The sequence below is a fragment of the Pongo pygmaeus genome, chromosome 12 (assembly GCF_028885625.2).
Source record: "Pongo pygmaeus isolate AG05252 chromosome 12, NHGRI_mPonPyg2-v2.0_pri, whole genome shotgun sequence".
NCBI lineage: Eukaryota > Metazoa > Chordata > Mammalia > Primates > Hominidae > Pongo > Pongo pygmaeus.
Window position 1 is genome coordinate 42577439 of NC_072385.2, and position 144179 is coordinate 42721617.

The following is a 144179-nucleotide window of genomic DNA, read 5'->3' on the forward strand; positions in this document are numbered from 1 at the left end:
CACACACACACGCACACTCTCACACACACGCACAATGCAGTCAAACTGTTGAAAAATTAAGAGAAAGAGAAAAATCTTGAGCAGCCAGAGGCATGTTACATGCGTGGGGCCAAAGATATAAATCATATCAGTTTTTTTATCAGAAGCAATGAGGTCAGAGATGACAAAATTTTATGATAATGGAATAATAAATGCTGAAATTCTATGTCCAGTAAAATACATCATTCAAAAAATGAACATAATGTAGACATTTTCAGTTAAGTGAAGCTGAGAGAATTCATCACCAGGATATATGAAAGAAAGTTCTTCAGGTTGAAGAGAAATGACATCAGATGGAAACTAGGGTATTGAGAATGGAAGCAGATACCAAGATGTTAACAACCATGGATAGGTAAAATATGTGTGTAACCATAAAAGACTACTCTCTTTGTCTTTCTCTAATTTCTTTAAAAGATAATTGCCCATTGCTTACCCCTGTTGTCTATGTCATGTTATGCAAAGTGTATTCTCTAACTAAGTGGGTATTAGAAATCAACAACCACATAATATCTTAAAAATTTTCATGCAAAAATTAACTAACACAATTTTAGGCTTATCAATATAGACTTAAAAATAAAAGCCTAAAACTATAAAACTTGTGGAAGAAAGCATAAAAGATCTCTGCTATCTTGGGTTAGGCAAAGATTTCTTAGGATACAAAAAACACTAATCATACATTAATTATACATTTATTTTAGTAATAAATTTATTTCATGAAATTTTTCTCTTTGAAAGAAAGAAAATGAAAAAGAGATAAGCCAAAGACTGGGAGAAAATATTCACAATATATTTATTTGGCAAAGGACTTGTATCAAGTATACATGAAGAATTTCTATAAATCCATAATAAAAAATACATGGCCAAATATAAAAATAGGCCTAGAACAGCCTAGAGATAGGTCTAATAAAAGGCCTAAAACAGACACTTTGCAAATGGTCAATAAGCACTTGCAAAGGTAGTCAACATAAGGAGTAACTGGAGAAATGCAAATTAAAACCAGAACTAAATGCCGTTTCCCATGTACTAGAACAGCTCAAATTATAGAGACTAAAGACACAAAATGTTGGTGAGGACGTGAAGCAATTCTCGTACTTTGTTAGTGGGAACACACGCCACTTTGGAAAACTATTTAGCAGTTACTTATACATTAAACATCCACTTATGTATGGTTTAGCAATACTTCTACTTTCCAAAGAGAAGTAAAAACACTTGTCCACAAAATGACCTGTACTTGTTCTTACCAGCTTTATTCATGATACAGTAGTCCTCGCTTTTCCACAGTTTTGTTTTCCATGGTTTTTGCTACCTGTGGTTAATCATGGTCCAAAATTATTAAATGGAAAATTCCAGAAATAAACAATTCATAAGTTTTAAATTGTGCCTTCTTCTCAGTATCATGATGAAATCTCGTGCTGTCCTGTTTTATTCCACCAGGGACAGGAATCCTCCCTCTGTCCAGTGTCTCCACGCCATATACACTTCCCACCCATTTGTCACTTAGTAGCCCTCTCAGTTATCAAATCCACGGATAGTGTCAATACTATCCACAGTCAGTGTATAGAGGAGTCAGTACTATCCATAGTTTTAGGCATCTACTGGGGAGCCTTGGAAACTATCCTGTGGATAAGAGGGGGACTACTGTACTACAAAATTGGAAATAGCCCAAATGGCCATCAGCAGGTGAATGACTAAACAAACTGTGCTATAATCATACAATGAATTACTTCTCAGCCAATCTGGGGACACATACAAGTCACCACGGACCTTAATGCTGTGCCTGTGGTGAGAACAGGTCATGAGCAACCCCAGCCATAGACACCTAGGCAGGGACCCCATGAGGGTGGCACCTGAAGACCAGGAGGGAGAAGCTCTGCTTCCTTGGGAGGCCAGCCCCTTCTCCCCAGATGCCACAGGGCACACACACCCACTTCTCCTGGCACCTGGGCTGCATTTTGGGAAAGGAGGGGAGTGGGGAATCCTTGAGCGGCATCAGAAACTTAGAACCTTAATGAATGTAAGTTTTAATACAGTAGAGATTACAAATCTTTAGTTAGTAAAATGAAATATTTTGTTGCCACCAATAGAAAGGGGCTGATATGGTTTGGTTCTGTGTTCCCACCCAAATCTCACCTTGAATTATGATAATCCCCATGTGTCATAGGAGGGACCCAGTGGGAGGTAACTGAATCTTGGGGGCAGGTTTTCACCACGCCATTCTTGTAGTAGTGAGTAAGTCTCATGAGATCTGATGGTTTTGTGAAGGGGAGTTCCCCTGTACATGCCTCTTGCCTGCCGCCATGTAAGAAGTCCCTTTGCTCTTCCTTCGTCTTCTGCCATGATTGTGAGGCCTCCCCAGCCATGTGGAACTGTGAGTCCAATAAACCCCTATCCTTTATAAATTACCCATTCTCAGGTATGTCTTTATTAGCAGTGTGAAAACAGACTAAAACAGGGACCCTAAGTGTAAGATGAGTTTAGACATATACATAAAAAAATTAAAGTTAAATATTTTTGCACTTCTGACATGCAGCTGAGCTACGCTTGTGTTTCTAGAGGATCTAAATATCAGCGATGGGCTCTGAGAGGAGGTGAGAGGAGGTAAGAGGAGAGACCTGAGTGTCTGGAGACCGCAAGCACTCCATGTCTAGATTTTCAGGTTCCTTTTATTATTATTATAATATTATTATTATTACACTTTAAGTTCTAGGGTACATGTGCACAATTGCACCAGGTGTATCCTGGTAATAAAAATGCTACAGCAGGTCTGATTGAGCTGTCTTAGCTTAAGGTAAGCAATGCTCCCTTTGTAATTCAAGTTAATCAGTGCAATTTTGCCTCCAGAGAAAGGCTGTTTTCCACACTGACTCAGTATGGGCTCTGAGAAACAATATGTCTGCATTTAATCAAATATTAAAATCTATGGTTAAAATAAAATCTTGTTATTCTCATGAAATCCTGAAGGTCTTTAAGTATTTTCCTTCCATGTCAGAGTCCAAAATCCTGGAAAGGCCCTGGTCTCTTCTCCAAGAAGGAATGGCAGGGGGAACCTCCCCTTCCCCCTCCCCTCACCCTACCCACTCCGCCCCCTTACCATCAAGAATAACCGGTGGATGAGAGGGGCATGCCAGTGACCTTAGATTCGAGATAAAAGCACGTGACATTCTTTCAAAGCCAGATAATTCTATAGACAAGTTGGAACTTGGGTGAGAAACCATCCCAGTTTCCCCAGGGCTATTTGGGTTTTAACACTGAAAGTCCCACATCTCCGGAAATGTCTCAGACCCACGCAAGCAAACCAGGAATGGTCTTCCTGCCAGGAGGTCAGGACTTGTGGGTCAGAGGTCCTCCCTGCCCCAGGGCAGCTGCCTCCTCTCCTGACCGTTGGAAAGGGCTCTGATGCACTGACCTACACCCTGGTTCTCCAGGCTGTGTGTTATCTCTGACGGCAGCCCCTGTGCCGCCAGCCTACCCACCCCCACATCGTGTTAAATTTCAACCACAATCTGCTGCCTTGGCTCTTCTTGGTATCTCTAGCCCAACGACAGCAGGCTACTTCCCAAGAAGACCGAGAGTTTAGAAAGTTTTTTGTTTTTTTGTTATAACATATTTGAGTTATCTGTAAATTTACTAACCTATCAATTCTGATGATGGAGTCCCTTTTCTTTGTTGTTGCTGTTGTCTAAATTAGAGCTATATCATTCCAAAATGCTTGAATATGATATGGCACCAACATTCACTTCACTACCCCAAGCTTTTACCTTCAAGTAAAAGGTGAATTCAGGAACATGAGTTTTTTTGTTTAGTTTCTGGTCAGTGGGCATCCTGGTGGCGTAAAACATAGTAACAAGAAAAGGAAGAACATGTAGATGGTCATTGCTTTTCAGGTGCATTGCAGAGGCTTCTCTCTGAAGGGTGACTACAGTTCTATATGGCCATGTCAGTCCACCGGCATTCATTCATTCATTTATTCATTCATTCAGTCAACACATATACATTGCTTGGCAAAGTGCTTCTGAGATGCGACCAAAATAAAAACCCTGCCAGGATTCATTATGGCTATGGTCTCCCTCTACTAAACCTCACATCCATTTTTGTATTTGATGTGTCCTGCAAACTGCTGTGTAAATGGGAGTTTTATGAGCAAATAGAAGGACCTGGCAATAATGCTGCCGTCTTAAGGAACAGAAGAGCCTGTTGTTGCACAATAGAGAGCCAGGGGCAGAAATCGGTGAAATCAGCTCCAACACTGCCCCTCCCCCAATACACCCCAGGCACACTTCTGCTTGACAGATGCCAAGGCCTGGATGCCGGGACTGGGTTTCCAAGATACCACCCCATTTGTAAGGTGGCACTACAAGGATTCCTCAAGTCCTGAATTAATTCCACATAGCAGATAATCCTGCATCACAGATTTGGAGTGCAAGCAACAGAATCTGCATTTGTGAACTCCTAGGTGCTAACAGTTCCGGCAGTTCTCTGAGCCATGCAGAAGACTGGGTCATTGAGTTTGGGAATGAGATTGCCTAGGGGGCTGAGAATAGGAATGGCAAAATGTGGTCGGGGTTCATTGCTGAGGTGAACAAGTAAGCTCCCAAGTCTCAGAGAGCAGCATCCCAGCCACAGACCATGCAAGCATGTACCAAGAAAGGAGAGGAAGCACTGGTCCTCTTGCTCCTGTGTAGGCTGGCATGTGGATCCACCCCTTCTCAAGGTATCACACAAGTGCAGGGGCCAGAGGAAACCAGGGGCTGCAGCGGTAAGGGTCAATGTGGGGTGGCCCCAAAAACAGCTCTCCTGACAAAGTTTTGTCGCTTTTTTTGTTGCTAGGCTGCTTCAGGTATCACTCAGGGATGTAGAAGACTGTCTCATAGGTCTTGACTATAACTATCCGAGTCTGAATAATGGCTCCCAAAGACATCCACAAATCCCTGGAACCTGAGAATGTTACCTTACACGGCAAAAGGGACTTTGCAGATGTGATTAAGTTGAAGATCGTGGAATAGTGAGGTGGTCCTGGATTATCTGAGTGGGGCCTTAACGTAACCACTGGGGTCCTTATATGAAGGAGACAAGAAGGTTAAAGAAGGGATAGCCATGTGACGATGGGGCAGACACTGGAGTGATGGACTTTAAGTGGAGGAAGGGTCCACAAGCCAAGGAACGTTGGCCACGTCCAAAGGCTGGAACAGACAAGGAAGCTGATCTCCACAAAGCCGTGCCGAAACCTTGACTTTAGCCCATTGAAACAGATATCAGCCTTCTGGCCTCCGGAACTGTGAGAGAATACATTTGTGTTTTGTTTTAAGCTACCAAGGATGTTAGAGCAGCCATGGGAAAGGGGTGCTGTTTGCATGAGAAAAGCAGGAAGACAGAGAGAGGAACTGTGTCAGCCTCCTGGTCTGTGGGGAGCCACATCCCAGGAACCCCAACCTCTGCCTTCTGCTGGGAAACATTCTCCTGGTCTCCCAGTCTGGAACACCTCCCTCAAATCCCAAAAAGACAATGGTGGGAATCCTCCGAGGTCCAGCAGAGCCTTGGGACAAGATGCAATCTTTCGCTAGCCCCAAGTGGGTGGGTTCATCCACCCTCAGCTCCAGCAGGTAGGCCCTTCTGAATCTCAGGCTGGCTGGATAGGTTCCAGACGCAGGAGGGAGCCCCCCCACCCCCTCCAGCAGCTGGAGTGTGTGCTGGAGATCTGGGCATGGGCTTGCCCAGGCAAAGAGTGGAGAAGCTTTTATAGGAAAGCTGTAAAAGCAAGCAGGGTTGACCTGGGCACTCCCCCAGTTCCCATGAGTCTGAGGCCCATGACTGGCTCATTGATTGCTTGAACAAGCACACATCAGAGGCATCCAGATCAGAGTGGAAGCTGCTCAAGGCTCAGTTGATCCCTGAGCCACCAACATTATCCTGGAGGTTCTTATCACAGAGTATGAGAAATGCCATACTGGGCTGTGGGTCTGCAGAAATCCTCCAAAAGATGCAGAAACAAGTCCAGGTGAAAATGGAATGCTTCCTGGTGGCTCATTTTGTTCCAGCCTCAACCCAAAGGTATCTATCACAATATTTCTTGTACAATGGGTTGTGCAGTGGGGGGAAGGGAGATGCTTTACAGGCGTACTGTGGGGTGAGGTACATTTCGTAACAGCTTTTGTTTACTGAGATGGCTTTCTACTGACAAAGAAAAAAGTCCCGAAAAGAAGGGGGCCTGTTAATTGTTTGCTTCCTTTTGCTTTTTTGGTTACAACAGTAAAAACTGTCCTTCAAATTTAGTCCCAAAAGACATCAGAGTTTGACAATGACAAGTGGGGAATAGATGTTCCTGGGCTATCAGCTTCGCAGCTCCCTCCTCTACATGTGGGCTCGGGGACACAGAGCTGGTCCCTGCCCAGTCTCAGAGGCCAGAGAATCAAGTTCTGGGTGTGTGAGACTGATGGGACAGGCTTCCCCTGACCGAGTTGGGCAACTTGGGGCTTTTAACTGCCTTGGGAATGAGGGTGGGTGCCTTAAATGAGGAACTAAGACAGGCCCTCATTTCCCAGCAGGGATGCCGCTCAGCCTGCAGAGTTCCCTGTTCCCAAGGCTTGTGAAGCAGGGGACAAAAGAGGGGCCTTCCTCAGGACACTGTTGTGGGGTGGGGTGCTCACTCGCTCTCCTGTGTCCATGTATCCCTCTCCCCCTCTACTTCCCTCTCTTTGGGAACCCCCATGGGGCAAGTACAGGGAGATGGGAAGAAGTGGGTGGGATGGATCTGGGCTAATGACGAGGGCAGCCTCTTCCTCCCTCTGGTCTCCCTCCACCCTCTTCAGTCCCTAGTCCCTGCTGGGACCTGCTTCCTTAAAAGGTAACCCCTACGGCTCTCCTCGGCCAGTCTCTGCACACTGCGCCCATGGGTTCCTGATGCCACTGCCCTCGGAACATGCAGTCAGAGGCTCTGGGGAGCTAGAGGTTCAGGTGGGTGTAGAGAACGCCACACATATCCTCCCAGGGCAGCCAGGACATCCCATGGGGAGGCAGAGAGGGTCCTGTCCTGGGCTTCCTCCACACTCAGGCCACTTCCTCACCTGCCCACCAAGCAGCAGCGTGCATGGTTAATGGAAGTTGGCATCTCTTCCATCCATGTGAGGACCCACCAAGACCTACTAGCTAGGTCTACGATCCAGGTTCTAGATACCAGGGGTTAGGAGGGAAGGACCCCCAAGACCTACTAGCTAGGTCTACAATCCAGGTTGTAGATACTACGAGTTAGGAGGGAAGGCCAAGGAGTGCCATTCCCCAGGTTCAAATTCCAGCTCCAAGACTCATCCTCCGTGTGCCCTGGCATAAGTCAAGGTGCCCTCAGCTTCCCTATCCTTAAATGGCAAGGTTTCATACTTGCCTTTAGAGCTGCTTGTGAGAATTAAATGATACCTGGTTGCCAAGGGCTTTGCACCAGCCCTAGTATGCGGTAGTGCCAGTTACAGAGGAAGAAACAGAGGCTCAGGGAGGTTGAGCACCTGGACTAAAGAAAGGAGTGGAATTTGAGTCCAGGAGGTCAGGCTGTCTTTCCGAGAGGCGACACCCACCAGCCTCTGGTGGGCTCGAGGACACATGGGGCCTGCCGTCCACACTGCTGGCATGCATCAGGTGGTGTCAGGTGGGTCCTCGCACAGTGAATCCTGAGCAGAGGGCAGGGGGACGAGGGGGCGGCTGGAGCCCAGTTCGCTTTTGCGAAGCACTTCCTGAACTGCACATTCAGTTACCACAAAATGAGTCAAGGTCCCTTTTAAGTGGCTTGCTGAGCTTCCCTCTGATCTGGCACTGTCTCCCCAGGATGGCCGGCAGCAGGCTTCCCTGACGAGCTGTCAGGCCTGGCACCGGAGCCCCTTCCCTGGGCACCAGCTCTGCACGAGCACCACTTTACTCCTCCTCATGACAATTCCATGAGGCAGGAGCTGGTCTTGTTTCCACTTCAAGTGGGGAAACTGAGGCTGAGAGAGGTTGGGTGAATTGCCTTGGGGTCACACAGCTTAGTCAGGGTCAGAGCTGCAACCTGAACTCTGGCCTGTCTGGTTCTTAGCTGTTTCGCTTGCTCTTCTGCCTGGCTCACGGCAGTGAAGGGACCCACGCTCACCTTCACTGCCTGGGTCAAGTAGCTGCCTGGGACCTCTCTATGGGCCCATTTGCAAATCAAGGATGGGGAAGTGAGGCTGTGGGGATGAAGCATTAGAAGCAACTTCTTATGTCCCAGAAGGAAACAGGGGACTGTGCTTTCTAGGATGAAAATACAAGGACCCCCTGATGGACTAGTGTCCTCCCTATGGATTGAGTCCCTCTAAGAAATGGGTTGCTCTCCCCACAAACAGGCTCAGCTTAAAGACCTTGTGTTTCCTGGGCAAGGGAGGCACCCACAAAAGGCCTTCACTAAAACCCGGCTTCAGGCCCAGGGCCCTGGTCTGGATGCAGAGGAGGCCTCAGCTGGGAAGGGTCCTTCCTCCTGGGGCTTGGGGGGTGGGGGTCACGCTCTCCTGGAAATGGGCTGCCCCAAGACCCATATGAGTCTTACCCCAGTGTCTCCTTTAGGGTCCTGGAGCAAGAAGGAGGGATTCCCAGTGATATCTGGTGAGTAAGAGAGAAAAGGAAGCGGGTACATCCAGAAACACAAGCACAGTCTGTGAACACCGTCAGACAAGAGGGCCTGAATGGCGCCTGTGGTGATTGGGTCTTTTTGTTTGCTTTTGTTTTTATCATTGTTGTTTTGAGTCAGTTTAGGAGTTTTTTTAGTAATGACTACTGGGAAACTCAGAGGGAAACACACACACACACACACACACACACAAACACGTGAAAGAACAACAATGCGGGGTGATGACCACGGCTCAACCAAATGACATTTTCATCATCCTGACACATCTTGTTGAAACGGAAACAGATCTGGGCCTAAAGTCCTCACATCATTTTTCCTGATTCTCTTTGTCTGTTTTTAAAAGTAACTTTCAGTTAGAGAAATAATGCATAGCCCTCCTTATAAAATATTATGACATGACAAATAAGGCTCAAGAACTCCTTGGCTGCTGTCTGGACCACGGGTCCCTCCCCAAGCCAGCCACTGCGCTCTATTTGCTGTGGGTCTTTGCAGTCTGCGTTGAACTTTTTAAGCATTTCATTGCTACTACTTAGCTTTTGGGAGTGAATTCAGTGCTGGTGACTGAAGCGTATGCTTAGAGAACAGTGTCCCTGAAGTCAAATCTCAAACTTTGCCTCAATGCGTCTCTCCTCAGAAGGGCGCAGAAAGGTCTGAATTGCCCTGAGAGTTTTCCTCCAGACAACAGCTCAGCCGTCTGTGCCCAGCCATGTTTGCAAAACTTTCTCACACACGCCTCAGCTAGTCCTCCACAGTCTAAGCCTAAGCTGCTGGGATAGACATTTATATTTTGCAGATAATGAACAGAAGTATCCACAGAGTTAAGAGTCTTATACAAAACTATCTACCCTGGCTGGTTTTTCTACTATAGCAGGGACTCCTTTCCTCCAAGTCCCGCCTCCACACCGAGGTCTCAGGTGGCGAGGGCCTTCCAGGCATAAATGTCCCACACCCATGCGCCTGTCAGAGTCCTCACACTCCCTGACCAACCTGCCTAAGTTCCAGGAAGCTCTGGGCCTGTGCTCTCCCAGGGAGGGGGGCTTCCCATCTAGTCCCTCAAACCAGGAGCCCGGGGGTATTTGTGAGGTTCTGGGAGATTCTAGGAGACCATAAATACCAGACCTTTAAGCAAGCATCGTCAGCAGCTGGTGATAAAATTGAAGGAAAGAGACACAGCAGCCTGCATTCCAACCCTCCCCGCTCCACACCCTCCAAACTGAGTACCTGGGGTTGCAGGGAGGCAGGGCCACCAAAGTCCCCAGTGGGACTGCAGTGTGGCTCTGAGGATGGAGTTGGATATTGTAAGGTTGGCAGCAACTCAGGCCAGTACTCTCAAGTGGGAACAGTTGGGAAAAGAGGTAGAAAGAAAAGATAGCATGTGAATCTCTAGGACGGGAGCCAGAACAGTCTTCCCAAAGAATATTGTGCAGACATGCTCTGCACACAAACCTTCCCTTCCTACAGATCCAGAATATCTAGGAAGATTCATGTTCATCAGCATTTTGAAAGCCCTGAGAAGTCCTGCAATCATGGAATAATATAATAATAATGATAATAATAGCCCAAGATTTTCTAAACTTACTAGTCCAGAGAACTCTTTTCTAGCGAAATGCCTATTGCTGTCTCCCCATGGAGCACATGTTGTGACTGCTGGCCTGGCCTATCTGGGGTAAGGAGCAATATTGGTCACAGTGCTTCTTAAGCAGCTGTGAACTTCCACAGCCTCACTGCAATGGCCCTGGTGCCCAATCTTACTTCTAATAGGTTAGACAGATGCAATGTCTAAAACCCTAGATTACTGATAACACTTTTAGTGATGACTTAGATCTCAAACTATGGGGTCTCAAACTATGGCCCGTAGGCCAAATCTGGCCCTCTGCCTGTTTTTAAAAATAAAGTTGTATTAAAACACACCTTCTGCCGTTCCTCTATGTATTACCTGTGGCTGCTTCATGCTACAATGGCAGAGTTGAGCCGTTGTGATAGAGACCATGCAGCCCAGCAAAGCCTAAAATGTTTACTCTCTGGCCTTTAGAAAAAATGTTTGCTGAACCCTGGCTTAAACAGAAAATCAAAACTCACCTGAAGGATTGGTTCTGTAAAGTCTCAATGGCATGGGAAATTTAGATTTAAAATCTCTGCAATTTGGACCAATCCAGGTTCTGCCGCGGTTGTGTTGTTGATGTAACGGGCCCAGACTACGGCTCAAGTGTAGACAAGGGTGTGTGTGTGTGTGTGTGTGTGTGTGTTCATGGAGAGACTTGGAATAGGAACAGGTCGGGGAGGAAAGAGAAATGCTTTATGGCTTAGGAATATTGAATTTGGAACCAGAGCAGGGAAAGTTGTGCCACCCTATAAGCCTCAGCTTTGGTTGTGTGGGAAACCTGGAGCTAATGTAGCTGATGGCACAGGGTTGTTGTGGGCAGAAAATGAGCTCCTGTGAGCAGCGCACCTCCACTGTCTCTAGGAGACTCAGCAAGTCCTGGGGACTCCTCTGCATTTCTTGTTCAGTGCCCAGTGTGCATTAAGTGCTCAAAAAATGGGCTCCTATTCGGGAATCATTCAAGCGACACACAATCTTATTTGGGGAACAGACAATATCTGGGCAAGATAAAACTTCCTTCTTTCCTTTCAAGGTTGGACATTATGTGCTAATTTGGGTCATCTCCTGAGTGTGACCTTCAGCCAGCCATTGGTCACTTTACGTGCAAGTAGGGCATGAGTGGCGTTCCATGTATAAACCGCGTGACAGCTCGGAAAGCAGACGGTCCTGTAAGTGTAACCCACAGACTGAAAATGACCCACGGCAGAGGGCAATGCGTGCATGACTTTTATGCTGGAATTCATGATGGAACATTCTGGATTCCTCCCAGCAAACCTGAGCTGGCCTGCTCTGTTGGCCAGCGAGGTCTGCCCAGAGAAACGCTGGTGTTTATCTGCCACATCCTTTAGTTTTTATTGCACTCAGTCGCCTTGTATATTTAATGAGGAAATTTGCTGAAATGGTTACTAAGCCACAGGGGGAAGAAAAGGAAGAAGGTGGGGAGCCACTCTCCGACCCTGAAGTTGGCAAAGTTGCCTCATTAATCAGACCTGTGCTGGGATACGACGTTATTCATGTTTAGGGCATTAAAACTTGAAACTAAAATTGTAGCAGGCGGTAATTTGAGTACAGGCAGCCTGTCTCTCTGCGATAGATTTATGATGTTTACTCAACAATGGATGGGAACTTTCAGGGAAAGACTGACCGCCCCCAACCCCCGCTTTTTCAAAACACATTGTCAGGCAACAGTGATCAAGTTCCCAATTTTTGTGTGAGTATGCAGAGCCTTTTTAAAAGTCTTCAGGGTGATAAGAGCAGACTGTATTCGATCTTCCCCATTCTGAGCTCAGCGGAAGTAGGAAAATATGCAAGGCAGATGGAATGAGCTGTCTACCAGGCAAAGGGTGGTTGCCACGCTCTCTGACTACACTGCTCTTCCTGATATGACCGGTGCAGTGCCACCCCCACTGGCCACTGTGTCACCTCATCAGGACCTCAAAGAATTCCCGAAAAAAGGTTCCATGTTCCCGGCTGAGGGTCTTGCTTTCCTGTGCTTCAAGGTTACAATTCTTGGAACTGATTGCTGGGAATTTCAGGAAAGTGAGGGTTCCCATTTTCCAAGTTTTCCCACCTCCTTTCTGTCATGACACACAGACAGACGGAGGCCACATCCATCTGTGTCAGTCCAGGCTGACTTTGCCTTCAGGTCTCACATAGCAAAGGAAGAGGCATCAGCGCGGCCTTGGGTCTTGCCACTCAGATGGGAAGCCCCTTCTGTAAGAGGATTCCTTTAAGATGGGGCACAGAGAACATTTATACTGCACTTGGACAGGAAGGCCCCCAAGTGCATGAAAGCACTTCAGAGTGTTCATCTTCTCTCCCCGGCACAGGTGTAGCAGGGGTGAGACCCAGTTCTGGTCACTCTGGCTGTTAGCTTTGCTTTTAGCTTTGCCCTGGGCCTGGTGTGTTGGTGATGAATTGCAGATAATACCACCAACCACATAGGGCTGTTTTGCAAACTAAGTTGACATTTTAAGCAGTTTGGTTAAACAAACCGACTTTGAGTATGGGCTCTGCCACCTCCTAAGGGAGTCATTTTGGGTAAGTTACTGGCTCCCTCTGATCTTTATTTCACCATTGTGAGAAGGGATAAAGCTATTATCTGCCTCACTGGGCCATTGCTGAGTATGTGGAAGTGCTTTTTTTTTTTTTTAAGACAAAATATGCTCGTAGATTTTCAATAAATGTTAGGTTCTATTCTCAATATTATGGAAAGATGCACTTCTTGAATTTGGGGAAGAAACAAAGGAGATTGTATTTTATGCCAAAGTCATAAGCACTGACGCATATCAAACCACAAATATTTCTATCATCCAGGCTCTGGGGGGATCGACATGCCACCCCATCATGTGACACTTAGATAAAGGATATGAAAGCCCTGCCTAGAGTGGACACTATAATTTTGTAAGCTTTTCTTTAAGAGGGTCTCTGACTTTCCAGTCTTCTGTGTTTGTTTTGTCATTTAAGTTCGTGTGCTGCAACAGATTTAAAGTAGACACTACTTCCCTCTGCCCCGCCCGGTGGTTAAACATGAGAATTTTTCAGTTTGAACTAAATACAAGAAATATTAAGTTAGACTTAAAGAAATAGCCCCCAACTTGCAACAAGTGGGGCAGTAAATAAAGGGAGCCCTTTTCTACAGGGGCTGAATGGGAGAGGAGAGCTAAAGGAGTTTGGGAGGTGAAAGCAACTGTAATGATTTATCATCAGGGAAGACTTATTTACCCATGGAAGGAATACTTTAAAATCTACCTTTCTCATAATAAGGTATGTTCATATGCACAGCACAACTTACATACAAGTATTTATGTAGTTTTGCAAGGAGCTTGCAAGGTTAGAAACACACACACACATATGATCTACGTTCAGTAACACTACCTATGCAGTCTTTGAAAAACTTCTATAGATCATCTGGCTAGGGAACTGTGAGTCTCATCTGTACCCACATGATCCCAAAGAGGAGGGGCCCCATAGAAACAAGAACCAACCAACAAAAAGCAGTGACAACAGGCACCATGACAACAAAAGGAGCTTTAAAGTGCATCTTGAAATAGCACACAATTTTCCAATTTAAATAGTTTGGAATGAATCAAAGGGAAAAAAGCGTTAATTAGATACAACTGAATTTCTCAAAAGTATATTAACACAGCCTACAAATAAATCCTCAAGTGTACCACTCTCAACAAATCTTGCATTGACTGATATTCTCTGTCAACTAGAGAGGATGCAGGTAGGAAAATGAATGAAATTTTCATTCTTCAGTGTTTACCTGATGTCTCAGGTTGTTTGCTTTGGGGGAGTGGCTGTTTGCAGGGCTATGGGAATTTGTGAAACACTTTGCTAGTAAAGCCAGCTGAGGCCTTCAGGACCAAATCGCCAAATGAATGACAGAGGACCCTTGCAGTGGCTTTGTCTGTCTGCAGAGCGGACTCCTGTGAGTGTTCATAACATTTAAAGAAGTAACATGCCAGGAGAACGGAAAAGGGTGCTAATGATTTACAAGCGAAGATAAGATATTATTAGGAGTACGAGGTCAATCAGATAAAGATACCATACACACAACTTGGACTTGGGCCCATTCTTTAATTTATTCTGAAAGGAAGAGGAGGAGGAAAAGATGGGGCCTGAGAGTGTTAGCAATTGGCTTCCCGCAAGCTGCCTGTTTTAACACTCTTTGTGATTTATTTCAATCTCATCTTTTAAAAAGGTACGGCAATTTGTTCCATTTTCCTGCTTCCTTCTCCTCTTCCTCTTTCTTCTAAGATGGCAGGGAGAAACTTTCTTACAGGTCCCATCAACACTGCCGTATAGCTTAGAAGACTGGAGATATTTATTCTCAATGTCCTCAGTTTACTTTCCAACAGGAGCATTATTTGAAAGACGGTCTGCCCGCATTCAACTGAACAGACACAAATGCAGGTATGAATAGTGAGGGGAGAGAGTGGTTTGAAGGCTGGGGTTGCTGTCAGGTCTGATGAACCCTCCAGCACTCGCCACCATCGGCTACAATGTTGAGGAGACTCCATCACAACTTCAGATCAAGAGTGTTTCTTTGTTTCTCCAAACCTTCCAAAGCACTTTATGGACCTTGTGTTTGGACAACACCTCCACGAAGCTTGGAAGTCAAGAAGTCACATCTTCATTAAACAATTCAGGAAATTACAGGGCAGAGGTGAAATATGACCTTCGAGGGAAAAGCTGGCGGTGGAGCCCAGGCCTTCGTTTTGCTGGGATGGTTCCCTGCCGTTATTCTCCTTTCTCATGAAAGGATCCTGCACAGTCAATTTACGGCATTTGTAAATAAAAGCGGCTGTGTCAGCCTCCTGCTTGGAGAAAGGCAGGCAGCACCTTGAATGCTGAGAGTGTATCTCAAGCTTACTCTATACTTCCATTACAATATCTCAGAAGTTATAACAGATAAAAACGGGGCGAGGTGGTCAAGGTAAGACTGGGGTCAGCAGGACAATGGCGTGTGAGGAGTTTCTCATTAGAAAACACAAATGGGGATTTGGATTGGTTGTTTTTCTTGTCTCAGAAATCTTCTTCAGAATGACTTCCCCACCCCTGCTTTGCCTTTGAAAGTTTTGCCATGTTTGAATTGGCATACTTACACATTGTAACGATTTTTCTTTCATCAATTAAAAACAAAGCTATGTTTGGGCCAAGTGTCTCCTGAAGCAAAGTTAAGAAACAGAATAAGAAGGTTTTGAGTCATGCACAAGACTGAAAATTAGCTAATAAAAACCCTTTTCCCCCCTATTTCCTCAAAAGTCAGTTCTCAGAAAAACAATTCTGGATGCACCCTGTTTACCAGCAAGGTTAAAAGTTCAAGAAAAGAAAGACATTACAATATTTACACTCAGGCAAATCACTGTTCATCTACTGCGTCTGACCCTGCAGATTTGGGAGTGGGCCCCTGTCCTGCCTGTCAAAGGGAGAGGAGGCAGTGTCTGGCTGGCTGGCCCTGTATTTGCTCCTGTTGTCTCACTCTCTGCCACCAGTTTTGTTTTTTGTTGTTTGTTTGTTTTTGTTTTTTTGTTTTTTCTAAGACTGCCGGCATCCCTTCTTTCTAGATTGTCTTGTCTTTCTTTTGATATTTTATTTTCATGGATAAGATTGCTAGGACCCCATCAGAGTATTTTTCTGATGGCACGATGCTACTACTTTCTGATATATTTATTTCATTCTCAATATTTGAATCTATGAATTAAAATAATAGTGATAATAGCCACCATTTATTGGGTTTGTGCTTCGTGCCAGGCATCATGCTGAGTGGGTTCTCGCATTATTGCAAAGATCCCTCTGTGCTGCTGGGGTAGGTGTCATTCTCCCAGTTTATGGGTTTGGAAACCAACGCTCAAAGAGCTCCAACAACTAGCAGGAGGCTAAGCAGACTAGACCTGGGCACTTCTCCACTTCCTCAGCCTTCCAAGAGGGGCCCCAGCACTGATCTTCAGTCTTCAGACCTAGGTCGTTCTTGCCTCAGGGAGAGACAGATCAAGGAAAGTCAGGTGGTTGTTAGCTAACAAGAGCAACATTCTTCCAGAGGGGCAACAGGTGAGGGCCAGGGCTGAGGGCCATGCGGGCAGTGGGCAGGGAGCTCCTGCTTCTGGAGGCCAGATGGGCCACCCCTCCACCCATCAGCATCTTGCAGCCAGGCAGATCCCTGTGGAGGCCCGACAGTGACAGAAAGAAAAGCCCCCAGCAGCCCAGAATTGGCCTCATTGAGAGTGTCCCCAGGGAGAGACATATTGGGAATGCCAGCAGCCCAGAAGGCTGGAGAGGGAGCTCATTGCTTCTCCATCACAGTCACTGCACACAAAAATTGGAGCCAGAAGCATCCACAAGTGCCCCTATCCAAGCAGGGCAGGAGAAAGGAAATCCATTCAGTGATTCCTCCCTCCCAAGGCCTGACTATGCAGCAGGAGCTAGCTGGGCTAGAGAGACACAGCCCAGGGCCCATCCTCAACAGTCAGGGTGCTAGGTGGATCTGGTCTATGCTCACTGCCTGTGGGCCTGAGGCCTCGTCCCACACAGCAACACCATTGCACCCAGTGGCTTCCCAGTGCAGCCACAGTGGATGCCCAGGGACAGACAAGGGTGAGGCCCTCCTCCCCACCAGCTCCCAGGGCATAGACATACCACAAACATACATACTGCAAACACACAGAGGCTTATCCTGTGGTGGTGCCATGTGGAGCCATGCTTGAGTCTGCAGTGGGTCTGGGAACAACCACAAACAAGCTCAGGAAGCACACATGGCATCACATGTCACCTATAGCCACTCCACACACCAACACACATGCACACAGGTACCAGCATATACCCACCGCACACACCCACACACATCACAAACACCTCACTCCATATGCAACATAGACACCCACCCCCAGCCACACACAATGCACATGTATCACAAACATACATACTGCATACACACACACGCTACAGAACCCTACTCTCATACTGCACACGTCATACCCACATCCAGCCACATCACATACTACATCCATGCACACATCCACTAAGACACCCACACTTATATCCACCCATGCATTCCCACACAGCTACCACACCACACATGCAAAACACACAGGCATGTATGCACAAGCATACATACATACCATAGATGTGCACTCACAGATGCACGCAACCACCCCACGTGCATACAGGCACCCATGCACCAGATACCCCGTGTCCTCTTCTGCACCCACACCTGTGTCACACATGCAGGTACACAGAACCCATATGACCATGTCACACACCCATACCCACACACCCCGAACACACACATGCTTGAGTGCACACTTTCGTTCTCACCCCCCCATGGCTGACTCTGTTTCTAGTAAGGCAGCCTTTCCAGAACTGTCGAGGAACTGCCAAACACCCTTCCTTTTAGAGATGACCGTGCGTTGAGGAGTCAGTGTTTGTAAAGCAACTTCTTGGGGAAATATAATAGCAGATATAAGGTAATATAAGTGAGGGTATCCAAGCCAGATAGGAATCGTCAAGCGAGGGCACGCTTGAGAGTGAAAGGTGGAGCTGAAAGGAATTATGAACTCATTTCTAATAGGCATGGACAGGACCACCTTGAGTGAACTCGGGTGCATGGTCACCTTGCCTACAGGGACTAGGGACAATGCTTACAGAATCAGTGTGTCTGCTGCCTATCAACCCTCTCGGATATAAAATAATGGGATAGGAATTGGTGGCGAGCGCTGGAGGTAGAAGAGTCGTAGTTTTTGATGGTATATTTTCCTGATTTGTGCATTCCCTTCTGAGATTCCCTTCTGGCAGGTGGAACTCATTTCTCACTAATTTACTTGCTGCATGTTGGTAATTCTCAAATGTTCCATCCCCCGCTCCATCCCCATGGAGGCCTGCCTGGGGGCCCAGGAGTCCCTGTCTGATGTTTCCACCCTCTGACCAGCGCCTCTGAAGAATAAAGACCGAATTCACTCCTCTAACAGGTACTCAGCACCTAGCTGAGGCGAGCATAAAGAGCAGAGCTAGCAACTGTGACAGCCCCCTGGGATCTTGTGGAAATGCAGATTCTGGTGCTAGGGGGTCAGGGTGGGGCCTCTCTCTTTTTGACCCAGCAACATAAATTTATTTATTTATTTATTTATATTTTATTTATTTTTTTTTTGAGATGGAGTCTCACCCTGTCACCCAGGCTGGAGTGCAATGGCATAATCTCGGCTCACTGCAACCTCCACCTCCTGGATTCAAGTGATTCTCCTGCCTTAGCCTCCCAAGTAGCTGGGATTATAGGCATGCGCCACCACACCTGGCTAATTTTTTGTATCTTTAGTAGAGACCGGGTTTCACCATGTTGGCCAGGCTGGTCTTGAACTCCTGACCTCGTGATCCACCCGCCTCAGCCTCCCAAAGTGCTGGGATTATAGTTGTGAGCCATCATGCCCAGCCACAACATCACTTTTGAGTAGTGGGCAGTTTTCAGAGAACAACATCCACCCTCATCCCAGCCCATGTAGATCCTCACACAGCCCTGGTGCGAGGCAGGGCCAATGGAGGCCACCAGTGTCCCCTTCTGAGGAGACTCCAGTGGGGTCTGCAGCAGGAAGGGGAGCCAAGCGCTCAGCACCCATCAGTCAACTTCCAGTCGCCCTGTTTTCAGCCATTGTCTGGTGTCACCCTTCCCAACTGTTGCTTACCGTTCACAGTCCTTTTTAAGGAAGAATGACATTTGATTTTACACACCTACAAAATACAAAATGGCAGCATAATAGAGGGATAGGGAGAAGCTCACTGCTCTGGACTTAAATATGGGATGCAGCATCACATGACCAGTTTCGTGATATGGGAAAAATTGATTGTCCTCACTAAAACTCAGTTTTCTTAACTGAAACAAAGGGGTGATCACCTTGCCTCTGGGGCCTCCTATGCACACTGGAAAATAACATTGTAAACCACCAAAAATGTCTCCAGAGAAAGCTAGAACCTTAGATGGTAGCTGGGATTATTATAAAGGTGTACATTTATCAATCCATCTACGTAGACAATCATCACTGAACACACTAAGTACCCTAGACCCGAGTAGAGTGAGGCTGAGGTTCACGTGGGACTGAGGGAGAGGGAACTGAAATCTACCCCATTCCAGTATGGGCACTCAGGACAGCTTTCAAGATCCTGCTAAGTCACGTAAAGCATGAAACAGACCATGATTCCAGCAACATGAGGGGTAGGTGGATCTCTAAAAGGTAATCCAGGTCTTGCATTGGAGACAGCAGTCCTCCCTAAACACCTGTGAGGCAAAGCCCGCTATTCCTTCCCATGGACTATCTTCTACTTGCTTCTACTACATAAAAGCAAATATGACTCAAAAGTACTTTAGTTTTAATAAAACAGACATTTAAATCTGGAAATTTCAAGTAGAGCCATTTGTCAGAAAACCTCAGCAAAAATAAGCATGATGCAGCTTGTCTAGATCTGAAACCCTTGCTGCTTTGATAACTAAGTTAAAGAACTCAACACGGGGGTAGGCTTAGGTGAAGCCAGGTAGGGCTGTCTCAGCCACAGTGCACTTCTGAGCCAAGTGCTCACACACGGAGCAGGGGAGGAAAGCGGAGTGTTCCCACTAAGTTTCATCTCCACCAGGTTAGTTTTCTCCTCCTGCCATTTTTGATACAGTGAGAACATGTGGATCCAACAGCTTCTCAGGGGAAGGAGCTGCCTAAAGCCCATGTCAGAGAGCCCACATGTGGCCCTGTCAGCCTGGTCGTGGGCACAGAGCATGTGGCTCAATCCCATTCTTGCTGTAGTTCAAGTACGTGCAGATGTCACTTCAGACAAACTTGCAAACATCTTAGAGATACTGGAGAAAAAGGGAGACAGTCTGGAAGGCTGGGAATAAGCAAATGCCACCACCATTTTCCAGAGGAATGGATTCTAAAAACTACAGAAGAACAGACTTCCTCCAAGTTCCAAGAAAACCTAAAAGAGACACGAAATAAGGCTCGCAAGCTTTTGGGAAGAAAGTGGTGGTCTCAAGGAAGCAATATAAGTTCTCTAAGAGAAAGTCATTCCATGCTAACCTCATTTCCTGTTTTGACGAGCTTCACCAGAACAGTCGATTAGGGGAATGCCCCAGAAAGTGTGTCTTGATTTCAGTAAAGCCTTTGAAAACCTCTCACCCTATCCGATCTAAGATACAAAAGATGGGCCAGATGGTGGTGTGACCAGGAGGACTTGCAATTGGCAGGACACTCATCTCCAAAGAAGGCCACCTCCTAGCTCATGGAAGTCCTGCTTGCCTTTGCTCCCTTTGCAGCTGCTGCAGACAGCCAGGCTGCTCCTGTGTCCCCAGTTGGACAGACAATTCCGTGCTTTCTGCCCACAGGCAAGTGTGGTTTGAAATGACTCTCTGCAGCTCTACCCATGAGAAGGTTGGGGACCCAAAAGTGAGGGTGTCAGCCTAGCATGGTTGGCTCTGCACAGGGAACATCCTTTGGAGTGACACAGGACCTTCTTCATGGAGAGCCATGGGACTCTGTCCTGTGTTCTGTCCCATTCACCATTTAAAAAACACCTTGGAGGCTGGGTGCGGTGGCTCACACCTATAATCCTAGCACTTTGGGAGGCTGAGGCGGGTGGATCACGAGGTCAAGAGATCGAGACCATCCTGGCCAACATGGTGAAACCCACCTTGGAAGGAGACATGGTAAATGAAGGCATATTTACCAAATCTGCAGATCACACAAAGCTCTGCGGAAGAAATGGCCCCCCAAAATTTAGGCACAAGGGTTAGAAACCTGGGATGGAACCAAAGAGAACAAATGTGAAGCTCTAGTGTCTATTAAAAACACAGTCCACTGTAGGATTAAAAATCTATGTCAGTTTGCTTCAAGTTATGCCACTAAGTACTTGAGTGTGGCCAGGGATGAGAGAACAAAACCTATATTTTTCAATGCTTTCAGCAATATTAAGCTCTGTCTTAGGGTGTTAGACAGGCTCTAAAAAGCCCTCCCTTCCTTATCTTATGGCCTTGTTAGGAGGACAAAATAAGTCAGAGATGGTAAAGTGCTTTGAAAAAGGGAAAGCTCTGAAATTCAAAATAGTATTATTATTTGTTGTAAGGTGCTTTCCCTCCAACAAAAGAAGAAAATCTGGCAGACTATGAGTGATAAGCAGAAAGTGATTCAGCTTTGGTTCTAATTCTCCATCTCTAACCCCAACGAGTCGAGTTTGCTGGGCCACCTGACTAAATCCGTGATCTCCGAAAGGTGGCACTTCTAGTGCTCTGCTTTTCCAAAAGTCTCGTAAATTCTTGGATTACACTAATTAAACAATAATTTAGAAAGCTTCTTTCTAGGACTGGGTCTTCAAAGATGCATACTGAGTAAACCAGCAGAATGAACACCAAAAGACTGAGGTCTGGGCCTTAGATTTTTACAGATACAATCATGCATTGCTAATGAGAGGGATACAGTCTGAGAAATGCATTGTTAGGCAATTTCTTTGTGATGCGAATATCAGAGTATACTTACACAATCCTAGATGGCATAGCCTACTACATGCCTAGGCTATATAGTATGGCCTATTGCTCCTAGGCTACACACTTGTACAGCATTTCAGTGCACTAAATACTGTAGGCAATTGTAACACAATGATAAGAATATGTGCATCTAAACATGTCTTCACACAGAAAAGATAATGCATTGTGCTACAACATTATGACAGTTGCAACATCACTAGGTGATAGGAATTTTTCAGCTCCATTATAATCTTATGGGACCACTATTGTATATGCAGTCCATTGTTGACTGAGACATTAGTGAGTGCATAACTGTATTTTCAATGCTTTTCAATCCTATAGTGCAGTGCTTTGAAAGTTTGTCACCCTTGCTGCTGCACAAGCCCTGCCTTGAAACATAGATGAAAATATACAGCAAACCCAAGACAGGAGGGCTTGTTAGTGAAGTTAACAGACGGAATTACCTTAAAGTCCCTTCAGACTCAGCAGGATTTCACTTGGCAGTTATAGGACTCCAGTTTCCCCTGGACCACACTAGCCAGTAGAACTTCCTGTGACCGTAGACATGTTCTGTATCCGCACAGTCCAATATGGCAGCCACAAGTCACATGTGGATATTTAAATTTAAAATAAAAAGGAATTTAAAAATTCAGTCCCTTGGTTGTACAAGCCACATTTTCAATGTTCCGTAGATATCTGTGGCTAACAGCTACCATATTGGATGGTATGCTGAGAGACCAATGTTTCTCAGTCTTGGCTATGCATTGAAATTACCTGCAGAGTTGTAAAAAATACCGATGTCTACACCCCCTCAATCCCCAGATTCTGATGTGATTGGTCCAAGTGGATCCTGGGTGTCTGGATTTTTTATAACCCCTGGGTAATTCTAATGTCTGGCCAGGGTCAGAACTATTGCCTTAACCATCTAGAATTATGTGGTTACTTCTCTTTTGCTCTTTCTCCTAATATCCTTGTGAACTAACTATCCTGCAGGCATCATATGGGTTATGTCTGGTCCTCCCTGCACCTGTGACTTCCATCTTTTTGAGGTCATAAATAATGCTGGGGTAAGACTGGGAAATGGTTAGAGAATGTGGTTTCATCCTGCTCAAAAACACAGAGGAAGAGTGATCACTTGGGTGGAGATGTTCTTCCCAGTGGAGCCCCTTGCACCTGGGCAAGGGTGTGTCCAGAGGGGCCGGAGTTATGTGTGTGTGTGAGCAACCCCTGGGGCAGGTCTGCCAACCCACAGTTGGGCCTGGCTCCTCACATCCTCAGGAGGATTGTCCCTGATGCCCATGTTACCCTTGTACACTGCCCTTGCACATGTTACCCTTGTATACTTCCTTCTCTTCTGCTAGAACCTAGCCAGGTAGAACCAGGGCAGTTAGAAACTCAGGTAGAGCCAGTTAGAAACTCAGGGCAGGGTGGAATCTTTGTATTCATCTCATCTGATCTTCTCAGTGTTCTGCTGGGGAAAGTAGCATCCAGAGACGCCCAGCTGAGGCTATTTCCCTCCACAACACAGTGGTCTTTATCTTCCAGGATGGGGGCAAATTACGTAAACTTTAGGAAGTTTATCGGCAAGGCAAAGCTTGGTTTCTGATGAGAACCTGACTGTTCAGACAGTAGAGAGTTCACAATCACCCTTTTCTGCTGGGTGATGTCCCAGAGGAAAGCCTGGGTCCTCACCCTAGTGAGACCATTCACCAGACTCAGATCAGTTTCCTTATCCACCAAACATGGTCAGAGCACTGGGCTGCTCAGCATCTCAGTGTGCCTGAGAAGTAATAAGAGGATGAACCCAGTCAGCACATAGTTGTTGATGAGGCTCAGATCTCAAACGCCGGGGACAGACCGGGAAATAAGACAGACCACAGTCTGCCTTTTGGGAGTGGAGTGAGAGACAGACAGATAATAATTGAACATTCAGGATAAGTGCTGATAATGGTAAGTCTATGAATAAAATAAAATAAAATCACAAGATAGAAATGGTGGGGAGGAAGGAGGGTTCTCTCAGGACATGGTGCTCAGGGAATTCTCCCTGAGAAGGGGACATTTGGATTGAGACCTGGATACGCATTGCAATGAACACTGTGCATGTACATAGGGGGTTTTGTGATCATCATCATGGCCTATTGGTAAACTAATTCCAACAAGTACAAAAGAGTAAACATGGTCATTTAAAATTATTCTTAGATGTTTGCTAAGCTTAAAAGTGAAGATTGCCAGAAAGTTCTAGAAGGCTCCTACTAATGGCCTGTCTGGCCATGTCCTCAGGAGGGGGTCAAATTGTCCTGCTTGAGGTTGGGGAAGAGAGTGGGATTACACAGAAGGAATGCTTCGACATTTCACCATTTTATAGACTGTTCAGGTGCCGGTCCCAGAGTGTCGGAGTTCAAGAAAGCATTTAGGAAATTGGGGCATCTAAGTGAAATGGGATGGAGCCATCGACCATGATGAACTGTGCAGTGCACCCAACACTTCTTTAGCAGAGCCCACTCAGACTTGTCTAGAGGTGCTGGGTGGGGACTGGGGCTGAGCTGGTCCCATCCACTGTTTTGTCTCCAGAACCCAGCGCACAGCAGGCCCCTAAGAAATCCTTACGGGATGAATAAGTGAAGCAGTAAAGGATGTGTGAGGGGAGGGAGGCAGCAGAGATGGCAGATGTCTCTAGTGGAAAGCCCAAGGTTAATGGAGATCTTGGGGTCACAGTTTACAGGCCACGATCAGGGTGGGTGTGGAAAGAGGCTTCCAGATGAAGCCCGACGTTTCTCTCAAATGTCAGTCTGCCCACACTGACTCTACAGCAATCTGGAGAGGTATGAGAAGCAGCAAGGCAAGCGTGGCTGAGTTATGAGAGAGTCAAGCCCAACACACATTTAAAGATGTCAGATGAGCTGTGTGGATGTGCCAGGGTTCCCTCAAACACTATTCGATATCCTTTCAATCAGTGTTTAAAGATAGCTAATAAGCAAACAATTCTGTTTTCTTTAGTTTTGCTTTTAATGAAGGACAAGGGATTAAGACACATAGAGACTGGCCAGACAAATGGGAAACCGACCTGACCAGACCATGACCAAAATATCACAGGCAGACCACCCGCAAATGCAGAGGCCTCAGAGTCCACAGCGGGCGGTTGGAACCAGGCCCCAGGGAATCTTTCAGCTGCATTCTGGCTGTGATCGGCGGGCAACAGGTAGAGGTGCTGGAGGGGGCTGAGTCGTGATTTTCGGTGTCTGTCATATTCGATCAAGTGTGTCATAGAGCTTCCTGTTTCATCTCCCAGTTATTCTGAAACAAAAACATGCATGAAAAACACAGGTCACTGCCAGCCACACTGACAGTCGCTCTAGTACATGGAAACTGAAAAGGGAAAGACATATCATGAATGCCACAATAAGCCAGAGAATCAAATTTATCAGCATCTATTCAAATATTGACAAGCAACAAACATTACTGGCGGCAATGGTGGTGCGGGACATGGGGTGTCCACATAAACAGAATTCAGAAGAGACTGAAAAGGCAGATGTTCCCAAAAGCCTGCTGCTTTGTTTGGGGCCAGCCTGTGTGTTTATTGAAAAGTTGATTCAGTTCTGACTTCCTGGTCAGGGTCTGACTCCTGATGGGCCCTGAGGCTCTTCCCTTACATGCCCCTTTTGACTTGGATGAAGAGTCACACAAGGACTTACAGGATGGCACAGGTGTTTGCCCAGGTGGTGCCCTGCACTCCCCTCTCCAAAGGCCCAAAGAGACCCAATGAGAGATCCCCGTGGAATTCCAGCCCAATGAGGTCCTGGGCCTCCCCGGGAGACATGGCCTCCCGGGTACATCAAATAATCACAATACACCTGGGCCTAGCCACCTCGGTGAGGTAGAGGGAAGGGTAGATAAGAAGTGGGGGGCCCCTGACCAAGCAAAGGCCCTGAGGACAGCACAGGACTGACAGCAGCTCCAGAAAGACTGTGATTCTGTTAATAACTGCTCTGCTGCTTGAGACCAGCATGGTCTGGCTCACTGTTTGCAGAAAATCATTCTCAGTCTCCCAAACAAGTGAAAGGATACTTCCAAAGACAGACAGAGGGACGGTAGAATCAGAAATACAGATGGCACCATCTTCCCAAAGTCCATACTGTAGCCCCACAAAACCAACTTCATGCTTAAATCTGCTGCTCAGACACACTTTGGGGAGAAAGCAGTTTTTCCAGGAGCGAGCTGGAGACAGCACTTCCATGGGAGGGAGGTCAAATCCAAGACTACCCGCTATTTCCAGCCACATTCACTATGGATGAAGAAGGGATGGCTCTACCCATGACCACGCAAAGCTTCCTTGGGAACCCTGCTGTCCCTTCCACATGCAACCTGGCCAAGATGCAACCTTGAGTTCACCATGAAAACCCACTGGCCCTGCCGCTCCCCATTTCCTTTGGTTAATATTAGGCACAAATTTTTCTGTAAAATGAGATGAAGGGATGTGATTTTGGAAAAGCTTCATCCTTCTTCTTGAGATTCATTCACAAGATACAGTAGCACACAAAATACCCAGAGAAGTTAAGAAATAAGAAAGCTGTTTAAATTATTGTGCACTTCCCGAACATATATGGGGCATAACATTTTTTGCACACTGGCCTTTGCTGGGAGGGTTCTGCTGAGTGGTGTTAGGAAATGTGGCCGAAGGCAGGCTGCCCAGCCTGCAGGGCCTGGTGGAGCTCTCCTCCTCCTAGGGTCTCTGGCAGTGCTGCAGGCCAGGGAATAAAGCTTCTCCTGACCCCGTAGCCCTGGCTGCCAGGACATGTGGTGATTATGACAGTCTCTATTTATCTTTTGAAACTCTGTATTGTTTCCCCGCCCACCCCCCGTATCTTTCCCAATGTCTCGTACAAGTGAGTTAACGGATCCATACAAACTCCTACAGTCTTGTTTGTTTTTTCCTTAAAGGCCTCATTGGCTAGTGACAGTGAAAAACTGAGCTTCCTGAGCCTTGACGGACCTGGCCCCATGATTCCTACACATTCTGGGAAGAACGCTGCCCAGATGAATCTGTTGGGAAAGCCAGCTTCCCATTTTGAGTCCTATGAGCTAGCATTTTCTAATGTGACTTAAAGTCCAGCATCTGGGCCCAGGATTTCATACGCAGTGCCTTCCTGGGTGGGCAAAGAGAAACAGGAACTAAGTAATGCATCAGTGGCCGGTAGGGGTGGAAGGGGAAACCTGGTTTCTTTAGTTTCATCACTGAAATAGAGAGGTGGTTTACCAACCCGTGCCCCTCACCAGTTACCCCCACTTCTGAGTGCAATGAAAAACCAAAATGTAATAGCCCAGGAGGGCTACAGTATGGAACACCCAACCATGTGGACCTTGGGCCAAAGTCACAGAGTGAGAGGTGGCCGGCCCTTACGGATCATCCAACCAACCTTCACCTTGCAGGTGAAGAAAGCAAGGCTCACTGAAAAGGGAAGTTGGCAACCTTCCCAAGGTCACTCTGGATGGGACACAGCTGGGACCAGGACCTGGGTCTCTCCTACCTCTCCTACCTTTGGCTTCTGGCCAAAGCTGAGAAGACTCTGAATTCCAGTTCTCCACTGCAATGCCTTGTCTGGGAGGTTTTGCATGGATGAATCAACTCCATGTTGGCCTGGCTGTCTAGTTATCACTGAAGAAACCCACGACAGTTCATCTGAGAACTAAAAGTTTTGCCCCTAATTCAGAGCCGATCACACACATGGCTTCCTAGACGCCAGTGTACACTGGGAGTGGGTGGAGACCACCAGCGCCACTCCAGTGTTGAGGCAGCCCTGAAGAAGCATCTAGTCACAGACAGGGCCACTCTTACTCTTTGGCTTGGCTGACCTGCTGTTCCTGCAGGTATCTAATATTGATGAGCCGCCAGGTAGGTCTCCCCACTGTGGGCACACAACCTCACTTCCCCCCAGATCTGAGAGATGGCCTCAGGGTCACACGCATCACCCTGAATAGAAGCCCTCATCAGGGGCCCCAAATGCAGCTCAGGCAACCTTCAGGAAGCTCCCCAGCTAGCTCCCAAATCATGCTCTTTCTGTTCCTGATGACAGACAGAAGGCTGCTGGCATGGTAAACTGACAAGGGGAGAGAAGCAGTGGCACAGACGCATACCCCCAGTCCCACCCCCAAGGCAGGCTGTTTTGCCCCTGAAGTTGAACCATCCAAGCCTCTACTTTCTGCGCAGTAAGTCTCAAGGTAGGAGGAAGTGAAGACCGCAAGCTTCAATTTGCTGTGACATCCAAGGAACTGCCAATACCTCACTGCTTGAGAGCCCAAGCCAGAGCTTCCAGCCAGCTTCAAGCAAAAACACACTTGAGCTTCCTCTGCCCCACTGGCAGCACCGAGGTCTTCCTCAATGCACAGAAAAGGGACGAGTGAGGAACTCACACCCTGTCCATCTTGACTCACATCAGATTCTAACAGTATAGGAAGCCAACTTTTTGAGATTTCAAAAGAACTGCCAAGGAGGATGGAGCCTGCTCAGTAACAACCAAACTGTTCAGCTCTCAGGAGTCCACTGTTTTTATTTTTCAGAATATTAAAACCTAGACCGCACACTCAGGAAATGTATATTGCTTATCACAGACTAATTTTAGGGAGATATGAGATGGGTTCTTTGTATAAATCAGACTCGTGTGCTGCTAGAGCTGTCAGGGCAGGGGAGCCAGGCAGCAGCACTTGAGTCCCCCTGCCCTTGTCTCTGACAGAGGCTCCTGCGTCTAGAGCTCCAGCCACGTATCTCTGAGCAGACTTAGCACCTTTTCAAGGGGACCTCCCCTGAGAAGCAGTTTCTGCAAAGTGCTCCACGCATCATTACAGACCTACACTTGGTCAGGAAGATTCTGTGTCTTTGAGTGGGGACTTTCAATACCCCCGTCAGCAGAGTGTGACAGTCCCAGGACACACACCCGGGTCCTCCTGGCTACCATTTACGGAGCATGTACCACAGGTCAGCTACAGCTCCCCAGCCAAGCTTTCCTTCAAACATCTCCCCAGCCCTCTCAGGTTGGTGCTATTGGGATCATCTCTCTCACTTAGGAAGGACCGGAGCTCAAGGGAGTTCAACAAATAGCAGGGAAATACAGGCACACAGCCTTCCATGCAGCAAACTGATGGTGATGCTGCCTGCCGGGACACTCAGCAGCCCCTTCAAACATCTGACCCCCTGAGTCTTCCAGGCTTGCTCACTTTTGGTTACAGAGAGTGTCCTGAGCAGCACAAAGTCAGACATAGCCAGGTCCATGCACATTTGTGTCTTTCCACAGGGTCAGACTTTTACTGATGCTATTTCAATCACAAAAGCCACAAGTTACATGGAGTTCCCAAGGAAGTGATTCTCCTTAGTACGTCCTGTTCAACTGGTAATCAGAGCTGTGAGCACTCAGGCTCAAGCCACTCTGCAAGTCAGTCAATATTGCAAACCATACATAGCAGTGTCCTTAACTTAATCAATATATAAATGCTATATTAAACATTCCACATGAAACAGTAACATTTAACATCGAGAGAAAGGGGATAAAAGAGCATAAATGTGGCTTTGAAAAAAAAAAGAGTGAGAAGGGGATAGAAGAAAGGGTTAATGAGCCAATCCAATGAGAGCAATGTGGATGAGAGTGTCCTGGCCTGTTCCAGACAGACATCAAGAGTCTTCGATGTGGGCACAGTCTTTGGCAGCAGATGCCGGGTGCTGATCACGAGCAACAACAGAGCAAGGCTCTGTTAAGACGACCATCTCAAGCTGGCGAAATCCTGCTCTTCTTATAGCCCTGAGACATCTGGCAAGGACTGATAGTAGAAGAGGGCTAGTGATGTCCCTATCTGGTTGGGTGTGGTCTTTATTGATTAGGTGGCCATCTGTTCCCTGTTGGCATGATGCCTTTTGACATGTAAGATGGAGTCTTTTTCTAAGATGGTGTCACTTACGTCAAGAGTGCTCTATATAGGGAAGAACCTATGACAGCTCCCTTAGTTTATAATAAAGGTGGAAATTGTCAAGGGGCAGCAACCCAAGGGTTGGCCCTTGGTAGATCGTTTCCTAGTCTAGTCATACCACACACTACAGCTTGACTCTTTCACTATCTGTAAAATAAACCTCAAAAACATTTTAGCCACTTTATAGTCTGATGGACATGGTAAAAGGCCAAGATGACAGGGAACCTTGCTGTGCAGTTACTGAGAAATGCAAAAGGCCTTCTGAGAGGCTGGTGTGGATTCTAAGTTTGTGGTAGGGTACACAAAGGGACATTAGGAAAAAAGTGGAGTCAACTTGCAGACTCCAGTAGACATGGTTTTTAGGCATTTCAAGCACCCTGGCTCTAGGCTGCGGTTCTCAATGGGAGTTTCAGCACTGGCAGCATCTCATTACCTGAGAGTTGTTAGAAATGCAAATTCTCCGGCCTCACCTCACATATTCTAAGAAGGAAACCCTGGGGCTGGGGCCTAGGAATGTGTGTTTCACAGCGTCCAGGTGATTCAGATACACACAACCACCAGTGGCAAGTGATATCTGCTCCTAGTGACACTCTTGTATGCAGGGCCATGGGTGACTGCAGGTTGGCTATGCGGCTGGCTACTGATGTTCAGACTTAGTCAACTGTACCCAAGCTACTTGCCGGACGCTCTCCCCTGAGATCCCGACTGGGGGCGGAAAGAGCAAGCAGCTCAGAAGCCATCCAGAATTTTCAACTCATTTTTGGGGTGACCTGGGGAGAAATGTTGGCACGCTTCATCCCTTAATCTCCTTTTCCAGATGTTGCTGATCGGCACAGCGTAGGACTGAGCACTGTGGGATATTCAATCTGCACCACTGATCTCTCCCTAAACATCAAATGTCTCTTCTAGCCATGCTCCACCCCTGCCCCATCCCCCTTGCCTTCCAGCCTTCAGCTCATTTTGCCTGCACAGAACATGACAGCCACGAATTCTGCTGCATCTCTCTCAAATAGGAGAACAGAAGTGTTTTCACCAGCTCAACCCTCCTCACTGCAACCCTGTGCAAAACACCACATCCCCCACTCCCACTTTCAGGCTCTGCTCACACCGACCTCTGTGCCCAGGTAGACAGCACCAGCAAAAGGCTCACAACAACACAGGTAGGAGGCACTAGACAACCAGGCCTCCCAAAAGAGTTGAAAAAAAAAATAGTTTGTTTATCATTTTAAAAAAACTAACCTCATACAGGAAGTATGAGAAGCAGAAGAAGAAGAAGAAAAAAAAAAACCCAGGCTACAATACTGGAAATGTCCACATTTGTTACAGATAAAATATGTGTCTCTCAGTTTCCATATTCAACTTTGCAGGGATGGTGGGAACAGGTAGGGTAGGGCACTGCGGGGGGGTGGGGACTTAGGATCAATGGGGCTCAAACAAAAATGGTGACTGTGAGTACATGAGGCACAGGCTTGCCAGATGTGGGACAGGACCACGACTCCAATCAGGGCCCTCCCTGCAGGTGTGGCCGTCCCAGCCAGACTTGGAGAAGGGGACACCTAAAACAGAAACTGTTATCCGAGATCCTCCTATTCACCTGCCTCTCTGGCCCCAGGTCCTGCCCTTGTGTGTGTTTCAGGTGAAGAAGCCAGAGTTACAAAATCATGATCACCTCCCTCCAATAGCCCTTCCAGACCTGCAGCCCCAGCAGCAGTCAGCTATGGAGACACCGCCACCCAGGCCTTCCATGGAAGCCTGAGGCTGTGCAGACCTTCAGGACAGCAAGCCCAAAAGGGCGGACTTGCTTTGGTGTGATGGACACAGACACGAGGCCACTGGAGGCAGACAGGAGTCAGATCTGATGCCTGACATGGAGCCAGGTGCCCTCGGGGAAATGTGGCTCAACTGGATTTTTTTAAATGGGGCTGGAGGACACACAACCTCCACATGAGGATTAGAGTGGAGAAAAACAGTGAGAATAAAGAATATGTCCTCTTTCATAGAACCAATCAGCAGGAGAGAAGGAAATAGGAATTCTCCCTTCTCATAATAAAAAAATAAATGCAAACACTGTATAACGTGCACACATTAAAAAGATATCAACTGAAGGATTTTAAGTCATTGCGATTGGTGTCAAAGAAAGCAATTGGTATGAGAGAATGAACGAACGAAAGAAAGAGAGAAAAAAAGAAAAACTGTACACCAAAATCTCAAAATAGAACCAAAACCTGCAAATCATACTCAAGAGTCTATTGTGAACCCATATTTCAGCATGCTGTTGAAAAGGTTAATAATTTTCCTACCGAAACTGAATGTGGGTTGTGAAAGAACATTAAAATGAAGAAAATTTCCCCGTGGCTGCTATTATATTATCACCAAAGCCATCAAGTTTCAGTTTGAGTTATTTGTATTTATTTGTGAAAACAAAGATTAGATAAGTAGAAACATAAACCTCATCCTAATTATTGTCCTGGAGTATCTGATTTTTAAGACCAAAAAAATAAGACCATCACACACACAGAGGCAACACAAGGTATGAGAAGTTACAACAGCAGAGGCAAGGGAGAGGAGGCTGTTATCTCGTTCTATCATTTGAAAAAAAATGTATTGTCTCATGTAAAACATTAATAGTTGCTTACAGTCTGCGAAGATAATATGAGAGTCAATATGTACTTTTAGCTGTTGACATTTTTGTCAACTATATGCCCAGGTAGAGAACTTTTCTTTTAAACTGCAAACTAGAATTTTTGTTTTACACTTGCAAAAGTGTAGTAACAGCCATACAATTCAATGTTGAAGATTGGGGTGGTGGGGGAAATGGAATTTAAATGCTGCTTTAAACGATCAAAATATGAGCTTTGGGACATTTACAACCAAGTGGGGTCTAGAGAAAACACAAGGTTTAGGTGCAGAGCTGGCTCTTATTTCAAATTTGTCTCAGATGCCCAGGGGGCAGCTTGTTTTCTGAAGTTTTAAAAGAAATCCAAAGATGAAATAGTTAATCAGAAACAATGGGTAAGCAGAGACTTCATGTATTTCCATCACAACATAAGCATCAGAATGAAAAAAAAAAAAAACATGCAAAAAAGAGCTTCAGTGGTCTCACATCATCGAACAAACTGTTTTTCTACCTATTTTGTGTTGCTGGCTTTTGTTATCAGCCCAATCGGCAAATTGTGGCCAATTTTGTCATGGTTTGAGCAGACATTTTGTTCCCAAACTGCTTTCAACATTTTAGCTACCAAATACAGTTTATGAGAAAATGAACAAGCCACAATACAAACAGAAAAGGCACCTTTTCTTACCAAATTAACCCCCTTTAAGCTTAAAATGCAAAAATTTTTTTAAATGCAAAAAAAAAGGAATTCTAGTAAATTCAAATTCTGAAACAACCTCATCAGTTTTTTCCTGGAAAAGGAATAATTAATGATTAACCTACTGATGGATTTTGAAACCAACTACACGACATTCCCTGATTCCGACCACCATGACACCATGAAACTAGTTTTTAATGACACAGTATGTAAATGCTATTTTGCAAAAACACACACCAAATATTGTTTGAAGATGCAGATCACGAGGCTCAAGAAGAACAGTAGAACTACGTTAAAGTAAAGTAATCGGTTAAGCAGTTATTTACTACTGAAAATAAGTGACACCCACGTAGTTCATGTTATATATTAATATTGAAACCAAATGACAGTCTAATACCGCAAATCATTTCATAAAAAAAAGAATGAAACTAGTTAAAATTAAAACACAGGGTTTTATTTTATAAAGCATTAAATATTAAGATCAAAACGGTAGAAAGCTGACTTGCCTTTTAAAATATTTGTTTTGCTGAATTACAACAACAGATTGAAAATGAAAAAAAAAGAATGAAAGATCTCTCCGTAAAAATTTAAGAATCACTACTGAGAAGAAAAGCAGAATTTCAGACAGAGTCTTGAAGAAAACTTCTGTTTGTAATCTTCCCTCATATTTGAAGACACAGCAATATGTACAACATTTTTAGCCTTTTAAAATACCAGCATGCCCACACACTGTCTCAGATTAAAACAAGGAGAAAATGACACATTCTGAAACCATTTTCTAAAGCTTCTTTTCCTGATAACAGTGAGGCGCTTACAATCAAATTAATGAGTTTCTAAAAAGCCCAAACAACTCTCCATAAAGAAACAGAATTGTTCATAACAGCATGCAGATATTTCTAGATTTTTCAGACAACACTTTGAGCATTAGTCCTTGCTACTTACATTTAGAAGATGTTTTTAAACATCTATATTAGAAAGAAACACTACTCAGTGCTTTGCTTTGTTAAATTGAGGAACACTCTGAAAAACACCAGTAGAGTCAGCCCAGTATTTCCCTCCTTTCAATTTAAAAACTAGTTAACTCTTCCCCATGCTCCTTGCACACATATGTATTCTCACAATTTATTTATACTTGAAAATTCTTAAAGTAGTGAAGAAAGGAAACACCCACAGAAAATAAGTCATCATTTCTTCTGAAAGTGGATTTCTTCATAAAACATAAACCAGCAAATAAACAGTGAAAAGAACTAAAAGCAAATAACAAAACTCAGTAAAAACACTGAAAAATATATATTGACTGATAGAAAAGTTAGCACAGGACATTTTAAATCATTGAGAAGAATAGGGACATTTGTGGTCAGTTTAAAAGATTCTCAGTGAAAGATTGGCATTGCTTCTGGGCAAGCTGAACTGATGAGAGCACCAAGGTAATAACATCTTCCATTCAAGATAATGTGTTATGTTGTTTAACACCATATCTAAAACATGTGACTCAGAATTCTTACTTCACTTTTTTATATTTCAATTTTTTCAGTATTATAGGACTCTTCTGGTACTTTAAAGCAAGCAGCCTGACTTATATAAGACATCAGCATTTAAAAACAGACAAAACAGCCTTGAAAAAAAAACACGACGATTAAAGATGACAGTGGATAAGGAGACTGTGGTAATCACCTAATTTGTTACTTTCAGACATTTTCTGTATGAGAATTTTACTCTGCAATACCTGCCCCTATCTTCATACAGCAAAACTGAATGTTCACATTCAGAAAAAGCCTGACCTTAGCTAGTACTTGCCACTCTTTTAAACCACATATCCTCTTCCCCCGATGTAAGACTTGGGAAATGAGGGTGATTTTAGTCATCTGGAAAGAGTGAAACAGGACATGGTCTTGAAGCACTTTCTTCAGAACCGTTGTCATTTTAACTTTGTTTTACCACAACAGAAAAGGCCGTGCCCACGGAACAAATTCAAGTTCACCCTCAATTGTATCTGTAACTCTGGAATTTCTTAAAAGCAGACTGGCACAGCACAAAAGCTTTCCTTAAATAGTCAAAGCATTAAGAAAAAAATTCCCACTTTTCTTTTGCAAGTATATGAATTAAAATGTGAACTCTCATATATTAAAAATGAATGTTTTTAGCACAATTACTTCACAGGCAACCAGCTAATTTATTCTTCCTCTTTTTCACAATATGCATTTGTTAAAACACCAAGATTTTTTTTTAAACTCTGTTACGTTTACAGGCATTCCTAAGTGTAAGCAAAATATAGTTTTCCTCCCATTTAATATTTTATTTGAAGCCAATCTGTCATGTATAAAATGATGACAATTTTGTTAAAGCAATCTGGCTTTAGAGGTTAGGGCTAGCTCAACTGTAGAATTAGAAAATCGAGCTTTTTCTCTTTTTAAAGCAATGAATAATTTCCCAAAATCTAGAAATAACTGCAACTGGAGAGGGGAAAGTCAGACAAGAATGAAAGAAGCCAAGGAACTCAGAATTCTTGCCCCGGAAATGAGGGTCTCTTGCACTTCATTTTCTGTTTTCCACTAAATAAATAAATAAATAAATAAATAAAAAAAATTGATTTCTAGTTATAAAATTAAATGTGTAACAAGTTTAAGAAATTTACAATATGTTAGATACAAATATATATAAGTGAGCTTAGAAAGGTGAATTGCATTTCTTAGAGCATAAATCCAGCCCCCTGTGCTAATGCTATTGTGAGTTGATAAGACAGATAGATACAGACACTGGATCTACACCACTGAAAACAGGATGATTTTGGTTGTAAACTCGGATTAGTGCAAAATCATTCTCTTCTGACAGGGTCTGTTGGCACAATTAAAAGGCATAGTGGATACCGGTGGACCATGAAGAGTGGAATGTATTTCTGATAGTCACCTAAAACCTTTCATTGATGTTGGCTTGAAAGCTGCTTAATTAGCTGTAGGCTGCCAACCAATCTCCTTATCAAAGCCAGCTGAAAACAAAACTGAGAGAAACAGCTTGTGGTTTCGCAAAAATGTATTTACATGAAGTATATTTTAAAGGGAGTTTGATCATTAGGTACGATGTCATCTGTGATGTGCGGTGGGTTTGACATTTAAAGATGTCACAGGTTGTCAGATTCATCTCCAGTCTATACTTAGTTGAGATGTAACAACTTCTGCTAGCAGATCTTGTTCTGTTGATTTCCAGCCTAGAAATCTGAAAAGATTTAACTCTTTTTCTTTTTGAGACGGAGTCTCACTCTGTCGCCCAGGCTGGAGTACAATAGCACGATCTCAGCTCACCGCAACCTCTGCCTCCCAGGTTCAAGCAATTCTCCTGTCTCAGCCTCCTGAGTAGCTGGGATTACAGGCATCCACCACCACGCCCGGCTAATTTTTGTATTTTTTAGTAGAGACGGGGTCTCACCACATTGGCTAGGGTGGTCTCGCACTCCTGACCTCAGGTGATCCGCCCGCCTCCGCCTCCCAAAGTGCTGGGATTACAGGCGTGAGCCACCGCCCCTGGCTGAAAAGATTTAACTGTTATTTACTTCATACCAGTCCTTCCCATGTCCTCTCACCTCCTTACCCCTGATCTATTAAAAAGGAAGTGAAGTGGTGGGTGACACGTGGAACATAAGCCTATTTTTGTACCTAGTCCCAAGGATGGTGACAGAGGCAAAAATACCGCCGTGAACACAGGCCAGGCAGAGAGAGTTGCCGATAGGCGTTTGCTTCCTAAAATCAAGAAGGATCCACATCTTTCTAGCCTGTTATTTCACTGCGACTTGTATTGAAAAGAACATTCTGACAAGACGGGATTTCCTTCAGTTAACACTTAAAAATTGTCGAAACCAAGGAAAACCCAGAGTGAAAGCAAACGTTCTACCTCGTCGAAAGCTATCTTGATAGAAGTCATACCAAAGCAGCAGCAAAAGATCCCAGATAAATGTCGACCTTCAGGTATCCTCAACCAGGAACATGGTTCAGTAGTTTTGTCAGTGTGTTTAGCAATCAAGATTTAATGCTTTATATTTTATCAAGAGATGGAGACATGAATCACTACCATTTAACTGTTACAAGAATGACGTCTGGTGAATGTTTAGTCATCCATTCACTCTTTTCCAAATGTCACTTTCTGTCTTGCCTAATTCGTTGGAAATGAAAATTAAGCTCTAAAAGAGAAATTAAGACAAACCAGAACAGACCCAAGTGAAATCAGCACTCTGTCGCCGATAACACCCCTGAACCACAGAACCTCAGCAACAGGACTGCACAGATCTCTCAAACAGAAAGGGAAATGGTCAGTAAAGTTACAGGAAAAAAAAGGTTCATTCAACTTCGAAACTTTGTTACTTATGACCCTTCTTCCACCTTAATTCATATGGCAGAGGTCAAGGGGTATTAGTCCCAGGATATGAATGCAGTGTGATGTGCAGTTAGCAACACAGTTTTTAAAGGGTAATAGAAAAAAAAAAAGTTTTATAAAACTGCGCTACTCATCAATTATTCTCCATAGTTTGCTTTAAAAAGGTCTTCTTCCCAATCCCAATTATTCCATTGTTAATCATCTTGTTTGAAAAAGAACTGTGGCATGAAATCTGTCAATATAGGTTGCCATTCAAGCCCAGGAGAGCCAGGCAAAAGGAATTCCCCAACCAGGGTTCTGACAGCAGTTAGAAAAGGTAGAAGGCCAGGGGCCCAGGGAACAAGCAGGGGACAGTAATGACTGTGGCTTATCACCTGTTCTGTACCTGTCTTCTTAGCAGGAAATAGCAACTTTGATTATTTTATAAATTCAAAGGCAACCAGACTTCATTTATTAGGAGCTCTCTTCTACTTGCCTGAGCTGTGGCCTTCATTTGAGGCGTTACAAAAAGCAGTGTGTGAATACCAGGAAAGCTGGTCTGCAAGGAGGAGTGGAATGAAGGACTTCACTCTCCCCCAAAGCGCCAGGGAGCTCTGCCTCTGGGTCCTCCATGCTGAGACAACCCATTCTGCCAGCTCCTCTGAACACTAGACTGAGGTTCTAGCCCAGCACACCAAAGTCCCAGGGACAGCTGATCAGCAAATTGGCATTATGGATCAGTTTCGAGGAGGATAAATAAAGAAAGAGTTGCAGTAAAGCACAAAAGCGTGTCTGATGGAGCTAATCCAGAATGGGCAATGTTAGACTGCACAGTAAAATGTGAACTCCTCCATTTCAGCAAATCAAAGGGACTTCCCACATTGTCAAGGTCTCCTTCCCACCTGCCTCTGGCCCCAGGTGCAGACGAGAAGCCAGAGAGGCAATGTGGTATGCCCCACATGCCCCTCCCTTCATCACTGGGTTTGTTGTTGATACTGTTCCCATTGCGTTTATTCGGTGACTCTGCCTGCAAAGCTTCCTTTCTGCTGCTGCCTGTTGCTAGGGAATGAACCCTAATCACCGCGAGAGAACAACAGCAACAGCAATCTTCACTTGGCACGAGCAAGCACAAATGTCTCAGTTTAGTGACAACGTAGAAATCATCCCTAAAAGCATCCTCATTTACATCTTCCTTCAGAAGGATGGCAACATTTGCCCTGTCATGAAATACATATTCTCTTCATCATAATGTCGGAGATGGTGCATTTGGAGTGGATCCTATTTCCATATTGAATTTCTGCCCTTTGTCATCAACCTGGGTGTCCAGGGTGACTTCAGGCTCTTAGAATAGCTTGGCTGTGGATCTCACCTAGTTGTCAGCCTCTATTTAATTGTATTTTTTTTTCTTGGAGTAAAAAAGCAAACCACATCGTCAAAGCATTTAAAAACACAAACCAAAGGAAACTGGGTTTCCAAGCTTTAAGCAGATGTTATTTACCCACAATTTATTTCCAAGAAGTAACTGAGAAACCATTGCCATTTTTCATCAGTATTCAATTAGAAGCATAAAATCGTCGTTGTGCCAATGATCTATAACATGGTTCTTGCCGGAGATAAGTGAAAAGCAACCTATGTCCTCAAACTCCAGCTCACCTCAATTCTGGGGTTGCGGCTTCCGCAACCCTTTTATGTGCTTTCATGGGGGTGGCCAGAGGCTGGCCACTGCTGGTTGCAGGGACTGGGAAGCTGGCAGAGATGAGCAAGCGGGGCTCTCTCCAGCAGCCACCATCCCAGCTAAAGAGAAGTCCAAGGGTTACTTTGTGGTTTGAGGGGCACCTCCTTTTCTCCGGCACTGGGAGGATGGACCTGGTCACTGAGCAACACACAGGCCTCATGCCTCAGGCTTCCCTTGGGTAGTGGAGTCCCACCTGTGGGGACTGGCTCTGCTGGGCTCCCGAGGAGGGGAGGGCAGGGCCAAGGTCTGTGCTTCACACCTTCACCCCTGCCCAGAATGGTGTTCGGTTCACAGTTGACGCTGGGTGAGCATCTGCTAAACGGGATTGCGGTGGTGGGATGGGTGGTGTGAACCGACCCCCTAGCTTGGGACTCAACCACAGTTCCGAGGTTGGCACAGATTGGTACAGGGAGATGGGCAATGCTGGAACTGCCACTCATTGAGGTATCTTGGCCTCTATATCTGTGGGTTCCACATTACTGGATTCAACCCACTATGGATTGAAATATTTAAAAATAATAAAACAATAAAAATAATGCCAATAAAAATATCATAACAAGTGTTTACATAGTATTTATGTTGCATTAGATATTATAAGTAATCTAGAGATTATTTAAAGTACACAAGAGGATCCGTGTAGGTTACAGGCAAATATTATGCCAGTTTGTATCAGAGACTTGAGCATCCTTGGAGTTTGATATCTATAGGAGGTCCTAGAATCAATTCCCCATGGATACCAAGGGACAACTACACATTGTGTAAATTACCAAATTTGCTCAACCTTCTGAGGCAACTACTCTTAATATCCTCATTAGAGAGAATGAAGTTAACACAGGGATGGTTAACCTGCCACAGATAACAATAAGTCAAGAGTTAGAGAAGGATTGCAGATGTCCTTGCCTTTTTACCCCACCTTCTCTGCCATTAGAGTCAGTGGCCACCACCTCACAGCTTATGGACACCCTTCCCCAGAGGCTGTAGGTCTGGCCCACATTCCTGCCTTCCTGATTGGAGTGTGACTTTTCCAGGACAGATGCCATGGCCAGCTCAGTTCACTCTGTCTCTCCGGCACCAAGCACCCTGCCTGGAGCACCATGGACCTTGGCATGTGTTTACGGGACTCTCAGTTTTTAAGATGTAGTTTGCCATCTCCTGCACACAAAGCTTTCTAAAGCAAAGAGGAACTGTCTTCAACACTGGGTGTCTGGATCTCTACTAAGAGCAAGACCTTAGTAGACCTAGAGCAGACTCACCACTGTCACCGTATTTATCCCAGGAGGTGCGCCTTTCCGGAATCACCTTGTATATTAGTTTGTCAACGCATTCCTTCATTTATTCATACCACTGTCTGAGTGATTAGTACACACCAGGATGAAGCCTTTCACACTGATGTAGACATGAATAAAAATCTTTTCACAGTTGCCCTGTTAGCCATGTCAGCAGGATCTTGAGATAAAACAGAAAAGCAAAACTACACAAGGTTGTTTATCCAATTTAATAACATTTATCTCAGAAGGTGAGAGTGTGTATAATCTTCACAATCAAGAGTAGAACATGTCTGGCACACCTAATCCAAGGTTCTGCTGAAAATTCTCATGGGCAGAGCAAGGAAAATGGGAAGGCACTCCTGCTGAAAGATGGATGGCCATTGGTAACTCAGAAAGAACCGCTTCTCTGTCACGCTGGGTCAGGTCTATGATGCAATCACCCTGTGCCAGAGGGAGCCTGCCTGTGTTGGGAGAAGCAGGGCTTTCATGCCAAGGAAAGAATCCAATAAGTCTTTCACAGAAAAAAAGTGTATTAGATTGATGGTTCCAATAGCATTATTATTATTAGTTATGATTTTATAAAAGTATTACTATTTTTATTATTAACCACTTTGGGATTGCAAAGTGTCTCCAGTTCACAGGAGCTTTTGTACACATGGTTTCACCTAAACTTCAAAACTGTCCGGAAAGGTAGGAGAGGCAGATTCATTCATTCATTGGTTGAGTTGCTATTTGACACACGCCCACCTGTTATCAGGGCCCTGGGCCCCTCCCCCATAGCATCACTGCACTAGTGGAACCAGCCCAGAGAGAGCACAAGACTATGTGTGGCAGGAAAAGAAGGAAAGAAAAAAAGACACGCAGAGTTTTCTTTCCCTTTCCTGAGTCTAGCTTACTTTAGACTTACTTTCCCTGTTCCTCTAGCTCCCACCAGGCTAGGATGGGGCCATAGTGTCCCCAGGCTGCCCCCCAACCCCACGCCCACCCCCTCTCCTGAACTACTCGGCACTTCCTTTCCTTTCCGCCCCCACTGCTCTGCCCTGGAAAGACTGGGGAGGCCATCTGTGCCATCTCTTCTCCCAGACCAGTGGTTAACAGAACTCCCAGAGGAGGCTCCTGTGTGTGTGCAACTCTAATAGCAGGATTTCAGGCCTCATTTCTGGCCAAGGCAGTGCGGAGGTGACCTTTGGCGACAGGCCTATCTCATTAGTGTGTAGCCTACAAGATTCTCCCAGGGAGCTCTCGGATGGACTGTTTCTCCTCGCCTGAGATCTTCTCCTGCTTGGCCTGAAGTCCCACTTTGAGGGAGTGGGTGGCTGTGGTCATGGGGAAGGCTGGGTGGGTAGGCTCCCTGCAGCAGCCCCTCTTGGAACCCCCAGGTCGTTGTAGCTTTCCATTCCTTTACATGCCACCGACAGGATGCCTATCACCTACCTGGTGGGAGCAGAATCCTCTTGGAGTCACTCCACAATTAGAAAAATAAAAGTTGTACTTCTGTTATTTACATCTTACCTCAGTTTTCTTTTCTTTCTGAAGACTAATATATTATGGGTGGTTTCATTGTTTAACTTCTTTTTTTTTTTTTTTTTGAGATGAAGTCTCGCTCTGTTGCCCAAACTGGAGTGCAGTGGAGCGATCTCAGCTCACTGCAACCTCCGCCTCCCAGGTTCAAGCAATTCTCCTGCCTCAGCCTCCCGAGTAGCTGGGACTACAGGTATGTGCCACCATGCCCAGCTAATTTTTGTATTTTTAGTAGAGACGGGGTTTCACTATGTTGGCCAGGCCGGTCTTGAACCCCTGAGCTCATGATCTGCCCGCCTTGGCCTCCCAAAGTGCTGGGATTACAGGCATGAGACACCGTGCCCAGCCCTTCATATTGTTTTTTAAGAAAAAAATATAAAAATGCTGTCTTTGATCTTTTTTTAAAAAGTAATTTTATGTATATTGGCAAAAAATAAAAAGGTAGAAAAAAGGCAACAGGAGAAATAAGAAGGAAAAGGAGGAGGAAAAAGAGGATGACAAGAGGAGAATGGTTTGGGATGAGACAAAAAAGGAAGGGTAAAAGTTAACATAGAAACTGACCTCATTCAGAGAGACCCTAGAGGAAGACACAGCCTCCCTTTGGACTCAGATGCTTATTGCATAGAATATTTTAAAAGCAATTGGAGATATTAAAGGGAAAAGGTGCTTTGGTCCCAGACTTTCACTATTCCATGGAGCACCATCCTTTAACTCTGGGAAAAGTTGCTCTTACCTTGTTATAATAGTCTCACTTTGGGCCCAGCACAGTGGCTCACGCCTGTAATCCCAGCACTTCGGGAGGCCAAGATGGGCAGATCACCTGAGGTCAGGAGTTTGAGACCAGCCTGGCCAACATGGCAAAACCCTGTTTCTACCAAAAATACAAAAAAAAATTTAGTCAGGTGTGGTGGTGAGTACCTGTAGTCCTAGCTACTTGGGAGACTGAGGCACTAGAATTGTTTGAACCCTGGAGGCAGAAGTTGCAGTGAGCTGAGATCACACCACTGCACTCCAGCCTGGGCGACAGAGCGAGACTCTGTCTCAAAAAAACCCAAAAAGTATCGCTTTGTGTACCTAGCACGGTGGAGGACTGTTTTAAAAGCCAGTCAGAAGATGAAGCCAGTAAGACTTACTGCAGGACTATAAGCACAAAACTGAAAACTCCTGCTATGGAAATAAATCTCTGCCTCTTAAGAACAAATCCAAAGCGATGACTCAGGGAGGCAGCAGGGGGCATCCTTCCAGGCACTTTTAATAAACTCTAGTTTTAATGGAAAATATTTCAACAACGGTGATAATTCTGCAATTTATTTGCAAAGTCAAAAAATGTTTCTTTTTTTTTTTTTAAAAAAGATTCGCCTATTATGATTTTCTCTGTAATTCTTAGCTGTGACTCCATAAACACTACCTCGCAGTAATAGAGAGGCTTTTGCCGGGACACTGACTGCCAAGTTTCGGAAGCCATAGTCCTAAGGTGATAAAAAGCCCAACTTCAGGAACATAAGTGTAGGGGAGCTTCCAGGCATCCAGCAGTCCCCAATTCAGGGCAGGTCTTGCTAGTGTCAAACTCAGCTTCCGGGACTCTCCTGGTGCTCAGAAGATGCTCTGTAAAAAAACTCCACCACCATTCCTCAGGCCAGCAGCCCCAGCCTGGACAAATGCACCATCCTTCATATTCCACCACTCTCAACACACACCCTATTTGCCTCTTTCTTCTTTCTGTTCATTAGCTTTTTATTCTAACCTTCTTTGCAATGTCAATGAAACTGGCATGCAGCTTGTTTCTGGTAAACCCATTTCACACTCGGATGGACACTTCCCTGTTTGGAAGTTTATCTCTAATATTACAGTCCAGGACGTCCTCCCTTGGTTTCGCCCCATTACTCTGGTTACCCTTCTTTAGAGCATGTTAAATACTTCTTTTACCTCCTGGGTATCAGTAACCTTCACATGTGTGAGAGTTATGGTCTTTTTCCTGCCCAAGCTCCATTCAAGCAACTCAACATTCTTAATTCTTGAGAGTTTTTTTTTTTTTTTTCCCACGAAACTGTTCTTGGTGACTTTTTCTTCACTTCGGGTTCTCCTCTTTCTGTTTCTTCTATCTAGGTGTCCCCAGCTGAATGTGTATGTTCAATTTTAGAAGGAGCCTGGGATCAGGAAAATGCTTATCAGCTCATAGAAAATATACGTTAGCCTAAAACGCCCCACTGGTTGAATTACAAAAGTAGCCACAGCAATAGCCTGGAATAAGCCTGACGTTGAATGTCGTATTTCAGCCTTCACGTTGGGATCGTATGCAATCTACAGTTATAAACCCATCAGAAGTATGGCCATCCATGCCGTGCTTTTCTGAATGGTATTTATTTTCCATGGGCAGTGGATGGGATTTGATAACCGTTTTCTCCAGCAAGATGTATTTTAGAAAGCGAAAGGCGAACTGACTTTTTTAGTTGTGGCACTGCCTCATTTGGAAAGAAAAAGTATGTCATGCTCTTGTTTCACTGAGATGCCATCACACGTTCAGGCATTTGTGGTTCCACGCTCAGGTGATATCTTCATTTTGCTGCCACTTCCACACACGATTATGAATGCTGAAAATGGGCACAACTGTGTTAAAATAAAATTTCACAGCGGTGTAGTGTTTGCTGTCAGGAAGTAGGTAAACGGTCTACAACTGGGACAAAAGTTTGTGTGGCATTAAATATAATTAGTGTTAATTCCACTGGGGTGGAAGTTTTAAAATATATCAAATATGCTCAAGAACTTTTTGTATGATAAGGGATACATATTAGAGTCAAAAATAAAGACAGCCCATAGAAAACGTGTGGGAAATGATACTCCAAGGCCATAGAATGGCTACTGACATTTGTTTTGTGAGCCACCTACAAAAATCATGTAGATAATTCTCACATACATACTTCCCTTAGAAAAATGGTGCACTTACAAATAGTAGATGCAAATGAAATCTAAACTAAGGTTGCAAAAGCACAAGTAGACCCTCCCAAGCTCAAAGCTCTCATAAAGCCATGGCATCTACATGCTGTGAAAAGCCTCGTGCTGTCCTTTTGAGCAGCCACTGTTGCTGCAAACTGCCGGGGACCCACTTAGTTTCAAACATGATTTTTCCCCTGAAATAAAGGCCTCCTATCTAATGGCACGCTGAGGTCACGGGGCACGGTGGAACCAGTCTGTGATCTGGGAGCCTGCCCCCAGAGACACACCAGTGGAACTTGTGAACCGTCTAGATTAAAGGATTAAAACGTCCTTACTGCAGGTCTTTATCATGAAGCCCATCTAATCAGTGGCACGTTTACTCAGAATAAAGAATGGCCCGTCTAAGGGAGGGGGGAAGGCAGCAAAGGGTCAGCAAGGAGCCCTGTGTGGGGGTCCTGCCGTCCGGGTTCCTGTCATTAAGAAAGCACATATTCTTTGAGCCTCCACTCCTGAATCTGTAAAACGAGAGCTCTGGACTCCAGGGTGGCTCTTGAGATTCTGTTTCTCCCTATAATTTCTATAATTCTTTGCAAATCACAACTAGCTTCTCACTTTATTATGCATAATGATTTAAATGCCCTGTTTCCATGAATGTGTATTCTTTTATTGTGCTAAAATAGGCATAGCATACAATTTACTATTTTAACCATTTTTAAAGTGTACTCTTCAGTGGTATTAAGTACACTCACTGTGGTGTAGCTATCACCACCATCCATCTCCAGAGCCTTTTCATCTTCCCAAACAGAAACTCTGTTCCCATTAAACAATAACTCCTCATTCCCCCTTGCCCCCAGCCACTAGTAACCACTACTCTAATTTCTTTCTGTATGAATCTAACCCCTCCAGTTATCTCATGTAAGTGGAATCCATACAATTTTTTTTTATATTTACAAACATCCTCAGCATGACAAGGATTGAACAAGATTACAGTTTTATTTTGTTTGTAATATGCTGTCCCTTTTGTGTCCTGTCCTGATACATGTAAATGACACTAAAACAGAGTGGCCCTCTTCAGGGCTGTTGGCATGATCAATGCTTTCACAGATTTAAGAAATGGAAGCCGAGCCCCAAAATCTAATTGCATAGAAAGCATTTGCGCAGGGATCGCATCCAGTGAGAAGCATCAGGGACATACTATTTTGGTACACTCAAAGACACACCTTTAAAATCGATATTTTAAAAGTCATATCAGAAGTAAGATAAACCAGGCTGCTATCTCAACCCTCCGTGTGTACTCTGTACATGTTGTCTCTCTCACCACTGAGAAAAGCTATGCGTAACAACAGGAAACTGATCACAGATCCCAACATCAGCCCCGGTGACTGTAAGTAGAAAATACAATGAGTAATTCCCCTGAAAATGAGATGACTGAAGTTGATTATGTATTTGTTGTTTAAAAATAAAAAAGAGTCACCAAGAATGGGAGTGGGGTGGGGAGTTTTCCATGTTAATAGAAATGGCAAGTTTTATTTTTAAAATTTGTCTGTAAATACAAAACAAGTGATAAAGACACCATGTGTCATTTGTTTTTGTACAGCAAGAAACTACATGCAGCTTGCTAATTTTCTCAACTTGTATGCTACAAGGTGAATTGCAGCATCACAAAAATTAATTTCATAGCCAAGCAAATATGAAATATGAATTTCATAGGTAAGCTTTTATAAAATATTAAGTTATAGGCAAGCCAATATAAAACATTAATGTCATACAGTATGAGCAAATATGGAGATAAAAATCACTGACCCAGATTATGAATTGTTGATTAAAGAGCATTGTTTACTGGTTTGTAAGTATATCAGTAAAATGTGTGTGTGGGCATATGACAGTTCTAATTTGAAATATAATTCTAAATCATATTTACCTTTGATCCACAAATACCTGATAGTGTGAAAAAACTAAGGCTTGACAGCCAAAACAGTATGAAAGTCAAATGCTGCATTTTAATTCAGAAGTGGGCAAATGTCAACTTGTTTTAATTTCTGAAACCTCTCCTTTTGGGGTTATTGTTACACATTTGATATTGAAAAGAAATTGAGGTTAATCAACCAATATTGTTTCTCTTTTTTAGAAGCCTCAGAAAGTTTGCATATATACATATATATGCTATAAGAATATACAATATATGTGTATATAAAAACATAAAATATTACAATAAACAAGAAAATTCATTACAGACTTCCTAGGGAAAAGGGAAAAAATCATGTAGAAAAGCAAATCTTGATTTGGCATAATTAATTGTAGGGTTTCTTAATTGTGTGGAGGGAAAGGTTGGAGGAGTAAATATGTATATATATTTATAGAAGAGAATGGATCTTTCTTTCAAGCCAACAACCCAACACTAAAGTTCTAAAATTACACCACCCAAGTCCTCTACTGTTTCCTTCTTTTGGACAAAAGCAAATATTGACCAGGTGCCAGCCTCGAGCCATTTGAGGCAAAGGCAGCCGTTGTGATGGGCAAAGCCACAGCCTGGCCACACCGGGCCAGGCTCCACGTCCAAACCCGCTTGCATCGTAGAATTTTGAAATTAACAAGTCACCAGACCACACACCAAGCAAGGAGTAATCACTTCACAGAGAGAAAATAACTACGTTTAAAATGAAAGCAAGATCAACACCGGCCTAAATGCTGGTAAAATGACCTTGAGGGATGTTCCAAATTGAAACGGATCAAATTAGTTTTCAATCCACTCTAAAATATGAAATGTCAAAAATAAAAATATGCTGATGAGGCTCAACGCGCTGAAGTTTTAAAATGACTAAAACGACATCTGTCATGGAAATCCCTGCAATTTTACAAGAGAATAAGAAAGGCTATTTTAAACGGTGCTTAGTCACGTTGCATTTTTTTGGTAGTAATGTCCAAACTTTCCTGTCCCGGTGGCAGAACCCACGAGCGTGACCTCCACAGGACTCTGGGGGGATGGGGGTGGGCAAGTTCCAAAAATACCGCTCACAGCTCACAAATGACTGCTGGTCAACTCACATTTGACTGTGAAAGCCACAGTGCAGGAGCGAGGACGGACTAAAATGTCTACAGGAGAAGGTAGGGTGTTGTGTTCTAGAAACCCTGGCAGCTGTGGGTGAGCACAGAATTTTCTAATGAGTAAGACTGAAATCAGTGAAAATGCCTCAGCATTAAAGGGAAAAATAACTTATCTGCTGTCTAACCACGGAGCTCAGGCATCTAAGAAAAGCCTAAATAATTCACGAAAATTGTGCCCAAATAGACAAAAGGAGCTCACTGCTTCTTGCAGAATATTTAAACCTGACTCAACTTTGGGGTTTTAACCCAAATATCTTAAGTTCACATTTCATTGCTGGAACATTCCATGCTGTGACAGGAGCTGACTTAGGTGGGTGAAGTTCTTGACCCGAACAGAGAATAAAATACTAAAAATAGTAATGAGAGTGCCGATACCTCCATAGACAACCCTAAAATGTGTAATGTATTCATGAAACACACTGCTCACCGTCTAAAGGAAAGGTGGTTAATCCTGGGCAATTCAGGTTTCTTTGCAGCTATGCCATGGAAGGTCCCTTAAACGCAAGACTCAGCATGGAAACCTCTTTCACTCTGGAATCCTTCTCCAGAACTTGGGTGAAGGTTCACACACATCTACCCCCATGCTTCCCCAAAAGGGCTAAACCCAGAAAAGCCTTTCCCGGATGTCTAATTGGTGAGAGCCTATTATGCCCAAGGGGTTTACTTTTCTCCAGGTGCAGAATAACAGAGGAGAGATTTGTTTACTCTCTCCTTTTTTTTTTTTTTTGACATTAACAACTTTGTTTAATGGCTTGAGCCAGTCAGATCCCTGGAGCAGGGTCCACACACTCAGCCCTGGACTTTCTCCCACTTATTCCAACCCAGCCTCACACTCACATAACTGCATTTCTAGCCTTTTCTTCCCATTTTTAACACTGTGCTTCACTTAGTAATCAACATAAAAACAAAGCAGATAGAAGGACGGGCCTAGGCCAGACAACCGTCTGGGGTAATGCAGGTGTCACAGCCACAGGCCAGGCTTGACTGGCACAGGTCTGAGGAGCCTGGGGGCAGCCTGGGTGGGTGTGAATTAACAGCCTGGAGATGGTGGGAGGGGGCATTCTGTGTGTCTCTGGGGAGGGGCGGAGGTGAGGCGTTCTCTTTGCCAGGGACCCTTGGATCTGCTGGGGACAGAGCCTGCCCAACTCCCTCCTAAGCAACTTCTGTTTCCTCTGCTCTCCCTTCCTGCAACCTGCACTCTCGCTTCCTGCCTGGCACCACCAACTGTGGGAAACCCAAGTAGGTGGCACCATAGTGGAAGGCAAAAGGCAAAGCCTTGGTCGGGTAGGGAGGCATAACTCCAGGCCTAGTTCTGCAAGCCCTGACACAGAGGCAGGACGCTTACAGAGGAGACAAAAAAGCAATGCAGTGCCTTGAATAACAGCTGGGGTGGCCCCACACTGCCACTGACAACTGCCCCTCAATAACTAGTACACCCTAGTCTTTCTAGCTTCTGGGCCCTCCTAGAGTCCAGAGCTTCCAAACCCTTCAGTTAACACAGGCCAGGACTTGCTGAGGGCAGGGGGCGGGGGAGGAGGTGAGGGTTGCTTTCAGGAGTATCTGTTCTTGCTCCCATAATCTTGGAGTGGATCACAAAACTGAGTAAGTGTTGCTATGGTTATTCAAGTCATTCCTTTTTAAAAAGAGCAAAACATGGCGGATTTTCTTAACAACTTGTTCAAATGGCAACAGTCCCGGGTTGTAGCTAATTAAGTGTGCTAAAGATAAACACAAGATCGCACATTCCTATTAAGATTGTTTGCTCCTGGTTCTTTTACACACACACACATACCACTTTGAACATTCAGGGGAAATAATAAATTCTTATGCACTCAGCATGAGGAGTAAAGAAGAAAAATATATTTTCCATAGAAATCGCCTTACTTCACCTCCTTTAAATTCTACAACTTGGTTCAGGACAAATAAAGAGGAAACTACTGGAATGTGTGAGCAGGCCCCACTAGCTCTGAAGGCAGAGGCCTCAGCAGGAGGTGAGCAGCTGCAGAGAGGCTCAGGCAGGCGGCCCTGGGCAGCCTCATTTCTTTATTAACACCACCACCTACAGGGACTGCTTTGAATAGGATGGTGTGGTGTGGGCCATAAAGCCTTGCAAGAAAAACAACATTCAGAACAATTGCACCACATTTTTTTTCAACTTCCTGTTTATTAGTATTTTATCTAAGAGTAGAACAAAAGTCTGTAAAAATGGGAGAAAATAAAACGAATGCACTGTTAAGGCCTATTCACAATGCACACATACAACAACTTGTCAAGTGCACTATGTCTTTTAATTGAACCCACCTCAGACCTTCAAATGTCTCTGATGACAGAGATCAAGAGGAAATAAATGAAATTTGTTATTTTATAAGAATTATATACAATTAATTTTTTAAAAAATAAGCAAATGGGCTTGTTTTCGGCACAGCTGTATGACAGTATTCCTTGCTACACTGTACAAGTCAACATCTTATCAGGAAGAATTTGTATTTTGCTAGAAATACACATGAATATAATGAAAATGCAAATGTCCCCCTAATGTTTGGTGCAGAGCTTGATTGTGTAAGAAAAGGAAGAAAGTATGTGGTCAAGGTGTGGGCAACTTTTGAGGTTCTCAGCCTAAGAGGTGGACAAAGAGCTGGTGACGCCTCCACTGGAATCCTTCCAGCGAAGTCATGAGGTCATTACGAAATTGTTAGTGAGGTCTGTGAACTCTGCTTTTCTTCCTTAACCTGCCTCCCATGTTGTTCTTTGGGCTTCTTCTCTGCCTACTTTTCGAAAGGCTCAGGGCCAATGAGATGGAATGAATGGGTGGCCGTAGGGCTTCCACTGTTGACCTTGATGGCCACATTTTCTCTTGAAAGCAGCCCGTACGGTCTGTTTTTGTGGATACTTGTGAATCAAAGGGCTGGGCCTTGGCACAGTTCCCTAGGACCCTTGCTCTTTTTTATCTATGGTTATAAATACCACTGAGTCTCATTTATTTTGAGTAGTTTTAACATCATGTTTCCCTATTTGAGAAGGACGCCTAGACATTTGGGATTATCAACTTGGGGAATTGCCTAAGATTTTTTTTCTATGCCCTAGTAATCAGGAATTTTGTTATTATTTACTCTCCACATCTCAGTCTCCTATGACATTAGCGCATATGGCCTTGTCTAATTATTCCTGATACCTATTACCTCGTTCACATGAAAACAAGAAGTCAATAAGAAGAGGCCTCCTCTTGTATAGCGTAACAAGAAACATATCTGCAGATAGAGATGGCATAAATCAAAGCTGAAATGTGAACTTAGCACTGGTCAAGACCAGTTTAGCTAATCAGAAACAGACTGCAAATGCTCTAGCAGAACAAATACTGTCTTTCTAAATGGCTGAAAGTGCTGTGAGGGACTAAAAGTGAACACAACAATCACAACAAACAACAAAGGTCACCAAATAATAAAGCAGCCATCATTTGTGTGCTGGTAGTAATCACTGAGAGCTCCCTGCATGTGTCTTGGACATGGGAGATGAAGAAATGTGGGGTTGGTTTTGTTTTGCCAAGGGGCATTGATCAACCCTAACCAGTAGTCAGATCTAGGAAGGGGACCCTCCACAGAGAGAACGTCTCTGTGGAATTCATTTTTTATTTTTTGGTAATTTTTTAATTGACAAAAACTCTATTACATTTACTGTGTAACATGATGTTTGGAAATAAGCATTAAGGAATGGCTCAATTGAGCTAATTCACATATATTTATCTTTTATGGTGAAGACAATTAAAATTTACTCTCAATAATTTCAGAATACAATACATTGCTATTAACTAGAGTCACATGTTGCACAGTAGATCTCTTAAGTTTATTTCGCCTATCTATCTGAACTTTTGTATCCTTTGAACAATATCTCCCCATTACCCTATCCCCGCCAATGCCTGGTAACCACCATTCGACTCTCTACTTCTGTAAGTTCAACTTTTTTCTATATCACGTATAAGTGAGATCATGTGTTGTTTGTCTTTCTGTGCCTAATTTATTTCACTTAACATAATGTCCTCCAGGTTCATCCATGTTGTTGCAAATGTCAGGATTTCCTCATTTTAAAAGCTGAATAGTATTTCATTGTGTATATATATGTGTGTGCTGCATTTCTTTACCCACTCATCCACTCATGGACACTTAGGCTGGCCCTGTGGCATTCTTGACTGGCAAACATAGAGGAACCTTTAACCACTAACTTCTGCTAAGAGAGGAATTGTTCCTTGGGCATAAGAGTAGACAAAACATTTTATCAGCATCAGAAAGTATTTTGGGGCCGGGTGCAGGGGCTCACGCCTGTAATCCCAGCACTTTGGGAGGCTGAGGCAGGTGAATCACGAGGTCAGGAGATCGAGACCATCCTGGTTAACACAGTGAAACCCCGTCTCTACTAAAAATACAAAAAAAAAAATTAGCTGGGTGTGGTGGCGGGCGCCTGTAGTCCCAGCTACTCGGGAGGCTGAGGCAGGAGAATGGCGTGAACCCAGGAGGCAGAGCTTGCAGTGAGCCCAGATCCAGCCATTGCACTCCTGCCTGGGCGACAGAACGAGACTCCGTCTCAAAAAAAAAAAAAAAAAAAAAAAAAAAGGTATTTTGGACCAGGAGCAGTGGCTCACGCCTGTAATCCCAACACTTTGGGAGGCCGAGGCGGGTGGATCACCTGAGGTGAGGAGTTCGAGATCAGCCTGGCCAACATGGCAAAACCCAGTCTCTACTAAAAATACAAAAAAATTAGCTGGGCATGGTGGTAGGTGACTATAATCCCAACTACTTGGGAGGCTGAGGCAGGAGAATGGCTTGAACCCAGGAGGTGGAGGTTGCAGTGAGCTGAAATCACGCCACTACACTCCAGCCTAGGTGACAGAGCAAGACTGTCTAAAACAAACAAACAAAATGCTGGGAGCGGTGGCTCATGCCTGTAATCCCAGCACTTTGGGAGGCTGAGGTGGGAGGATCACCTGAGGTCAGGAGTTCGAGACCAGCCTGGCCAACATGGTGAAATCCCGTCTCTACTAAAAATACCAAAAATTAGCTGGGCATAGTGGCAGGCGCCTGTAATCCCAGCTACTCGGGGGCTGAGGCAAGAGAATCGCTTGAACCCGGGAGGCAGAGGTTGCAGTAAGCCAAGGTCGTGCCATTGCACTCCAGCCTGGGCAACAAGAGCGAAACTCCGCCTCAGAAAAAAAAAAAAAAGAAAGAAAGCATTTTTGAAGCCACTCACTGACTTCACTGACTTCACCGATAGGATGCACAGAATAAGTCAGAAAGGCAAAGCTCCCGAGTCTGCTTCACAGAAAGGAAATGTGCACACACGAAATAAGAAGTCTTTCTCAAACACAAACAAACAAAAAGCAACTCCCTGTGCTGATAAGGAAGGAGCTAGATGCTCGGAACCAGGAGCTGGGGTTGCTGGGAGGACGGGGGAAGAGGCATGAGGGCAGGTGTCTGAATAGGAACTGTTCTGCCACCATCTCACACAGGGGATGGAATGATGGGCATGATGCCTAATTTGCAAGGGGTGATCTTGAAAGCCACTGAGATCCCTCTCCCAGGCAGCTTACAAAAGGAAGAGCGAGTGTGACAAATAAGTGAGAGGTGGCTACTTGCAAGTCAACAAATGCCTCCTTTGCACACCAATATGCTTAAATTTAGTGGGTCACCTATGTCACTGAGTAAAACCTAGTGGACATCTGTGGCTTGTTTTCCTAGTGCCCCATTAGCAAGCTTCATAACTCCACCCTCAGGACAGGAGTGGAGATAATGGCGGGTAAATTAATGAGTACATCACAGTCCTTTATCCACTGTGATTGGCTCATGTGTAGGCATGTGACCTCGGCTGGTCCAATCAGGGTAAACCTCAGAACTTTTACAGGAATGCTGTGACAAAAGTTTTTCCTGCTGGATTTGGACCTGAAAGGACAAATGGCAGTCACCTCGGGATCATGAGGGTTGAGTTTATTTGAGAATGGGGTCAACGCATTAAAAACTGGGCCAGGAGGAGAAGAGAGAGCTGAAATATCTTGATTTTATTTTGAGCTGTATGTATGACACCCTTTTCCTAGATTGTTCACTTACATGAGATGGTAAAACTCTGGATTTTGCTTAAACCACTTTGAATTGAGTTTTCTGTCACTTGTAACCAAAAAAACTCTTTTTTTTTTTTTTTTTTTTGAGACGGAGTCTCGCAGTGGCGCGATCTGGGCTCACTGCAAGCTCCGCCTCCCGGGTTCACGCCATTCTCCTGCCTCAGCCTCCCGAGTAGCTGGGACTACAGGCACCCACCACCACACCCGGCTAATTTTTTGTATTTTTAGTAGAGACAGGGTTTCACCGTGTTAGCCAGGATGGTCTCGATCTCCTGACCTCATGATCCTGCCATCTCGGCTTCTCAAATTGCTGGAATTACAGGCATGAGCCACCACGCCTGGCCAACCAAAAAACTTAATTAAATCAGAAATGCCTCTGCAATTATATACTACCCACCCCTAAAGAAGAAGGTTTTTACAAGTATAGACTCCTCCTCCTTCATATAGCCCTCAATATTATGCAACAGTCCATCCCATTTAACTAAAGTCACAGAAATGTGTATACCAAAAGATCTAATAAAATGGAGTGAAATGCAGCTCTCTTAGTGCCTCTGCTCCTTAGCATTCTGAGAGATCCTACTCCCAGTGATATTACCCCAGGCTGTCAAGGCGGGTCCCTCAGATTCTCTTTTATAATTGCACAACAACTATAAAGAAAATTAAAGTGGAAGTTAAAGCATCCAGAAAGAAAACCAGATTAAATGATTGAAACAACGGAGGACTTAATAATGACAAGAGACAGTATAATGTCATCATTAGGCCTCCTTCCATTTTTAACATTATTTCTCATTCAGCTTTTTTATAAGACACAAATTTCTTCAACTCAAGGAATTTATTTTGCTTCAGGCTCAGTGTTCTTTCCTGCAGAATCTGACCAACTAGGACAGAATAATGCTTGAAGAGCTCTGGATTTTTATATTATAACAAATAATTATGTATAGGTTTCTTGACATTACTGATTTCTCACTGAGGTTCAGAATAGCTCAGCATACATAATAAGGGGTTTTAAGAGGTGTTCACCCTGACTACACTTAGAAATAACATCCAACTTTGATCAAAGTGTACTTTTTAAAAAAGTTCTTGATACTATAAGCTTTGATTTGCTTCACAGAAACACCTCTAACTATAAGGGCAACTGCTGAGGTTTGACATTTCATCTGCCCTGATCTTTCATTCATTCATTCATCATTGCGCAGCACTGAGTTTAAATAAAAAGAGCCATGTCATTGGGCTTAGAATTTAACATGAAACCCTGATCCATGCAAGCTAAGGGTCAGGGAAGGAATGCCAGCTAGCCTCCTACGGGCAGCCGTTGAAGAGTTGAAGAAACCCAGTGGCCAAGTCAGGCCACGGAGTTCGTTGTGCCTCTGCTGCCCATGGGCCTCCCCCTTCCTGGCATCCTGGGTCAATGGATGGATTCTGACTGTGGAGGCCCCCAGTTCAGCCTCTTTTCATACCTCTGGGGGTTATCTGCAGTGCTGCAGCCCCTTGGTGGAAGCCTCCTTCTTGCACTGGGGACACCCTGGTCCCCCTAAAATCCCACATACCCTGTGGAACTCCATGGGTGTGGATTCTGAATTCCTTAGACACCAGCTCATTCACTCTCATTTTACAGGTGAAGGGAGCTACTCTCTGTCCAAGCAGATCAGGGCCTCCATGGGCTTGCCTCCCAGGCAGAATTCCAATTTCCTGGTCCATCAGAGGTCCTCATCTGCTTCTCTAGGAGAGAACCCTGATATAAAAGGGAGGAAAGATTCCCCTCCATGTTTCCAGTGCCCATTGGTTATCACTAGCCACAGTCAAGCCTTCTTATGACTCCCAGTCCCATCTGACTTGCTCAGAGCTCCGGAGCCTAACATCCCAGTCTTCCTGAAACATTGCTTAAGCCATGGAATTTTCCTGCTCAAGGACCCACAGAGCTCCCTACTGGCTCCAACACAGAGTTGACATTCTTTGCCCAGGCTGAGAAAGACCTCTGTGGTTTGCTCCTACCCTAAGTATGCAACATTTCCCTCCTCTCATGAATCTCTTTGTGCTTTTATTCAACAAAAATATGTTGAGCACTGGATTATGAGTTTGCTTAAGCTACTATAACAAAGTATTAGAGACTGACAACAGAAATGTATTGCCTCACAGCTCTGATGGCTGGAAGCCTGAGACCAAGTTATTGGCAGGGTGGTTTCTTCTGAGGCCTCCCTCTCTCCTTGGCTTGTAGATGACCGCCTACTTGCTATGTTGTCACATGGGTCTTCCCTCTGTGTATATCTATATCCTAATCTCCTTTTTTTTTCTTTTTATTTTATTATACTTTAAGTTCTAGGGTACATGTGCACAATGTGCAGGTTTGTTACATATGTATACACGTGCCAGCTGGCGTGCTCTTAATATCCTTTTATAAGGACACCAGTCATATTGAATTACAGGCCACCCATATGACCTCATTTTACCTTAATTACCTCTTCAGAGACCCTTTCTCCAAATACGGTCACATTCCAAGGTGCTGGAGTTGGGGTGGCATCATACAAATTTAGGATGGGACACAATTCAGCCCTTAACAAGTCCCAATATGATGCCAGGGAATGGGGAAGGGAGGAGAAAAAGGAACATAGAAGGGGACAGAGTTGGATAAAACATGGCCTCTGCCCTCGGCAGACAAAACTTTACTGTTCACACAGGAGGATGGCGTGATTTTCTCCTTGCCCACCCCAGCCCCGGCTCCTGCCTCTGTTGGGCGGCCTCTGATGCTTCACTTCCTCCTCTATCTAATCAGTCTTTCAAGGCACAGCCTCATTCCCTTTCTCAGGAGCCCCCTACTGGCTTACCCTCCCTGAGTCCCTCCTGGACTTCCCTCAAGCGTATTACCTCCTCCCTGTGCTATCCTGACCACCCTGTGAACCCATGGAGCAGCTACCTGGATGTCTAGTGCAAGGCTGGGCATGGTAGGCATCAAGCCAGTATTTCCTTCTCATGGGATAAAACACATTTCTCCTTTTCTGCTTTCCGTCTGGTAAAAGCCACCAAAAGGCATTGGGGGTGTCTGGCTCCTCCACCACTTATCTGCATCTTTCAGATAAATATTACCTATTTCATCGTGTTCTGAAATGCAAAACCTTTCTAGTATCAGTAAGTGAAATCCCCAATCAGCATACCATGATGAAATATTCTTCTAAGTCTCATATTTTTACTCGATTTATGCCCAGAGTTATGTGTGTGAGAGGTGACATTTTACTGTGTGGGACAGGAATGCCATCCTCACTGATGTTAACCATGTCACACTGGAATGGCATCTCAGAAGACAAAAAATAACCAGGGGCCTTTAAAACTTAATGCATCTTGAGGCTGGGCACAGTGGCTCAAGCCTGTAACCCCAGCACTTTGGGAGACTGAGGTGGGTGGATCACTTGAGGCCAGGAGTTCAAGACCAGACTGACCGATATGGTAAAACCCCATCTCTACTAAAAATACAAAAATTAGCCGGGCGTGGTGGTACACGCCTGTAATCCCAGCTATTCGGGAGGCTGAGGCATGAGAATCACTTGAACCCGAGAGGCGGAAGTTGCAGTGAGCTGAGATTGTGCCACTGCACTCCAACCTGGGCAACCGAGCAAGACTCTGTCTCAAAAAAAAAAAAACTTAATGCATCTTGAAATGTAAACAAATTATCTTGTTTTACACTTTCTTTTACTGTCATCAGCAACAAATGCCACCTGATATGTGTATCCAACACTGTGCCCCAGCCCTTTCCTGCTGAGCTAAACATCAGCTCTTAACTTTGAACATGCCCTAGACTCACACAGACAGACCCTCAGAGGTCTTCTCTGTGCTCCCAGAGTGCTTTGTTCAGAGTCTGGTTTAGTGGCATGGTAATTAAGAGTGTGCACTTTGGGATCTAACTGTTTGACTTTAAATCTACCTGCTGTGTGACTTTGGACAAGTTACATAACCTCTCTGGGCCTCATTTTTCCTCAAAGCCACCAAAAAAGTCACTGAAGGGCATTGGGGGCATCTGGCTCCCAATGTAAGGATGAAATAAGATAATTCAGATAATTAACCTGGCCCAGAAGCTGGAACGTTTTTGGCCCCCAGGAAACACGAGTGTTAATATTCACATTACCTTTCCCAACTATCTCCCCTTCCAAACTGTGAACTTCCCAAGGACAAGGGCACTATTCCTTAGGTGCCTGGGACATAATAATCACACAGCTAATGTTTGTGGAAAAAAAACACATGCAATGACTCAATTCTACTTTTAAAACTGGCTTTTCCTCCTTATCTTAAAATGTAACTTGCTCACCTTAGGGCCTTAAAAAAATATGTAACAAGAAGAGTAACACAGACCAATTAAAACTTTTAAGTTAACTAAATGAAACCCCCCAGCTCCTGTCTTTGGGCTTCATCCATAGGTTTTCAGGGCAAACACCCCACAAATGCCAAACAGATTTGCACATGTGCTAATTATCTACTTTTCACTGTTTCCCATAAAATAAATACTTTCAAATGCAAAGTTGACTGTGAAAAGTATACTAATTATAGAGAATGAAAAGCAGTACCATGATGTTCATCCTGAGGCCAAATGAACAATGATCAAAACTTCTAACTGAAAATTCCTGGAGAACACCTTCATCGGCAGCATATGCCATCTCCTTGTGGCTCTCCTGGCCAGCACCAAAGCCAGCCTCCAGGCTGTGAGGCTCACCTTAGCCTGAGTCACCATCCCCCACACTCCCTGAGAGTAGTTGTTTTTATTATCTGGTAATTAAAGATAAAACATAGTATAAATTGAATTACACATGTAAAAGGATTTGTATTATTTATATCACAAGAGTCCGAATATCATAGGATACATAAATGCTAGAGCCACTTGTGATTTTTGTTATTTACAAAGGCTGACAGGCAGGTGGATTTCAGCATCCCTGCCGACATGGCGGGATCTGAGGCTGCCAGGGTGGGAACCACTCCTCAAGGAGAACATTCCCTGTGTCTACCAGCAAAGATCCAGGCCAACTGCTGGCTGAAGAGAGAGCAAAAAGAAACATGGCTATGAAGGGCTTCTGCTCTTACAACCCTATAAGGAGTATATATTTTACAGTGGAAAATCTGATCCTTAGAGCAAGTCAGTCCTGTATCAGCATATAGTCCTGGTATTGTCCAGAAAAAATAAATCATCTTGCTACTTAGAGACATTAGCTAGCCAAACACGGTAGAATCTACAAGATCACATACTATTCAAATTATTATTAACCAAAAATGCCCTGTAGTACTTTAGGGGTACAGAGCAAGCAGAGAAAAGGTGGTGGTCCATGAAGTGCCCTTTGTAACATTCAGAGCTGAGCTGTCCCCTGTAACTGGGCACCATCCCTGCACTGCTCCTCGGGTGTTGGGCTCTGAAACACTCCAGCTGACTCAGAAAATGATTCTTGGTGGGGGATGGAAATCAGGAGCTCTTTAATTTTTATTTTTTATTTTTTATTTTTTATTTTTTGAGATAAGATCTCACTGTGTCAGCCAGGCTGGAGGGCAGCAGTGCCATCACAGCTCACTGCAACCTCGACCTCCTGGGCTCAAACCATCCTCCCAACCTCAGCCCCCAGAGTAGCTGGAATTACCATGCCACCACACCTGGCTAATTTGTGTGTGTGTGCACGCGCGTGCGCGTGTGTGTGTGTACGCGCGCGCGTGTGTGTGTGTGGAGATGAGGTCTCACTATGTTGCCCAGGCTGGTCTCAAGCTTCTGGGCTCAAGCAATCATCCCACTTCGACCTTCCAAAGTGCTGGGATTACAGGCGTGAGCCACCATGCCTAGCTAAGCCCTTTAGAAATGATTTACTCCCATTTTTTGAGGTTTGCCATGTCACAGAAAATGAGACCCCACTGAGAGATTCAAATGTGCAGGAAGAAAGAACAATGTGTGCTCTTCACAGGGGGAGAGCAGGGAGCCTGCAGCCCGCCTGAGCTGCAGGTGCTTCAGCTGGTTTCACACTTGCTGTCCCCAGCCCCTGCCCCTGGCCAGACGCCGGCCTCTGTGGGCGGCCTGGAGGGCACCGTGCGTTGGTGCAGGCCTTCGTGGGCAGCAGCACTGACGTTTGGAAACAAGGCCCCACCCACACAGGCTGGGTTTCAGTTTCACCAGGCAGCAAACACCATTATGCAAATTATTTTCCTGGCTCAACTCCCCATCCCCCACCACTGTCTTACATATTCATTCTTCACTCTGAAGTTAATGTACACAAGAGGCCAACTAAGGATTTGCATCCTATTTACTTTAAAATGCCCAGGTGCAATTTTGAAACAAGATTCTCCTTTCAGAAGGGCAATCACGAATATAAAGTAGAGAATTAGTAGCAGTGTCAAGAGTAAAGCCCCAAGGCTAATACCAAACTTCTAACATAAATGGAGCGTTGAAAGGCACATGCCAGGAATTATATAAACCAAAGGAAAAAGACAACTGGGGGGTGTGTTCCCATGCATTCGATTCAGTCCAAGGAGAGGCAGGCCCACGGAGAGTGGACAGACAGCCTCGGGCCCCTTCAATCCTCGCTACACATGTCAAGAATACCTGGGTCTCATGGGGTTTAGGAAAACGATTGTCTAGTTCACATTCAGGTCACGTTCTAGAAATTAGGGCATGCAGTCATTTCATCTGCATTACGTGTGATTCATTTGCAGTTTAACTCAAGTGATTTGAGGTACCAACTCAGACAAAAAAAATCCGAACCCAGAAACAGTGTTAGTAAAATTTGTAGGGGGCGGAGGGTGTGGGATGGGGTGCACAAAGCTATGCTTTCCTTTACTGTCATGATAAATAAATTAGTTAGGGATATGTTTATATGAATTTAGACCTGAATAATTCCATTCAGCTGTAATCATTATTTTATTTATGAGATTCACATAATCGTAGTGAATAATTTTGCAGTTGTTTCTAAAGAGGTCAAGGGTTTCTATCAGCAGACACACAGAAGGAACCACTTTTAGGATGGTAATTTCTATTTCCCTCAAAAGCATTCTTCCTTAGTCCCCACTTATACTCAGTTTCATTTTTCAAGGCGGATTACAAGGTTCGTGTAAAGCTCACAGCTGCAATGAAGTCACTGACAACTCTGTGAATTACCCTGAGTGCAAAGACAAGCTAGTTCTTTTATAAACAGCCCTTAAAATAATAGTAAACTAAACTGCAGGTGGGAAACCTTCATAAGATAAAAACTCAGACACACTGTCCCTTCTCGGAAAGCCCTGGATGAGAAGTAAACAATGCCAACAAGTCCCTTAGTGACTTGTCACTCCACTTAAAATGGCCCTTATTAAGAGTGATGACCTCCGCCTTAACTGTAAGACCAACCAACTCAAATGTAAGTCAAGAACAAGAACATATTTCCTTGCAGGGGATTCTGTGCAAACTCATAGATGATTTGCACCTCTGTGAAAGGTCACGGCTAGGAGGCCAGGTTGAGGAAACTTGAACAGCTAAAGTACACCTGGGCTGTCTGCTAAGTACCTGCATGCTAATTACCTGTCTGCTATCGCTGCATGACGTGCAGAGCCAGGAGATAGGATCTGTCTCCATTTATAGATCATAAAAAACCAAAGCTTTAGAGAGGTTAAGTAACTTGCCCAACGAAAGCAATTTCTTCTGACCCTTGTGCACAATTATGTCCACAGGAGAACACCATATACACATATTGCCCAACCTTTGAACACCATTTACTCAAGAATGGCTTTCCTTTCCCTGCCATGCACAGGCAGGCTTGTGGTTACCCAGTCCTTTCTGGTCTGTGTGGATACATCTGCTGGGTTCCGGGGTGTGGGGTTAGGGATCTCACTGTTTCCACACACCAAAACTGTTCTCCAACAGCTCAGTCAATAAAAACAGCTGATATCAGGGCAGGGGTGGAGTTCTTGTTTCAGGACTCTTCTAATGTCCTGGACTGCAGAAAAGCCCTTGCCCTTACCCTGGATAAATACCTGAGAATGCTTGTCTCCTTCCCACTCTGTAGGCACTTTTGTCCTCTCCGTTCCCTTCCTTGCCTCCTGAGGAGCTTCAAGATCGCTATTCTTTAGCCCTGGGCTGATGTGGGGAAGGGAGAAGGGTCCCCTGCATCCCTGGTGGGAACATGAATGGGTCTGCCCACCAACTCGTACGAAATATTGCTTACCTATGCTTCAAGTTATGGGGCCATCAGTTCTGCTAGTCTCAGAGCCCCCTAGGCAGGGCGACCCGGCTTTCACTGGACACCTAGGGACTTTCCCTGGAACCTGCTGTTGTGAGAGTTTCTGAGGTGTAGACAAACATATCCCCCACACACCTAGCCAACAACCTACTCTCAAGGTGGGAAACACCTTTCTAAGGACTCGCATTAACCCATCTGGATAACCCAGGGTAATCTGGAGCAGAGGTCGAAACCACTGAATGGCTCAGGTACAGTAGAAAATGCCTCTGTTTTGGACATCGCTGCTATTGCAACAGAGAAAGATTGAGCCCCATCACCTAGAAGGGATTTCATTCTTTGCAACAGGAAAGATAGTTCAGAATCCAATGCCAATTATTCCCAGAAAATAAAAATACCATTTGAAACATTACAAATGAAATTGAGTTATATAAACCCCCTTCCTCATCCCTTCCAAGGAGAGTGGATTCTGCAGATGTCAAGGGTGACTGTGGCAGGTTTGAAGGGTGGGAAAGAGATCAAATTAGAGAAAACCAAGGAAAGAGCAACTGCCAGCCACCTAGGAAAAAGGAGAGAGGCCTAGGTGACAGGACCCCAAGTTGGGGAGAAAGACACACAGAGGGGCGAGTCAGAGGAAAGCTACAGAAGGGTGTGCTGGGGACAGGTGTCAAGAGGTGAGGCTGCCTCAGGGAGAGGAAGCATGGGAGGAGACCTGGCCCAGGAGAGTTTCAGAGGCTCCACCCAGCAGTGTGCAATAGTACCTCCTCCCCCAAGAAATCAGGATTGTGCAGGAAACACTCTCCTACTTCTCAGTGGCCACTGGAGAGCTCTGAACCCAGCCCAGGGTCAGCTGCCTGGCACTGTCAGGCGGGTCTCTGACTCCGCAGCACGTTCTAATTGCAGTCACTGTGAGCACACTAGGCAATTTTGCACCCAGCCCCAAATTCCTAATTGTAGTAGGAAGTTAAACTGGAGCATTTTTTTAAATTACTCAAACAAGTCTTTAGGAATTTAAATTTATTTATAGAAATGTATGTAAGTATGTTTACATACATTTCTATAAAAAATATTCTTGTAAGTAAATGTTATTTATATATACTGCACATCTAATGATGCAATTGGCTTCATGACTTTAGATATTAGAAATTAGGGAGTTTCTTGGTCAAGACAGTCAGGAAGAAAGGAGAGATGCTTAAAGAAATTGGCAGAGCTGCATGGTAGAAGTCTGATAGAAAGGGCTTGAGTGAAACCTGGAAAGACAGTTCATTAGGGAAAAGGTGCCTGCTGCCTGTTGGGAGCCAGTGCCTCCCACATAGTGGTGCTCAATGCACTGTGGAACTCTACAGAGCCCTGGCAGAGCATGCTCCGGGACTCACAAATCTGAATGGGTTAAAAGAGAAATAGAAGAATTTGGTCGTGAGAGAAAACAGAACTTCTAGACTTCTATTTCACCTATATTTTCTGTCCAAGAAAAAAACATTAATACTGAGAAGGAGACTGTGTTAGTCAGAGTTCTCCAAAGAAACAGAATCAATTGGGGGTGTGTGTGTGTGTGTGTGTGTGTGTGTGTGAGAGAGAGAGAGAGAGAGAGAGAGAGAAGGGCAGGGAGGGTAGTGGAGATTGAGTTGTTTAAGGATTAGGTTCCCACAATCGTAAGGGCTGGCAAGTCCAAAATCCACAGGGCAGGCTAGCAGGTGGAGACCCCAGGAGTCCCTGTTGCAGTTCAGGTCAGCTGACAGAATCCAGTCTTCTTTGGGGAGGTTCGTCATTTTCTTTTCTTTTCTTTTTTTTTTTGAGACAGAGTCTCGCTCTGTCACCCAGGCTGGAGAGCAGTGGTGCCATCTCAACTCACTGCAAGCTCCGCCTCCCGGGTTCACACCGTTCTCCTGCCTCAGCCTCCCGAGTAGCTGGGACTACAGGCGCCTGCCACCACGGCTGGCTAATTTTTTGTATTTTTAGTAGAGATGGGGTTTCACCGTGTTAGTCAGGAAGGTCTCAATCTCCTGACCTCATGATCCGACCGCCTCGGCCTCCCAAAGTGCTGGGATTACAGGCGTGAGCCACTGCGCCCAGCCCATCATTTTCTATTAAGGCCTTCAACTGATTGGATGAGGCCCACCCACATTATGGAAGGTAATGACTCTGCTTTGCCAAAATCTACTGATTTAAATTTTAATCTGCTAAAAAATGCCTTCACAGAAACATCCAGGATAATGTTTGACCAAATATCTGGGTACCATGCCCTAGCAAAGTTGGCACATAAAACTAACCATCACAAAGAGACTGACATTGTGGGGGGCAACTGAAGCCCAGGAGAGGGTGGAGAGTATGAAACGGCATCCAGGTGATGAGAACTGAGTTCTGTTTCTGCCCAGTGACCGGCAGTCCAGCAGTCGGGAGCTGAGCTCTAAGAATCACCACCACAAACTTCTCAGGAGTCCATAAGACACCAGCAATTCTGGTGGCCTTAAAGGGCTAGAAGGTGGCTCCGTAAACCCTGAACCTTGTATTTACCTTTGACAAGATTCTAAGATAGATTGCCACAAACATGCTTTAGAAAACCTTACGAAAGGGGCCGGGCGCAGTAGCTCACGCCTGTAATCCCAGCACTTTGGGAGGCTGAGGCGGGTGGATCATCTGAGGTCAGGAGTTCAAAACCAGCCTGGCCAACATGGTGCAATCCTGTCTCTACTAAAAATACAAAACTAGCTAGGTGTGGTGACAGGTGCCTGTAATCCCAGCTACTTGGGAGGCTGAGGCAGGAGAATCGCTTGAACCTGGGAGGCAGAGGTTGCAGTAAGCTGAGATAGCGCCAATGCACTCCAGCCTGGGTGACAGAGCAAAACTCCATCTCAAAAAAAAAAAAAAAAAGAGGTAGGTAGTAGTAGGTTATGTACTTTTGGGTACAAAAAAACAAAACAAAACAAACAACAACAACAAAAAAAAACCCACCTAACTTCGTAAGTGTAAAATATGAGTCTTGTGTGTGTGTGTGTGTGCGTGTATTTGTTTTGTTTTTTTTTGTTTGTTTTTTTTGTTTTTGAGACAGGGTCTCCCTCTGTCACCCAGGTTGGAGTGCAACGGCACCATCTTGGCTCACTGTAACCTCTGCCTCCCAGGCTCAGTGATCCTCTCACCTCAGACTCCTGAGTAGCTGGGACAACAGGTGCACACCACCACACCTGGCTAAGACTTTTGTGTTTTGTAGCAGAAATTAATGGGGAAAAATGTTATGGAATTCCATCATTAACCGAAGTGTATTGTAGCCACCAGCCAAGCAAAAGGCTCCAAGGTGCACTAATTTGGTCTTATAGGGTGGGAGGAGGTGGCCCCTTTCTGCTCTGGGCTGATCAAGCCTCACCTGAAGCATCTTACTTCATTCTCAGGTCTACAGTTTTAGCAGGACAGAGGCAGCTTAGAATCTTCAGGGGAGAGTGAGAGACAGTGAGGGAACTTGTTAGGTGTGAGGTGGTCAAAGGAACCCTGGGCATTGGAATATCTTGGTGGAATGTGAAAGGAGGTAGACAGATTGAACCATTTTGTACCGAGGGATGCAGAAGGAGGTTGGAATGTGGATGGAGGCTGCCAAGTTTCCAATATACAAACTGTTCAATGAAGACCAAATGTTCAAGCCATCAGAAGAAGGCTGGGGCTGCTGGATCACTGGGAACATCACAGAAGAGTCAAGAGGTTTCCAGGGGCTGCAGGAGATGGTTGCTGGGTCCTCTGTAACTTTGGGCGTGAGTCTAGGAAAGGAATAATAGCTTTGCAGAATGCTACAGCAAGTGCAGAAGAGTAAAAATCCACGAAGCTGATGTTTTCTGCACACCTCGTCTGTGCCTCACTCTGTGTTGTGTCCCACAGTTAACACTAGCAGCAGCCTCTGAGACAGGCATTATGGTTACCTCCATCCTACAGATGAAGACGTTGAGGCTTAGGGATGCAAACTGAATTGCCCAAAGTTACATGACCAGTAAGTGGTGGGCTGGTTCAAACCCTGATCTCTGGGACTCCAGTGACAAAAGAAACCAGTGGTCTCAGGGGAAAGGCCAAGTGGGTTGTATTTACCACCATAAAACCAAAAAAAAAGTCTGAAAGAGAGACCTAAGTTGTTTGTTTAGATAGTTTTTATCTCTACTTGGTCTCACCTTAGTAAATTTCACATGAATAGAACATGTAGGTGGAATTACGATAAAAAAATTATGAAATAAGGCTGGGCGTGGTAGGCTCACGCCTGTAATCCCAGCACTTCGGGAGGCCTAGGCGAGTGGATCACCTGAGGTCAGGAGTTCGAGACCAACCTGGCCAACATGGTGAAACCCCGTCTCTACTGAAAATACAAAAATTAGCCAGGCATGACGGTGCATGCCTGTAATCTCAGCTACTCTGGAGGCTGAGACAGGAGAATCGCTTGAACCCAGGAGGGGGAGGTTGCAGTGAATCTAGATCACACCACTGCACTCCAGCCTGGGCAACAGAGTGAGACTCCATCTCAAACAAACAAACAAACAAACCAAAAATATATATATAACAAAAAACATAAATCCAAGGCAGAACTCAGGCCAAAATACCACCAAAGACAGCCAACCCTTTGGAGGACGAGCGTATACAATTTAGTCTGAAAGGTGCATGGGAAAAAAACCACAGAAGGTGGGTCAGATGGATATCTTCTGGTGATACTGACGGAGCCACAGGTTGAACCAGAAGCCCAAGCCTGGGAGAATGAAGTGTGTCTACAGAATGACTAGGTCTCAATGAGGAGGGCCAAAACTGGCCTAGCCGACTCCAAGGGCTCTAACTGAGGTGTCAGAGGTACAGACAGGTGAGGCCACCCTTATGATGGGAATGTCAGATCCTGCCCAGAAAACTGGGAGCTCCCTTGTTCCCAAAGCAGGAGAATCACATTCCACATACTTGCAATTGTTGACTACTGGTCAGAATCGTTGAAAACAAAAAGTGTATTGTTTGAAACCAAAAATAGATTTGATGCACCTGCTAGCAAAATACTAAATTTTTGTAGCTGCCAGATGTAAAGCACAGAATCGGCAATGAAGAATGCAAAGGGGAGCATACTGTGTCTCTATAATTGAGCACGATGACAATAATCGGCCAGACATTTCACATTTCACCTAACCACTTGCTGCACAATTTATCCATGGGTGAAATAAATGGAAGTGGGTCTTTTTATTTTATTTTATTTTTTAAGTGACATAGTCTTGCTCTGTTGCCCAGGCTGGAGGGCAGTGGCATGATCATAGCTCATTGTCACCTCAAACTTCTGGGCTCAAGCGACCCTCCCACCTCAGTCCTCCAAGTAGCTAGGACTACAGGTGTGCACCGCTGTATCTGGCCAAGTTTGTGTGTGTGTGTATTTTTTTTTATAGATAGGGTCTGGCTATGTTGCTCAGGCTGGTCTCAAACTCCTGGGCTCAAGTGATCCTCCCACCTTGGCCTCCCAGAGTGCTGGGATTATAGGCATGAGCCACTGCGTCCAGCCCAGAAATGGGCATTTTAAATGTATTACGAAAAACAAATTGTTATGGGTGGAGCTGTGTCCCCTGCAAATTCATATGTTGAAATCTTAACCTCTAGCACCCCAGAATGTGACTGTATTTGGACATATGGCCTTTAAAGAAGTAAAGTAAAATGAAGTAATTACTTTAGGCCCTAATCCAATTTGACTGGCCCTACTAGGAAAAGGAAATCAGGACACAGACATGAGCATGTACAGAGAAAAGACTGCGCCAGGAGAAGGCTGCCATCTGCAAGCCAAGAAGAGAGCTCTCAGAAAAAAACGATCTTGCCGACACCTTCCTCTTGCACTTCCAGCCTCCAGGACTGTAAGAAAAGAAATTTCTGTTGTTTAAGCCACCAAGTAGTATTTCGTTATAGAAGTCCAAGCAAACTAATGCACATATCAAAACTACTTTAGTTTTTCCACTTTGTTGCAAACAATTGCAAGGTGTCCAGGTTTTCCGTCTACCCCCAGCCTGCAAGTGCTCAGAGGACACCCAACCCCATGATCTCAGCCAACTCATGAAGTTTGATTTCACAAAACTTAGTGATGTCTTCCCAGTGGAATCCTAAATGATAAGGAAAATGGTATAGAGCCAAGACTTGAACATTAACAACCCAGGAGCACAGAAACAGCAGAGTTAGCTGAGAGGCGTTATGGAGAGAAGCAATGGAATGCGCACTGAGCGCTGTGACAAGTCCACGAGAGTGGGGAACAGCACTCACCGTCACAAAAAGAAAGACCCTCGGCAGGTACTTTAGCGTCATGTTCATGCTGTAATATGTGGGGAAGAAAGACTATTCCAAATGGATCTGGCTCTTTAAAACAAGAGAATTTTCCTTGCTCTTGGGAACCAGCAAAATCCAGCTGCTCATTGAACTGCCTGTCTGGAATCTCACAAATTTGCACCTTGAAGTTGTTAATAAAGGACTAAGTTGATAATTCGAACAAACCCTGTGGTTTGGAAGTCACCGTTTTTCTGCTTAGCGTTCGACTTTGAAGCTCTTCTTTTGGAATAGCTCTTCAGGGCATTCTATGGATGTGTAATAAACCGACAAATTCCTTGTGAGAAGTTTTAGAAACTGTCAGGTGAAATGAGCCAGGTGGGAGGGCCCAGATGGCTCAAAGCTGAAGCAATGAGGGCTCTTTTCACTGTAGCTTCTAAATGGGCTCCCAGGGTACACCCCCCTCCAAAAATTTTCAGCCATGTTTTGGTAGAAGAGTGCGTCATCCTGAGGGTGCTACCACGAGGGACCACATCATTTGCATATTTATGTCACAGCAGGCCTGATCCACACAAACTCCTGTCACTTATCGAGTTGTGCACCTTTACCTCCATGTGCTCACTGGCCAGCTGGAAGACACACAGCGAACCTCTTGTGCTCTCAGCCTCGGTTTGCTGACCTCCATGCCTTTGCACATGCTGAACCCCCTCCACACACCTGGACCACCACTGCACATCCAAATCCACCTGCCTCTCAGGGCCTGGTCCAAATGCTGCCTCCTTCATGAGCACCCATAGTGAGTCCAAGGCAAGTCCCTGTTCCTCCCTAAACTCCAGGTCATGTCACCCCAAGCCATCTTCATCAATTTCCCTTCCTTTTTTATATCCCCATTGCTTAGATCTTGCTTTTATGGGGCTGTAAGTGGTTTCCACTGGGATGCCTTTCTAGTTCACCTCTGTGTCCTCATCAATTCAGTGCTGAATTATATACCTGTGATTTTTTTCACTTCATTTCAATGTCATTACTTTCTAATTGCAATGCAGAAACATTCCTAGTAGTATATTCCAAAGCACACTGTCATTTGGTGTTCTTTATAATGTACAGTGACTATCATGTTTGCCCTTCCAAGCCCTAAAATCTTTCCACTCATCTCTTCTGCTTATATGCCTTGATGCAAGAGGGGTTAAAGTTTCATGCATAAAATGTCTGCACTAGAGGGCACACTAGAGCATGTCCATGCATAAATGTGAACACATATAAATGTGTGCATGGGATGAGGCAAGAAGACGAGGATACTAGAGAGAACAGAGGCTGGCTGAATCTCCTCGGGAGATGATCTGGAGGAGCTGCATTTAATCCAAACATAAAGCTTTGCTCTAGGAAGTGATCTTCTTCAAAGGCTCTTAGTCTCGTGCATGAACATGAAGCAGCAGAACCTGTGACTTCCAAACCACAGGGCTGTTTAAATTATCTCCTGTTCCTTTATTAACAATGTCAACATGCAAATTTGTGAGATTTCAGGACATACAATTCAAGGAGTAGTGGAATTTGTGGGTTCCAAATAGCAAGAAGTCTCCTTGTTTTAAAAGAACCAGATCAACTGGAATATTCTTTATTAATTATATATTACCTAATACTATCTGAGATTGCAGCTATTGACCAGTGATGGCAAGCTGTCCATCACGAGCGGTGAAAGGGCCTGACTGGGCCACCTGTTTCTCCATGGCTGCCAGAGACATTGGCCCTGGTCACCTACACGATCTCCACATGTACAGCCCAGCAAAGGAGCTGGCCACACTGCAGTGGCTGCAGGAGCATACAGGTGTCTCCATTTGTTATTGATGGCTACTTAGCCAACATATACTTGGGGGAAAGAGGGGGAGTCCCCCAGAGGTGCTTCACCAATTCTGTAGTAACAATTCTACTCTGTAACACTCTTAATGCTTGGGCGAGAGAAACTGCTGCCACCCCATGCCCACCCTCACACGTGTCACGTTTTTCTGGCCCATCTGCACAGGCAGGGGCCCAGGTGTTGCCATCTGTTCTGAGTTCTCAAAATGTCAGTGTGATATGGGCAGCCTAGAGTTTCACAATTCAGCCAGTTATTCACCCTGCCACGTCTGTCTTGATTGTGGCTCTCATGTGTCCATTATGCTGCTGCCTCCCACAAGCCAGGTCCTTTCCTTCCAGGCCACACCAAAATCCATGATGAAAGTGACTTCTAGGAGGGCTACAAATCTCCAGTGTTTCTTCACTTCAATTCTTCCCACCAAGTCATTATTCTAAAGCTGCACATTCATCATTCCATCCTTTGCTCAAAACCTCTAAGCAGCACACACACACATGTGCACAGACACACAGACACACACACACACACACACACGCCCCTGCAGGTGAAAGACCCAACCCAACACTGTGATCTGGCAGTTGGGATTCTACACACACGTCCCCAGCCTCCTGCTCCACCGCAGCTTGCCTGAGCCAGTGAGCCCAGATGTGCCACAGGCACCTGCACTCCGCCTCTGACCATGCCACTCCTCCATTTGTAATTATTTTCCCATTTTCAAAATTTCAACCCAATGTCACTTATCTTCTGCCTATAGTAATTTATTGCTTCTAATCTTCTATAATATTCATATGTTTTGTCCTCAAAACATTTGTGTTTTTTGGAACCCTGGTCCCATGAAATTCTCTAAGAAAAAAACAGAAAGTTCCACCATCATCTACATTTAACATATACCACAAATGTTACGCTATTTCACATATTTTCAAAACACATATTTGGATATTTAAAATGCATGACCAAAGTCTCTGAGAAGTCTTGCAGATTTTTAGAAAAAGATGTTTCTCTCGGGTCAACCTGGCTTTTCCCATGCTATGTTTATTTGACTGTACACCCTTTGGGGACACAGTATTTATAACGGTCTCCTCCACTCACTGGCACCCCCTGACCTCCAGTGCTCCCTTTATAGGCATCACCACATTACGAACAACTGACCCACAGGTCACCTGAACATAAAAACAGTAGAGAGGAAGTGATAGCAAACTTTCTGCTCCTTATGGGGCAACTGCAGCTGGATGTCCTGGGTATTTCATCTCTGAAGCCATCACGTTGGTTGAGCTCCCAGATTCTGTAAGCTCTGACCTCAGTGAGCTCACCTTGGCTGGAGCCTGATCTGTGCAATCCAGAACTTGTTTGAGAGCTGTGGGTTAGGAGAGTTTGGATGGGAACATGGGTGGGATGGGCATTATAGCCCCCTGGTGCTTTCTTTACAACTAGACAGTAAGTTTCCCCCAAGTAGGGTGCTTCTTTGCATTGTTGGCCTGAGCCTAAGGTCCTCTTATGATAGAAATGCACCTCTGATTATTCTCTCTGAGTCCCTGAATGCTGAGACCAGGCTGATACCCAGTACAGGGAGGACCCTAAGGTTGCAGGATATGGGTGGTGAGAGAAGAACCCTGGAGAAACTCGGTTTCTCAATCCCAAGGGATCCCAGGGGTGGGTGGATAAATTGGAAAGGCTGCCCAACAGCCCCACTCCACAGAGCATGCCTTAAATTAAGACAGAGAGTTCTCCTGCAACTAGTCCTTCACGGCCCCTGACCTCTTAGTTCTGGGAACCAAGTGGGATAAGTGTCATCAGTCTGGTGGAGCAGGCAGGCCTCCTGCTGGCAGCCTGCCTTCTCTGTGGACCCTTCCAGGACAGAGAACACAGCCCAAGCACAGCAAGCCACGGGGCTGGAGGCTCCATGGGGTCAGAATCTCATCACATATTTTATCCTTGACCCTTCATTTCTTTAAGTTGCTTTTAAGCCACATTTCATATATCAGGACCTGCTGTTTACATAAAGCAGTGGTGGAGGGTCCCAGTCATCAAAGGCAACTGCATGTCATTTGGCGTTGGCCCTGCCTTGTGGCAGGGGCCCCCTAGAGACCTATGCTAGGTGACTAGAAGCATCTTCTGGGCTCAGCAGGAAAGGGGCTAAGGCCCACCAATACTCAGACCTGCATGTCCAGAGACAGTGTCAAATTTGACCTGAAATATTAAGAGTTTAATGCCTTCTTGTTTTACAGTTTTAAAGGGGCAATTTCCGACATTCTTGTTTTTAATAAAAAGGAAGAGAAAAGCACAGAGTTTTTAATTATGTAATTATAAAACGGTGCAAAATGAACATGTGCGGCCTTTGTTCAAAAACCATTAAGAATTTTAAGATGGTAACAGCAGGGCATTAAACCAAGCCGGGCCCTTCTGCGCAGGGGAGGCCCTAAGTGACTGCACAGCGGGCACGCCTGTGAGGCCGGCCGAGCAGACATCAACATCGGCCATGGTTCCAGCAGGGAGAGTGCCAGGGACTTCATGGTCTCACTGTAAGGCCCGCAAGGTGGCAAGACAGAAGTACAGCATCCTGGAAAGACTTCCTTGAAAAGAGGCTCTCAGCCCAGCCCTTGGTGCCCTCCCAAATTCCCATGCTCTTGGGGTTTGGGCCGACTTGGCAGCCTCTAATCATTTGATTTGACTCAAGCTCCACACTTGGTGGGTTCAGTCTCCTTCTTGTAGGTTGTGTCCATTCCTACTCTTGAGATTATTTTCATCAATCTGTTTTATTTTTGGCCCCAATCAGGCCTATTTTTTATTTGGGTTGCTTGTCTACATTCCACACTCAAGGTCAAACTTTCTCAATATGCAGATACTAAAACGTGATTTTCCGGGGGCCCTGCCAGGCCTGGCCTGGCCTGTGCTCAGCCCTGGTTGTCTGTCTTTCCCTGAGCTGACCACACCCTGGATCCATTTATGCCGAGGCTCTCTGAAGCTCACCTCCTGAAATCTCTCGGCTGCTCTGACTCCAATGGCCCTCCACTGCGTTCACTGTCCGCTGGTTCCTGTTATCAGGCCCTGACTCCTTCCTGTTTCTGGCCCATATTCTCTAAAAGCTCTGAGCTCCATTTCTCTGCCTCTTTGCCCTGAAGTCACATTGGAGTCGGAAAGACACAGACATTGTGTTAAAGCTCTACCCAATCCCACATTCCAACTGGAAACTGCCCATTTGACACCTCCCCAACACATAAAACTTATCAACTTAAATATCATGATTTCAGCAGGAAAAAAGTGGATGACTTAACAAATAGTCTGGGAAAATTTGCTATGCATTTAGGGTAAAATGAAACCCCCTTACTTCAAATTATAAACAAAAATAAGTTCTACTTGATTTGACATTTTAAACTTCAAAAATAAAATTATTAAGTATCAGAAGAAAAAATGTGAGGATATTTTTCGAATCTAGGGGTAGGAACAGACTTTTTAAGCAAGACAAAACCTGGGTGTTAAAAGGAAAATAATAACTACTTAAAAGTTAAATAGTTCCATAATATAAACGACACAGTAAAGAAAGTTAAGACAGGTTGAGAGAAAGTATTTGCAGCATATGTATCAAAGGCTTAAAATCCAGGATATTAGAAAAGTTCCCCCAGAACAACAATGAAAAAAAAAGGAAGAAAAGGAGAAGGAAGAAAGGAAGGAAGGGAGGGAGGGAGGGGAAAAGGAAGAGACAGAGGGAATAAAGGAGGGAGGGAGAGGAAAAGAGGGCAAAAAATATAAGGATGCAATTTATAAAAGAGCAATTAACAGGCTATAGGTCTTCTTAAACCAATCTTCCCCAGAGCAAATATATATAAAATCAGTATTTCTGGAGGCTGAGCTTAATCCTTTACTTTTTTTCAGTGCTTACAATTTTAGCTACAATTTTATTGGATTTTTACCATAAAACTAACTCTTCAGCAAAGAGGGCACATTTTAAATACACCTTCTAAATGCAGAGTCCTTCTGAGTTATGAATGACTGCAAGGTAACATGACTACAAAAATTGTTCTAAACAACATTATTCTAAATTATTCTGCGTGATTATTATATTATTCTAACAACTATATTATTGCAAATTTTAAAGGAGATTAATTATGGGAGAGATGATTTACACAATTATCAAATACACACAGAGGACAGGACTGGGAGGAAATATGCTACAAGTGGGTAGCTCTAGTGGTAGGAATGTCGGTGGTGAGTTTTATTTTCTTCCTTGTCTTTTCTTCTAAACCCCTGCACCTGGCATCAAGACAGGCAGTGCCACCTGGGCACCAGCAGAGCCCTCCTCTGTCCTGGGGCAGCCGACCCTCAGGGGCACCTCTGCTCCCAGGGTCTTTCACCTGGAGCTTTTATATTTTCTTCAGATATTACCTTAAAGAAACGTGCTATTCACATCCTACAGACATTTTTTTACATGATTTTTGCATTGCTTCAAATAATGTCCTCAATTTTACAATAAGAGGATTATTTAAAATTTTAAAAGCTGACGCTCGTAGCAAACTACTGTGACCTGTGGTGCCTGCATCCCCTGCCCGGCCACTAGGTTGTCCCGGCTAGAGTCCAAATGCCCCCCAACTGCCTGCTCACATTTCTGAGGTGGGCAGGGATCCATGGGCTTCTCTTTGGCCCACTCCCGTGCACGTGGGATGTCCACAGCTGGGGCACCTGTGCGTGGGCACCCGCCCTGCAGGTCGCCTCCAGATCTGAGTCCTCACTCCTCCGCCTCTTGACTTTGAAGTCAAGGTTTCACTCTCTTGACGAATACTCACTGCTTAAGGCTACCCTTGCTACTAAAATAACTTTCCATGAAATACTCTGAAAGAAGCTTCTTGACTGTAAATGCCATTATATTATCAGAAATGCCATGTTTGTGTGCGGTTATGTCTTGTGTAACTGACTCCACCGGATTTTCGAGGTGAAGATTGCTCGTTTTTGTCATTTCCAAAACCCAACATTCTTTCACTATAATGTGGCAACTTCTCAGTTCTTTAAACTATTTTTTTCTTTAAGTTCTTATGAATTGATGGTTCCTGTTTTTCTGAACTGTGTGTTGAACCCCTGCTTCTGCTAGGTTCAGAGTCACCTTTGTTCAATAACTAGCAAATGAGGCAAAAAAGGTCTCACATAAAATGTGACTTTGTGGCCACTTGGGAGCCTCCATCTTCTCTCTTTGTAAATTTTAATTTGGAGAGATGAGTGTGAACCTCAAAGGAGGGAAAGGGAGCGGGAAAATGGCAACGTGGGTGAAAGTTCCATGTTCGGGCGAGGTTCTCGGTGTGAGGTGAGACTGTGCTGTCCTGTTCACATGGGAACCGCGGCTCGGCCGCCAACCTCGCACGGAGTACAGAGACCCACACAGAGACACACTCTGTAGCCCACCAGAGCATGGATCACATCCCATATAAAGATGAAATGAGTCTTTCTTTTGGTTTTTTTCTTTTTAGCACATGTAAAGACCAAATTTTTCTTTTGAACTTCGATTTTCTTTTGAACCTTGATTTAACTTTTAGGAAAAGTTAAAACAAAAGGAGAATATTGTATTCACCCAAATAAAAAATGATTTCCTGCATCCAGGCTGACTGCTCATCCATTAGCAGCAGATGTCTCTCGAGTAGCTGAACCACACCAAGCTGGACCTGGGACTTGAGGAGCTCCCTTCAACCTCTGTCAGGATGCACGCTGGATTAGCATCTGCTAGGGCTGCCGTAAGAAAGTACCAAAAAATAAGTGGCTTAAACAATAAAATATTGTCTCACAGTTCTGAAGGCTGGAAGTCTGAGATCACAGTGCCCACTGGACCAGGCTGCCTCCAAAGGGAAGGCTATGTTCCAGCCTCTCTCTCGGCTTCTGGTGGTGTAGCTGTTTAAGTCCAGTCTCCCTGAGTGTGTGTCTGTCTTGAAATTTCCCTTTCTTATAAGGACACCAGTGGTATGGGATGAGGGGCCCACCCGACTCCAGCATGACCTCATTTGAACTAATTACATTGGCAATGGCACTATTTCCAAATAAGGTCACGTCTGAGCTGCCAGGGGCGAGGACGTCCACATGTGAATTTTGGGAGACACAAGTCAACCCATCACACACGGAGGCCCTAAAGGATGAATCACACACGTCTAGACTCCTACTCACTTTCTTAGTCGTGTCTTCTACCAGTCCTCTTCCCCCAAACTCGTTCCCCTGAAAGCAAGTTGCCTTCCCACTAAGAACGGACCATTTGCTTTCTTTCCCTTCAGTGTCAGTGTCTATGCTAAGGAGAAGGTTGTTTAAAAAGCAGCTCAAAATCCACCAGACTCCTCAGGAAGTGCCTCTCAGGGAGGCCTCTAGACGGGGCTGCTGTGCCTCAGTAAAGACCTCCAGCTGCCCTGTGTCTCCTGACTCCTGGGCTTTCTGATTCTAACCTCATGGGTGCTCTGAGGGTAAACCCCAGGAAGTCCTGTAGGCCCCGGGGCTGTTCCTGTGAGGACAGCTGTCCCCTGCACACGCGTGGGGTGCTGTGTGCGCCTGAGGAGCCGGCTGGGGCAGGCAGGGCCCAGTGACACCTGGGCTGGAACTGTGGCTCCCCCACTTGTTAGCTGGCTCTGCTTCCTCTTTAAGAAATGGGGATGATCATGTAGGGTTCCTAAGGAGGTTTAAAGTGTGTGAACTCCTTAGAGGTGCACCTAGCCCAGAGGAGAAACATAAGTCAGCCTCGGCTCCTCGAGGTGCCTTCTGCCACAGACAGCATTTGCCTTCGCTAGGCTTGTTTTTAAAACAATTCTTGACTTGGAAAGGGTCTTTGGGAAAAATTAAAATTTTTTAAATAAATAAATAAAATCTGAGATTAATTCTTTTGAAGACCCAATCTCCATTTCCTCCTCATCCATCTGTTTTGTAAATACAATCTGGTGTCCAGGCGACTCTGAGGGACTGGGACCCTCCTGAATCACACAGCGTCCAAGTCACTCACTGCTCTCATTTCTGGCTATCAGATTGTTCCCCGGGGGAATGGAGTCTCCGCCCCTGGGAGCTCAATTCGAAACCACGGCTGACCGTGAGGATGGCGACTCCCCACTCGGACCACCTGAGGATGGCGACTTCCCGCTCAGGCCCCCTGAGACTTTGCTGGGGCTGGAAGACCACACACAGTGCCCTAAAGGCCAGGGCCTGCCCATCCATCCATCCATCCACACTTCCCCTGGGGGATGCCTGGATAAGCTCAGGGCCCCACCCACCCAACAGGGGAGGAGGGGAGACCCAGCCAGCCCTCCTAGAGCCCTGACATTTACAGCTGCAAAGGTAGGCAGCTGCGCTCAAACACACAAGCCAGGCCTCTCAACACAAAAAGAGGTTTAACATTAAAAAAAAAACATTGTGAGGCTGAGGCAGGCAGATTGCTTGTGTCCAGGAGATTGAGACCAGCCTGGGCAACACAGCAAAACCCTGTCCCTACAAAAAATAGAAAAATTAGCCAGGACTGGTGATGCATGCTTGTAGTCCCAGCAACTCAGAAGGCTGAGATGGGAGGATCACCTGAGCCTGGGGAGGTCGAGGCTGCAGTGAACCGTGATCGTGCCACTGCACTCCAGCCTGGGAGACAGAGTGAGACCCTGTCTCAAACAAAACAAAACAAAAAAACCCCATTTTGATTGATTTTGTGGAAAATAAGGAAGAAAAGAAAAAGGCCCATTCTTTTTTGCTCATACTGTATTTGCATAAAGAAACTCTGAAAGGACATATAAGAAACTAAGAAAAGGGTTACGGAGGGAACTGGATGGGAGATGGGGATGGATGTGTGTTTTTCACTGGATACCTTTTTATACAATTTCATTTTTGAGTCCTATTCAGAAAAATTAAAGCTGGAAATTCTATTCCCTCATTTACCACATTTACAGGGTGAAAGAGAAATTCTGTATCCTCATCCCAAGAGATGCTGAAAAGCATCCATGGAAGGTTGGCACCACCTGTCATGAGCGCCTTTTTCCAGATGAGTACCTACAGCACCTGCCTTGGCAAAAGAGTTCCCCAGGACTCATCACAGAGCTTCCGGCTGGACTCCCTGAGGCCATGGAGAATTGCCAGGGTAGGGGTTACAAAGAAAGATGCCCTCCCTCCCTTGGAAATAATTTGTTTGAAGGCTCCTAATCTGCATGTGGTCTTGGAAAATAGGATCCAGCAAACCTGGATATGTGCAAGCCATTGGAGATTCGTGGTTTCTTGGATGAAGCTGGGAATTCCATCTCTACCTCAAGCTGTGCACCCTCAAACTCTCAAAAGCCTCAGTTTACTCATCTGCAACATGAGTTAAGAGTGCCCAACCCCCATAGGATGGGAATGATCATGTTAAAAGACATACATTCTCCAATCCCTACTGCTTCCAGGAGGCCCTTCAGAATAACATTGATTCACTACCCACAGTGTAAGCAGCATGGCTGATCTCTTGTAAGTCCTGCATGAGGTAGCAATTAGAACCTCAAACATGAGAATCAAAGAGTGCCACTTTTGCAGCAGTAGAAGACTAAGAAATTGTAATAATCCTTTGAATCAGTTTGCTCAGATTACTCCCAGATTACTCTGGGACTTTTCTGACATATGAAGAACAATTTCTATTTCAATAGGGTGTCCATTGCCTGCCACTAGCTTTTCATTTTTACAGAGAATGGTTGAAATTAGAATTGAGAGATTCTGAAAATTCTGGCAAGCAGAGGGCAGATGGGGGTAAGGATGTGTGGACAGGGGCTGCGTTACTTTGAAGGGCAGGGAAGGACTTGCGGACAGCATTTGTTCCCCTCTCCAGCGACATTCCTGTTTTGTCCAAGTGCCCCTCTGATGAACCCAGTGGGTGAACATAGAGCAGGTGACACACACTTTGGACAGGTGAGACAGTCACGGGTGAGTCACCTCCTTACCAGGAACCTCTGGTGTGCAGTCACCTTTCCTGCGGCTGGGTGGCAGTCTGTACTCATTCCGTGCCTTATCTCTTCCCTCCCGAGCATGACTCTGAGCAGGCACTTCTGGGGACTTCAAAGAGACTGTCACATGCAGATGAGATGAGCCATGTGCCTTTCAGGCCCAGCTCAGCAGGGCCAGCTTGAAAGGCATATCTGAATTGAATCAAATGCATCCACCCCACAAACTGAGGATGTGACTATGTATAAACAATGAAAATGACAATCATTGACAGCCGAGCGTTTAAATGCTCTGGATGTTGGAGGTAACTTACAGCCAGTATCTAATTCACAGCTGCCCTGAAGTTAGCTAACCTCGCCAAAAGCTCCCTGTGCTTGAGGATGGAGGAAAGAGAGAACAGCAGAGAAGGATGGGTATCCATCAAGAGAAGGCTGGCTGAGCGTCTAAATCATCCCCACACGCTCCATTTGTCTGTGGGATCACGATCACATATTTGATCATATGATACGTTTCATAACCCCCTTTACCCCCATCAGTGAAACTTGTGCAGCAAGGGGAGCTATTTGTGTTCAACGCAGTGCCTGAGAGCACTGGGATAGTGGCAACAGTGAAGACAATCGCTAGTGGATGTCACAGGTCTCTGCTCTTGATCTTCACTGATCCAAGTGGTCTTCTGGTGAAGATGTAAAGGGGATACCACTCCAAGTTATAGATGACATGAAGCTTCATGTTTTATATTAGAGAATACATGGGCTAAATCTAAAAGACAACACCAACGATAATGTAAAGTTCTACTTAGGTTAAAAAAAAAGTTTTTTTTTAAAAAGTCACCACCTCATATTCAGAATGATCCCAGAACTTTGAGAGGAAGAGGTAGGAGGATCACTGGAGGACAGGAGTTTGAGACCAGCCTGGACAACACAGTGAGACCCTCGTCTCTACCAAAAAATATTTTAAAATTAGCCAGGCATGGTGCCACATGCCTGTAGTCCCAGCTCTTCAGGAGGCTGAGGACAAGGGTCACTTGAGCTCAGAACTTCAAGGCTGCAGTGAGCTATGATTGCTTCACTGTACTCCAGCCTGAGTGACAGAGTGAGATCTTGTGTCTAAAAGATATATATATATATACACAGAATTAGAGAGATGTGGCTTTGCAGCACGTTCCCACACAGAGAGGCAGGGAGGTCAGCTGGCTTTGAGTGCAGTGCCCAGGTCCAACAGATAGGTATGGTTGCCAAAAACCAGACAAAGGAGGTCACTGTGCCCACCTGAAGAGGGACATTGGAAAGTCGCCAAGTAGATGCTGTGGAAGGCAGCACAAGGTCAAGAGTAGCTGAACACCTCAGCACGTCAAGAATCTTTCCAGGAACCATGAGAAGGAAGAGCTTGAACACAAGTGGTGAGGTCCATGCAGTCGGAAGGGCTTTGGTGTGGAAGGAGCTGGGGCTCACGCAACAATTCAGCAGTTTCTGGGACAGAATATGTGCTCAAGGTATATGAATGGGTATGTTGAGTTATGACCATCCTTCCCATCACGGCTATGCTTATATGACTTCGGGGGCAGAGCTAGGTCCAAAACATAGATGTGCCAGAGAATAGGCTTTGGATAATTTATAGAATGTCTTCTCAGCTGGCGCTTTGCAGTGATGCGCTGGGCTGCCTCTGTGGGAGGGAAAGGGCTTATGGATTAGACAGCCCTCTGAGGGCTCACAGAGAGGGGCTTCTATGGTGGGAAGTGCCCTTCACACTGAGAATCGTGATTCCAAATGAAGGGTGTCTAAGTAATGATGATGACTCCATGTTGGATGGTTAAGCATCCGCCACTGTGGGTCACCTCACCCATGTATCATGGAGGATCAAAGAAGACCCTCGATCATGGCCACACAGCTAGCAAGAGGAAGGCAGGACTGGCCCAGGGATTCTGATTCCACATCAACAGAGTTTTTAACATCCCCAGAGTGTCCCTGATTCCCTCTTCATGACCCTGCACTAGCTGCCATATTCATACAGGGAAGCACACCAGCACCTGCATCTCCCCTACTAACAGCCCTCCTCACAACCGCACGGCTTCTCACCTGCCCTGACTGGTCTCAATTAACATTCATTGAATAATCAGTAAATAACTAAACAGATGGACAATTGAACCTCTTCCCTTAGATGTCCAGCACTCTACACCTAATGCTGCCCCAGGTGTCAGCAAATGAAACGTGGAGGCAGGATTGTGGTACTCCTCCAATGCCAGAGTTGGAGGAGACAGATCATCGCTGGAATGGAGATCTGGGGCCCAGAGAACAGCTCCTACAGTCAGGAGTAAATGGCCAAAAGCCACTAATACCAATCTAAATAGCTAATGCTATTGAATACCTACTATGTGCAGCACTTTCCTAAGAATTTTTCATGCAAGAACTCTTTGCATCCTCAGAACAACTCTCTGTGGTAATTGTTCCTCTATTTCTAGTTTACGGGTGAGGAAACTGAGGTCAGTAGGTGTTAAGTAACTTGCCATGCATGCATCAAGTAGCTGGCTGAGCTGAGGCTCAGCCCTGGCGGTGGCTTCATCATTGTGCCTTGTGAGCCCCTCCAAGGTCACATGGTCCAGCAAACTACAGCAAACTGGGGAGCAGCCAGGAGTAAAATCATGTGGGGAACTTGAGGGGTGACTTCAGGGGAGGAACAGCCCCATGTCTCAGTCTGTGATCCCACACACAGAAGGACATCATTTGTGCTCAAGGTAACTTGAGGAGGCAGGGCATGGGAGAGAAAAGAGGCTCAGGCCTGGGGCCCCGGGTCTGCTCATCTCCGCACAGCTTGTATGTTTCTTGTCAATTGTGCCTGAACATACTGTAAAGCTTCTCCCTTAAAAAGCCAAAAGAGTAAAGTTTGGGGGATTTGTAGGACACTAACAAGAACCAAACCTGAGGCTTATTTATGCCAGTCTAACTATTAATAGTTCTTGGAATGGCTTTACACAAACAAGAATAAGGCTGTCTATCCCCACGCAGGAAAGTTCATGTGCAAATACCACAAGGCTGGACAGTCCGGCTGCATGTGCCCTGCACCTGAGGCCCCCAGCCCAAAGGAACCCTCAGGACAAACAGCAGAGAAGCTCTGGGTGCCAGGGCATCCTCCTCGACAGGCCCCCTACCCTGGCATGGGCATGTGAGGCCTGAGAGCCCACTGGAGGTGGAGACATTGAGGCTTCCACTAGTGGCCACTTGTGGCAGAGGCCAGGGACCCCAACCTGACTAGCCATTGCTCGTAGCCCAGGGGCTATACACCTTGGAGGGGTCACCAGCCCCTCTAAAGACCTGACGAGTGCCACCGCAGGGCTCAATTCAGGCCCTCCACCTCATCAGAGTGACGGCTTATCTTTCAAGGCTCCCAGATCAGGAGTCTGTGTTCCACATGTGTGCTGTCCAACCTGGTAGCCACATGCAGTTGTGGGCATTTAAATTAAAATTAACTGAAATTAGATAAAACTTTCAATCCAGTTCCTAGTCACAGTAGCCACATTTCAGTTGCTTAGCAGCCACATGTGGCTTGTGGCCACTGCATTGACCAGCACAGATACAGAACTTTTCCATCCTTGCAGAAGGTTCTATCAGACAGTGCTACTAGAGAGTTTGGGAAGCCACTTTGTGACTTCCCCGGGTCCTCGGAGAGTTTTCTGTTTCTGCCTTCTCTGCTGTCGCTGCTCTCTTGGCCTTCAGACTGAGACAGGAGGCCCAGGCTGGGAGAGGCCCAGCAGCAGCTAGTAGCAAGCAGGACAAGGCCCACAGAGGGTGCCCTATCAATCAGACATTGCTGGGAGCATTTGCTGAGACTGGGAGCTCACACTGTGGCCATGAGAGCAGCGACACATTTCCAGCAGCAGACCCTATGGTTAGAGGACAGATCACGAGAGGTGTGGGGTCCACCCCAACTGGAGCAGGCCCTGAGCAGCTCCTGGAGCCCCCCCACGCACTGAGACTCCAGGTGTCGAAGTTGCAATGGTAGCAGCCACCGCAGACAACGGACGCTCCCGCCCAGGTTTCCTGGCATCACCTAAGCCCAAGTTTGTTTGATGACATCTGGAGCATTGTGACAAGCAAGGATCCCCAATAATGACAGAATTTGAATCTCCCAATAACCAGGCAGAGAGGGTGAGGTAGGGCAGCGTGATCTTGGAGCAGATTTAATATAATTTAGAGATTTCTAGAGTAAAGGTATGTCACATTTTGATACCTTGGCATTATAGACTGGAATTCATACCCGCTAAACAAATAATTGAGCCAGTAAGGGGAATTATTACATGGGGAATAAGGAGGCTGAAATTAAAACAGGGACAGGACAGAGAATCCTGTTCTGAAAATCCTGCTTGTCATTTCCAAAGCTCAAGTGAGCATTGAGGATGTCGGGCTCATCAACAATACATGAAACCAAGCCTGCCTGCCTTCCTCAGAGGCAAGAGTTAGGTCCACATTTCCCGGCATGCAGCTCTGGGTAATCCACAATTCCGAAGCTGCCCCTAGAGAGACCAGCCTATGTTGGCCAGGGCAAGTCCTTCTGTGATTGCTCTCCGCCTTCCTGGGGCCTACATGTCCATTAGGCACACTGGGCACAGTGCATGGGGCCCATGATACTGTTAGGGGCCTGCAAAAGTGTTTTAATTTTGATTTATTTTAAAATCAGAGGAAAACCACAAATAAATGAAAATGAATGTATAATAATGAATCAGCCTGAATGACATTTATCTTTTTGCCAGGGCAGTCATACTCTGCTTTTTCATAAGAAAGTGGTCTGCAAAGACCAAAGCACCTGGGGTCCCTGGGCGTCACCATGAGGCCATGACCCTTGCCCCCTATACCAGAGACCTGAAAGGCAGCTCCACACAGAGGTGACCCTGACACCCTGAAAAATACTCCTAGAGATTGAATTTCAGCAGGAATATTTTTCCCACCTCCCTCTGCATCCGGCTCCAAAAATAGTCAAATCTCCAGGCAAAATAGCTGGTCACCCAAAGACCTGTGACCATCTGCCTGCTCTGCCATCCTTAGCACTTGGTTTCCTTCCTCCACATTGTCTTATGGCTTCATGAAGGCTGCTGGAGCTACAGCCATCATGTCTGCATTCCAGACAGGGGAAAGGAGAGAATTCAGGTGCAAAAGGCTAAGCCTATTACATGTCAGTCTCCTTTAGAGAGCTTTTCTAGAATCCCCAGCTAACCCTTTCAGCCTATATCTTTCATTGGCCACCCTATCTGTAAAGGAGACTAGGAAATATCATTTTTTAACTGGGCACACTGTTGTCCCTAACAACACGGGGTTGTGGTTGACAACAGAGGAAGCAGAAGAGAATGCATACTGGAAGTCTCTACAACAGAGTGCTGAAGACAACCAGATTGATATTGTATAGTACTCTGTCCTGTGAGTGGGCCTGGGGACAAATCACTTAACTTCTCTGTAACCAGGGTCTACTTGGCGAAGTAACCACATTGCCCACACCAGAAGCATCAGGAAGGGTACCAAGGAGAGGGTAGCTTCAAGGACTTTGGACCTCTTGGAGGAGGGTATTCAAAGGGACAGAAGTCACTTGTTTGATTTTTGTATTAAAATCAAGTAGGATTTCTTTTCATTCATGCATTTAACCAGTATTTATCATGTATCCAATAAAGTAATAAGGACAATCCAAACACTGTTCTGTTGACTGAGGGCTGACTTGGGGCCAGTCACTATTCCGGATCCTTTGCACATGTGGCCTCACTTAGTCCTCAGAACCATATGTGGCAGAGTCTACCATTATCATCCCCATCATTCAGATGTGGAATTGGGACAAAGAGGGGTTAAGGGTGATGCCCGGGGTCACATTGTTAATACACAGAGCTTTGAACAAACAGCGTAGCTCTTAGACCCCAAGGAGGTGGTAGCGAATTGGCAGACAAGGTCTCACCTTTTTTTGTCTTTCTAGTGAAACATATATAAGCCCAATTATGTAAGGCCACCAAAAATTCCCCCCAGGAGACTGGCACAGGGAGATGGGGGCTACTCTCACCTTCTGCAGCACACACCAAGAATCTCTGCTGTGCTTGGGTTCATGACTCACCCCTTCCCTCAAAGCCAGCTCTTCCTGAGTCAGGACCATGTCCTTTGAGTCCTGAGGTGCAGCAAGGAAACTGTCCAGACTTGGCTTCAAAAGCCAGGCTACTTTCCAGCAAAGAGCCAAATGGCTGGTTGCTTAGAATTTTTAGAACAGGTTCATCTCCAAGGACATGGAGTCTATTCACATAATTCAACCAGATCGAAGGCCAGAGAAGCTAAAACTGTCACATACCCATTATCTACTGGCATAATCAAGGCCAAAGGGATTCATAAGGAGGCGGTGGGTTTTGGAGGGAGGGTGCTTGCTGCTATTTCACCTCGGACCTGAGTCCCCTCTTGTGTGCCCCTTGCTCTGCATCATCTCAGGGCCTTGCCTCACTCCTCCATCTTCCTCCTCCAGCTCCTTTACAGATAGGGTGGCCAGTGAAAGACTAGGCTGAAAGGGTTAGCTGGGAATTCAAGGAAAGGCCTGCAGAGGAGTCTGACATATAGGAGGCTTTGCCTTTTGCCCCCAACTTCCTTCCTCTCTTCTGTCTGGAATGCAGAAGTGATGGCAGGAGCTCCAGCAGCCTTCTTGAAGCATAAGATAACTTGGAGGAAGGAAGCCAGTGCTAAGGATGGCAGAGTAGGCAGATGGATGAACTGGCTGCCTGTTGACCCTTGTCCCAGAAAACCTGCTTCCTGTTTGAGGACTGAACAGAAAGAGCAATAGAATCCTTTTTCTGTGCAAGAGAAATTAAGCCTGACTCTTTTCAGAGCCCTTGCTATTTTATACATTTTCCCTTGTATCTAGCTGAACTGATAGAAACTTATCAATTTATTAATCAACACTCCGTAAGTCATTTGTCCAGTGAGAACAGCTAAAATAATACATTTTCTGTCATCATTAAAAATCCTGTGATTTTTAGTCCGATAAATGTTTTAAAAGGCCGAATGAAGAGAAGAGCTACAAGACCCTGTAGCAGAAGCCCTCACTCGCAGGGTTATCACTCCTAAAAGCAAAAGATAAGCAGGAAAACCACAGTGGATAAGATCTGCTGTCACCCTTAGCTTTTCTGATTACACAAAGTGCAATAACATCTATTTTTTTAATCCGAAGGAATCCTCTGACACCACCAAGCATCCTGCCCACTCCTCCTTCCTGAGGGCTCAACTTCCTTCTGATCTATTGTCGGCTTTTCCTTGCCTGAGCTCTGTGATCTAACCAGAACCCAACGGAACCTATAGAGAGTCCAATCCTTGCCCGACAGCCCTGAGCCAGGCCCATAGCTGCCTAGCCTACAGCACTGGGGGCAGAGGGAGGTCCTCTGGATTATGGCACAAGGGGAAGTTGCAGGAAAAACTCCCCACAAATTAGCACCATCTACAATTGACCAACAAAGTGCAGATACTTCTCGGCATTCAAAGCCTAAACAATCAGGATGGAGATGTATAAAGCATTCAATGCTTCACGTTGGCAGGCCGATACCAGGTATTTCACTGACAGGTGAAATAGCAGAGTGACGGGACAGAGTGATCAAGGCAGAGTGATCTAAAGGACACAGCAGTACTTCTTTAGGACCCTGGCAGAATGGAAGAGAGTATCTGGCTTCTAAGGCACTGCACAAACTTGAATGATCTTCTTCAGAATTGACAAGGAAAGGCCATGTTATGTTCACCCTGGGTTAAGTTTTAAGTGTATCTTATTTAATTTTTTTCAATATGAGTCATCTCCAGATACTGTGATGATTTCCAAATAACCAGAATCTAGATGACTAGAAATTTACTCTAGCTGGCTTTAGACAGGAAGCGTGAGGACAGAATCCAGCTGCTTCCACTCCAGGGTAGGTCTGAAGCCAACCGTCCTCGGTTTCCTGGCCTGTGGCATCAGTCTGGTTGGATTACACACAAAGCCCTGCAGATCTGCTGCTTTTCCTGATTCTCCTGTCCTGAGTGAGTGCAAGGGGCTCCCCTGTCGCCGATGCGTTCTTTGAAGCAGATGCTGCGCCTGATACCTGCTGGAGAGTCCCACCGCCTTGAGTGAGTCAATAAACCTATCATCCTTCCCATCTTCCAGGATGGATATCGGGGTAGGGGGAGGTTAAAGGGAATACCATAAAGTTGCTACCATACAGTTAGGGCTGAATACAATGGGAGTTCTTATTGTGATGATGTCAATGATGATGACAATGTTGATGATGATGATGATGATGATATCTAGAACTCCAGGTTTTCCTGGAGAGAACCAAGGAGGATTCCCCACTTACCTAATAAATAAATGTCCTGTAAATGCAGAACATGCCATGTAATTGATGACACAAGCGAGATCTCACTTCTGGGGGATGAGAATCAATTCTTTACCGATCCCGCAGGGCAGAGGGACCCAAGTGGAGACACTAAGCTGTTTGTTATATTTCCAAATGAATAAGTATGTACGTAACAGTTACCATGTCTCCTTGTAACTTGTGTGCTAATCATAAAATCTTCACAAGAACGCATGACATTCGTGCTATGACTATTCTCATTTTACAATGAGGAAGGCAGGACATCAAGGAATTAAGTAACTTGCCAACATAGGGACGAGCTCACCACACAACAACCAAGGGTGGAGATACCAGTCAGGTACTGTGGAAAACACTGGACATGAGGTAGACCAGGTGCACCAGGTCCAGGTGCTGATGAGAGATGGAGAGTGGGAGACAGGGCCAGTGAGCCACAGGCCAGTCCCTAGGCTGAGGGCCCCATGACAACAGGACATTGGCCAACTTCCAGCTGTCATCACTGTCTGTGTTTCATTTTCACAGTTCGATTAATAAATGCTCTATATTCAGGGATGCCCGTGGCCTTATTTCTTGATGACAGAAGTGATAACATCAGTCCCCCCACAGGCTTGTTTCTCATGGGTAGGAGGTGACTCAACTCCTAATGTCCAGACAACTGCCCAAATTCTGCATGAAAAAAAACATGATCAACGTCTGGGATAAAAATCAGCCACCTCAAAACCCTTTAAAGGATTGAAGGACATGGGACCCAGTGATAAGCACATGTCTGGGGCCCGGCACCTTCTCTGAAACAAGGATGATCGAATGTTGGTGTCCACACCGCACGGAAGAGCTGTCTAAAGCAGTTTGCCTTTGATTGGCTCCCGTCTCCATGAAGGTGGCACGTCTCCGAGTGCTTACAAGGAGACAGGGTCTCACCCTGAGAGGACTCACCCAGAGAGACAAGCAGGGCTGCTCCACTGGCTTAGAAATGCCTGGCACCTGACTTGTGGAGGCTCCTAGTTGGCATGAAATTGTTAGCCTTGGAAACAATCGCTGCTCACATTGGAACTGCAGGATCTTTCTTGAAAAAGCCATGGAACTAACTCAAGGGCCACAAGCCCAAATGCCTTCAGAGGGCAGATTAATAAGAGAATCTAGCAGAGTTAGTGTTGATGGAGTTCCTTCTCCATCCAGGCCCTGTTCCGGGGGCCGGGCAGATGCTAACCCATGGGGACCACACGGCAGCCCCACGAGGCTGGCAGGCCCTCAGCCTGGCTTCTGAGCCTCGCTGTAATCGCACTCTCCAAGCTTTGTGGCATCAGGGTGTGGCAGGGCCTGAGATCCGGAGAGTGTGGACCCCACCCACAGTTATCTCAACACAAAAAAACAATCCTGAGCAGGCCAAACAGAACCTGGTGGGGGATGCCCTCACCAGGGCTGCATCTGGTCCCAGAGCTGCTGGTTTGCAGCCCAACTATTTCGTTTTTTTTTTTAATTTTCTCAATATTTATCTTCTTTTATCTATAAAAGAGTACGGTTCTGGGGAGGTGTTCTTCCTTGGAATCTTGTTCTCTCATTTTAAGCTGACTTAATCTTCCCACGCTACACGTCACATGCAGAGCGCCAACTTTGAAGTTCACTCGGTGACCAACTCTCCCGCCCAATCCCTCGGCGAGGGTGACGTGCAAGCGGAACATCTCAAGGCTCCAGATGCAGCCTCAGCCTTCAGCTGCCCTAGCCTTAATAAACACTAGATTTTTCATTTCAGAAACTATGTTCAACCTGTTGCCTCAAGACAACCTAAAAATCGTCAACATTAGCCAAAGGTTGGAAGCCAAATGTGTTAGCTCCTGCCTCAGAGACAGATCCCTTAGCAGAGGGGGTCTCTCAGCAGTAGCCCAGAGGAGCTGGGACCCAAGCTGGGAGCTGGTCACTTACACACGGGGGGCATCCTAAGTCGATTTTAACCCGAGATCCACCAGCCAAGCCTTCCTACGGGGGGAGGCCGGCCAGCCACCGTGCTGTGCTAAGGAGCAGATTGAACATTCTCTCAGCTGCTCCAATTTTAGAAATTGGGTGCTGACTCATTATTAACCCAGGAAGCCCACACACTCAAATGACTGTACTGAAAAAGCTCCCTGTCATACCCTGCCTACTGATGTGTTGCTTTTTAAGCAAATTTGAAAAATGTTTATCATAAGGTATTTATGACATTTTAACCGTTTCATTTACAGTAACTAGAACAACATTAAAAAAAAATGTTTCCTGTATTTTACTTGACAGTAAAGCTAAGCTTCATTGGAATACTAACAGCCTGAGAAATACCTATCAAGATCAAGTCAGGCCTCAAAGACTGAGTGGCCCCCTCCTCAGTCCTCCCCAGTCCCCCACCCCCAGTGCTAGCCTCCAGCATTTTTACGTTCTTCCTGATTTTACCACAGTTTGTGACTTTCAACGTTAAGGAAAAGGAAAGGACGTAAAATACGCTCCTGCAATCATTCATATGCTTTTAGAGAAGGCAGCCAAAGTTCTGCCTCTCTGGTATTTCTCGCACTGAAATTGGGCAGCTCTGACCACGAGGCCAGAAATGGCTCAGGAGCTGCCTCTCCTCCACCTCTGAGAAGCGGAAGCTCACCCAACCTCAGCAACCCTGGGTTAGCACAAGTATACCCACTTCCATCTCTGAGCTTCACTTTGGCTTCTCAGAGGAGTCCCGAGCAGCTTATTTCCAGCCAAGCACTGCAGTCTCTTCCAAGACAACAGAACGTGCAACCGGCATCTACATTCTTACAATGAAGGACTGAGAAACACCTCCTGACAGTCACACTACAGGACAGTAACCATGGGGCTGGTGACAGAGGCAGCCACTTTTCTAAAACGACAGATCTTCAAAGTCTGAAAGAAACGCAGTGTCCTCACCAGGACGCAGCAGCCTTTCCCACAGCCCAGACTCCAAGGCAAACTGCAGAAGCGACCCTAAAAATGACAGAAACATACTCACCAGGGAGAGGCTGGTGGCTCCACCTTCCCAGGAACTGTGCTGTGAAGATCTGAAGACAGGCACGGGCTCAGGCACCGCTTGCCTAGAGTGTCAATTTGAAACTTAAAAAGCAGCGACCATCCAGTCATTTATTTCCCTCCATTCCCAATGATGTACACACGACTAAGAAGGAAAAAAAAAAAAGGCGCACACCTCAGCCTTCATTCTCATTGGAACGAGATGACTCATGCTGACTCATAGCCACCACTTCCTCTCCCGACATTCTCTTCATACTTGTGAGCTGGACTGGTCCGGTTCCCAGGGTCCCTGCAGCCCTTCCTGGAAGAGCAGCCTTCCTGATCCTCTCAGAGAGACCCAAACACTGACCCCACATGGGACCCAGGGGTCGCCCACACAGGGGAAATGCTTTATTTAGGAGTCTTGAGAACAACTGGAAAATTAAATGCATGAACTTTGTGTGCATTTGAATTTCAAATACATACTCAGATTTTGTAATGTGCTACAGGCTCATGTATGAAATTCTTGCTCTTTTCAAGGCAGTTCAGAGTAGAGAGAAGGATGAGATATTTTCTTATTCTTTTAGGTGTTCAGATTTACTTTGCTCTGGTAATAACTATTTCGGTGCCTGTTTTCTTCTGTATATATTCCTCTGACAACAATTCACAAGATCTAAAATCATCATCTCTTCAAAGCTGTCTGTTAGCGGGGTTGGTGCCCTCTTTTTAAGTTTACATGACTTACCTCTTCTCTATCCATCTTTCAGACTTCAAGAATATGCTAGATTCAAATAGTAAAGCACCAAGGAATTAAATGAAGGTAGAGCAATCCGACTCTTAATAGTTGTTGGAGAATGTTTATCTGCAAGAATCAAGAATTGTCGCTGCCTCCTGGTTTTCTTTTGAATAATGCAGAGGGCTGGGCAGCCTCCCACAGCTTCAAGCATTTTTAAATTATGAGAAGCACTGGGTGTGAGCAGAATCCATGTGATCCTTAGCAGCTGCTCAAGAAGCCACCAAAGGCTGCTGTGATTGCATTTGCCCAACTGAAGGTTTCTGGGGGGTGACACAGTCAAGCTCATGGATGAACAATGGTGCCCTTGAAGCCTTTTTTGGCTTAGTACCTGATGCTATGTAGGCTATATTCTGATATAGGTTTAGAGTAAATAAGGAAATAATATTTTGTCCGAGGCATGAGACCCAGTTTCCATTTACAGCTAGATTTATCTTAGGGAAAAAATATTTATTCCTTTGCCACATCTCAAATCTTTTATCGGGAAATTCAGGGCATTTTTTTCCATCAGGCAATACCAAGTGCGCTGAGTTCCCTATGAAAGTTGCAGCATGTTGGCCATTTGGCCAAATAGTCTCATTCCTTGCAGTTTTGTTTTTTATGGTTTTTTTCCCCCAGGAGAGTTCAAAGCCTGCTGGTTTTCCAGAATTTAGGAATGTCTTTATTGTGCAATTCATTGCAGTGCATTTCCTTTAGAGGAAGAGTGGAGAACAGGAAGGAGGCACAGCCCCAGGGACTGTTTTGATCCCAGCGCCTGTCATCCACAAGGGGCTTGTCTGAGGCCCCAGGGGTGTGGCAGCCCCACTAGAAGAATGCATTGACCAGGAGCTCTGCAGAGGATGTGGGTTGTTACGTTTGTTCTCTATGTGGAAAGCCAGCCTTTACCTTCTTTATGAAGACTTTTACTTTTATTAAGTTAACTCATTAATTCCTAGGAGAACTGAAAATAAAAATTAATTTCAAAAAATAACACCAGGGATGAAAGAAAGAAATGTGAAATAGTTAGAAAACATGGGCTCCAAGCAGGGCCACACCTTCCTGCCATATTAGAAGTGGTTTCTTCCACAGTGTCACTGTTATAGGAGCCTTCTGGATCATTCTGAGGCTTTAGACACAGCCAGGCTCCCGAAGCAGCAATTTGGACTGCCACCATGGAGACTGAGTGAAACTGTGTCCCCCCAGTGTCGCATTCGAAGATAATCCCACAAATGCTAAATCTTAATTCCTGATTGACTTCAGCCCTTCTCATTTGGAAATGGGCTGGAAAGTGGGGAAAAGGTGCTAGTGTGAGAAGATGGAGGCCATTCCCAATATACTAATAAATAAATCATTCATTAAGGCATATGAGCACCAGCCCCCACATAATTGCTAATATGGAACTTTCTGGAGTAGGTTATCTTTAAGCTGGCTCTGAATATTCCACCAGAAAGGAAACAATGATGACATTTTATACACCGCTACACTGAAAACACGGAACATCTGCATGCTCTTTCCCCAAAGAAAATAGCACTGGAAAAATGTAGGTTTCATGAAATTAGGAAAACAAAACAAATTTTATTTCTAAAGACAATGTACATTCCAGCATGTCATAGAATTATTATAAATAATGATGATTCACAGTAAAACTATCTAATATGTGCCAATAACTCTGCAAAACACACACAGGTATTAAGTCTTCTGATCCTTCCGGTAGGTCTATACCAAAAATAGTGATATCCTGACTACTTTTTAGCAAAGAAACAGAGGCATTCAGGAGCCTGCCCAAGGTTGCAGAGCCTGGATGTGAGCCCAGGCCTCCTGGCTTCAGAGTCCACATTCCTAACCACCAAGCCAGGCAAATTCCCACAAGTGACTTTTCAAACATCTTCGCACACACATTCCCTGAGCTCATGATGTATTCTCCCAAATTCTGCAGACGTATATGAGGCAAAGGCACTTTCTCTTCATTTGAAAAGTGAATCAAAATCCTAATTTTCAAGTGATCTATCTCTTAAAATAATATCAATTCTATTTAATGAAAAGAGCCAGTTAAAATTACACATTGGACACTTCCCAGAAAGTACCATGAAGCTGTCCACACTACCAATATCTCCGGCTGTGCTGCTCCTCCTACCCGGAGGACACAAGACCATTACAGGCCCTCACATCCCTTCCTTCACTTACACCTTCATAGCAGGTCTCTTCACCATCCTCCATCCAGGAGAAGTTTCATGCCCTCATTTCAAATCTAGACCCTCCCCCCTACACATCATTTGTTCTCTAGGATTTTGCTCCTAACCAAATTTAGGCTCTTTCCCTCCAACATCTTTAATCGCTTCCTGTCTGTAGACCTAAACACAGGCTCAAGTCTCTTTCATCCCAGTAACACTTATCCCTGCCTTTGACCCTGTGGAGTAGACCCATTGGGTTCCCCCACATTCATTCCATTCCTCCCCCATTGGCAGCAACCTTGACATTTGGTTAACATGGACTCCACCCTCATAGCCAGGGGAGTCTTCTCATTGGCTATGCAAAATAAGGGCCACCCCTTGCCACTGTGAATGGCTCCTAGATGGGCTCCCAGGCCTATGTCAGTGATGGCATGTTTTTTCTAGCCACAGTGGTAAGCTCAGGGGTGCCCAACTGGAGCAAACAGCCCAAGGCTACAGCGATTGCCTCAGGCAAGAAATAACAGGGAAGAATGCACAGAACTAAAGAGTCTCCTTCTTGCTTTAAAGTTTCAAAAGTCCAGGACAAGGTATTTGCTGTAGTTTAAATGTGTTCCTCAAAAGTTCATGTGTTGGAAACTTGGATCCCAATGGAGGAATATGAGAGGTGGGGCCTTTCGGAGATGATTGGGTCATGAGGGCTCTGCTCTCATGAATGGACCCATTCATAAATTAACGGATTAATGGGTTATCACAAAAGTGGGTCTCATATGAAAGCCACTTTGGCCGTCTCTGGTGGGTCCTCTCACCGTGTGTTGCCCTGAGCCATCTCAGGACTCTGCAGAGAGTCCCTAACAGTAAGAAGCCCCTCACCAGTTGCAGCCCCTCAACCTTGGACTTCCCAGACTCCAGAATTGTTAAAAATAAATTTATCTTCTTTATAAACTAGTCAGCCTCAGCTGTTCAGTTATAGCAACAAAAAATGGACTAAGACAGTATTATAAAGAGAAAAATAAAAAACCTTGGAGGAATGGGTGAAGTCAGGCAACAATGTATAGTTGTACAGATTATATACTACACAACCCAATGGAGTAAATCCATACAAGTTGTGATGTGCACAACCATATGTGGCAAAGCTAGGTGTAGTAACAGGCGATACCATCCCAAGCTCATATAAGGATTCCACAGGCTGGGTGACGAAGAGAGTTAGAAGGAAAGGGATAGAAGGAAGGGTGTGAACCCTGTTCCCCAAGAGGGGTGCTGGGAAGGAGAAGCATCATCACTCACTCCAGAGCAGTTTAGGGACTCTGAGAACAAAGAGACATCTGAAATTGGGATGATAGGATGTAAGAGTTTGACTGGCAGCTGCGCTCAGTGGCTCACGCCTGTAATCTCAGCACTTTGGGAGGCCGAGGTGGGTGGATCACAAGGTCAGGTGTTCGAGACCAGCCTGGCCAACATGGTGAAACCCTGTCTCTACTAAAAATACAAATATTTGCCGGGCATGGTGGTGAGTACCTGTAATCCCAGCTACTGGGGAGGCTGAGGCAGGAGAATCGCTTGAACCTGGGAGGTGGAGGTTGCAGTGACCCAAGACTGTGTCACTGCACTCCAGCCTGGGAGACAGAGCAAGATACCATATCAAAAAAAAAAAAAAAAAAAGAGTTTGAAAAGAGTTTAATTGGCAGTGCTTTTTTCTTCCTTAGTGGAACTTCAACTTAATGGTGCATCTTATAATTGAGGACATCTTAAATTGGATGTAATGTAGTCTGTAAAGTTAGGAAATTGCATGAGTTACCGCAGAAATGAATGTAGAAAAAGAAAGCAAGAACTGAGCCCTGGGGCCCTGCAGCTTTAAGAGGTCAGGGAGTGAGGAGGAGCCAGCAAAGATGGGAGTGGGGGAAGTAAGGGCTGGTGAGGTGGGAGGGAAGCCTGGAGAGTGTAGGACCTTCAAGGGCAAGTGAAGAAGGTGCTTCAAGGAGGAGAGACTGATCACCTGCATAATCACTGCTGAAAGGCCACGTAAGGTGGAGACAGAAGAGCATCTGTGGATCTGGCAAAAAAAAAGGATTTGTTGGGGAAGAGGGGGTGAAACTCTGAATTGAGTGAGGAGAGAAAGGGGAAAGAAATTGAAGGCAGAACAGACACTGCTTTCTACAAATAAGGCTATAGCTGGAGGGGGAAATGAGGTCAAGAGAGATTTCCTTATTTATTAAGATGGGAAAAATAATAGCCCATCCGTGTACTTGTTGATAGAAATAATTTAGTAGAAAGAGAAAAATTGATGATGCAAGAAAGAATGAGAAGGAATTTGGTGGAGTAGAAAGAAGGCTAGAACCTACTGCTCAAGGAGAGGGTTTGGGCTTGGTGAGGGAGAGTCTATCTACATGACAGGACATTGACCAGGCAGGGAGGTATGCTCTTGTAGTTTTTATACTTTGTAATAAAAGAAACATCAATTTTAAAAATTCAACAACAAATAGAACATGAAAATAGTCTGTCTACTTAAAACCTTAAAACATTACAGATAAAACTAAAGTCCCCTTTGGTGGTGTTGTGGGATTTTGTTTATTTTGATGTCTGAGAACTATTCCATTGTATGGATATACCATAGGTTGTTCATCCATTCACCTGTTGAGGGAAATTTGTTTTGTTTTCCACATTGGCTGTGACAAACACAACTGCTGTAAACATTTGTGTACACGTTTTTGTATGGATGTAAGTTTTTCTTTTGTCTAAAGTAAATAGTTAATTTACTGCTGGGTGATATGGTAACTGTATGCTTACCCTTATAAGAAACTGTCAAACTTTCTCCAAAGTGACCATACAATCCATTTTGCATTTCCGCCAGCAATGTATGCACGAGAGACCAGTCGATCCTCATCCTTTCCCCTGCTGGTATTGTCAGTATTTTTAGTTTAGCTGCTCTAACATGTGAGTCATGGTGTCTCCTCATAGCTTTAATTTGCATGTCCCTAATGACTAATGATGCTGAGCATCTTTTCGTGTGCTCATTTGCCATCTGTGCATCTTCGGCAAAGTGTCTATCCCAATCTTTTCTCCGCTTTTTAATCGGATTCTTTGTTTTCTTACTGTCGAGTTTAGAGCCACCTTTATACATTCTAGGTACAACTTTTTAGATCAAATATGTAATTTGCAAATATTTTCTCCCATTCTATATCTGGTCTTTTCATCCTCTTTAACAATATCTTTTGCAGAATAAAAGTATTTTGATGAAATCCAATTGATGTTATCTTTCTTTTATGGATAGTGCTTTAGGTCTTCTAAGGAATATTTGCCTAACCCTAGTAATGAAGATTTTTCTCCTGTTTTATTCTAAAAGTTTTAGAGTTTTACATTTTATATTTAGGCATATTATCAATTCTAAGTTAATTTTTCACAATATGTGAGGTTTAGATTGAGGTGTTTTCTGACGGAGGATATCCAATAAAACACCATTTGTTAAAAAGTCTATCTTTCCTCCATTGAATTGCTTTTGGGACTTTGTAAAAAAATCACTTGGCTGGCTGGGCATGGTGGCTTACGCCTGTAATCCTAGCACTTTGGGAGGCCAAGACAAGCAGATCACCTGAGGTCAGGAGTTCGAGACCAGCCTGGGCAACATGGTGAAACCCCATCTCTACTGAAACAGAAAAAATTAGCTGGGCATGGTGGTGCACGCCTGTAGTCCCAGCTACTCGGGAGGCGGAGGCAGGAGAATTGCTTGAACTTGGAAGAGGGAGGTTTCAGTGAGCCGAGATCGTACCACTGCACTCCAACCTGGGCGACAGAGTAAGACTCCGTCTAAAAAAAAAAAGAAATCACTTGGCCATATTATGTGCATTTATATTTGGACTTTCAATTCTGTTCCATTAATCTACCAGTCTATTCCTTTCCCAATACCACAATCTTGATTAATACAGCTATATGTTAAATCTTAAAATCAGGTAGTATGATTCCTCCAACTTTATTCTTCTTTTTTCAAAATTATTTTGGCTATTCTTGTTTTTTTTCTATATAAATTCTAGTATCAGCTCATTTGTATCTACAAAATGTCCCCCCTTGGATTTTGAAAGGAACTGCAGTAAACCTATCGATGAATTTGGGTAGAACCTACTCCTTTAATACATTAAGTCTTCCAATCTATAAACATGGTATAGCTCTCTATTTATATAGTCATAGTTTGGTGTCTTGAGCTATATGAGCTAAAAAGTATTTTCATTAAATACTTGGGTGTTGGTTTAGTGATTCTCAATAAGTCATTTTATTGTCTTTATAAGGTCCTAAATTAACCCCTACAAGTATTCTTATATATATGGCTACCAAGATTTGATGCACCCACCCTATTATTTGGGTGCTGAGAGTGGGCTGAAGTATTAATAGATTAAACAGCCCCTTACCCCTACCTTTTCCTTTTTAAGAAACTCAAGAGGCATCATGCTGCTCAAGCAAGCCCCTTGCTTTCTGTGAGGCCTCCAGTTTTCCACTGATCTTCCTGGCTCTGATGGTTCTTTTTTCTCCTCCCCTCTGCCTCTGCCCTGGGGCTATTTGCCAAGATTCCTAGCTCAAATCACTTCCCTTCTCACTTATTTAGAGACTTCATCTCCCAGCTCACAAGACTCATTCTCCTGGGCTGATGCTGGGGGTCCTCCCTCCACATCCCCATAAGCATTCCAAAAATGTCCATGCTTCTGGTTATGAAAGCTGGAATCCCTGAGCTCTCTTGGCTCTCACCGCTTCCATCTACCATCCATCCATCCAGAGGTGTGCTGGCAAATGTTTAGCAATCACTTCTCCAAATATAAATGAATAAAGCAAACCCTAATTTGTAGTGGTTGCTGATTTCTCTAGTGTAAATTCTCCCCAATTGCCAATTGCAAACTACCAGCATGCTCTCACTGAAAGTGAGTTGGGCAGAGATGAGCAAATTAATTCCAAAACCCAGAACAAGTCACTACCAGCACACCACTGCACCCATCCATCATCAAACCTGTGTGAGCACAGATTGCATTTTGGGCTTAATTCTCATGTGTACAATAATAATATTCTTGTTAATGGGAGTCACACTGATTTCACTCATGCTGGTGATGAAAGGATTTGAGGGGTAACCAAGTTCTGGGGGCAGCAAAAACTTGGAAATGGTGCTGCTGACTCGTGGAAAATGGTGCAGCATCCGTGGGTTCAATCCATTGAAAAGCAGAGTCCTGACTTCTTTGATCATGTCTGTCTTTGGTTACATCGGAGGTGTTGGGAGTGAGTAGACAAGGCACCATGGATAGTTCCGGTCCTTAGGAACAAAGTAGCCCAGTGTATCTCACCTGCATGGCTACATCAGATTGTCAGAAAATCTGCCCAGCAGGATTTCCAACGCAGCACTGGATTCTCGTCACACTGTAGAGTATTATTCAAGATCACAGACTCTAGGGGCCAGAATGCCTTGATTTGAATCTGGCTTCCACTGCTGGTTGTATGACCTTGGATAAATCACCTAACTTCTCTGAACCTCAGTGCAGTGGGCAGAATTCTAAAGATACTTCCCCAAGCTTCCTGTCTCTGCTTTTTCAGTCAAACACTAACAATAGGTAATACTGTGAGAGGATTTTGTAAGTAAAGTCCAAGTTAATTGACCACAAAATAAGGAGAATAGATGAGTAGGCCTGACCCAGTCAGGTGAGCCCTTTAAAAGCATGGCATTGGCCAGGCGCGGTGGCTCACACCGGAAATCCCAACACTTTGGAAGCCTGAGGCGGAAGAATCACTTTAATCTAGGAGCTCAAGACCAGCTAGCAACATGGTGAGACCTTACCTATAAAAAAAATTAAACATTTAGCCAGACATGGTGGTGCATGCCTGTAGTCCCAGCTACTCAGAGAGGCTGCAGTGAGCTGTGATCATGTCATTGCACTCCAGCATGGGTGACAGAATGAGACCTTGTCTCCAAAAAAAAAAATTGCAGAGCGTTTTTTCTGGCTGAAAGCAGAAGAGGAAGTCAGAGACTCAAAGCAGGAGAAGGTCATGTGTCAGGAATTCGGGAGGTCTTTAAGCACTAAGAGCAACCCCCAGCTGACAGCCAGCAGTAAAACAGAGACCTCAAAGTTATAGACAGAAGGAACTGGATTCCACCAACAACCCTGATGAGCTTGCAAGTCAATTTTCCCCTAAAGCCTCCAGACATGGACCCAACCCCTTTGACATCTTGATTTTGGTTTGTGCGACCCTGAGCAGAGAACCCAGTGGAGTCTGCCCAGACTTCTGACCCACAGAAATGTGAACTCATAGATGGGGTTTGTTTTAAAGCCACTCCATTTGCAGGAATTTGTTACACAGCATTAGAGAACTGACACATTCAGCCAATTTACAAAATGGGGATAAGAGTTTCATACTCACAGGGTTATATAAGAATTAAAAATTAATATCCACAAATGTCTAGGATGATAATAAGAACAATCTGTAAGTACTGGCTATTTTTCATATGTGCCATGGAGCTGGTAAAACCCAAATATGTGTGGTTGATGATTTGAAAGTTTTTCCACCAATACAGTATTTGAGTCACAGGCTGCAGTCAAAAGTCTAGAATTTTAAATAAATGAATCATACACTAAATATGCATCACCTTTTGAAACACAGTGCCTATGAGTAAATCTCGATGATCATAACACATTACTCAACAAAGCAGACCATAATAAAGAAGATATCAGAACACATGGAGCAAAAGACAGTAAGTTTGGGACTCAACCATTCAACTAATCTTTAATGAATACACACCGGATGCCAAGCTCCAACTCAGGTCCTGGGACACAGCAAGAAGAAGACACAAAAGATCCCTGTTCTCGTGAAGCTTACATTCTAGGAGGGTGAGACAGAAAATAAGTACATGAGAAAAGTACAAGCTAGTGAATTGAACAGTGCACAAAATTAGCATAGGGTAGGAGGGAAGTACTTGAGATGGGCAGGTCATCTAGGAAGGTCACTCTGGAGAGGTGCCATTTAAGCTGAGATCTGAATGATGTCCAGGAGCCAGTCAGCAGCATTCCAGGACAAGAGAGCAGCTGTCGCCAAGACCCCAAGACAAAAAGGAACAGGTAAGAGTCCCCAGGATGGCTGCTGCTTAGTAAGCAACAGCAAGAGAAGACAGGATGGGGCTGGAGAAGGTGGCAAGGAAGGAGCTTGAATTTTGTGCCAGGTGTGATGAGGAGACACTGGAGGCTTTTAAACAGGAGAGTGACATGATCTGACTTGAATTTTCTGAGGACAACTTTTTTTTTTCTTTTTCTTTTTTTTTGACAGGGTCTCGCTCTGTTGCAGGTTGGAGTTCAGTGACGTGATCGTGGCTCATTGCAGCCTCAACCTGCTTGGCTCAAGTGATCCTCACACCTCAGCCTCCCAAATAGCTGGGACTACAGATGCACACCACCACTGCTGGCTAATTTTTGTAGTTTTTATAGAGACAGGGTTCCACTATGTTGCCCAGTCTGGTCTTGAACTTCTAAGCTCAAGAAATCCAGCTGCCTCAGCCTCCCAAAGTGCAGGAATTACAGGCGTGTGCCACCACGCCCAGCCTCTGAGGATAACTCTTACTGCTAAGTGTGGAGCCCTTGTGTAGGACCAGGTGGAAACAATGGAGTCCAGTGGGTCCCCTTGGGGTCTGATGAGTGTAACAGAGACGGAAAGATGAGGACCTGTTTGAGTAATGTTTTGGAGATAGAGTTGTTGGATGGATTGGGTTTGAAGGCAGTGATGGAGAGAGATGAATCAAGCATAACCCTTCAATTTTTCGTTTGAGTAACTGAGGAGTGCCACTTACAGAGATGGGTGGTGTGAAATCCCAGATTTGGTTTTGGCCATCTTCATTTGGACGTGCCTATCAGATATCCATGTGGAGATGTTGAGTAGGCTTAGAACTCTTGGGAAAAGTCAATATTAGAGGCAGATTCAAGAGTTAATGTCCTACAGATGGAATTAAAGACCTGGCCTGGATGAGACAGAGAGAGAGAACATGTGCAGAGAGATGAGAAGGGAACCCAGCGCCCTCAGCCAGTGAGGGTGAGGTTGGAAGAAAACCAAGAAAATCACCACTCAGAAGCCAAGGAGTGAGCGTTTCAAGAAGGCAGGAGAGGTCCACCTGCCAGCACTGCTGAGAGGTCAAGTCAGACAGGAGCAGAGCAGGATGCACTGACCTGGCCATCGGGAGGCCATGGTGACCAGGGAGATGGCCCCGGCAGCCTCCATGAGTGAGGCACAGGAGCTTGGCTGCAGGGAGTGGGTGCAGCACCCATAGACAATGCTTTCAAAAAGGGAAGCAGGAAAATGGGATCTGGAGCATCCTTTGAGGCCCCAACAAGTACAGTGATGGCAATTGAATGATAGAGGCCTGGGCTCCACCAGCCAGCTTCTGAGTATCGCAGTTATCCTACAAATGGAGAAGGCATGTCAGCATGGAATTAGGTGGGTGCTGCTAAAGAGTGCATGGTCCATGAGTGTGCAATGACATCACTCAGTCCAGGCAAACACGTTTTTCTTGGTGTCAAGTATTTCTAGTTTGGTGAAGACAGACTACGTATTTGAAATACTAGCAAGAAAACCGTAAAGTAAAACTATTATTAAGAGCCAAGGCAGTTTAAATTCTTCAGTTTTGGCTAACAGGAAGAACTTATAAGTGGTTTCTTTTTGTTGTAAGCAAGGGTGGATGATAGCCTTCATCATTTTGCTTGATTTGATGTAACTGGGAAGTTTCTTAGGCTTGATAACTGGCAAAACAAAATCCTTGACACCTAAATAACCCTTTGGTCTAATGCATACGCCAAGAGATCAGATGGAGCCTGATCTGATATGCCATCTTGCTTCTTAGCTGAGTGATTCTTTAATAGCTTCTTAATTTTCACTTAATTATTCCATGCCCCTAAGGACCCCCTCAAAGACACTACAAGGACAAATATACCCTAAGCAATCTGAGTTTGCCCTCCGAAAAGTTCATAATTAAAAACTTTACCTATATTGAAAAAAAAATCAGCACACTTCCTGACCACTACTTCTGAGTTGTTGAATTTAATCAGACATGGACCTGATAAAGTGCATTCATCTATAGTGGCTGTTAATGGGAACCAGTGAGTCAAATCTCATGTCTAACGGGCCAGCCTGACTGAGGGCCTGAGAGGAGCTTCTCAGGTCAGCACTGGGTCCAACACAGTCCCTCCCACCCCAGGCATCGCCCACCTCTTCACAGCCTATCATCATCACAGTGTCTGCCTGTCCTTCCTGCCTCTGACCTGCACACTCCACTCCTTCTGTGAACTGCTTCTTTCACTTTTGTGATGACACAAAATCATAGATCTGATCGGGCCACTCTGGGTTTCACATCTGCACAGCTTCTCGGGGCCCTTGTATGGCTTCAAGGTTTGTCCCTGAGACAAACAGACCCAGAGTGGAACGTAGCTCCCAACTCAGTGGCCTTGAGAAAGAGCCCTTCCTGAGCCTTTGTTTCGTCATTTGTAAATTGAGAATAGCCCTGGTCATGAGACAGTCCTCGTGCCCCCACTCTGGTGAGGATGAAGTGAGATGATGCAGATGGTGAGGTTCACAGAGGGTCAGGCCCTTAGCGCCCAGCAAATGGCAGCTCTTTGTAGCGGATATGCTATCGTTCTGCCTAACAAACTGCACCCTTTCCTGGGGAACCCTCTCCTTCCCTTCATGTGGTCCTGAAGTTCTGTCATCTTACTCTGCTTCCCACCCTAAACCACCTATCATTAGGTCTGGCTGCACATTTCTGGAAAAAAACAGCAATGCATTAAGTCAGGACTTTTTTTTCTCTTTCATGTAAAAGTAGCCTGGCATAGGAAGCACAGGCCAAGGGTGCAGCCCCAAAGCATTGCTAGGAAATTGGGTCCCTGTCTTCCTGATCCACCATCCCGGAGCCTGGCTTTCATCTTCAAAGTGGCTTCACAGCCCAGGATGGCTGCTGGCACTCCAGCCAGCAAGTCCATATTCCCCATATTGACAGTAGGAGGAAGTGAGGGAGGACAGAAAAATGTGTAACGCCATCCCTTCCCACCATGATGGAGCCTACTGAAAATTCCACATAATGGTTCCACATATGGAACTAGATCACCTGGGCTCACCTAGCTGCAGACTAGTCTAGAAAATGTGGTCTTTTCACTGACACAATGCCATCTGAAATAGAAATTTTTTAAATTAAGCAAGAAGGGGAGAAGGGTATCTATTGTCAAGTAGTAGTGTCTGCCAAGGCAGGGGGCTCCAGGCTGGACATGAGTGCCCTTCCATGGGATCTGGTCTCCAACACTGGCAGAGAGATGGTCTGCATTCTCTACAGGTCATGGGCTGGAGGGACACAGTCATACACAGAGGAACATGAGCCAGGGGAGGGAGAAAGGAGTGAGGCTGCCCTTGGGCTTCGACTCGGGAAAAACTGATCACCTCTAGACCCAAGTGAGTTCGAGTAGAGTCTCCAATGCTGTCATGTTGATTAGAGCACCACAGTTATGACTGTTTATTCTAGTGAGCAGGTCATTCTATATAAGCTGATTATTGACATTAATAATACCCAAGTGACATCAGGGACTCCTCCAGCTGCATCCTCTCCCCAACCCCAAAGCTCCCTGTAGCCCCTTCCTCCATGCTGCCTCCTCGCAGGGTCTCAAACCAAAAGCCCCTTTTCCTCTCTCCCTGCCTATACCTGTGCTCCCCTCACCCCCAGCCTGCTCATTTCTCCTCCAGCCCCTCTCTCCAAGCAAATTCCTACTTAGTCTTGAAGACCAGATTCAAATGTCACCTGCTAAGCGGAGCTTTCCCCAACTCCTTTGCATTCACTTGAGTCCCTAATGTTTGAATGATCTTTCATATTTTGCTGCAAGGCTTTACTCCTCCACTAAATTGAAAACACCAAGAGGGAAATTTTCCACCCTTCCCACACACACTCCCACAGGTGACCATAAACACTTGTCACTGAATGACTGAATGAATGGCAAGTGGATGAGGTTTGGCCTATGCAAGCTCTACCCAAGCAGAAGCCTTCTGAGTGAGGGCTGCTGGGTGTGAACCTCACTCTGCCTCCACTGCCTCCTCTGTAAAAGAAAGATAACAATTCTGACATCTCTCTCAAAGGATTCGCAATGCCTGACACAGTGTAGAACCTCAACTAATGTCAGCCATTCATATCGGTACTGTTTTACTGCACGTCGTCACCTCTGCGGTGCATATTTCTTTTTCACATTGTAATGGCACTTGTTTTATACGGCATGACATGGTTTAACTGGCAGCGGTTTGGGTTTCTTTTTTTTTTTTTTTTGGTTTATTTTTTTCCCGTTGGTGATGCAACCAATGCTGTTTAGAAGTCAACGGAATTGTTATTCTTACGAAAGGAACAGAGTTCAGAAATTCAGGGCTTTGCAAAGTCAGAAAAGTCAACTGCTTATAAAGCCCAAATAGTAAGAGATGAGACTGTGCTGGCCTTTGAGTGGTCAAGGTCTGAGGCGGCTCAGAACGAGATGAAGGGAAAGGACTGGCGTTTGCCATATGGTGTTCCAGGAAGAGTCAAGGTAGCTGCCATTCATTCAAATGAGAGTGAGGGAAGGGGCACAAAAGAAAAGCAATAAAGCAGGTCTGAGGCGTAGGTCTTGGCAAGAATTCAGTGTGACTGCAGCCAGGGAGCTGATGAGAAGCAACTAGGTCAGAAGCTGACTGTGTTTTTGTGGATCCTGAATTGTCAAAGAAACCATGAGTTAAAAATATATTTTATGGATAAATTGGAATATTATTCAGCCATAAAAAGAATGAAATATTAATACATGCTTCAACATGGATGAGCCTTGAAAACATTATGCAAAGTGGACACACACTACATTATTCCATTTATATGAAATATTCAGAATAGGCAAGTCCATTCAGATAGAAAGTAGTTTAGCGGTTGTCAGGGGCTGGGGGGAGGTGGGAATGAGAATAATTACTTAATGAGACAAGGCTTCCTTTTGGGGTGAGGAAAATGTTCTGGAACCAGATAGAAGTGGTGGTTGTACAATGTTGTGGTTGTCCTAAATGCTACTGAATTTGTTCATTTTTAAACGGTAATTTTATGTTACCTGAATTTCACCGCCCTCCCTTTTTTTTCTTTTTTTCTTTTGGAAACAGTGTTTGGTTCTGTTACCCAGGCTGGAGTGCAGTGGTGAGTTCATGACTCACTGCAGCCTCGACCTCCTAGGCTAAAGCAATCCTCCCACCTCAGCCTCCTGAGTAGCTGGGACTACAGGCACGTACCACCACGTCCAGCTAATTGTTTTATTTTTTTTGTAGAGCTGAGGTCTCACTGTATGGTCCAGGCTGGTCTCAAACTCCTGTGCTCAAGGGATCCTCCGGCCTCAGCCTCCCAAAGTGCTAGGATTACAGGCGTGAGCCACTGTGCCCCACGACATCTCAATTTTTTTTAAAGGCATTTGACTATTCAACTGTGGAACCTCCAACCTTCAGCGGCAGCAAGTGGGAAGGAGAAGCTGTGCAGACCCCACTAAGGGCATGTCCCTAATCCCATATCATACACAGCTATCCAGAGTGAGAGACCAGAGGGTTTCTCTGAGCACAAGCTAGGGGACCCAGAGGACAGTGAGTAGAGAGGCTCCCCAGGGATAAACCAGAAAATCTGGGAGAAAGGCCTCCCACTGCATGCTCAGAAGGTTTATTGCTAGGCGGGGGCCCCTGTGTGCCTCCCGTCTGCTCCTGTTGGAATGGCGGTGCTGTTGCTATTATCCTGCCCCTGTTCTACTGTAGGGTACCGAGCTGTGTGTGGCAGCTAATTTATTGCTTTATTATCTGTTTATAGGCCTCTGGGTCGAGAAAGGCCACGTTGCACACTACTGAGAGACTGCCATGCACCCCCTGGAGGCCTCAAAATATTTGACATGCTCCAGTCATGGCCACGGCAGTGACTGCTGATTGCCTAACCCCACATGTGTTCTCCCCTTTCCCTGATAATCAAGCCCCTGATTTTCAACTGGGCACAAAATAATTCTTCCCAGAACAACTCCACGTGTGTTATCGCCCTTGCAGCTGGGGGTGGCTACCACCAGGGAGAGGCAGGGTGAAGAGGTGGAAGGAGCCTGGGTTAGCAGGGATGAGCAGTGGCTAGGTAACCCCAGACTCACTATCCTCTGGATTTCTTTTATGTGAAACAATAAAATGTCTTATATTTGAGCCTTTATTATTGTAGGTTTCCGCTATATGCAACCAACCGTAAGTGTAATTGATACAGTGGGCCCCATCCTAATCAACGCTGGGTACCACACTGTAAAAATCTGCAGTGTGGCTATCACCCCACCATAATTTGCGATTTGGTGAACTTCCTTATTCTCTTAGATCTTTCAGAAATTGACTAGGGAACTAACAGTTTCCCACAAACCTATCCCACATTTTCACAGTAGGAAACTGCAACAAGGAACTTGTTAAGTTCCTTGTTGGCAAGACAGTTATCCCTGAGCCTGCAGCCTGCCTCTCTGGCCACTAAAGTTTCTAGACAGGCCTGCAAAGCAGTAAAGGAAAGCAGCATTGATCACTGCGTCCCTCTGTACAATATTTACTTGAAAAATAATTGCAAAATACCTTGATTTTACCCAGGATGTTTTTCAGCATGTCCCAAAGAGGAAATTCGTTTCTGATGTAGTTTGTGGATTTTTTGTTTTTATTTTCATATTGTTTTTGTTTTGCTTTCATTTCATGGGCAGTTTTGCCCACTGATTACCCAATGGACAATTGCTTCCACCAGTTTATGTTTAATGTTTATATTATTCATTGTGAAAAAATACGAATTAACCAAGATAGCAGCTGCTCGTTAGAATAACATAAATTTCTTTTATCAGATATTCTTAAAGCTGGGGAAAAGTATTAAAATATGCAAAATATGTATATTTTAATATAAAGTTTATTTTTGTATGATTATAAAAGTTATAAATGCTTCCTGGGGATAACCTAGAAAATGTAGAAGAGTACAGCATATTTTCTTTCTTTCTTTTTGTTTTTTTGAGACAGAGTCTCATCTGTCACCCAGGCTGGAGTGCAATGGCATGATCTTGGCTCACTGCAATCTCTGCCTCCCAGGTTCAAGTGATTCTTCTGCCTCAGCCTCCCAAGTAGCTGGGACTACAGGTGCATGCCACCATGCCCGGCTAATTTTTATATTTTTAGTAGAGACAGGGTTTCACCATGTTGGCCAGGCTGGTCTCAAACTCCTGATCTCTTGATTCACCCACCTCGGCCTCCCAAAGTGCTGGGATTACAGGCATGAGCCACGGCACCCAGCCAAGTAGAGCATATTACTCCCACCTTCCAAAGCCACACACTATTAATATTTTCCTGTATTTCCTTCTGCTCTCTCTCTGTTTACATGTTGTAGTTATACTGTGTACATTGCTTAGGACTCTACTTTATTTCACTTAACATGACAACATAAGCATTTTTCCACATTATTAAAACTCCCTGGTACCCAGAGCTAAGTTCTATTTTTATGGTGAAGCTTAGATGGTTCTCAGTGGGCTCTGCTACCCAGCCTTAATCACACAAAGACAAGTTATCAGGTTCCCTCCGAAGTCCTGGGCTGCCCCTTGCCTACTAAGCAGGAACCAGAACTAAGGCTGGCGTGGAGGGGAAGGACAGGCCAAATATTGTTTGGCTGCCTGCTCCCTCTCAAGAGCCAGCTTGCAGCCTGTTAAGGGGCCCTGCTGATCCAGAAGTTATTTCTTGCAGAAACACACACTGGCTTTGAACCAAGGAAGCAGGCTTACTGCTGCAGACCCGGGGAGAAAATCCAGACACAGAATAAAAAAGTAAACTATGCCAGTGATTGTACGGTGAGATAGCAGGACTGCTCATTTTAATTTCCAGAAAAGAGTCGTCCTTAATCACAGACATGTCAAAGGCTGCCCAGCAGACTTCACCCCTGCTTTCCTCATGGTGAGCGCACTGGAGTTTTCAAAAAGCCTGTGGACTAGGACCGGGGGAACAGCAGACACAGCCCACTGGGCAGCCCTGGGTGTTGACCCCCAGAGTGGACTTGGGGCCAGGCTCCTGGTGAGCGATTTGGCTTCCCTGAAGCAAAACATCTTTTCTGCAGAAATGCAGTGACAGGGCAGGGGCTTTGCTTATTTGTTCACTCCTGTGTGTCCAGCATCTACAACATGCCAGGCACATACTGTAGTATTTGGTATAGTTTATTGAATAATGACTCTTTTTGCCAACTCCCTTGAATGTTGACAATTAGAACCCAGTTTGAGTTCACAACCATTTCCTTGTGAAGGAGCAAATGCCTCCAGGGACACATGCATTTAGCAGTCACTCTTTCCAGGTATGGCTCAGCCTTCACAGTTTGCTGCTTCTTCACTGCCCTGCAACCCGTGGTAAGGCGGGCATGGCTTCAGCCAAAGAATGGCAGAGGGACGTGGGGAAGTAGACACTACCCAGAAGAGAAGAGGTGCAAGTGATCATGGACAGACTTCTCAATTTCAAAATGTGGCTCAGCATATTCATCTTCTTCCAATCATTTTTCCTTCCCTGTTTCTTTCTCTTTTTTTTTTTTCGAGACAGAGTCTCACTCTGTCACTCAGGCTGGAGTGCAGTGTTGCAATCTCAGCTCACTGCAACTTCTGCCTCCTGGGTTCAAGCAATTCTCCTGTCTCAGCCTCCCAAGTAGCTGGATTATGTCAACTAGTACTGTCTGCCAAGGCAGGGGGCTCCAGGCTGGACATGAGTGCCCTTCCATGGGATCTGGTCTCCAACACTGGCAGAGAGATGGTCTGCATTCTCTATGGGTCATGGGCTGGAGGGACACAGTCATACACAGAGGAACATAACCCAGGGGAGGGAGAGAGGAGCAAGGCTGCCCTTGGGCTTTGGCTGAGGAAAAACTGATCACCTCTAGACCCAAGTCTGCAGAACAGCTAATTTTTGTATTTTTAGCAGAGACAGGGTTTCACCATGTTGGCCAAGCTAGTCTCAAACTCCTGACCTCAGGTGATCCACCCGCCTCGGCCTCCCAAAGTGCTGGGATTATAGGCGTGAGCCACCACACCCGGCCTCTCCTTCCCTATTTCTTAATCTTTTATCTCCTCCTGGTTCCTAGGACCCAGAACTCAGGCTGGTATTCTTAATGCCATTTAAAGGTCAGCTGTGTTAAGAGTTAAGTATGACAAGCAGTCCTGTGCACAATTTTTATCATTTTATTTCTGGAAAAATGCAATGACAGCTTTGACTTTAAAAGAATATTTTGGATCACAGGTATGCTCTTAAGTTTGGTGCTGCTTGTCTGTAGAATCTTCTGGGCGTCTGGACCAGTCAAGAGGAATTCCAGAGTCTCCTCTACACTGAGACATAGGAAGGCCAAGCGGTCCATCTATAATGTGAAGGTGTTTTCTCTACAATAAGAGAAAGAGACTATGCCATGATATATACAGATAGGCATATCTCCCAAAGTTAGGAAACTGTAACCACACCTTAGAATAGAAACTGAATCATAATCATCACCATTGTCATCATCAACATCGTCATCATCACCATCATCTCCATAGCCATCATATACGTGGTTAATAAGTGTTGGGCTATTACTATGCCCTTGGCACTATGCTAAGCAATATGTATCTTCTCATGTAATCCTCTGACAGGCAACCACATTATAAATTAGGAAACTGAGGCCCAGAGATGTCCAGCAGCTCACACAAGGGGACACAGAAGTGACAAGGTGGGGACCCACACCTAGACAGTCTTTCTCTGGGACCTAACCACTCATCATTGTAGGGAATGCAGAAGCAAAGCAGATGGGACTCCAGGACTCTGACTTTAATGGAAAGTGACTGCGTCCTAAACCCCTGCCAAGAAAGCAGGTGGGACTGGGTCTGTCGGAGTTGCCTGGGTTCTCATCTCTCTTATTCACTGCAGTGGCCCCAGGCAGTGCCATGCACACTCCAGATAAGCAGAAGGTAGATGTTGAATGGACATATGAATGCCCTAGTTCTCAAGTTCATTTCCCACTGGGAACTTCCTCAAATTGCTTTCAGATATTTAAACCAGGCTTCCTGACCTGTACTTGGGAGGTTGCACTGTGATTTCTGTGCTCCCATTCATAGCCCTGAGACTCTAATGTTGGCTTACTTGTTTACTTGAGAGTGAGCAGCATGAGGGTGGGTGTTGAATCTCCCCCACCCAGTCACATGAACTCATAAAAGACAAGGACAACCATTAATAGAGCCATCACTGGCTCGCAGGGCACAAAATCGGCTTGAGGAGCAGGCTTGGTCGTATAAAGAACGGTACTCAAGCATTCTAATCAGGAGCCAATATTTCAATGAGGAGAGTGCGAACAAAGATATACAATGGAAAACTTGAGAATAGACACTAAGCTGGATATTAACCCAAGTGAAATGTTAAGTAGAGGATATGTTAGTGATCTAAGACAGACTTAAAACAATAAATATTTACTATCACAGTTTCTGTACGTCAAGAATCTGCACATGGATTAGCTGAATGTTTATGGCTAACTGGATGTTTATGGCTATAACTGAAAGGTGGAAAGGGGCTGGAGGCAGTGGTGCACTTGGGGATAATGGTGCATGTGATTACATTTCCCAGACTCCTGAGCAGCTGAAGATGGCTGTGGAAATGAGAGTTGAGCTTGTTGAGTGGTACTTCCCAGGATGAACAGGATAGTCAGTGGGCTGGTGCCCTCTTTCTCTTCTCCCCCTGTTCTTTTCTTGTTGTTCTGCTGCTTGGAATGCAGACATGATGGCAAGAGTTCCAGCAGCTTAGGGCCATAAGCAAAAGGCTGCAAGAACCACAGTGCCCTCAGCCTTTCAGCCAAGGCCAGCAACTGTCTGCCTCCAGATTTCTCATTAGAAAAAACAACAACAACTCTTCTGTGTTTAAGCCACTTAGGTCGAGCCTGTTAACAGCAGCAGCTGAACCCACTTCCTAACTGGCTGGCCCTCTGTGGTAAGCAGCCTCTCAGATGGCTCCCAATATCCCTACCTCTTGGTAATCACACTCTCGTGGAATCCTTTCACTTGAATCTGGGCTGGATTTACTGACTTGATTCTAACAAAGAATATGGCAGAAGTGATGGAATATCACTTCCAAAATTAAGTTATAGAAAAGACTATAGCATCTGTCTTAAGAGTTCTCACATTCTTTTACATTCTTCACTCTGGGGAAAGCTAGCTTCTGTGTCATGAGATAACCCTTTGAAGAGTTCCAGTGTAGTGAGGACCAAGGCCTGCCAATAACCACATAGATACAGACACCACCCCCAACCAGATGAGCCTTCAGATGAGACTGCAGCCCTGAATAACCCCTTTATTGAAACCTCAAGAGGTCTTGAGCCATAAACATCAAGCTAAGCCATGTCCAGATTCTGGACCTACAGAAATTGTGATAATAAATGTTTATTGTTTTAAGCCTATTTTAGATAACTAATATATCTTCCAACAATTTACTTGGGTTAATATTCAACTTAGTGTCTATTCTCTAAGTCTTTCATTGCATGACTTAGCTTACACTGTAGTTATTGATATATTGGCTCCTGAACAGAAATTTTGGCATAGAGCCTGACACATAGCTGATGCTCAATAGATGAGTGAATAAATGAATGGGTGGATGAGTTAATGCATGATAGAGCCTATGTCCTACTCAGCTGGTCTTCAGCAACTGTATTCTCAGTAAGTGTCAAACAAAGCACATAGAAAAGATGAAGGAGCCAGGCGCAGTGGCTCATGCCTGTAATCCCAGCACTTTAGGAAGCCGACGTGGGCGGATCACGAGGTCAGGAGACTGAGACCATCCTGGCTAACACAGTGAAACCCCGTCTCTACTAAAAATACAAAAAAAAATTAGCCAGGCGTGGTGGCAGGCGCCTGTAGTCCCAGCTACTCGGGAGGCTGAGGCAGGAGAATGGTGTGAACCCGGGAGGCAGAGCTTGCAGCGGGCCGAGATCACGCCACTGCACTCCAGCCTGGGCGACAGAGCGAGACTCTGTCTAAAAAAAAAAAAAAAGAAAAGAAAAGATGAAGGAAAAATAACAACTATGATTAGTTCATCAGTAATTTTACTTGGGTTGGCACTTCTAGACCCAGTTTTACGATTTGCTGAAGGAAAATTCCTCATTGGAGGCCTACTATGTTAGAAAAGTTTTTAATAGCACTCAACATTTATCTTTGGATGTAAAAGTAAACAAAAGTTCTATTTATTATTGTGCTCAACTAAACAACACATTAGTGGGATGTGTTAAGGCCAGAAACTACCAGTCAAATAAACAGACTGACATTAAAAGAGAAAACTCACCAAATTCCCTGATAATTTATGGACTAGGACTGATTTCAGAATCAGCAGAAAGGGTGGTGGGAACCCTGACTGCAGCTGTGTGACAGGCAATGAGGGATCATTCTTTACTGTCACAGGCAGACAGGACTCTTATTCTTTACTGTCACAGGCAGACAGGGCTCTTATTTTAGTCTGTCCAGTTTTTCATTTCATTATTCAAGACATTTAAATGGTCACCTGAAGCAAACTATAAAACCCACATTGTGCTTTAATCTAAAGCAGGTCAATTTAAGAGCTTTATGCCGACATGTGATTGTTTGCCAAATTCTAGTTTTATGATGGAGGTGATAGGAGAAAAGGATTTTGCAAAACAAAGAGAGATAAAAAGTATGTTGGCTGGAGGGGCTGGCCATGGGGAGCAGAAAGAGCAGGCAAGAAGGAGGGTGCATGGCCGAGCAGGGAGATGGGTGAGAGCTCCGTGCTATAGCCTGATGGGATGGTCTCCCCAAGAGAGCAGGAAGGACACACTAAATATGCATGGTCAGGATCTGCTGCATTGCCATACAGTGGGGACATGATTCTCTCCAAAGTGACTCACATGACAGAGACAATATTTCTTAATCTAGTCTCTAAATCCAGTTTTAAATTCAGAGAAAAAAATCTGTCTGGCTTTTTATATGAACTGCTTCAATGTATTAAGTAGATGCATGGTTGTGGCTGGGGTCTTGCAGAGAGCTCAGAGGAAATTCTACCCCTCAAGAAGCCCAGGAGCTTCATCTGATGTTTCTTCTGGCAGCCGTTTGATTCCCACCACCCACTCAGTGCCTGCCCTCACCTCCTCCAAGCCTGCGTCCCCCCAGCTGTCTCAGGACAGGTCCTTGTAGGGCTGTAGAACAGGGTTCCCATTCTACAAAGCAATGTCACTTGTATTTCTTAGAAATAATTGTATCCTAAGTAGCAACACCTTGGAAACATAAATGGATTCTACTACTGGTCAGAAAGGAGAAAGCTAGATCACAAAATTACTCAAGGAAGTAGTTAACATTGAGAAATAATCTCTTAAACTGTCCTCATTGTGGAAGGCCAAATGATCGGGAAAACCAGGCTTACTCTGGTAAGGCAAGTGCCAACACCAGCCACAGGGGCTACTGAGTTCCAGGCAATGAGCGGAGTCTTCTCATGGTACATTTTCCACTCTGTTGTTTGGATCTATCAGTGGAGAGGACCCACCAGCCAAAAGGACTGTCCCTTTCCTTAGGTCTCTCGGTCCATTTACACAACAACTTCATTACTGAACCAACAAAAGGAAAAGTTCCCACGCTCCCCACACACCAAGATTCTCCCATTGCAGAAGCCCAGTGCCTCCTTCAAAAGACACTCATCAGTTCTCACGGCTCCCCCAGGCCAAGGTGCTGTGCCTGGGAAACGGCCAGTCCCCACAGTCAGAGAGAGGCCATGGAAAGCCCGTGTGAGAACCAGCTAGAAAAAAAAATGTAGCTAGAAAAAGGAGGGAGAGAACAATCAGGTCACATCCTCAGTCTTCAAAGAAGAATATCAGACACTGAGCAGGCTCCATGGCTGGCCAAAAACGCAAACTTCATTTCATGTGTCAGAAGTTATGTAGTCAGAGAATGAGATCTGGCTCGTCCTGGTACCTGATAGGGGAGCATCTTCAGGCTCTAGAAACTTCAGTGTCTGAACATTTTCCAGCCAGATCCATCCCCAGACCTGGAATACTTGAGATCAAATGTACTCAACAAAGGGGCCTCTAAATGTGACATTTCTGGGTGTATAAGTTGAAATCCAGAGCTATGCAAAAAAATACATGAAAATATGTCTCCTTGAAAGTACTTGGAAATGTAGTAGTCACTGACTTAGGACAAAGTTTCAATCCCATGATGGGTTTGAAATAATCAAATCCCAATCCTGTTTGAAAACAAGAGGATAGTGATGGCTGGTGGCTGAAAGAACCACAAATTACAGGTAGCCCAGCCCATCATTGGTGTCTGCAGGGAAGCTGCCCTCTAGGCAGGGATTGGGTCACTTTCCTCGAAGGGTAAAGGAATCTCATTTCCACATACAGGCCCCTTTCTGTCCTTCAAGATATCCGTTTATTGTCATTTCTTCCTCCTCATGCTTCTGTGGCTTAGCACATCATGTAGTCCAGAAGCAGAAATCCTTTTGTGACAACATACTTCCCCTCCACCAGCAGTTTCTCTAGGGAAGGTTCAGTTTGTGTTCACAGCATGGGTACCTTGGAGGGGGACTGCAAATCCAGAAATGACATGCTGACTACTGTCACTGTCCACAGGTCTGTGTCCCCCTCTACTCTGTTGCTGCTGGTTTCCCTGCACTCCTGGGACCAGGGCTGGCACGGGCTGACCGTCTCTGCCTTCCCAGGATTCACTTTGCAAGGCTCTCTTTGACTCTGTGAGTAACTCCTATATCTTCCCATATAGTCTCTCTCTCCCTTGTGTAATCTCAAGTTTTCTGAATTTTCTTTTAGCTTGCTACCAAAAATGCCTAACAAATACAACATCTGACGCCACCCTCTTTTTGGAGCCTGAACTACTCAACACACCAAATAATAGCATTTTATGTAATTTTTACAACCTCACTGAGCTGCAATGAATGAAGAAGTGAAATTTTGTCCATGATCACTGTTAACCCCAGGAACCAACACTGTGATGACGGTTTAAGAACTCAACGTCTCTCTCACTTGGGGAGAGTGTTTCTATAGCTAAAAGCCACCTTGAGAATATGAGGCTAAGAGCTAATCCATCAGTCTTATGTCAGCAGCTGTACTAGAAGGAGAAAGTACGTCAAATGTGACACAGCTTATGGTGAGGGCATCGATTCTGTATGGTCTTGAGCTAATCACTCCCCTTATCTGGCCCTCTCTCACAGGCAAATGCATCCAGCAGGACCACAGTTAGTTATTGCTCACCTAAAACATGTGGGCTACCGTAGGGGCGGGGGGGAGGGAAGGTGGATCGCAGAGGACCCGCTGCAATTTCAAAGGCATGTGGGATCTGACAGGCAATGCTGCCATGTGCAATAGATCATAGAGAGAGGGGCAGTCCTTTCTGCCCAGACCTCTGTCCTCAGCAGGACTACAGTGCACAAGCCCAGAGGCAGATCTTGCAGGAAAGGCAGAATTCTGTCCATGACATCTTAACATCTCTCAACATTTGGGGCTTATCTGACAAGAAGAATCTGGGAAGGACACAGAAGTCCTTCCGCTAAAATTATCTGTGATGATAAAAGAGGCCCTAGCCATCTGTATGTGGAGGAGAGGGTCTGATGAGAAGCCCATGGAGGGTCATTAAAGCCTAGATGAGACGGGTTGAAGAGGAGAATCAGAAATGGAAACCTAGGAAGTGCAGATTTGAAGGGACCCAGAGCTGGGTGATGTGTACCTTTGATCTAAGGACCGTGGTCTGACGGACCAATCACTTGGTAAGTAGGGGCATTCATGTTACAATCAAATAAACATGGCTGTGCTAACTCAAATCCTGAGCCTTAGCCCCAAATCCCTCTAGTGGGTCTTTGCAATGGAAAGCTCAACTTGTTTGCTGTTTAGGTGGGCCAGTATTTCAACACAGGAGGTTAGAATTAATCTGAGAAATGAGGGAGTCCGTCAAACCCATACAGAGCCACTGGTGAGTTCAAACCCACACAAACCCTGGTGAGCCATTGGTGTGTATTTCACTTTTAAAAGGTTTGTAATATTTTGCAAATGTTGGCAAATCCATTGGATTAGCCTGGTGACTCCAATTTAAAGTGTATAATTGAGTATTCAACTTTAGAATCTGGATATTGGTCAAAACGTATAAAATGACTTGTGTAAGGTTTTACATAGGATGAACACGCATTCTATGTTTCATTTATCAGATTTCAAAGACTGTTTTAAGTTCTTGGAGAGGTCTTGTTTGTTACAAGCTTTGGGAGAACTTAAGACCATCAAATACATTAGATGCATACACGCAGTTTAAAATATTTATGGGGTGTAATTAATAAGTTGTAAAATTAAATTAGTAGGTAGAATAATGAAATTTATAATTTGAACTCTAAAACTTAAAGAAGCTAGGTTTTTGAATGTTTAAAAAATTCTAACATTTATTTTTCAACCCTAATACATTTGACCTGTTTTCTGTGCACTTACTGCTCTCTGGGATTCTACGCTGACTCCCACTGACAACACCCAATAGAGGACTGATTTTGTAAATAAGACGAGAGAAAAGGCTTAGATAAAATTAAAGAGTAGGGAGTCAACAATGCATTCTAGGCAAGAGTAGTCCAAAAGTAAAGTAGATGAGTCCAGAAAGCAGAATGGGAACCGGAGAGCAGGATTCTGTAGTGAATGTGAACGGCTTCCATTGGCTAATGTTCAGCTTGATTGGATTGAACCGGAATGATTTCAGCTGGGGAGGAGAGGGAGCTAAAGGAAGAACAATGAGGTGGGATTAGACTGCAAGACCCTGACCATGGGGCTAGAAATTTATTTCTGATTCATGACATTTAGAGCTAGTGTCCTATAACAAGCGTCTCCCCTGGTGAGAAGCAGGCCATCGCTGCCGGCTGCCAAGGAAAGGAGAGTGGTAAGAAAATGCATCCGCCCTTAATATGGAAAATGGACTGGCACTATCGAGGATGCCGGAGGCAAGAGTAAGGGGCTGGCAAGGGAGCAGAAAGGAGGTCATCAGAGACAGGAAAAGAAAATTAAAGATGACTCCGAGTTTGCCACCCAGGCACCCGAGAAATCAGATGGATGAAACAGGCATGGGGAGGCAGGAGGAGACACCCTGTGGGGAAAGAGGAGATCAGTGTCTGGCGTGTGTACTTTCAGGGCCTACGAGACCCTGGAGGGAAGCTGTCCCATAGGTAAGAGCACAAGAAGGGGTGTACAGAGCAGGTAAGCTGGGATTACAGATCCAGGTCTGGGATTTGGAACAGAAAAATGTGTGCAAAGTGATCAAAGCAGTGAGGAGCAGGCTGGGGAAGAATCTTTCCAAAGGAGGTGAAGAGGGAAGGCACGGACTCCACGAAAATCACCTCCCACCCACCACTTACTAAACACACAGGAGAGGTCCCCATTCTCTGTATCTCCAGCCCACACAGCAATTCTGCAAAGTGGATGATTTTGCCCCATTTTACAGATAAGGCAACTGAGCCCTAAGAAGCTACAATTTTCGCCCAAGTTCAAATGCTATCAGGTGGCAGAGAAGGGTGAACACCCAGGTCTGTGGGACTCTCCACTGGTTCCTCCTTCTAGGGCCCCGTGTCTCCAGGCCAAAGGCCAAGTACTTTCCAGCCCTTAAATGTGACATTTGCACTCACAACAGATGAGATTGGAGATGAGTTTTGGTTACTGGATTCCTTTTAGTTTCATAAGAACTTGGTACATCTGTGTTTCAGGAAAAAAACAAACTATTTTCAGGTTCCAGTAAAGTTATGAAATCCAGGGAAGTATAAACAGTGCAAAGCTGGCTTAAGCCCTGGGTCAGTTCTACAAAGGCTCCTCTGGAACCCAGAGATGCCAGAGAAACCAGAACCAGACCTAGGATAACACAGACGATGAGTGCACAGGCTGCAGCCGCATGACAGACATGGCCCCATGGCCCCACAGCCCCCAGACTCCTCTCTTTAGACAATAGGCCACAAAGCTGCCTCTGTGCAGTTAACTTCTTGCTTGCTGGCTTGCTTTTTTAAAAAAAACTAAAATCAATACCATAGTGATTAAAAAAAAAAAAAAAAAAAAAAAAAGCAGTCTTCACAAAGCATGGGGAGTCCCTGAGATCTTTCTTTCTCCTCTCACATCTGCCAGAATGCAAATAAATTTCCCTAGGGTCTCAAATTCACTCTCCAAAAACTAAAGGTACCACCAGTCACTCAAACTTCCATGTAGGGGTTCAGACATCTTAAAGGAAATTTGCTTGTTGAACCCATCCATAAGGTGGAAATGACATCTGTCAACCAAAATGTAGTGCTTCCTCTTCGTGCTGTGGCGTTGTGGCCAAAAACTACCGGGCCCAGCCCCCCTGCAGCCCGACATGGCCCTAGGTCCAGTTCTCACCAGTGGGAGGAGAGGGGAAGCGTCATGGGTCTCACTCAGGCCACGCTCCCTGTCTGCTGGCTGAATGCCAAGGCCGCCGGGACCTCCGAGGTCTCAGGGAATGGTGGAGGGCGTGAGATGGAAGGAACCAGGGTCTCCGAATCACAAGGGAAAGGAGAGAGCCTGCCAACCAGGACTGTTCCACGAGCACTAAGGCACTGGTGTGCTAGGGTTAATCTGTATAGCTTCTGGCATTACCCTATCTAATGTATCTGTGTGTACAGAAATGTATTTATTCCTGTATGTGGTGTGTGCATTGTTTTAAGAAACCCTGAGATCCAAATGTAGGCTTTTATTAAGTTAAATACATTTGCAGCACAGGAGGGTTCCTCATTGTACAAATTATTCACTGCAGGATTCCTTTACAAAAATAGCTCCTCATCCCATGCAATAATAATATTATTCTGCTTACAAAAAATTGCTTTCCATATAGCTTGAGAACACTCCGCCCGCATCATAAATGTGGACGTGGATCCACACGGGAGACAGGGGGGGCTCTGGTTCACCCTGGAGTCCCGGAAGACCCCTTCCCCTTCCCCCCTGCCTCCAAATGGATGAGGTTGGGACAGATTTTCTCCTCTGATCTGAAACGTCGCTGGGATATCTGTCAGGCTTTTTCTTAGTGCGCTCTACAGACCCTCCCTTCCATAGGCAAGCCATAAAAACAGCAAAGCAGGGATGTGCGTTGTAATAGATTCACTTTTTGTTGGTGAACAATGACGTCGAGGTTTCTAGGTTGTTCCTTCCAAAACGAGAGACTCAGAACCCAGTGAAGAGTGTTTGGGCACAGGCTTCTGTCAGCATGGGGCAGTGATCTGGGAGGCAGGCTGTGTACATAGCTGGAGATGGGGCAGGTTGGGGGGCTTCTGGAGGGGAGAAGGGAGGAAAGAGAAAGGGTCTCAGAATGACACTTGAGTTGATTTCACACTGAGTTGACAAAAAAGCAGATTTAAGAAAACACAAGAGAATCAAGCTAGAAATAGGATACATCCAAGAAGGAAAATAGATCCTAAAAACAACCTGACCTTTCAGTGCATTCGTCATTTATGTAAAAAGTCAAAGTGTCGTGATGTGATTTTAAATATATTTTATCTAGACTTTTGGAGGGGAATGGTTGTTTGGTAAAATAAAAAGTGGTTGCAAGTGTAGGCAGCCACTGGAATTGAAGGCAGTGTTGTAGCTCAGTTCCAAATCTTGTGTGAAAAATGTCCGGTTAGGGCCTGAGCATGGCCGGGCAGGATGGCAGCCTGGGTCTCAGTCCCACATGTGGCCAGATCCTGCCAGCTTCCCATGTTCCTCTAGCTACCAAAATCCATTTTGTGTGTAATTCTCCTTCTCTCCAGAGAAGGTATTGATAAATGAAGTGGTAAGGAATGCAACTAACCAAGGAAACCCAAACTATAGACATGATGCCAAACATTAGAAATCCAAATAAGTGTTTACATACTAAGCCCCTTACCATGTTTAATTAAAATCCCCCAAACTAGGATCTAAAGGACCTTAGAAACATACTCTAAAGAGAGTAGAAGAGAGGATCATCCACGTTTGTGGTCTAGGGCAGCATTTCTCAGCTTCTCAAACACCTGTGGGCATTCAACTCCCCCAGGATCTCAGCAAAATGCAGATTCTAATTCAGTAGGTCTGGGGTGGGGCCTAGGATTCTGCATTCCTAACAAGATTCCTGGGGATGACATTGCTGCTGGCTCCTCTAGTTCCAAGATTACATTGCTGTAGTTAAGTTGCTCCTGTAGCAAGGGTTGAGAGCAATTTAATCTAAGGACTAAAGGAGCTGCACATACTAGAGACACAGCTTCTGATCTGAGGCTTGGGGTATGCAGAAAAATTGTGGCATTAACGGAACTCTGCTCAGATCCATGCGATTTTCAAGATGTAAGCACACACACACACATACACAAATATGTGTGAGCTTACACACATGAAGGTATCTATTTAAAACCCATGCTACAGATTTTTATCCATACCCTAGATCACATGGGTAATAGATTCAATCTGGAAGCTTGAATATTCATCCTCGAAGTTTCTTTTTGAGTCTCAGTCACAAGGGTAACTTTTAAAAGCAAATTTCTAAAATACAGTCTGATATACATGCATTTACACCTGACTCCTGACTCGTGACTCTTTTTCTTTCTTTCTTTCTTTTTTTTTTTTTGAGACAAGGTCTCACTCCCATCACCAAGGCTGAGTGGAGTGGCACGATCATGGCTTACTGCAACCTCATCCTCTAGGGCTCGGGTGATTCTCTCACCTCAGCCTCCTGGGTAGCTGGGACTACAGGCGCCCACCACTACACCTGGCTAATTTTTTGTATTTTTAGTAGAGAGGGTTTCATCATGTTGCCCAGGCTGATCTTGAACTCCTAAGCTCAAGAGATCCACCGGCCTCAGCCTCCCAAAGTGCTGGAATTACAGGCGTGAGCCACTGCGCCCAGCCACGCCTGACTTTTAATAGTACTGACCTCAACAGATGGGTACTGGGGTTTTTAATTGCTATTAACACGCTCAGGTGCTCATAGCCTGAGGCCCCAAAATGAGTGTGATTATCTCGTTCTTCATAAGCCAGACAGATGTTGACTGCCAGCAACATGAAGCATACCAGGCCTTATGGAGGGGAAGGAGATTTGAGGATACTAGGTCAAGGTCAGCTCCCAAAACATCTTCTCTAATCACTCAATAGTTAACTGATGTCTTGAATTATCTTGGAGCTTAAAGGGAGGGGCTATCCTCTTTCTCCTCTAGTCATGTCATGTTTATCTTTAAACTGAACAGACTTCCACCGAAAATATGATTTACAAGTAAGGTAAGTTAACAGGGCAGTTTCTTTGCATATCAGCTTTATTTAGAATTTACATTATGTTTTCATTTTTCTATCAAACAGTTGACCTAGGCTCTGAATTTTAAAAAGCAGAACATGTGGCCCAACAGGAGCCCTTGCCCAGGATCATTAGTCATTTATTTACATAAATGACTTTCTAGGGAAGGAGCAGATGCAAACTCATGCTGAGCCTTGGGGACGCTGGGCCGTGGCTGAGGGTGCAGGCCCATGGCCTGTATCTTAGGGGTATGTAGCGGGGTGCCCTTTAGGGCCGACACAGCTAGCCCGTACCTTACCAGTGGACAGCAGCCCAACTTCGGGCATGGCACCAGGCCTCACTCAGCCTCAGTTTCCCTAGCATGATCATATCTACTTCACAGGGTTGCCATCCAAATGGGACGAGATGTTATTAGTAAAGGGCCAGTATGTTGTAATCCCTATCCATGTGACAGTGGATGGTGGTAAAGCTTCTGCTGCCCAGAAACTTCCTTCCCTCAAAGGGTTTTTGACCTATTTGCAAGTTGATACTCCTCTCTGAGGCTTGTTTTACAAAACGAGGGAAATCTGCTGCCCCTACATATTGTCTAAATTCCTGCTTTCTGATTCTCATAACCTTCTTTTTCACACATGTGGAGGAAATTATTATCTGTACCCAATATTATTATTATTTTGAGAGAGTCTCCCTCTGTCCCAGACTGGGGTGCAGTGGCACAATCTCTGCTCACTGCAACCTCCGCCTCCCAGGCTCAAGTGATTCTCCTGCCTTAGCCTCCCGAGTAGCTGGGATTACAGGCATGCACCACCATGCCTGACTAATTTTTGTATTTTTAGTAGAGACAGGGTTTCTCCATGTTGGCCAGGCTGGTCTCGAACTCTTGACTTCAGGTGATCCACCTGCCTTGGCCTCTCAAAGTGCTGAGATTACAGGCATGAGCCACCGTGCCCAGCCCCCAATATTATTTCAATGCCTTATTTTACCCACTTTTTTAATGGTGCTTTTGGCATCCTAATTAAGAAATCTTTGCCTTGGCCAAAATCATGAAGGTGCCCTCCTATATTGTCTTCTAAAATTTAAATTGTTTTATCTTTCTCATTTAAGTTTGCTCCGTATCTGGAATTAATTTTTAGCAATGTAATTTTAAGTATTAATTTGCCATTCAAATATAATTTAAATATTAATTTGGTAGTATTTGTCATAATTTTTGTCTTTTTTGTTTTCAAATAAGAAACCAGGAATTTAGAAAGTGCCAATTTTCTGGGTGGAAAAAATTACATGCACTAAAATTATAATATTGTGCCATATTAGAATAGTCAAAATGTCAGAAAGGAATTTTTCTATTTCATGAGACTCAAGAAAAGTCAATTTGCCATAAGTATTAATTACATACATAGAAAGAGAATGCTCATATGAGATGAATGAATCATAGTGACTACTTATGACATTGAGGCTGCTTTAAAGGATTTATTCACCCATTCAACAACACTGTATTGATATTTATATTATAAATATATATTCACAATAAATATACATTTATTGAAAATATCTATGTCTCATATAGGACAGTCATACTTGTTATATTCATTATATTTATTTGTACATGTTTACTTATTCATTAAAATATATTATATTCAAAACATTGATATCGATGTGCCTATGAAGATATGTAATTTGCTTGGGGGAAACTAGGGAGATTCCAAAAATCACTCAGCATTACACAGTGACATTTGAGGACAAATTTGATGATGCCATTGGTATGCAATGTCAACTTTATTCCTTGCCTCTGTGCTTTGTCATTATTTCAAAGCACTGTCTTCCAGGTCACAGTGTGACTCCATGTGCACCAGAAAAGATGTCTGGTCTTAGTCTAGTACGAAAGACGTGGCATATGTGGTGCAGCTGTCACCAACATTCTGAGTCAGAACCAGAACATCAGAGACTGAGTTAAGACACACGCAGCAAAGCACAATTTCTCCCACTGGGAATTGATTTCAGATACTGGATTTCAGATGACCAAGCTACTAAGCAGGAAAGCAGTTTATTTATCCTTCTTTTGAATATGAAGATGAATGAAATCATGAAGTGACATGGGAGCCTTAGGTCAAAAGCAAAACTATTTGCTGTCCTATTTATAGGGCCGCAAATCACTTTTTATTCCAAGCAATAAACGCTATCATCATCAGTGATCCTGGTGTGTTTACAGTGAAGCAAAAATCGTGCTGCCTGAAGGAAAGCGTTCGGTGGGGAGAATCAGGGTTTCCATGTTATAAAGAATGGGGCAGGGCTAGGAGGAACCTGAGTACAGTTTCCTGCTGAATTCGAACTCCGGCCTGCAGTTATTGAGACAGATAGAGCTGTCCAGGTATTCTGAAAACTTTTAAAGTCTGTCTTTATCATCCAAATAGAAGTCTAAATTTCACATCCACGTGGCCTGTGAGCATCTGAGAGGACCCATATTTTCCTCAAACTCACTTTAACCAAAGCTCCTGGGGAAGACTCATGACCCAGAATACTGGCCCGCACATTGGTCTTGAACATGGTGATTGGAACTGGAAAACCTTCTTCAAAGCCAGGATTACCAGCCAACTGTATCAAGCGCACAGGAATGTCACCATGGGGCATGCAGACTGTGTCGCCCAGGAAAGAATCGTGCCCACGTAGGGGCTACAAGATGCTATTTGGCTCCACTGTTCACACCAACATTGAAAACACCTATGAAAAACCCAGGTTTTGCATAACTGTAATGCATTCTAAGCCTCTCTGCCTGATAATCATTTACCTGTATGGCTTGCTTCTTTTAACTCTAAGTTAGGAATCATAAAACTGAGACCTTGGCTCAAGGGAGGAGGCCCACATTCTTGTGCACAGCTATCTTCCACTGACTGCTTCAAATTGCCCATCATATGTTGAAAAAGAAGAGTTTGTTTATGCCCTCTTTTATGTAGTGTTTCAGGTTCTCAGCATCCGAAGTTCATTATTTGTTGATTTGTAGCAGGTGTGGTCTAATCCACAGCCAGCCGAGCCAGTAGGGTCAACCCCTAAAAGGACAGAGAAGCTCTGGGAACAGCCTCCCCTTGTTCTTAACTGGTATCTTGATTAAACTAAATAGAAAATGGAATGAAAGCTGTTAAATCCACCTGCTCTTTATGCTCGTGTCAGTGGAAAGACCTCATTCGGCTTGCAGAACTTTAATATCCTCCAGGACCCTGCTGGCCATCAAAGACAAATATTAGCATCCCTTTCTCTTCTGTGATGGGACCCTTCAAAGCAAAAAAGTCCTAACTAAAATTCTAGAAATATTACCACTTGAAAAACTGCATTAGCATTAGTGAATTTCTCATGCAAGTTCCTTTCTGGCTAGCTTGGCCAAAAAAAAAAAAAAAAGCTGTTAATTTTCAATGCAATTCCATGAACTGTGGTTCCTTGTTCAAAATGTATAGCAAAGAAAATGGAAACTGCCATAATGACTTATATTGTGGCCAAAACTCTTCCAACTCTGGTAGAAAATCACATTTCATTTCTTTGGCGGGTGAGAGAGGCAACACAATACATTGGAAATGAGAGAGAATGGAAGAGTCGGATGCCACGTTTCCTTCTAACTAGGATTCCAGTTTTCACCCACATCGCTTCAGCAATGCAAAGTGGCATAAAAGCAGGTCACCGCACAGTGCCTGAGCAGTGAATGCAAATACAGTACTTGGTTCCTGACCACAGCATGTGAAAGCACATAAAAGAGAGAGGGTCACATTTCATGTTCATTTTGCTTCTCCATGACCAGGCTACATGGAGGCTGAGCAGCCGCTGGCTGCCTTGTTCATCTCTTTGGCCCTTGTCTAAATCACAACCTATTTCAGCATGGAAAAAGAAGGAAGAAACATCAGCAGACCATTTTCCAAATATCGATCGTCTGCTTTAATTGTGGTTGTGCTGATTTTATTGCTCTTGGCAAAATCTTGTTCTCCCTGCAATGCAGTCGAAATACTAGGTTGTATCAGTTGCCATTGAAAACAACCCATTTACACGTCAGACAAAGGAAATAAAAATCGCTGACACTCTGTTTTGCAAGGACAAATTAATTTGCCCCAGAATGGCATGTTTGCCACCAATCTCATTAAAAGTACTATGAGATTATCAAGAAAAATTAATACAAGCTGTTGGTTATCAGCGACATCATTTCAGCTCACAAAGGCAAGTCCTAGTTGTCAGTTTGCTGCTGGGGGCAAGGACAGGCATTTACAAAGAAAGTCATATTCAATTAGAAACCATAGCTGGAGCTGGCATTTGCGGTTCCTCTGCACCGGATCAGCTTGAAGAACAATCGTACTGCTTCTTTTTGGTTTGAACTTGAAAGCAAGGGCATTTATGGCAGGAAGGGGAAATAAGTCCTTTCTCAAATGTGCTTATGAGAGAACAGAGAAGTCTGCTTGGAAATGTGGAAACTGAGGCTCCATGGCACTGAGCATGCTCAGGAGATATAGGATTGGATAACTATTAAAAAGTGTCTTGGAAATACTCATCTACAAAACATGGGGCTGGTTGAATCTGCTGATGACACCTCCCTCCTGTCTGTGTGCTTAGGTCCCTTCAGAACCTCTCCCCAGGTGTCAGTCCCATGATCTCTGTGCATGGCTCTAAGGCATTGCAGGCTCCTATTTAATGTCTGGGACACTCATTGACAATGACCACACTGATAGCCTTTGTGTGTCTTCTGAAGCATTCATTTATCAAACCTCTATTGAGCAATAGTTCTGAGCCCAACACCATTAGAGTGTACAGTAATGAGCAAGAACATCAAAGAAAGAGAAATTCTCTTCAAAAGCATTTTATTGCTAAACAAATTTCATTTGGTCTCCAACTTTCACAGATTGCTAATCTAGGCTGTGGGTTATTTCTGAGTTATATTCATCTAGCAACGTTCAGGAATCACCTGTTTTCCAGTGATTCTGCATAAGCAGCTATTGTATGTGCGCCTCTGCTCCTCCTTAGACCAGTATAGACAGTTTGTAAAAGTACAAATTTGGTCCTTGCTATAGATGCCAGCATGCTAAAGGACCAAGGTCCTTCCAGGGTATTTATTAATAAAATTATATATATATAAAATAAATAAACGCAGTTTCACCATGTTGGTCTCCAACTCCTGACTTCAAGTGATCCGCCCACTTCGGCTTCCCAGAGTGCTGGGATTACAGGCATGAGCCACCACGCCCAGCCTAAAGATATATATATTTTTTAAAGGCATATACGGAAGTCCAGAGCAGTCTGTGTCCCTGCATCAGATTGAGCCTTGGTTAGCATTGGCTTGCCTCTCCTGCTGGACCTTCAGATCCTGGGAGGGGAGGGTGGGGGAACATGATTTGTCAGATCATGTCCCCATAGCACTTTGCACACAACTTCACTATGGTAAACATCCAAAAAAAGGAAGTGTTGACTGTGAATTTGCTTCTTTATCCTCTCTGGACTCTGAATCCCAAGATCCATGATTAGGGCTTGGGACTCTCCATCCTGCAGCATTCCCTGCTTTACACTGAGAGGCAATGGGAGGGACTGGGCCTGGGCAGAGAGATCCAGGAGCCAGTTGCCTAACTGGCCTGAGATGTGCATCTGAAAAGACTTTTGGCAGGCAAATGTGGCTCCAGCCTCCTGCTGCCTCCAGCCAGTCCTCCCTTCCCAGTCTGGGAGCCTGGCCTGTTCCTGCTATACTGTTTGGTTTCGGCTGTGGCCTCCACCCTAGTGCAACCTGTACATCTAAGGAGGCTCAACTGGAGGAATCCAGGCCCCTTCCCAGGAAAATGTGTTTGTTGGTGGCAGATAGCCAGGCTGACAGAGGTGTTCCCCCTCAGGTGAGGGGGCCTCATGGTCACAGCAGTAATGGGGGGTAAGGGGAGATTCACGTCCACTTCCTGAGCTGAGCTGCCTCTGTAGCACCTGTGCCTCCTCTAGGGCGGCATCCTACTTCCAGTTCATTCTTGATCCCACAGAATGCAGGGACAGGGCACTAAGTGTTCAGCTCTGCTGGCCTCAGCCACTCGCTCTGAGCTCCCAGTGGTATAAGTCTGTCAGGGACACTGGTACCAAGAGGTCCAACATGTGGCACTTCCAAGCAGTCAGTGTGGAAGTTTCTCACAACACTCCAAGAAGAAGCAAGAACAACTCTCTTGGGCTGGAAAGGATTGGAGGTGATCCAGGAGCACAATCTTCAGATCCTGCCTTCAATCTTGGCCTCAGGAGACAGAGCCTTCTATCAAAGGACAGAGCCACCAAAACCAATTCCATTTACACTATTCCAGTGGCTTCTGTGAGCCAGAAATTTCTAGAAGCTCTTGAAGGGTCTTTTGTGGCTGTGCACAGGGCTGAGTTGTCACAGCCCTACTTGCAGAGGTGGTGAACCCTGTGAAGAGCCTCCATCTCAAAGACACACACTTTGGAGAGCAGTAGACCTTGCAGGGGATGGGGGATTCACGCCCCCGTGGAACTGGGACGACATAGAATTATGGAAAAGTACCCGTCCCTGAGTGTCCTTGAAAGTCAAGCAATTAAAACAGATGTAATCCCTTTGGATGGAGATGCAGCACAACATCATTGCTGTGGAAGTCCATGGTACAGGGGTGGCTGGCAGTCACAGCAGACTCTGCAAAATGGGACTCCATCCTGATTGGCTTCTAAGGATCAAGGTAGACAATTCTTACAATAATTACATAGAATAAGAGACATAGATACTTCCCCGGTTGAAAGAAACACACTGGCAGCTAGTACAGTGGAGAACACCTTTTCTTGTTCATCCTAGAGAAAGTGTCCCCGGGGTCAGGGGACAAGGCTGGGCCAGAGCTGCTCTCAGTTGAATATAAGTGAGTGGTGTTTGAATTACTGTAAGCTGGAACTCAAAAGCTCTCTGTGATTCATAAAGCAGCTCTTTTCATATGGGTTCCAAATTTCGTTTTCTGTTCATTCAACATCCTCTGACAAGCTCTCTGAACTTCATTCTGGCTTAAAATCTAAGAAAGCCATGATGGTGAATACCCATGTCATGACTGTTTACCCTCAGTCCTCAAACTCGCCCTTCCCTGCTGAGGTGCCGCCCTGTGGAGAGGGATTAACATCGAATGAGACAGTGGGACAGAGACCGATGCACTGTTGTGGTCACGGTTGCATAGGTGTGCTGTGTTTTTTCTCAGCATACCCATTTTAGGCTCGTGCGGTATCAAACTTTTCTGCCAGTAAGTAGAAAAGGCAATTTTTGTAAAAACTGAGAAACAAGTTGCAGGCGAGAGCAGATATTTCAGAAATGACTCAGAATCATGTTTTGCTAGAAGAATGCTAATGAAATACAGAGCGCGTATTCATGAAACTGATAACACTCCCTCGGAAAGAAAATGACTCTTATTAGACATCTGAACTTGAGCAAAACATTCATGTCATCGATTATAATATAATAGATGGCTCCTACTCTGGCAGCAAAATTTAGCTTTAATGTAACTACAGAAGCAAAGATTATTCTTGGGGGAATAATGATAGAGTGTATCTTTCTGATCATCTAAGGCAGTTCATTCACCTCTGAAACTGACTGTAAACCTCAGGAAAGAAGCTTCTCAGAAATATGTGACCCACTAAGCTAAGAGCCAACTCCCTAGTGAATCACCTTCCACACCCATGACCTCAAGTCCAGGACCCGTGTAAAGCTAGTTTTTACCATGTCTTCTATGACCGCTGGGGGATGGTACACTATCATCCTAGATCCAATTACCCACAAAAAAAAAAAAAGAAAAAAAAGAAAAAAAAATTAAACCAGCTACTACTAAGCTTGAGCATGACTAGCACTGAACTACCTAATTTCTGACTGTTACAAATTAATCAAGTCACAGCACATTTGCGATTCATATCAGCTACCTAGGGCATTTCTGTAGACAGCTAACCCATTTGGGAAGCAGTCAGCTAATACTATCTGGATGTCAGATGCATCTCATGTTTTGGCAGTTCTTTATAGTCTTTCAAGGGGATTGTGTTGACAGGCACTTGCCCTTCAACTTGCTGCTCTGTTTGGCAGCGGCTCTGTTTTCAGTCTTGCCTTCATTACACTTGAGGATTTTCCACAGCCATGAATGGGGATGTTCTCGTGTAAGAGGGTCAGACGGGCAAAAATCCGTGAAGAAGGTAGGTGCGTTCACAAAGCCATGCCTGGAAACTCTAGATCAGAGGGTGGACTCAACTCCTCCCAGAATCCAGAGGCTTGAAGTTGAGGTAGCTTAATCTCAGAGCGTACCTCTAGCTTCTTTAGGAGCAGTTTTTGGAAGGATCAGAGTCAGACTGCAACGCGGGCTTCAAACAACAGGAAAAGTCATTTAAAAGCAAGAGTAATTAGAAGGGTGTGAATATTGGGAGGGTTTTTTAACTTCATGAATTGGGTGTGATTTTTATTAAAATCATTTCTTAAAATCATGATGATTATGTCTATTAAAAATAAGAGTTTATATATATTTAGAGATACATACTAAAATATTTACAGATAAAATGATACAATGTTTAGGATATGCTTTAAAAAAATTAGAATGGGGCGAGATTGGGTTGTAGCTGAAACATAATTGGCCATAAGTTGATCGTTGTTGAAGTGACAGATGGGAGCTCATTATAATTTTCTCTATTTTGGTGTATGTTTAAGATGTTCTATGATAAAAAGTTAGAAATGAAATATGAGGTATATGAATGCCTTTCTCAGAGACAATTATCTAATTTGAAACTCAGTTTCCTTTAACTCAAGATTTGTTTGCATATATCTAAATCACATGGTTTTTATCTTGCAAAAAAGAAACCACAGCGTTAAACCCGGGCTTCTCTTCTCGGTTCTGCTTTCTTCCAGGGATTCCAAGTGACGGGGCACATGGTACAATGCCTCCCATTCAGTAGATGCACCCCAGAAACATTGTTATGTTGCCCTCACCATGAAAACCACTCTTCACTGAGCACTGGCCGTTTAGTGGGCCTGAGGTCATATTGCCACGTGAAGCAGCCAGCCCTCCACTTTTGAAAACACCCTTTAAGGAAATGATTGCAAAGCTTGACTATAAAATATTTTCAGATATTTGAATGAGAAAACAAAAAGCCATGGTTCCCCACTGAGAGACACAGAAAGAACTCCTACAGCTCTGCGCCCTCCCCACACAGACCAGCCCTCCTTCCTTGAGGACAGGACTGACTGGGTCTGAACACAGCAGGTGCCCCACACATGAGCTGAACTTCACTGAACTACAGCCAGTCACACAGACTGGAGGGTCTTTCTGTGGGACTCTCCCATTCCCACTGAATCCTTCCCATAGGCAAAAGGTAGTTCCCTAAAACAAATGAGAACAGCTGGAAGGGATCTGTTTACTGAATCAAGAAAACACTTAAATCTATTAACTGAATGAAGACAACTGAAAAACAAAACATTCCTGAAGGATTAAACTCTGCAGAAAGAAGCTGGCATTTGCCCAGGACAAAGACAGGCATCCTTTACAATGCTTATTTCAGTTAGAACAGCCTTGTAGGTAGACAGGGCAGAAGGATCTCTGCTGGGTCAGCCTAACAGGAGCAGGAAGGGTCGCCTGGTGCAAAAACAGGGGAGGAAAGTTTCTGACCAGCTGATGTGAAAGCAAAGTTGGCCAGAGGTCATGTGAGGGAAGTCTGCTAGGATGCCTGTCTCAGTCTGTGTAGTTTTGCTGTGAAGAAATATCTGAGGCTGGGTATTTACTTTTAAAAGAGGTGTATCTGGCTCATGGCTCTGCAGACTGTACAAGCAGGCTGTCAGTATCTGCTTCCAAAGAGGGCTTCAGGCTGCTTCTGCTTACAGTGGAAGGTGAAGGGGAGCCCTGTGCAGAGATCACATCATGAGACGAGAAGCAAGAAAGAGGACACGAAGGTGCCAAGCTCTTTTTTTTTTTTTTTTTTTTTGAGATGGAGTCTCACTCTGATGCCCAGATTGGAGTGCAATGGTGCGATCTCAGCTCACTGCAACCTCCACATTCCAGGTTCAAGAGATTCTCCTGCCTCAGTTTCCTGAGTAGCTGCGATTACAGGTGCACGCCACCACGCCCAGCTAATTTTTTTATTTTTTGTATTTTTAGTAGAGATGGGGTTTCGCCATGTTGGCCAGGCTGGTCTTAAACTCCTGACCTCAAGTGATCCGCTCTTTTTAACAACCAGCTCTCAAAAACTAACAGTGAGAACTCATTCTCCCTCACCCTACCCAGGGAGGACATTCATCTATCATGAAGGATTCACCCTCATGACCCAAACACCTCCCATTAGGCCCCACCTCCTAACACTGGGGATCAAATTTCAACATGACATTTGGTGGAAACAAACATCCCAACTCTAGCCATGCCCACCTGCTGAATGCTTATTCACTGTGCACAACTGCTTTCTTCTGAAAAAGTTGTGAAATGCATTTTGTGAAAAGAATTCTATTTTGAATGCCTGAATGGAATTTAATTTAGAGGAAATCTGTTGTGAGTTACCTTCAAGAACTGCCAGGTTAGCTGTGTGACCTCAGGCAAGTTATCTAACTTCTCCATGCATCAACTTCCCCATAGAAAAAGCAGGGAGCATAGAATAGCAGTGCCTACTTCATCAGGCTGTTGTGGGAATTAAATGACTTGACACATCTGAAGGGCTGATGATGTGATGCTTGAGAGACACGGGATACAACCCTTGCAGCCCTTGGCAGGCTGCAAGGTGCAGGCACTTTCCCTCAAATATCTGGGCCCTTCCCTGCCCCAGTGCCACCTGCCTCCCCAGAGCAATTACCAATCACATCAACAAGGGGTACCCAGGGTGGTCACTCCCCTGCTCAGCCGTTCTCCGCGTCTGTAGCTACTGTGCCTTCTCAGCACCCCACACGATGTGTACCTCCTAGAAGTCACTCAATGAGCATTTGAAGTGAACAAACATCTGGCCGGATGCTAACCTGGAGGGTCAGATTTTACACACATGACTAATAAAGACCATCCTGCCAAGTCTTTTTTAGTGACCTTACACAGCACCACACACAGGGTCCTCAATGAATAAATATTCCTGGATGGATAAAATGGGACTTCATTCTATGTAACAAAAGGTATGCCTGATAGACTGGATTAAGAAAATGTGGCACATATACACCATGGAATACTATGCAGCCATAAAAAATGATGAGTTCATGTCCTTTGTAGGGACATGGATGAAACTGGAAATCATTCTCAGTAAACTATCGCAAGAACAAAAAACCAAACACCGCATATTCTCACTCATAGGTGGGAATTGAACAGTGAGAACATATGGACACAGGAAGGGGAACATCACACTCTGGGGACTGTTGTGGGGTGGGGGGAGGGGGGAGGGATAGCTTTAGGAGATATACCTAATGCTAAATGACAAGTTAATGGGTGCAGCACACCAGCATGGCACATGTATACATATGTAACTAACCTGCACATTGTGCACATGTACCCTAAAACTTAAAGTATAATAATAATTAAAAAAATAAATAAATAAAAATAAATAAATAAAATAAAAAAGATCTTTCCATTCAATTTCCAGACAGTTTTGTGAGCTGGGGGTCTCCCTCCTGACTCTGGGGTGCCCCAGCAAGCCCAGGTTCTGCACTTGCCTGACCCAGGCCACATTGGCCCCTGGGTGTCCTGTGCCAAGCTGGGACGCAGCCTCTCTCCCCCAGCAAGTGGACGGCCCACGCTAGAGCTTGGGTGCTGAGGTCTGAAGCCTGGTAGAGTCTTGGCTGTTCTTCAGCTGGGTTTTGTGACTTACACATTGTGGGGTATCTGGTGAGGAGCTGTGGTGAGCGGAAAGACAACATGAAAGTAGGTATCATTGAGAAGCAGCAGCAGAGTGCGTGAATTCTAAAACCATTGGTGGTGAGGTGGTTAAAAAACATTTTCCCTCCTGTAGCTATCATGACCACCAGACTTTTGTGGGGTAGGATGGAGAAAACCGTAAGCACAGTTCAGGGCCTCTCGTGGATGTGGCGTGGGTGCAGAGGGAGGCTCCCTGGTGGGACTCGCCCCCGCTGCCCGGACTGCGCGTCTCCATCCACTGTGTCCCTGCACCCATCACAGAGCGGCGCCCAAGCCCAAAAACAAAGATGTTCTTTTTTTCTATTTTTTCTTTTTTCTTTTTTTTTTGAGATGGAGTCTTGCTCTGTCGCCAGGCTAGAGTGCAAGGGCATGATCTTGGCTCACTGCAAGCTCCGCCTCCTGGGTTCAAGCGATTCTCCTGCCTCAGCCTCCCGAGTAGCTGGGACTACAGGTGCATGCCACCACGCCCAGCTAATTTTTGTATTTTTAGTATAGACGCGGTTTAGTATAGACAGTGTTGGCCAGGATGGTCTCGATCTCTTGACCTTGTGATCCGCCTGCCTTGGCCTCCGAAAGTGCTGGGATTACAGGCGTGAGCCACTGCGCCCAGTCAAAGATGTTCTCTTTTAAGATTACTTTTTTAAAAAACTCACACTGTACCTTCCCTCAAGAAGACATGGAGTCTATGTAACGCAGCCCGCTGGACACCGGGACTAGCGGACCCCTCCCAAGAGCAGACCGCAGGTGAGATACCATTCATTGGCTTTGCTGCCTGTGCCAGTGGATTCCGCACGTGGCCACGCCTCTTCTATACAAGGCAAGGTGGGTGTGAGTAGGAAAACATGCGGTCCTGACCTGGGCGGCTGGCATATGGGGGTTTCTGCCCCCACGGTGCTTCTAGCACAAAGCCTAGTACTAGGTCTCAACCTCAGTAGCAAAGAGGGAGTCCCCAGAAGGTGCCATGAGGGTGGGCCCTGAAAAACAGCTGTCTGGGGTCACCAGATTTTGGGGTGGAGTGACAGGAAGACTGGTAAATTTGAACTTCTCTGCATGGAACATAAGAAATACTCTCCATGCCACAGGTGTCTGCATAAAATCAGGCATCTCTTGTCCCTGGAAATTTATATCCCCAAGATAGAGCTGGCTGGCCCCCAGAACTAGGGTGAGCAAAGCCCCCACAGCAAGGAGCTCTGTTCTGATTGTGGCTTCATGGGTGGCCCTGGAGATCCTGCAGCCTGGTGGTTATGGAGTGGCCTGGTGCTCCTCCTCATCAGAGATCCAAGCTAGCCTCCAGGGAGACAAAAGAGAAGCACAAGCATTTTCCCCATACGACCTAACTTAAAGGATTTGAAATGCAGTGAAAACAGAAGCCACAGCAGGAGTCCCAGAAGCATAAAAGACGAAGCGTCCAGTCTCTCCTGACCCACTACGGCCTGCCCAAGTCCTGTGACTCATCAGCTGTACACTGTCACCCAGGAGGTCGCCGGTGTATGCCCCTCTCCCTGAGCCTGAGCTGGCCAGAGGGAAGCCGGGCTCAAAAGACCTGAAGGAAAAACTGGAAACAGACAGAGGACTTGAAGGACCCACTGGAAACAGCCCGCACTTCCTGTAGAACTAGAGAATTTTTCTCCCTCTTTAATCTTAGTGGACTCCAGAGAAAGTGGATAGAAATAGGCATGATATAAAATATCACATCAAATCCACTCACCTCTTGCATTCCTCTGTGAAGGTGGTTGCCAAGAAGGGGAAGTTAGAAACCAGGCCTGGAGCCACACTGCTGGCCAGGAGTCCCAGCTCAGTCCCTTATTAGCTATGCAAATTGAGCAGGGAGTTCTCCAGTTCATGACCTCCATTTTCTTATCTGTAAAATGGGAATGAAAATAACATGACCATGGGCCACACAGGGATGTTATAAGAAGAAATGAGTGAATACATGTGTAGCCCTTAGAACAGCAATAGACATGCAATAAGCAATCAAAACGTTAGCTATTCTTAATAGCTCAAAGGACTTGAAGGCACTCTTTTATATATGTATTTATTGATTTTTCCAGAAGATGAAAATAGATCATTTGTCTCTAATCACATGCAGTGCCAAAAGCCACCATGTTTCCTGGGGTTTGTGTCACTGAATCCACATAACCCAGTGTGCTTTCTGACCATCATCGTTCCTGCTCATGGTTCCTGGGGCTACCGAGCATCCCCCTAGTTACCAGACACAAACTCAATTATCCTCAACAAATGCCAGGAAAAGAGGATTGCATTTCACCAACCAGGAATGTCAGAAAAAGTTCATTCTATCACTAGGATTTTCTTTCCTTTGGCTATATTAAGGCACTGAGTTTTACTTAGAAAGCACTAAAGGTGAAGATAAGGTCACAGGATGCTGTCAGTTCTATTGACACGACCCAGCAAAAATAATAATAATAATAATAAAAGTGCTTGAAATGCAAATACACACATGTGGACATAGAAATGCTAAGATGTGTTTCAGAACATGCAGTCTCTCCGTGTTCAGAATTAACACCCTCAGTACATGCTTCTGTGCTTCTTTACCAGTGCCTACATCCATGCCATCCTGTTGTTATCCATGGATGAACAACTCAGAATTTGGAGAATCGGATTTTGGGAAATCTCTGAGACACATTTTGAAACCAGTGAGGAATTAGGCTGCAAGCGGCAGCAGCAGTAACGGTGACAACAGCAAGAAACAGCCACCTGCATCTCAAGAGTGGCACAGGGCTTCCACCGGCTGAGGCGGACACATGGCGGATGTGCAAGAGGGGTACAGAAAGTGGTCAGTTGTGTGTGCACACACAAGTACATGCTCACTGTCAGGCCAAGGCCCTGTGGGCCTAAGGAAAACAATGTCACGTTTCAACATGATTTGGGAAACCCTACTTTCCATTGAAATCTCATATTGGCAGCAGAAAACCCTGCCGATGCCTCAGAAGCCAAAGATAACTAAATTGTGTTTCTTTTAGTTCTTGCATAGGGGCAAGCCCACTTCACATTTCACGATACACCAACTCCTACAGAGCTCCTTTGGGGCCCTATTTAATTTACTTAACTTTTGTTGGCAATGGAAAGTGGGCCTGCCACATTTGATGACTAGAGCAGGTCCATCCCAGTCACCTGCTTTCCCAAAAGTGCATTGGAGAGTGGAACAGAAACCACAACCCACTGTCTCGGACAGGCGTCGGCATTGTAAAATACACTCTGGCACCCAGCCCTGGCAGAATAGTGGTCTACAGAGGCAAAACTTCAGATTTTTACTATACTCAAGGCATAATGAACTTTATCAAGGGTAAATATTGCCCGGCCTTCTTTTACGCAGGAACCAAGAAAACTAGACCCAACAGCTTTGCCTTTCCTTCCTTCTCTGTACATGTTCTTCCTAGTTGTACTGGATTTTGCTAATATCATAAGCACAGCTGTGATACAGCCAGGTCTTTATGCATGGATTTTACCCTTTGAGCAGCTTGAAGACAATTTTGTCTTGCTCTCTCTGGGTTCTCACGAGCACAGAGCTGTAACCATAATAATCCCTCAATAAAGGTTGAATAGAGGCCACAGGGATCTTCAGGCCGGAAGTCAGAGGTCATTCCTTGAGGTCATGTTAGTGACAGTGTCCTGTACAGTGGCTAGGCAGAGAAAGGCTGCTGAGAACAGACAGACCTGGCTTTCATTAGTTAAGAGATGGACAGAGGAAGGAGCTCCATCCACTCACAAAGACAGTTGCCTCCATATCTCGAGAGGGGAGTCAGGAGCATGACATGTTCTACACAACTACAGTCTTCATCATAATCCCAAAGGCAGCCATAACCATGAGTAATTGGGATAATATTTAGAAAATATTTGCATGCCAAAACTGACATTTTTAGAGGCCATGGAGAAACAGGTTTCCAATGTCAAGTTTTGTTGAAAGAGGACACACATTATTCTAGATTCCAAAAGTTCCCTTCATCTTCAAAGAGCTAGGCCTTGCCAGTGTGTGGAGTTTGCTATAAGCCTGAATCAAGAGAAGACAGAGGACATCAAGTTAGGGAAACCCCACCCAACAGGAAGGAGACACTCTTCTGGCCAAGAGGCAAGTTGGGGAGGAAGGGATGCAGGGAGAAGAGAAGATGAGAGAAGTTAAGGCTGAGCTAGTATCTGAGAATACCTCACATGTGCCCCACAGCCTGCCTCTTCCTCTGCATCACTGTGGCCAGAAAGGGGTCTCAGTGTTCTATGTACCCCCAGAGGGTGCAGCTGCGAGCCAGACTGCTGAGAGGTCACCTTTGCAGAGCCTAGAGACAGATGACAGACAAAGCTGAGATTTAGAGATCTTTGGGGCCAGGAAGATCTGAGCAGTGGAGGTCCCAAAGCACCAGGAGAGGCAGCTAGACCTAGTGGTCCCAGAACTGGATGCTCAAAGCCATGATCAGGCCAGGCCCAGCTCAATCAGCACCTGCTATGTCTCAAAGGCAGGATAAGTTCAGAGGCACCACTCCACACTGTGAGAATCCATAATTGTTTCCCTCTTCCAGCTGCCAACCTGGGACATAGAGAGTTAAGAGACATCCTTTGAGAGGGAAATCTTAATTTTTATTTAACTGTGTATTCACCCAAAAGAAAGTGAGTTAGACCAAAAGAGTCTAAGTTGCTTTCAATGGGCAAGTTTAAGGTTCTCCCTCCTTCCTCTGCTATCAACAGGAAATGATGAGATCCATATAGAGAATATTTAAAAGGAAATAAATTATCATTTTCTGCCCCTCTGAGTTGCAGGGTGCAAATTCTTCCTCTGCTAGAAGCGTGTGCAATGTGGGAAGGCCAGCACACAGAAAGAGCTTAATTCATGCTGCTGATTTAATAGATTTTTTTCATGGATGGGCCAGAAAGCTCCACTCATGTAAACACTACAACTGCAAAAGTTTATGCCAGACAGAAGTCTGCATTGGTTGGGAATTAAGAGAAAGGGCACTTGACTTTGTAGCCCAAAGACCCAGGTTTTCCAGGTGCAGTCCTGGCATTGAGTTGTCATGTCATCCCAGGCAAATCATGAACTTGTTCTGGGCCTCTGTTTCTTTCTTCAACATGAATGAATTTGTTTAAAGAAATTTCTAAAATTCTTCTGTTAATGAGTAATGATAATAATGTCAGTAGTCACAAGCATTTATTGAGCACTGACTAGCTGCCAACCACTGTGTTGCTTGCTTTGTTTATATAACCCCATTCACTTTTTAAATCATCTTATGAGGGAAACAAACCATTATCACCCACATAAGGTATGACTACTTATATAGAAAATGTCCAAAATCCATAAACAAATGATTAAGAATAATTAAATTTAGTGAAGATATAAAATTTACATACATCAAACAGCTAGAAAGTTTAATTAAAAGACAATATTCTTTTTTTTTTAATTTTGAGATAGAGTCTCACTCTGTCACCCAGGCTGGAGTGCAGTGGCACTATCTCAGCTCACTGCAACCTCCTCCGCCTTCCGGGTTCAAGCAATTCTCGTGCCTCAGCCCCCTGAGTAGCTAGGATTACAGGTGTAAACCACCACACATGGCTAATTTTTGTATATTTTTTTTTAGCAGGGATGGGGCTTCTCCATGTTGGCCAGGCTGGTCTAGAACTCCTGATCCCAAGTGATCTGCCTGCCTCAGCCTCCCAAGGTGCTGGGATTACAGGCATGAGCCACCGTGCCCAGGCTAAAAGACAATATTCTTTACAACAATATTCTTTAATGATGTTTTACGTTAGAAAACATCAGTTGTCTAGTGGGGCACAGTAGCATGTGCCTATAGTCCCAGCTACTCAGGAGGGTGAGGTAGGAGGATCACTTGGACCTAGGAGTTCGAAGCTGCAGTGAGCTATGATCGTACCACTGCACTCCAGCCTGGATGACAAAGTAAGACCCTTCCTCAAAAAAAAAAAAAAAAAAAAAAATTTAAAATATCAAGTCTCCTAGAATAAACCTAACAATGAACATATTTTCAAGACCTCTAGAAGGAAAAGTGTAAAACTTTAAGACATATTAAAAAGGGCTAAGTAAGTGGAGAGAGATATTGTGTTCATGGATTATATAATTTAATATTGTAACTTGATCTATATATTCAGTGCAATTCTTGTCAAATTCCTAATAATTTTTTAAAAATAGAACCTGAAAAAATGATTCTAAACTTATGTGAAAGCATAAACGACCAAAAATAGGATGTTTCTGAAAAGGTAGTGATCGGGGTTTCCCTTATTGATGTCTGGACTTTTATGAAGCTGGAGTAATTAAAACCCTGTAGTTTTGGTGCAGAGACAGAAAAATAGACCATGGGGTATGAATAAGATCCCAGAAAAGGATAGATGCAAATAAAGAATGTTGGTTTATTACAGAGGATACAGGAAGTCAGTGAGGAGAGGAGGCTGATAAACAAATGGAGGATTTATAGTAAAATACAGGTAACTATTTTATACCTTGGGGTAGTGATATGGTTTGGCTCTGTGTCCCCACCCAAATCTCATTTTGAATTGTAATTCCAAATGTTGGAGGTGAGGCCTGGTGGGAGGTCTTGGATCATAGAGGTGGTTTCCAGTGGTTTGGCACCATCCCCCTAGTTCTGTATTTAAAGTGTGTAGTACCGTCCCCTTCTCTCTCTCTCCTACTGGCCATATGCAGATGTGCCTGCTTCCCCTTCGCCTTCTGCCATAATTGCGTTTCCTGAGGCCTTCCCAGCCATGTTTCCTGTACAGCGTGCAGAACTGTGAGTCATTTCACCTCTTTTCTTTCTAAATTACCCATTCTCAGGGAATTCTTTATAGTAATGCAAGAATGGACTAATACAGGCAGCTAAAGTTTTTCTTAAGCACGTAAATTGTTGACTATAAAATGATAAATTTAACTATGTCAAAATAAAGAACTTTTGTTCACCAAGAGATACCTTTAAAAAGTAGAAAGACAAAGTAAAAACTGGGACAAGATATTCATAATATCAACCACAAAGGTTTAGAACCAAGAATATATGTAGAACTGCTACAAATCAATTTTGTTAACAAAGCACAAATAACCAGTATAATAATGGGGAGAAAAAGCACCAATGGCGTTTCACAGAAGAGGAAACATATATGCCTAATAAACTTATGAAAAGATTCAAAAAGAAAAGTGAAAAAAATTATGAATACCTAGTATATGATAGCACAAAAGGGTGACTATAGTCAAAATAATTTAACCGTACATTTTAAAATACCTAAAAGAGTAAAATTGGATTGTTTATAACACAAAAGATAAATGCTTGAGGGGATGGATACCCCATTTCCCATGATGTGATTATTATGCATTGTGTGCCTATATCAAAACATCTCATGTACCCCATAAATATATGTACCTACTATGTAGCCACAAAAATTAAAAATAAAAAAATTTGTTAAAGAAAAAAGTGAAAATTAAAATCACAATGAAATAACATGTTATACTCATTCAATTAGCAAAAAGTAAAAAGCCTAACACAATTAAGTGCTGGAGAGGATGAAGCTTGTGGCATTGTAGATTAGCACAGAGTCTTTAGAGAATGTTTTGGCATTGTGCCCTAAAGTTGAACTTTCACATGTTCTCTGACATGATTCTCCTTCAAGGTCCATACCCAAGAGAAACTCTTATACTTGTACAAAGGCTGACATGTACCAGTAGGATTATAACAGCACTGTTCTAACTAGCAAAAGTCTGGACCCTCTCCTTTCCCAAGGACCCCTCAATGGGAGCATGAATGATTACACTATGGTTTATTTGTATACACTACTATGCAGCGGTCAGAACAAAGAAATTACAATGACACACAATACTGTGAATGACTCTTAGCAATACAACATTAAATGGAAAAAAGTAAGTCCCTAAAAGTTTTATAAAGTTAAAAAACAATTAAGATAAAAATATACCTACTTTCTAGAAATACATATGGAAGCATAAAACCAAATAAAATGGGAAGCAGGGGTATCAGGAACACAAGATTCATGATGGTGTAGACCTTAGAAGTGGGGAGAAGAGGTTAATACCATACTGGAGACTAGCTGATAAAATGTAGGTTATTGTCCTAGACTTAGCTTTTGTTTGGTGGTAGATTCATGGGTGCTCATTACAGTATTGGAAATAACTAGTTACATAACTAAATAAATGACAAAGTCATGGATGGATCCGTGGTGGAAAGTACTGTGAACAAGGATCAAGATCCATCTAATTCTTGAGCTCCAAGGAATTGGGGTTGTGGGGATCCTACGTCCTATGGAATAAATGCTGTTATTATCAGCATGTTACAGGCAAGGGAACTGAGGATCAGGTTGGTGGAGCAACCTGCCCCAGGCCACACAGCTGGTAAATAGCAGAGCTGGGCATTGATTACACCCACATAAACAGGTAGCCATGGGGCCACGTGTTTAGATCTGTTGACTAGAACATCCCGTGGTGTCCATAATAGGAGTTTCTCATTTTAAGCCTGAATCGTTTACTCCCACACCAACTCCTGAGGTTGTTCACATGCCATTATAACCTGAAGGTCTTGGAACCTTCCCATGATCTGATATTTCCCCCACCCCCGTGCACACACATGCACACACAGTCAAAGTATTTTCTGGCACCTTTTCAAGTCATTTTCATATTCTTTTTGAGCAGTTTCATTTTCTAAACCTGTTACTTCAGAACTCATTCATACGGAACCTATGAAAGAAATTCTGCTCGGCATTGACTAAGCATATGAGTAAGTTTTTATTTTAATAGCACCATGTGGGAGGTTTCTTTATAAATGAATGGGGAGCAGAGGAGGGAATGCTTGCAAACTTCCCACAGACAAGAGCTAAGCCTATAAAAGCATATGTAACACAGAATCATTCTTTTCAGTTTCAGGGTAAGCTCTTTTGCAGGGTAATATCATTTGCAAAAAACAAAAAGTCAACAAATAACCTTTTTATCCTGCAGCTCTTAAAAATGACAACTGTTCAATGAATGGAAATTTGTGGGCCACATACACAGACAGCAAATTTACCAGGATCCCATTCTGCCTAAAATGTATGTGTAATGGATTGCCCAGCTCAAAATTGAGAAGGCTGGTCTGAGTTTAAGCACCATTATTTTGCATTGCTCCAAGCTGCTAAAATTCCAGATGCAGCTCAGTGGGGAGAAGTGATTTCACTTGCAGAGAGATTGGGCCATGATAGTGCGTATGATGGGCTGTATGCAGCATCACCCTGCAAAGGACAAGTCAGAGTCAGGAAGTGTTAACCACGTGCCCACTGTCCCTAGCTTGCACACTTCATCTCTTCACTGTCACTGAGGTGGTCCCATCTCTGGAAGGCAGCACCCAGCAGAGCTGTAGCTAAGCACGTGGTGCATGACAACATAGAACCACAAGGAAAGGCTGGGGTGTAATGCTGGAGTTCGGTTAAGACCCTACCCCTCATCTAAATGAGGGCTCATTGTGTATTTTGTATCCTCAGAATGTGTCCCCTAGTTTTTAGTTCTCTTCCTCATAAGCTAGCCCCCTTAGCCTCTCACAGTGATGGGGAGGGTCTGGATTCTGCCAGGCCCTCCTTCGGTTATGCCCAGCAAGCACCTGTAGTCAGTGTCTCCTGGCGGAGGACCCACTCACCCAGCCACGCCACTTTGCAAAATCTTCACTATCCATCTCTCTCTCTTGGACTCCCCCAGACACAGGGACACTAAGGTCCCACATTCTCAGCTGATGGCCATTTCCCAGGCAGTGGTCTAACGGGCAGGGCTGTCCTAAGCCTCCTCAGGCAATTCCAGTTCCAAAGAATCTGCGTAGCGTCTTCCTGGGGACCTCTCCTCAGAATGGAGTGTTGGATGGGGTGTCTCATCCCCACCCCCTCTCCTCCTTTCTCCTTCAACCCCTGGCTGCCCCTTTCCTATGGGCTTCTGCAGGTAACCAGGCCAGGGACTGCATATGCTGAAGGCCATACTGGGGATAGAGGGCTGCCACCCTGTCCCACAGTCTCGTGGGAGCAGCAAGTTGGGGTGGACACACAGCCCAGAGCAGCCTCCCACGGGGGGATTTTCCACAAAAGCATTTACCCCCATTTGAATATCTCTGTGGTAATGGACTGGATGTTCATGTTCCCCACCCCCTATCCCTGCCAAATTCGCATGTTGAAGTTCTAACCCCCAATCTAATTACCTTTGGAGATCATTAGGTTTAAATGAGGTCATGGGGGTGGGGCTCTCATGATGGATTAGTGCCCTTATAAGAAAAGGAAGGGATCAGAGCTCTCCCTGTCTCCACCATGTGTGGACACAGAGAGAAGGCGGCCATCTGCAAACCAGAAAGGGAGCCCTCACCAGACACCAGATCTGCTGCACCTTGATCTTGGACTTCCAGCCTCCAGAACTGTAAGAAATAAATGCCTATTGTTAAAGCCCCCCAGTCTATGGTATTTTATGAAAGCAAACACAATGGACTAAGACACCTAACATGCCCCCACCTCCCCATGGGAATGAGTTATATCACTCCTGAAGGACCGCTGTGAGTTCAGGCATATAGTGCAGAAAGACGGAGGCACATGCTGCCATTTGCCCATAGGTTGTTACTGCAAAGCAGCCCCGGGACAGCTGGAGGTGGTATGGAGGTTGGGCCACCTTGTACTGGATTGTCCACTGACCTTCTTGCTTTCTAAATAGATCTGATTTCCACAGCAGAACTC

The 144179-nt window shown here is 44.9% G+C and overlaps 1 long non-coding RNA gene across 1 annotated transcript; it reads right to left on the reverse strand.

The window, feature by feature from the left end:
• Nucleotides 1–24741: 24741 nt before the first annotated feature.
• LOC129030311 (uncharacterized) lies at nucleotides 24742–90793 on the reverse strand. Its single transcript, XR_008500614.2, has 2 exons — nucleotides 90501–90793; nucleotides 24742–25053 (listed from the first exon to the last, which is right to left on the reverse strand). It is a non-coding gene; the product is annotated as an uncharacterized LOC129030311 (long non-coding RNA).
• Between the last annotated feature and the right edge of the window lie 53386 nt (nucleotides 90794–144179).